The sequence below is a fragment of the Sciurus carolinensis genome, chromosome 11 (assembly GCF_902686445.1).
Source record: "Sciurus carolinensis chromosome 11, mSciCar1.2, whole genome shotgun sequence".
In the NCBI taxonomy this organism is placed as follows: domain Eukaryota; kingdom Metazoa; phylum Chordata; class Mammalia; order Rodentia; family Sciuridae; genus Sciurus; species Sciurus carolinensis.
The window spans coordinates 4,332,660-4,476,838 of record NC_062223.1 but is presented as its reverse complement, the minus strand read 5'-3'; positions in this window follow the sequence as shown (position 1 = coordinate 4,476,838).

Here is a 144,179-nt window from a genome sequence, read left to right as displayed (position 1 = left end):
AAATGGGATCCCCCTTCAAAGGTGGAGAGGGGTTCCTGTGAGGTGCTGAGGAAGAGTTAAGGGGGGAATTGATAGGGATGGCTGTTAGGGGGGTCCAATCCAAACCTGGGTACAGAAAGCAGTGCATGCTGTTGTTGACCCTGGACAAATTGAAAAGTTGAAGGTCTTGACGTATAAGGGGAAACTGTGAGAATGGGTCAACATTGGCATGAGCCACCTCATTGAGTTGGCATTGAATTTCTTTTTCCTACTCTTGGATGGTTATGTGAACCTTTGGAACCACCTGAGTAGAGGCCCTCTAAATTGTAAGCGGAACTGTGGGAAGTTTGTCTCCATACATATGTAGAACTTGCCATCAAACCTGAGGACCATACGGGTGCCCAGGGGTCTTTGATATTGATGGTTGTAAGGTTCCATTCACCATTTGGGCCAATCAGTCAGTTGCCCTCTGGGTTGTCACAGGGTAAATGAGGTGCCTTTCACCTGGTGGTAGGGGTACCCCTCAGAGGTGGTGGTTAAATAGAAAGCAAGCCATAGCAGTGGGGCTGTGAGGAGAGATACATAGAGTTAAAATCTATGAGATGGAAGGTGAGCCTCCAGTCATGTTCTGTGGGGGAACAGTCCTTCTCCACTCTGATCTGAGAGTGGGAGGTCTCATCCTGCTGCCATGTCTCCTGGACATGGAAATGCCACCTGTAGGCTGGGCCAGAGACCTGAGATAGATTCATGAGTAGGAGGATTCATAGAGGATTTGTGAGAGATTTTGAGTTTGGTGGGTCCCAGCGTAGTGGAGGCCCAGGACTGGGTATCTGGGATAGATGCTTTGTTAAGGCAGGAGACATGGTACAAGGAGGAGAGGCCTAAAAGTTTGACCACAGTTTGGGTGGTAAGAATAACCACATGATGTCCACACTCCAGTAAGGTTGCAGTGACTGAGGGTGTAATTCCCAGAGCAAAGTCACGTTGCCTGGTTGCAATGGAAGGATGGTTGATTTGGGTGGTGGTTCAGCTGGAGAGGAGGCTGTGAAAGGAACAGGGAGACAACAGTCCATGAGCTCCCTTAACAGCTCATGCAAGAGTGTGAGACAGTGTAAGTAAGATGCCAAAAGGGGAGGGGTGACTGGGAAGTTTTGATTGATTAGGAAATGGCACCCATAGCAGCTCAAAAGGGCTGACCCCCAATGAGAGTCTAGTGAAGGCCGTTAGACCCTAAAAAAGCACCAGTGAAGAAGAATCTCATTCTCACTAAGATTCTGTGAAAAACCCCAAGTGCCACTGAAATTTGGGGGAAGATCCTGTGGCCCATTGATGTTCCAAAGAAGGTTTGGATTCCAAATGATTCACCCTCTAGGGAATGCCTTAGGCCCCTGTGTAACTGTGGGAAAGGTGCTGAGCCACACTGAGATCCTAAGGTCCACTAAGAAGCTTGAGATGGACTTGAGCACCATCAACACACTGGAGAAGGCCCTGAGCACCACTGTGACCTAAGGAAGTAGCCTTGAATTCAATAAGAGTGTGGGGAAGACTTCGAGGAGAACTCGGTAACTGTGAATGGCACTGAGTCCCACTGAGACACTGGGAATATTACTGAAGAAAACTCATATACTGCAAAAGGTGCTGGTAATGACCATGAGTTCCACTGAGATCCTGGATCAGGCCTTTGCCCCATTGAGAACTTCAAAAATATCCTGAACTGAGAATATGGGAATATCCAAGAGCCCTACTGAATGCCTGGGGAAGACAAGGAGACCACTAAGACTCTGGGGAAGGCCACGAGCACCACTGGGATACTGAAGAACAGGCTCCACTGATATGCTAAGGAAGGTCCTTGGCCCCACTGAAACACTTGGGTAGTCATGAGCCCCATTTATGACCTAGAAAATCCTGAGAACACTGTCATTTGGAAAGGCCTGAGAGTCATCCAGAACACAATGAAGGATCAGAAACCCACCCAGATACTAGTGAAGGCTTCCCAGAAAACTGGGGAAGCATCTAAATCCAACAAAAGTCTTGTGGAGTACTCTGAAGCCATGGAAATACTGGAGGAGACCCGAGATTCAGTAAGACTCTTGGGAAGATCCCGTCACCAATGTGACACTGGGGAAGGCCCTGAGGCTCAATAAGACTCTGGAGAATACACTGGAGAAGGCCCTGGGCCTCAGTAAGACTCTGGAGAAGACCCTGAGTAGCACTGTGATCCTGGGAAAGCAATGACCTCCACTGAGAACATCAGCAAGGTCCTGGGATCCACTGAGACCCTAACAAAGTCTGAAATCTGTTAGTCTTCGGGAAGTTTCTGAACCTCACTTCGACACTGGGAATAGCACTGAGTCCCACTGAGAACTTGAGAAAGTCTATGAGACCAACTGAGATCCTGGGGAAAATCTGGAGAATGTCCTTACCCCACTGAATCCCAGGGAAGGACCATGTTTCTGGGGAAGGCAGTGAGACTACTAAGATTCTGAGGAAGGGCCTACACAGGACTGTGACCCTGAGGAAAGCCTTAGCTCCATGATAACCTTGGGAGAAACCTGACTGCCACAGAAAAACTTGGAAAGTCTTTAAGCAACGTCATGACCTGAAAGAGTCTTGAGACCCAGAGAGAGACTGTTATGGGCTTTGAACCTCATTAAGACCATACTGAATGGGCTGAACCACACTGAGACTACAGTTAAGACCTTCAACTTCTCAGAAACTGTTCAGCAGGATCTGACCCCACAAAAATTATAGGAGTGCTCCAAACATCACTGAAACTCTGGGGATGATCTTGAGTACCACAGACTCTCTGGGCAAGGCAATGACCCCAAATGAGACCCCAGGAAGTTCCTGAGTATGACTGTGACCTTCAGAATGGCAGTGAGCTTCATAACTTTCAGGAAACGCAATGACAATAAGACTCTTGGGAAGGCTCTCAATATGACTGTGACCCTGGGGAAGACCTCAGCTTCACTAAGACTATATAAGGCCCTGAGACCTTATGCTGAATCCAACAACATTTGAACTCTACCAGAGGCCATCAACTCCACTTATATTCTACTGAAGGCCTTTAGTGTAACGGAAACACTGGGGAATTCTGAGCCCCAATAAATTAGGTGGGCATCTCCAAATGACACTGAAGTTCTAGGGAAGGTCATGAGGTCACAGAGGGTTTGAGGAAGGCATTCAGCCCTATTGAAATCCTGGTATAGGGCTGAAATGCACTAAGAATCTGGGGAGGATCAAGAGCACCACTGTGACTCTGAGATTGATGCTGAGCTCCACTGAGAAGCTGTATAAGGCCCTACATTTGCTGAGACCCTTATGAAGGCCCTGAACCCAGTGGGCTGTGTGTGTGAATACTCAAGCTTCACTGAGAGTCTGAGAACAGCACTGAACCTCATTCAGGCATTGGGGATGGCACTGATCCCCACTGAGACTTTGTAAAAGGCCCTGAGACACAGTGAGATGCTGAGGATGGTCCAAGTTCCTCTGAAGGGATGGGGAAGGAATTGAACCTCAATGAGACCCCAGGCAATGTCCTGAGCCCCACTGTGACCCTGGGAATTGCTGTTAATGGTACTAGGAACCTGGATAAGTTCCTGAAGTTCACTGGAACCCTGGTGAGGGCCCTGAACCCAGTGTGTCCTTGGGAAGTTTCTGAGTCACATGGAAGCTGTGGAAATACAGTTAGCACCACAGAGACACTGCAAAAGGCCTTGAGAATAGCTGACATGGAGATATGTCTGTGCATCCTGCTGAGAACCTTTTGAAAGACTATGTCCCACTGAGAATTTAGGGAATGTCCTGAACCAAACAGACCCTGGCAATATCTATGTGTCCCCCTCAGTGCCTGGGGATGTAAGCAAACCACTATGCCTCTGGAAGAACAAACTCTGATTGTGAGACTGGAGAAGGCTGTGAAACCCACTGAAACCCTGCGCAAGGCCCTGATCCCCATTTCTGACTAGGAAAGGCCATGTGTCCCACTAAAAAGCACCAAGACACAATGATATAGTGGGAAATTCCTGAATCTCATTCAGATCCCAGTGAAGTCCCTGACCCCCCTGAGATAATTTTAAAAGACTTCAGATCCCACAAACACTGGGAAAGTATCCAAGTCCTAATAAAGTACTGTAGGCAGTCCTCAGCCACACAAAAATATGAGAAAAAATATTGAGACCTAATGATATTCAGTGGAAGGCACTGAGTCTACAAGACTTTGGAAAAGACATGAGTTCCACTGATGATCTGGAAAATCCCTGAGAAAAAAAGCAACTCTGGGAAAGTTCTACAAATCCATTATACCCTGGCAGATGTCTTGAACCCCACTGAGAACATAGCAAACACTTTAGCTTCAAATAAATATGTGGGAAATATCTTAACCCCATACAACACTATGCACACCCAAGACTCATCGACGTCCTGTGAAGGACCTGTAATGCTCAGGGAACAGTTATGATCTTCATAAATAACCTAGGATATGACCCAATCCCTATGATTTATTAGAGGAAGTGGTGAGCCAGAATAAAATATTAGGGAAAAGCCTGAGCTACACTAAGTAACTTGAAATATCCTGAGTACCATTAGCTCTGTGCAGAAGACCCTGAGCACCCCTGTGACAATGGGATTAGCCCTAAGTCCCACTGACACACTAGGCAAGTCACCGAGCCCCATTGAGACTCTACAAATTGCCCTGAGTTTCACTGAGACTCTGGGAAAGACCCTGAGCACCATTTTGACCCCTTTCAGCTTCATCGAGTGCCTGCGAAGAGTGAGACAATATAGATTCTGTAGAAGGTTTTTCAGCATCACTGTGAAGGCCCTAGTTCAATACCTGTCAAAAATAAGACTCTGGGTGTGATAAACAGAACATCTGAGTGTTCATTTTAAGAATGTAGCATTTGGTGTTATTTTGGATGTGAGTTCCAATTGTAGCCAGGGGAAATGGCACACTCCTGTACTCCCAGCTGCTCATGAAAGTGAGGCAGGAGGATTGCAAGTGTAAAACCAGTCTCAGCAATGTGCAAGGCCCTCTGTGACCTCATGATATCCTGTCTCAAAATAAAACATAAAAAGGGCAGAGGATTTTTTCAGTGGTTATGTGAATCTAAGTTCAATACTAGTACCAGAAGAAAAAAGTCAATGGATCACTCTCTCAAAAAAAAAAAAAAATCCAGTTATAGTCATTCTTATGATAGCCTTTTTGTTTTCCTGCCACAATTTTAAAATTAGTTAATTGTATAGATTTTAATCCCACCATCATCGAAATAGGGCAGGAGTGAGCATGCATTAAAAATAAAGCATGCTGACTGCCCACTCAAGAGTACTTGCTAGCCAGATTCGGTAGCATGCACTTCTGGCAGAAGTAAAGTTGACCTTTGACACCCAGCTCCTAGCACAGTTTTGATTTATTTATTTATTTTTTTGTATTTCTAACAATTCTTGCACCAGTTCCAGGGTTCCATAAATTACCTCAGGGCTGTGAGGATGCCCCACTTTAGAGGAGACACATTCCACTGCAGTGTTGCTTGGCTCCAGATCATGGAATGTATCTGTGATCACTGAGGCTGACAATGGACCCAAAATAGAAAGTGGATTGGCACCACAGGGAGAGGGAACAAGCAAGCACCATGGCAACCAGGTAACCCCATGCACAGACCCAGGGAGGGAACTCTATTGTTCAGCTTTAGAAACAAGTACCACCTTGGTGGTTGGGACATCCCAGAGGTGGTGTGAGTGTGACTGAGACAAGAATTCAACAAACTTCCCAGTAGAGTGGAGTCATCGAGGCTCTATTCAGAAGCACAAGCCAACACCAGGAAAGCAGGAGGTGTGTGTTCAAAAAATCCCCAGTAAAGAGGACTGAGCACACAAGGGGCCCAGGTGTGCAAGAAACCTCAATGAGGAAGGGTTCAGGACAGGGAGAAGCTTAATTCCAGGAATGAGGAATGAAAATTCTAGGCCTAGGAATGGGGAAGAACAATGTAAGATCTCATGTAAATCTTCTTTTCCTCTGAAGAGCAGAGAAACAACCAGTGTTGTTGGTGGGAGTAAATCTGTCCCTGTGGAGGACACGTGGCCACCTGAACCTTTATTTTTGGTGTCTACTATGACTGGAACACTCTATTCCTAATTTTCCCAAGTGCACAGGTCCTTTCATGTCATGGTCATCCTGTAAAAATATGCAACAGGCTTTATTTTAACCCTTGTGTTGTATGCTGTGTCTACATCCATGCTTGTGTCTGTATTATGGGCATGGCATCAAAATTGGCTGATAGATAAGTACTCATATATGATTGGATATAAATGCCTTCAAGTCACATGATTTAAATTAACCTTTAACAAAAAGGGTCAATCTAAATTGGTAAGAACAAAGGTGCCATTAATACTACTAAAGCATGCATTTTTCCAGGCAGATGGCCAGCTTGTTCATTCCTATAAAATGTTTAAAGTGCAATGGCCATTGCTTCTAAGGATGTTTCTTCGGCAGTAATAACTGACTTAAAGTGATAATTATTCTTGTTTCATACCTTGCTTTGCAGGGGTATCCTAAGTTAGGAATCAGTAAATTAGTTTTTACATAGTGTGATTAATCTTCATAAATGTGCTTGTTAGAGGAGACATCTGATTAAATGCAGTGTTAAAATACTAACACATGGACTAAATATAAATTCAAGTACTCTTGGCTTCTTGAATTCTGCAAGGTAAGATGCTGTGAGCAGCTTGGCAGTTAATTCAGAAATTAGCGAGGAGTGATGTGGGATGGAGAAAATATAGACACACATAGAGCAAAAAAGCTGGACCAGGTGGGGATTCACTTTCTGATGGAAGATGAACAACTCAAAGCAAGCTCAGCATGTTTATCATATAGGTTTTGTCATCAAAAAGTTATTTGTGAGAAAGTTTCAGCAAAGCAGAGAGACTTGAAGGTCACAGTGAAACTTAGGAGACATTGAGGATATCTTGTTATGCACAGAATTCTCTATTCCTAGGACTTGGTGCCTGAGCTCAAGGCCCCAACTGACACAACTCAGTGCCTTTGCACAGAGCTTTGTTTGGCTGATTGTCACCATAGCAACTGGGCCATATTGATCTGCCCTTTTGCACAGGAAGTTCCCAGGACAAAGACAGTGATGAGACTATCAAGAGCCATGATTCAAGTCACCACTCTCCATTGTAACATATATTTGAGTCTATTAAATGTGTGTTTTAAATTAGTTAATTTTAGCAAATTAATGAATGTTGTGCATTTCTGGGTTTTAATTTAAAAGCAAGATTACCTGGGTTAAAATTCTAACAGTTGTAATTCTATATGCATATAAAAAAGTTTCATCTTTGTTTTAATTAAAGTGCTGTAAAAGATTGAAGTATTACATCTTATTAAAAAGGAGTAAGACTTGTGTGAATGAGGGAAGAAGGAACTCCTGTAATGCAAGGGACAACCTAAGAGAGGTTTTATGGTTTCTGGATGAAGGCATTGATCAGAGTCTGTGCTGAACAGATATCCAAATGCTTTGGTGTTAAGGATGAAATCTATGTTGTATAGGCATTGGAAGTGTACCAAGGTTATTGCTTCACCCATGCTTTTCTAATTGAATAGGTTCTTTAAATCCTGGCTTATAATTTCTCAGTAACCTCCATATGGGTCCATCCCAACTTCCATCTGCCCTACTCCACCTCTCTGGGACAAAGGTGTTGGTTGGAGTGTTTAACATCATGGGATTGGCCTTTACATAAAAAAAAAATAAACTTAATTGTGGCCCATTACCTGAGTGCCAAACTATTAACTGTCCTATCCAAGGTGTGAAATCTGTCAGTCACAAAAAACTTGGCAATGGGTTCCTGCACTATTAGATTGTGGAAACATTAAAGCACCTATTTTATTTTTGTGTGCCATATTTTCTAACCCTGGATCTCTCTTGTGTGATAAGCTTTGTTATGTAAATTAAATGTACAGATAACATTCTCACCCAAAGAGTAACAACTTCATTGGAAAGTGTCTCCAAGGAAAAGAAAACAAAGCCTGCTCTGCTGGGGGTGTACTAGGAGTTAATAACATCACTTGTGCCAAAGGGATCTTGAGAAATAAGATCAAGTTTTTTTTTAAATATTTTTCATTGTCATGGAACCTTTACTTTACTTATTTATAACTGCTAGAAGAATAGCTAAAGGAGATAAAAGTCTCTCCCATGTTCCCATAAATGATCCCTGACAAATCTCAGCTGACTCTCACAGTACATAGGAACAAGTCAGTTTTGCAAACTTGTTATTAAACACCTGGCAGGAGAATGTAACAAAAGTACAGGCACACATGGACATTTAAAATAAATCTCAATGGTGTTTTTCATGTAAGTAGTGGAGTACATTAGTGTCAGAGCTCCCAAAAGTAAGTAAAACTGAGGAGTTATACAGGAAGAGATTTGTTCTCTGATACTAAAGTTCTGATTCAATTAGACATCTATCAGTGCTTTTCTTTTTCATCATGATCAAATGAATTGTTGCTCAGACTCCATTTCCACAGGCTGCCATTCATCACTTCCAGCCTGGAGATTTGATTTTAATCAAGACCTAGAGAAGACACAAGCTTCAGTTGGGCTGGAAAGGACCTGAACAAGTGCTAGTAATCACTGGGATGGCTACTGGGAAGACTAAAAGGGGGAAAACTCATTATGGTGAGTGATTTCCACATTAGAAAGTTAATATATCTTGAATGGGTGACATCACTGATGGGACATGAACAAAATGAAAATGAAATGAAATGTCTAAAACCTAAAAGGGGTATTTGTTAAAAATGGAAAGTCCAGTGGTTCATTTTCAAAATATAGAATTTAGCCTTAATTGAGATATAAGAGAAAGTTGTAGTCATTTTATTTATAGCCTTCCCCAATCTTTGCCCCAAATTTAAAATTCACCAATCATATAGATTGTAACCCTGAGGTCCTCCAGTCGGGCAAGGGGTAGTGCCACAATAGGAATAAAGGAAGTTGACTGCATGCCCAAGTGTGTTTCCTAGCCAGGTCTTGTAAAATGGCATTCTGGAAGAAGTAAAGCTTCCCTTGTCCACTCACTTCCAAGCACATGATTTATTTCTTGTGGCACCTCAATATTTGTCACACTCTGATGTCCACTGAAATACTGGGATAGCCATAAGCCTCACTAAGATATTTGGGAAGGCCCTGTGGAACACTGTGGTACTAGGGAAGGTCCTGACCAACAATCAGACCTGGTGAAATCCTGAGCACCACTGTGACCATGGGTGTAGCACTAAACTCCATGGAAAACCTGAAAAAGACCCTGGGATTTACTGAGAACCCCAGGAAGACTCTGAAACCCAGTGTTTTCTTGGGGAAGATTTGGACACTCACTGAGAGGCTAGAAATACTACTGAGCCTCACTGAGACTGGGAATAGCACTGAGCCTCATTGAGATGTTGAAAAATGTTCTCACTTGTACTGAGCCCCTAAGTAAGATGATGGAGCCCTACTTAGACCCTGGAGAAGGTCTTATGTACCACTGTATCCTTGGGAATGGTCCTGAGCTCTGTATAAAGCCTGAGAAGACTATGAGACCACTAGTCTCCTGGAAAAGTTATACATACAACTGTCAATCTGGGGAAGACTCTCAGCCTCATTCAGACTCTGTAGATGATCCTGAACACCACTGAGAAAACAGTGAAGGCATTAAATCCCTCTAAGATTCTTTTGATGGCCTTGGACTCTTCAAAACACAAGGGGAATTATCTGAGCCCCCAAAAGATCATGTGAACATTTCTAAGTTTAAATGTAATGCCTGGAAAGACCCAGAGTCCCAGTGAAACTATGAAAAGGCCCTGAGAACTGCTTAGATGCTAGGGTAGGCCCTGTGTCCCCACTGACATGGGGAAAGGGCTTGAACTCCTCCGATACCCTTCACAAGGTTCTGAGTGTCACTTAGATGCTGGAGAAGGCCATGAGCACATCTCTGACATTGGAAACATCACTGAGCTTCATTGAGACCCTGGGAAATGCTCTGAGATTCACTGAGATCTTAGCAAAGAGCACAAACCTGTGTGCCCTTGGGGAAGGATCTGAGTTCCAGTGAGACTCTGGGAAGAGCATGGAGCATGACTGAGACACTGTAAAATACCCTGAGAATAACAGACTCTGATAAAGACCAGGTGTCCATCTGAGATACTGGACAAGATATGTGGTCCAGTGAGAATACAGGAAATATTCTGAACCACAATGAGATGCTGGGAATATCCAAGAATTTCACCCTCTGCCTGGTAAATGGAATGACACCACTAAGAATATGCAAAACACACTAGACATGACTGTGAGACTGCAAAAGACCAGGAAGCCCACTGACAAGCCATGGACAAGGCCCTGCAATCCACTGAATTATGATGAAAGTCAATGAGCCTCATTAGAAACCTGGAAAAGCCCAGAAATCCAATGATGTAATAGGGAAAACTCTGCATTCCATTGAGATCCCAGTGAGAACCCTGAACTCTACCAAGATACTTTTGAAGGTGTTTAGATCACACAAACTCTGGGAAAGCAGTTGAACTCCACTGAAGTACTATAAATATCCCTGAGCTCCACTGAAGTACTGGAGAAGGTCCTTCAATGTACTGCTACCTTTTGGAAGGTACTGCACCACACTGAAGCCTGTGGAAAAGCCATGAGTCCCTTTGATGTGCTGGAAAATCACTGAGATACAATGCAAAACTGTGAAAGGCCCTCAATCCCTTGAACTCTATTGAGATACTACTGAAAGTCATTAGTCTCAAGGAAACACTGGTGAAGAATCTAAATCCCACTATGAACCTGGTGACACCTCCAAGTTCCACTGAAATTCAGGAGAAAGACCTTAGACCTTACAACTCAGTGGAATTCCCTGAGCCTTTATAAGACATTGGGGAAGGTGCTAATCCATACTGAGACCCTGGAGAATATCCTATTCTACATGTAGAAACTTGGGATGGCTCTGAGTACGACTGACATACTGGGGAAGGTCCAAAGCCTCACTGAGATCATGGGAATGGTCTCAAGACCCATTGTCAACAGGGATAACAATTGAGAACCAATGAGACTCACAATGTGTTAGCAGTTCCACTGAATTTCTGGGGAAGTTCACAAACGCAGGTGAGAAACAGTAAAGTGATATGTCCCAATGAAAACTTGTGGAAGGGCAATTAGAACCTGGAGAAGGCTCTGAGAGCTCCTAAGACCCCAACGAAGGCCCCGAAACCCACTGAGATCACGGGAAAGGCCCTGAGCCCCATAAGTCCCTAGGATACACAGTGAAATCCTAGAAAGAGGATCATCTCCACTGAGACCTGGGGATGACCCTGAACACCACTGATTTCTTGGGAAAGGATGTGAACACTATTGCAAATGTGGAGAAGGCCCTCTCCCCACTGAAATCCTGAAAAAGAACCTGAGCAACATTGAGACCAAGAACAAGGCCTTTAGCTTCACAGAGAACCTGGGGAATGTCCAGAGACCCCGTGAGAATCTGGGAAAGCTTGAACTCCACAGAGACCATGGAAAATACCCTGAATGTGGTGGGACCTGGGACAATGCCCTAAGCTTGAACTGAGACTTGACAAAGGGCCCTAATCACCAGAGAGGCTCTAGGTAAAATTCTGAGCCCCACTGAGAATCTGTGGACTGCCCTGAATCCCACTGAGACTGTGGGAAGACTGTAAGTTCCACTGAGTCCCTGGAGAATTTTGTGAGCCACTGAGACCTTGGGAAGGTCCTGAATGCAGTGGGATTTGGGGGATGGAGCCAAGGCCCACTGAAACACTAGGGTAGGTGCTGTGAGACACCCACAAAATCCATGATGCCCATAGAGGTAGTGGGGAAAACTCTGAGCCCACTGACCCTAGTGTAGACTGAACTCCCCTGAGACCCTGTGGAAGACCCTGAAAACTACTTAGACACGGGGGAAGGCTACCAGTCCCTCTGACACCCTGTCAAATCCCCTAAACAACACTACCAATCTGAGGCAAGGCACTGAGCCCCACTGAGAACCTTGGAAAAACCTGGGATTCACTGAGATTTCGGTGAAATTTACATCCCTTTGGATTCTGGGAAACTCTGTGATCTCCCTGAGAACCTAAGTATGTCTGGTAGTCCAACTGAAAAATCTGAAAGAATCTGACTCCCACTGAGACCCTGGGAAAGACCGTGAACACAATAAAACTCTGGCAAAGATCATGAACACTACTGAGACCCTGGGCAAGGGCCTGAACCTCATTGAGACACTTGGGAATGATGTGTGTTCCACTGAGAACCTAAGGAAAGCCCTCAACCCCATTAAGTACCTCAGATAGTCTGAGACTCAATGAGACCCTGGGGAAGGCCCTGAGTTTCACTAAGACTCAGAAGAAGGCCCTGAATCCATTTGGTTGGGGAAGGTCTTAAGTTCTATTGAGACTCTGGACAAGTTCTTGAGCACCCTGAAAATGTGTGAAAGTTTCTATGTTCCACCAAAACTCTGGATGTACCACTGAGCCCCACTGAGATGCTAGTGAAGGTCCTGATACATGTTATAAACCTGCAAAATTCATGAGACACACAGAGAGTTTTGGTAAGTCTCTGAGCCTCAATGAGACTCTGGGAAAGATATTGAGTTCCACTGAGATGCTAGGAAACACTTGGAGCCTCAATAAAACCCCAGGTTTTGAGCTCTATTGAATCTTTGGTTAAGGTCTTGATTTCCACTGAGACTGGGTAAAATCTATCTTTATTGAGAAAGTGGGGAATGTTCTGAACTCCACATGAGTCCCACTGAGGGTCTGGGTAAGTCAATGAGATCAGTACAATTCTGGCAAAAGCCCTGAACACCACATTCACCCTTGGAAAGCCTCAGCATTCCTCTGAGAACCTTGGGTAGGCCCTGAGCCACAGTAATACACTGGGAAGACCCTAAGCTCTATGGATGATCTAGGCAAGGCCCTGCAACTCAGTGAGACTTGGGCAAAATATCTCAACCCTGTGGATCCTTGTGGAAGTCCCTGCTACCCACTGAGATTGTAGACATTTCCCTGAGCCCCACTGAGGATATCTGAAAAAATTTGAGCCCCACTGAAACTCTGGAAAAGGCTCTGAACCCAGTTGGACCTTGGGAAGGCACCAGTGCCCCAAGGCAACTCTGGGAAGCCCTGAGACTCAAGGGTCCTCAGCCCAATGGGAAAATTATATAGCCCCTGAGCCTCAGTGAGAATCTGGGAAAGTCCTTGAGCCTCTGCTGAGACTCTGGACTTGTATCTGAGCACCACTGAGAACCTCTAGGACTCACTGAAACTGTGGATATAGCACTGAGCCCAGTGATACACTAGGAAGGTCCTGATACAAGTTAGACTTCCACAAAGATTATGAAACATGTACTTGGGGAAGTATCTGAGCCCCTTTGAGACTCTGGGAAAGACCCAGAACTGCAATGAAACCCTGACAAAAGACCTTGAGCTAGAAAGAGACCCTGGGAAAGTCCTAAAGACCTGCTAAGAATTGGAAAAGATGTGTAGAAATAATGAGACCTTGTTGAATGCTCTGAGCCACTCAGAGATCCTGGTGAAGGCCCTGATTTTCACAGATATATGGAGAAAATGTAGTCCCAATGAGATCCAACATACTTATGAATGTGTATGAGCCTGAGGAAAAGCTGATGCATGACTGTGACCACGTGGAAGGGCCTATGCATGACTGACCATGTGGAAGGGTCTATGCTCGACTGTGATCCTGGATAAGTTTTCTATCCATCAATGTTACCCTGCGGATGGGGCCTATGCATTATTGTACCACTGCAGAAGGGCTGAATGCATGACTCTGACTGAGGAAGGGCCAATTCATGACTGTGACCCTGAGGAAGTGCCTATGCATGACTGTGACTATGTGGAAGGGCCTATGCATGACTGTGACTCTGGCAAATGCACATCTGCATGACTGTTCTCAGGTGATGGTCCTATGCATGACTGTGACAAGGGGAAGGAGCTATGCATGGTTGTGACCTATGCATGACTGTGACAATGGGAAGGAGCTATGCATGGTTGTGACCTATGCATGACTGTGACAAGGGGAAGTAGCTATGCATGGTTGTGACCCTGTGGAATGCACCTATGAATGTGTGACCTTGAGGAAGGTCACATGACTATATACATGACTGTGACCCTGAGGAAGGGCCAAATGTATGACTCTCACCATGAGGAAGGGCCCTAATCATGACTCGGACCCTGAGGAAGGGCCCTATTCATGACTGTGATGCTGAGGAAGGGAAAATGCATGACTGTCACCACAGGGAAGGACCTATGCATGACTGAGACCCAGGGGAATGCAGTCTGTATGAATGTAACCCTGTGGAAGCACCTTTGCATAACAGTGAACCTGGGGAAGGGCTCTGTGCATGACAGGTCCCAGGTGATGTCCCTATGTATGACTGTGACACTGGGAAAATTTGTTTGCATGACTGTGACATTACAGAAGGGCATTATGCTTGACTGAGACAGTGAGGAAATACCTATGCATGTCTGTGACCCCGTGGAAAATCCCTAACCATGACTGTGACCCTGAGGAATGGCCCTATGAATGACTGTGACCATGGGGAAGGGCCTAACCATCACTCTGACCCTGTGGAACATCCCTATGAATGATGGTGAGTCTGAGGAAAATCCTATGCATAATTGTGACCATGTGGAAGGACCTATGCATGAGTGTGACCCTGGGGAAGAGTCCTGTGTATGACTGTTCCCAGGTGATGGCCTTATGTATGACTGTGACACTGGGGAAGGTTCTATGCATGACTGTGACCTTTCAGAAGGGCCTGTGTATGACTGAGACCCCAAAGAAATCCCTATGCATGTCTATGACCATGTGGAAGTGCCTATGCATGACTATGATCCTGGAGAAGGTCCCTAAGCATGACTTACCATGGGGATGGGGCCTAAGCTTTACTGTGATACTGGGGAAAGGCCAAATGCATGACCGTGGCTGGGGAAAGGCCTATTTATATCTATGACACTTAGAAAGGGCCTATGCATGACTATGATCCTTAGGAAGGGCCTATGCATGACTGTGACCCTGAGGAAAGGCCTATGCTTAACTGTGACTCTCTGGAAGGGCCCTATGCATACCTGCGACTTTGAGGAAAAGCATATACATGATTGTGACACTGGGGAACATTCTATGTATGACTGTGACCATACAGAAGGGCCTTATGGATGACTGTGATCCTGGAGAAGGTTCCTATGCATTACTGTGACACTGGGGATTGGTCAAATGCATGACCCTGACTGGAGGAGGGCCTATGCATGTCTGTGACACTGGAGAAGAACCTATGCATGACTGAGACCATGGGGAAGGTCCCTGTGCATGGCTTGTCCCAGGTGATGGCCCAATGTATGACTGTGACCATGGGGAAGGACCTATGCATGCCTGTCACCTTCTCCAAGGACCCTATAAATGACTGTGACAACAAAGAAGTGTATGCATGACTGTGACTCTGAGGAAAAGTGTATACATGACTGTGACACTGGTGTAGGGCCTCTGCATGACTGTGACCCTGCAGAAAGGCCTATGCATGACTGAGTGTGGGAAGTGCCCTATGCATAAATATGACACTGAGGAAGTGCCTGTGCATGACTGTGACCATGGGGAAGGTCCTATGCATGACTGTAACCATGGGGAAAGTCCTATGCATGACCATGACCATGGGGAAAGGCCTATGCTTGCCTGTGACCCTGGGGAAGGGACAATGCATTAAAGTGACCATGGGGAAGGGCCTATGCTTGACTGTGACCATGGGAAAGGTCCTATGCATGACTGTGACCATAGGGAAGGGCATATGCATGACTGTGACCATGAGGAATGGCCTATGCATGACTGACCATGGGGAAGGGCCTATGCATGACTGTGACCCTGGGGAAGGGCCTGTGTATGATTCTTGTCACATGATGGTCCTATGTATGACTGTGACACTGGGGAAGCTTCTATGCATGACTGAAATCCTGAGGAAAATCCTATGCATGACTGGGACTGTGCATGTGTGTGGAAGGGCCTATGCATGTGTGTTACCTGGGGAATGGCTTTTGCATTATCAGGGTTGGGCTCTTAGGGCCCCAGAGCTGCACCCTGGCCTGATCTCTAAGATGGCGCCTGGCAGCTTGCCAGACATAGCTGCACTCATAAACAAGTTTTAGGAAGTAACTCTGGTTGGCTGTTGTACATGAGGCGATCCTGGTATCTGCCTGGAGACTGTTCCTTGATAGGCTGACTTTCCTGGTAGTCTAATTTCTGATAGGCTGATGTTCTTGATATAAGTCTGAGACTTGCGGAATAAACTGCTCTTGGTTCCTGTGATTAAGAAGAGCGTACGCGTTGTGATTGTCCCCGTGGGCGGTGGGTGATCATAAGTGGTGCCAAAACCCGGGAACTTGAGTTACAAAGAAGGAACTGATCAGGTAAATACAGGGTAAGTAAAGTATAGTCTGGCCAGGTTAAATTTTGCAGAATAAGCGAGGGAGTTAAAGTTCGCAGAATAAGCAATGGAGATTGAGTGTTTGTAAGTGCTTTCACTTTTGTTTTGCTAGTTAAAGTGCTTTGCATTCTGTTCGTTTAATAGAGAAATATGGGCACTGAAATGTCACGAATGCGCATGGAAGGTCCCTTAAAGGATTTGCTCCAGACCAATGGAATTTCTCTTGAAACTAAAACAGCCCGAAACTTTTAACATCCCTACAGACCTAAAAGGTCCCTTACCTCCTGATACTGTTGGAATTTTATTAGGTAGGAACTCTAGTGCACTCAAGGGACTTATAGTTAACCCTGGAGTTATTGACTCTGATTTTACAGGAGAAATTAAGGTTCTTGCACATTCTCCTCAAGGAATTATCTCCATATCACCTGGGGACTGCATAGCTCAGCTTTTGATTATTCCTAGCCTTCATAATAATTTTCCATCAACCACAGAAACCAGGGGAACTGCAGGTTTGGAATCTTCTGGAGTTGATTTTGCCTGTCCTACCATGGACTTAAAAAATAGGCCAAAGCTTAAAATAAAGATTAAAAATAGAGAATTTTTGGGACTCCTAGATACAGGAGCTGATACTAGCATTATTACCCTAAAAGATTGGCCAAAAGAATGGCCTCTACAAGTAGCGGAACAAACCCTGAGGGGATTGGGTGTAGCTACTAGCCCACAAAGGAGTAGTTCTGTATTGACATGGAAAAAACGATGAGGGCCAACAGGGAACATTTCAACCTTATGTCTTAGACAATTTACCTGTTAATTTATGGGGCAGAGATATTCTCATGCAAATGGATTTAGTACTCACTACAGAAGGCCATTATAGCCAAAAGGCTCAAAATCTAATGGTAAAACAAGGTCATAAATGGGATAAGGGGCTTGGCCACTATGGCCAGGGAAACACCCAGCCAATTAGTGTTAAGGGCAATCAAGGTCGCCAAGGCTTGGGTTTTTCCTTGGGGCCACTGAACAAAAGTATGTAAAAATAACTTGGAAATTCAATGCACCATGTGGGTCTCTCAGTGGCCCCTGACATTAGAAAAACTTAAAGCGGCCCAAGAACTGGTACAACAACAATTAGAAGCAAATCATATTAGACCTTCAACTTCTCCTTGGAATACCTCTATTTTTGTCATAAAAAAGAAATCAGGAAAATGGAGGCTCCTTCATGACTTAAGAGCTATTAATGCTACTATGCAATCTATGGGGCCAACTCAGTTAGGGCTTCCAGTCCTTACTGCTTTACCAAAAGATTGGCCTACAATAATTATAGACATAAAAGACTGTTTTTTCTCTATTCCATTACATCCTCAGGATTCTGAGAGATTCGCTTTCACTCTCCCATCTCTAAATCACCAGCAACCTGATCAACGATATGAATGGGTTGTTTTGCCACAAGGTATGGCCAATAGCCCCACTATGTGTCAAATTTATGTTGATCAGGCGTTAAAGCCAACTTGACAAAAATACTCCAAACTTATTATCTATCATTATATGGATGATATATTATTATGCCACTCTGAGGAAGATATTTTAAAGGATATTTACTCTGAATTAATAGAACAATTCAAATTAAGGGGACTCATTATAGCCCCTGAAAAGGTTCAAGTTGGTACTACACAAGAATTCTTAGGAGCCCAATTAAACAGGGCTGTAGTAAAGCCACTAAAAACTGTCATCAGGGTAGATCATCTAAAAACATTAAATGATTTTCAAAAGCTACTAGGGGATATAAATTGGATTTGTCCGTATTTGAGGCTTTCCACAGGAGAACTACTTCCTCTTTTTAATATCTTACAAGGGGATCCCCATCCCACATCTCCCAGAGAGCTCACTCCTGAAGCGTGTCTGGTTTTGAATATTATACAAAAAAGATTAGATGAGGCCCAGGTAGATCATATTGATCTCTCTCAGCCATTACAATTCATTGTTATTCCTAACAATAAAACTCTCTTACCCTACCCTGAAGCAGTAGCTCAAGTAATCTTAAAGGTACTTAAATCATCTATCACAGTGTTTGGAATTCATCCAGCTACTATCATTATTCTCTATGATAAGCATCAACTTTCTTGGTTATGTAATTTCATGGATTCTTGGACTGTTGTTAGATGCTCCATTCAAGCTAACTTTGATATTCACTATCCTAAACATCCTTATATACAATTTTGTAGTAATAATTCTGTAATATTCCCAAGAGTTACCAGACAACAACCTATTCCTATGGCTCCTGTGATTTTCACTGATGGATCCAAAACACAGACTGCAGCTATTTGTTATCAAGATAAAGTTCAAACATTCTTTTTCCCTAACTCTTCTGCTCAACAAACAGAACTCTTAACAGTTCTTGAAGTTTTTAAAATGTTCCCTAATATTCCATTCAATGTTTACTCAGATAGTTTACATGTAGTTCAAGCTCTCAGTAACTTAGAATGTGCAGGGCTTATTGCCTCAAACTCTACTATTTTTCATCCTTTACTGACTTTACAACAAATGATTTGGGATCATTATAATCCTTTCTTTATTGGACATATCAGAGCTCATACCAATTTACCTGGACCTTTAGCTCTAGGGGATAATGTACTTCAATCTCCTTTAACCAATTTCTCACTAAATTTGAAATAACTCTAACCACAGATATACCTTATAACCCACAAGGACAAGGTATTGTTGAACGTGCACATCTCACCCTCAAAAATACTCTTTATAAACAAAAAGGGGGAATAGGGGAGACCTTCGGGTCCCCTAAAGATAAACTTTCTCTTTGCCTCTTTATTTTCAATTTTTAAACTCTGGATAATGAGGGTCACTCTGCCGCTGAGAGAGATGGCAATCATAAACAACATGATAGAGCGACGGTTAAAATGGAAGGATGTTCTTATTGGACAATGGAACGGCCCAGACCCCGTGCTTTCCTGGAGCCACGACTCGGTTTGTGTGTTTCCACAGGATAAAACGTCACCTATCTGGGTTCCTGAATGGCTGACTCAATGAGTGGCAATGCTACCAACAAGTAATTCGGATCAACAAAATGAAGACGCCAAAGACACTCCTGACAATCATGCTGTTGACAGTCTTTCACCCCTTAGCCACGCTTTCTTTTCACCCAGGTTAAAATGGTTCTACATTTCAAGAATAAATAAAAAACTTAACAGGAGATGCTGTTTTACTTTCAGGATGGGTACCTCACAGACATAATGCTATAGGAACTACTTTCAAAACCCTTAGAATCTTCCCTCCTTGTAATCCTAAACACAGTACACCTTCTATATGGACAGGTCGTCAACATGCAGGACCAGCGACTCCTGTACAAATTGGATTATTTTTCACTCCCAATTTCACTTCTTTCACTGCTAATGATAACTTCACTAAAAATGATGTTCAATTAGGCATGAAACGTGTCAACCCCTTTGACAATTGGATACTTTTCACTGCAGCTTCAGGATATACTAACTTACAATCTGTTTTTAGTCTCTTAGGAGGGGCATTTTGGCTGTGTACTTGGAACTCCTCTACATGGACAAACAGTTCTAGGTTCACTGGTGCTGCCTCACAATCTATGTGTACCAGAAATATTACCTTTCCACCTACCCCAGTTTGTATGTCCCCCCCCTTTTTTATGTTTTTGTTAGCTAATAAACCAAATTCAACTTCTTCTCTTCTCAATTGCACCTCAAGCAATTGCTCTCTCTCTCAATACTGGAATGCTTCTGCATTTGACCTGATGGTCCTAATGCATATTCCTACCTTCTTACCTGTTCCAGTCTCTGTTACAGATATAGAACTGCCAGTACTACTAACTAGAGTCAAGAGAGATTTTGGCATTACAGCCACTGTGGTCACTGCAATAGTGGTTTCTGCAACAGCAGCACTAGCAACTGCCATACCTACAGCAACAGCAGTCAATCACTTGGCCAAAAATACAGCTACAACCTTACAGACTCAAGAAACTCTAAACAACCATTTTAAGGCAGGCATACTCCTGGTAAATCAAAGAGTGGACTTACTACAAGAACAAGTGGACATCTTACAAGAACTTTTGGGACTGGGATGTGTTTATCCTTTAAGAGCTCTGTGTGTCACCCCTATTGCTTATAATAACCTTAGCTCTGTGGCTATGTTATCTAAAAATCTCTCTGTCTACCTGACTGGCAATTGGTCATCTACGTTTGATAATTTAACCAGTCAGCTACGAGCTGAAATACTCAGAGTCTATGCCACCAGAGTTCAAGTTACATCGGTATCTGAGATGTTCTCTTTGTTATCTAAAGCCCTGGGATTGACAAAACAGTGGGCTGGAACAGTAGCTGTTCTGATTATTATCCGCTTAGGGATAACCTATGTTATACACAGCCAAATCAGAGGTCGCCCAGATGCCTGATGTCATCGACGGGCTATAGTACAGGCTTTGACAGCCATTGAGACAGGCACATCCCCCCAAGTATGGCTAAGCATGCTGGACCAGTAGTCAAAGACGGGTAAGATCCTAAGACAGGGTTATGATGCCTGGAGGTCAGAATTCCAATGACGGCTAAGGATGTAATTTGTCATGGACAACTTGAGACAGGCATGGTCCCAAGTCAACTTTTCTTTATTTAAAGAATAAGGGGGAGATGTCAGGGTCGGGCTCTGAGGGACCCACAGCCGCACCCTGGCCTGATCTCTAAGATGGTGCCTGGCAGCTTGCCAGACATAGCTGCACTCATAAACAAGTTTTAGGAAGTAACTCTGGTTGGCTGTTGTACATGAGGCGATCCTGGTATCTGCCTGGAGACTGTTCCTTGATAGGCTGACTTTCCTGGTAGTCTACTTTCTGATAGGCTGATGTTCTTGATATAAGTCTGAGACTTGCGGAATAATCTGCTTTTGGTTCCTGTGATCAAGAAGAGCGTACGTGTTGTGATCATCCCCGCAGGCAGTGGGCGATCATATTGCATGACTGTGACACTGGAGAATGGCCTATGCATGATTGTGAACGTGGAAAATGGCCTAAGCATGACTATATCCCTGAGGAAGGGCTTATGCCTGACTGTTACCTCAGGTAGGGAGAATGTATGACTGTGATCACAGAAAATGACCTATAAATGACTCTGCTCTAAACATGACTCTGACCCTGAGGAAGGGCCTATGCATGACTGTAAACTTGAGGAAGGGCCTATGCTTGACTGTGACCATGGGGAAGGTCCTATGCATGACTGTAACCCCAGGGAAGGGCCTATGCATGACTGTGACCATGGGGGAGGGCCTATGCATGACTGTGACCATGGGGAGGGACCATGCATGAATTTGGCCCTGGGGAAGGACCTGTGTATGACTCTTCCCACATGATGGTCCTATGTATGACTGTGACACTGGGGAATGTTCTACGCATGACTGAGACCCTGAGGAAAATTCTATGCATTACTGTGACCATGTGGAAGGGCTTATGCATGTGTGTTACCTGAGGAATGACTTTTGCATGACTGTGACACTGGAGAATGGCCTATGCATAACTGTGAACATGGAAAATGGCCTAAGCATGACTATATCCCTGAGGAAGGACCTATGCCTGACTGTTACCTCAGGTAGGGTGAATGTATGACTGTGATCACAGAAAATGACCTATAAATGACTCTGCCCTAAACATGACTGTGACACTGAGGAAGGGCCTATGCATGACTGTGACCTTGAGGAAGGGTCTATGCATAACTAGGACCATGGGGAATGGTTCCATGCATGACTGTACCTGCAGAAGGTCCCAAAGCATGACTGTTACCCTGCAGAAGGGTATATGTATGACTGTGACCCTAAGGTAGGGCCTGTGCATGACTGTGACTCTGGGGCAGGGCCTATGTATGACTGACCCTGTGCAAGAGCCCTAAACAATACTGTGATTCTGGGGAATATCCTATGCATGCCTGTAACCCTGTGGAAGGGCATATGCATGACTGTAATTCTTGGAAGTTCTGTGCATGACTGTGTCAATGGGGAAGGGCCTATGCATGAATGTGACCCTCGGGATGGGCCCTATGATATCTGTGACCCTGAGGTACAGGCCTAAAAATGACTTTGACCATGGTGAAGAGTTGTATGCATGTCTGTCACCCTGTGAAAAGGCCCTATGTAAGACTGTGACACTGGGGAAGGGCCCTATGCATGCCTGTGACCAAGGTAAGGGTCTATGCATGATTGTGACCCTGGGGAATGTACGTAAGCATGACTCTGAACATGGGGAGGGCTGTATGCATGACTGTGACCCTTGAGAGGGTTCTATGCATGATGTGACCCTATGGAAGGACCCTATGCATGACTGTGATACTGAGGATGGGCCGATGCATGTCTGTGCCCATGAGGAAGGGTCTATTCATGACTATGATCCTGACGTAAGACCTATCCATGACTGTGACCCTGCAGATGATCCAGATTAATGACTGTGACCCTGAGGAAGGGCCTATGCATGACTGTGACAATGGGGAAGGGACTTATGCATGACTGTGATCCTGTGGAAGGGCTATGCATGTCTATGACACTGTGGAAGGCCCTATGTAAGACTGTAACCATGGGGAAGGGTTTACACATGAGTGTGACTCTTAAGAATAGTCTATGCATGACTGTGATCATGGGGAAGGGCCTATGAATGATTGTGAGCATGGGGAAGGGCCCTGTGCATAACTGTGATATTGGGGATGACCCTATGTATAACTGGGAGAGGGGGAATGGCCTATGCATGTCTGTGACCATGAAAAAGGGCCTATGAATGACTTTGACACTGAGGAAGGGCCTATGAATGACTGTGAATGTGGGGAAGGGCCTATGCATGATTGTTACCTTGGAGAAGTGCCCTATGCATGACTGTGATCCTGGGGAAGAGCGGTGTGTATGATTGTAAGCCTGGGGTAGGGCCTATGCATGACTGTGACACTGCAGATGGACCTAACCATGACTGTGACCCTGGGGAAGGCTGTAAGCATGACTGTGACCATGGGAAGGATCTGATGCATGACTGTGATCATGAAATGGTCCTATGCATGACTGTAAACCTGGGAAAGGCCCTATGAATGACAGTGACCCTGAGGAAAGGCCTATGCATGACTGTGACCCTGCAGAAGAGCCCAGTGCATGTCTGTAACACTGAAGATGGGCCTAAGCTTGACAGTTACCATGAGGGCCTAAGCATGACTTTGACCCTGTGGAAGGGCCTATTCATGACTGTGACCCTGTGGTAGCACCTATCCATAACTGTGACCTGCAGAAGGTCCTGATGAATCCCTGTGACCCTTAGGAAGGTCCTATGAATGACTGTGACCCTGTGGAATAGTCTATGCATGACTGTGATCATAGGGAAGGGACTGTGCATGATTGTGGTATTAGGGATGGCCCTATGCATGACTGTGACCCTGAGGAAAGACCTATGCATAACTGTGACCCTGGGGAAATGCTATGCATGTCTATGGCCCTGTGGAATGCCCTATGTAAGACTGTGACCATGGAGAAGGGGCTACACATGACTATGAACCTGGAGAATGGTCTATGCATGACTGTGACCTTGCAGAAGGGCCCTATGTATAACTGCAACCCTGAGAAAAAACCTATGAATGACTGTGACCATAGGGAAGGGCTTATGCATGACTGTGAGCATGGGGAAGGGCTCTGTGCATGAGAGTGACATTGGGGATGGTCCTATGCATGACTGTGACAATTGGTGCAGGGCCTATGTGTGACTGTGACCCTGAGGAAGGACCTATGTATGAATGTGACCCTGAGAAAATGTCAATAACTGTGACCCTGAAGAAGAGCCCTATGCATGACTCTTACCCTTGGGTAGGGCCCTATGCATGACTGTGACCCTGTGGAAGGGCCCTATGCATGATCCTGAGCCTGGGGATGAGCCTGTGCATGATGGTGACCCTAGGAAGGCTCTAAGCAGTACTGTGACCCTGGGGAAGACTGTGTACATAACTGTGACCATGGGGAAAGGTGTATGCATGACTGTTTTACCTCTGGGGAAGTGCCCTATGCATTACTGTGACCCAGAGGTAGGGTCTATACATGACTATGATCATGTGGATGGGTCCTATGCATCACTGTGACCTTGGAAAAGGACCCTATGCATGACTGTGACTATGGGAAATGGCCCGTCCATAACTGTGACAATAGGGAAGGCTGTATTCATGACTGTGACCCTTGGGAAGGGCCTATGCATGACTCTGACCCTGAGAAAAGTTCATAGGCATGAGTGTGACAATGTGGAAGGGCCTGATGCATGACTCTGACCCTTGGGGAGGACCTATGTATGACTGGGACCATGTTGAAGAGCCCCATGCATGAGTGTGACCCTGGGGAATGGTCCTATTTATGACTGTGACATTTCAGATGACTGAATGCATATCTGTGACCATGTGGAAGGGTCTATGCATGACAGTGTCATTGGGAAGGCCCTATACAAGACTGTGACCTTGTAGAATGACCCTTTGAATGATTGTGACCCTACAGAAAGGCCCTATACATTACTGAATCTGAGGAAGGGCCTAAGCATGACTGTGACCATGAGGAAGTGCCTATGTATGACTTTGACTTGAGGAATAGTGTATGCATGACTGTGACCATGGAAATGCACCTGTGCATGACTGTGACCCTGCCAAAGGACCCTATACATGACTGTGACCATGGGGAAGGTATCTTTGCATGACTATGCCCAAGGGGATGTCTGTATGCATGACTGTGACCCTGGGGATGGGCCTATGCTTGACTGTGCTTATGGGGATATCTGTATGCATGACTGTGACCCTTGAGAAGGGTCTATGCATTACTGTGACCCTTGGGGAGGGCCTATGCATGACTGTGACCCTGGAGGAGGGCCTATGCATGTCTGTGGTTCTCAGGAAGTGTTCTGTGTATGACTGTGATCTTATGGAAGGACTCTATGCATGACAGTGACCATGGAAAAGTCCTCTGCATGACTGAGGCCCTGAGGAAGGGTCTAGGTATGACTGTGACAATGGGGAAGGGCCAATGCATGACTTTTTTCTGGTGAAGGGTCTATCCATGACTGTGGCCCTGCAGAAAGGCCCTAAGTATGTCTGTGACACAGACATAGGGCCTATGCATGAATGTGACCCTGAGAAAGAGTCCTATGCATGACTGTGACTCTGGAAAAGAGCTCTTTGCATGACTGTGACACTGGGGAATGGCCCTAAGCATGATTGTGACCCTGGGGAAGGCCAAATGCATGACTCTTACCATGGGGATGGGCCATATGCATGACTGTGATCCTGGGGAAGGGACAATAAATGACTGTGACAATGGCAAAAAGTCTGTGCATGACTGTGACACTGGAGAAAGCCCAGAATCCCATTGAGAGGTAGGGCAAACCCCAGAGTCCCACAAAACTGTGAACATGGGAAAGGGCCCTTTGCATGACTGTGACCCTCGGGAAGGGTCCTATGCATTTCTGTGACCATGGGAAAGGGCTCTTTGCAGAACTGTGACCATGGAAATGGCCCTATGCAAGATGGTGACCACAGGGAAGGACCTATGCATGACTGTGACCCAGGGAAAGGGCCCTGTGCATGACTGTGACTCTGGGGAAAGGTCCTAAGTATGACTATGACAATAGGGAAGGGACCTATGCATGACTATGACCCTGGGGAATGTTGTAAGCATGACTGTGACATTGGGGAAGGGTCTTATGAATGACTGTGACCCTTTGCAAGGGCCCTTTGCATGAGTGTGACCATAGGGAAGGGCCAGTTCATGACTGTGATCCTGGGGAAGGGCCTATACAAGACTGTGACCATGGCGAAGGACCTATGCATGACTGTGCTCCTGGGAAAAGTCCACGCATGACTGTGACTCTGGGGAAGGGCTTATGCATGACCCTGACCCTGGGAAAGGGCCTATGCAAGACTGTAAGCCTGGGGAAGGGCCTTATGCAATACAGTGACCATGGCAAATGGTTCTATGCATGATTGTGAACACGGACAACACCCTATGCATGACTGTGATCATGGGGAATAACCTATGAATAACTGTGACCATGAGGGAGGGTGTAAGCATGAGTGTGAACCTTGGGAAGGTCCTAGACATGACCGTGACATTGGGGAATGATCTGTAAATGACTGTGATCCTCGGGAAAACACTAGGTAAAACAATGAGCACCAGTGTGACCCTAGAATGGTGCTGAGTTCTGCTGAGGACATAGGTAAGGTCCTGGGATGCACTAAGTACCTGTGATGACCCTGAACCCAGTGTGCCTGGAGGAAGTTTCTGAGCCACACTGTGATCTGGGAACACCACTGAGACTCTGAGAAAGTCCCAGACATAAACTGAAATTCTGGGTATGGCCATGAGTCCCACTAAGTCCCTAGGCAAGGACCTGAGCCCCATGAAAAACCTTGGGAATATTCTGAAATCCACAGAGACCCTGAGGAGATTCAAGATCCCAAGTGAGTTCCTCTGGAAAGGGAAGAATCCACTGAGATTCTGGCAAAATCCCTGAACACTGTTTTGAACCTGGGGAAGGCCCAGAGACCTGCTTATACACTGGAGAAGACCCCAAGAACTACTGTGATCCTGGGGATGATCTGAATAACACTGAGACCCTGGGCAAGGCACTGATTCCCATTGAAACCCTGTGGAAAGCCCTGAGCACCACTGTGACCTGAAGAATGACACTGAGTATATAGATTATAGTATTTAGCCTTATCTGGGATATAAGATTCAATATAAATTATTTTGAGATTCCCAACATGTATCCAAGCACAGCCATTTTAGCTATAGTCCTTCCTTTCCCCTCCCTAATTTTTTATTTGTACTGGGAATTAATCTCAATGGCACTTGACCACTGAGCAACATCCCCAAGCCCTACTTTGTATTTTATTTAGGAAAAGCATCTCACTGAGTTGCTTAGCATCTCACATTTTCTGAGGCTGGCTTTGAACTTGTGATCCACCTGCCTCAGACTTCTGAGCCACTGGGATTAGTCATGTGCCACTGTGCCTGGCCTCCTTCCCCAATTTTAACATTAGCCATTCATATAATTGTAACCCCAAACTCCTCCTATCATAGCAGGTGACAGTTCGGCATTTGGGATAAAAATACGCAGACTGTCTGTCAACTTGTGCTTGCTTGCAGACTTTGGTAGCCCACCCTTCTGCAGAAGCAAGGTTTGCCATTCCAAGCTACTTCTGAGAACATGATTGATTCCTTGAGGCACTCTGGTATCTCTAAAATGTTGACACCCAACCTGGGGATTCATTCATCACCTAGGGGCTCATGGGGACTTTGCTTTAGAGGAGATGCATCCCACTGCCTTGTTGCTATAAACTTGGATTGAGAGACAATACCTTGATCCCTGAGACAGAAAAGTTTCCAAATCAAAATTTGATCAGAAACAGAGAGAGAGAGAGAGAGAGAGAGAGAGAGAGAGAGAGAGAGAGCGAGAGCACAGATGAATTTAGGAAAGTGTTCTAAAGAACAAAGTCCTTCCTTGGGGTCAGGACATCCTACAGGCTGAGTGAGTGTAAGGAAACTCCCCAAAGTGCAGTTGAACCCCTTTTGAGAAACATGAGCCCACAGGCAGTGAGTGTGATAGCATGTGGGTACAAGAGACAATCATTAGGATTTTTGAAACTCTAAGGAAAAAAAGCTCTATAGAAGGGGACACCAGCAAGGGAAAAGAACACTGAAATTGCTCCAGATATTCCTCAGGTCCCTATGTTAAAATATTGGAAAAAGAGTCTTAGGTCAAAAGAGAAAAAGATACCAAAGTTAATAAAATGCTATTTTTTTTTTTTTTTTGCACTCATTGAGTGTGCAGGGTGTTTGGGATGTAAAAGGAATCCCCAGGAAAAATTATAGGCCTAGATACAAGGAAGGAAACTGGAAAGGACAAACCCTTCTCAGGTCTGAGTCATATTGTAAAAATCTGTGACAGACTATATTTTAGTTTCTAAAGCCCTAAATCTAATAGTTACTTTGCCCCCTACCTGTAGAAATTCAACACTGAAGAAGTTACAAAATTCTTGTTTCCTGTCTGTTCTATGTTTATCTGTGCCTCTATTTGTTGTCTCCATATATGCTTGTGTCTGTATTGTTTACATGGTTTGAAAATTACAAATAGATAAATGAACACTTATAAACTATGCAAACAATCATCCAAATGAATCCAAATGCCTTTCAGTTCACATAAGTTGAATTGGTTGGGAGTAAAGATATCTTCAAGTTTACTAATGTACATGCTTTCTAGGTAGCAAATCAAACTATAAGTCATATAAAGTGCTATGTCCATTGCTTCTAAGTACTTTTCTTTGGCAGGAATAACTGACTTAGAGTATTAACTAGACCTGTTTGGTATCTTGGATTTCTTTGGTAACACAAATTATAAGTGGGTAAATTTATTTTTACCTAAATGGAATTCAACTTCATAAATGTATTTGTAGAAGAGTGTCACAAGGCAATCAACCCAGGAAACTTTCCAACAACAAGTAAACAAATGGATGTGGGGACAAATATATTTTATTTCCTTAAATAAATGATAGGAGACAGTAAACCTAGGTGATAATCTGGAAGGTTGTATACCCCATAGTGCTTAGCCAATGAGGAACGTGGGGAGGGCTCTTGTGCTTTAGGGGATAAAATGCTGATTGTACCCAATCTGTGTGTTCCTGACCAATAGATACCCAACCTTGCTTTGTCCTCTACCTTGTGTCTCTTATTCCATTCTTTGGGATTGGGCAGGTGAGTGCATTTCTGACAGTCTGGACAAAGAGAGATATAAGAAAGTTATAGGTATGGAAATATATTGGAGTATGGAAATTTAAAAGGAAAAGAAATGTTTCTATGTTTTGTATGGTAAACAAGTTGTAAGAAGTCTAAGTAAGTTTCAAAAGGTTTCAGGAAGGTAAGTCTCAAAAAGTTCATGTATGTGATTAAGTTGGTTATAATCAGTCTGTTACTTAAAGGCTTTTTCTAAGGTCAACTTTACTATGCTAATTTGTTATGTTTAGAAACAACAAAAACTTCTTAAAACATTGATCTGGTCTTATCTGTCAATATAATTTATTTATTTTTTTTATGTTTGATTACTTAGGGAACCTAAGTCTTAAAGGGATTAACAGTGTGCCTGTTTTAAAGTCTTTAAAAAAATAAATGAAGTCTTTTAATTGATTACTTTGGAACTGATAAAATAAACAACTGTTATGTGTACATATGAGAAATGTTTGACTTTGTCTAAGTTTCAATGTTAATGTTAAACTTAGTTAATGAGGACAAGTGTGTAAATGTGACCCTAGCCATCACTGACTTCTCTGTATATCAGATGACTTCAGGTTCTTCAAGTACACAATGTTTTAAAATGTAAAGCTTAGGAGAGCAGTTTACCAAGTGATGTTCACCCAATACTCTCCTTCAGATTTATATAGAAATAACCAAGTTGGTGGGTATATATGTCATTTAATATTTTGTAACTGGATTAATGTAACATGTTATTATAAGTTATATAAAGAATTTTGTGTTACTCTTTACACTGAGATGGGAATTTAAGCGTATTTTTGAAAGGTAATAAGGAGAGTCTGAATTGTTTAAGTTAGAGCTCTCTTGGCCTTTATGTTTCATTCATGCTTCAGATTTAATGTTGTATTTTGTTAACTGATATTCAGATAGATTAAGGAAATAATACATGAGATCACTGTGAAAAGATATTTAAGAGAGGGGCAAAGATCATCTTCAGAAATAGAGCACTTTACCTAAAATTTGTTAAGAACCCTCACCTGAAATAAGATTCTGCCTCTCACATTTCATTTTAGTTGGCTCCAATGTACTCTAGAATTAAGCTGATTTAAAGTTTGTTCAAAATTTAGCTTTTTTGTTGTAAATGTTACTGAGATCTTAAAATAAACAGGAGATGTAATACATAACTAAGTGAAGTTTTGGAATTTTAAAAATTATGCTTCTTGGTTCATAGCTATTATACAAAAACTGGATGTTTCTGCTCTTGTTAACTTATTTTTTATTTTCTTTATAAACATTATAACTGTTGCCTGTTAGTTTTTTGCAGAAACACTTCTTCTAATAGAACAACCTGAGTTAATTTGAGATAATAATCCATCACCTATAGGACAGATAGGATGTAATTCTGACTTCCAGTTCTAATACAGACCCCAATTAATTATAGACATTAAAATTAAAACCCAGAAATCTAACTTCAAGACTGGGAAAACTGACTTGCTAGATGTTTAAAATGAAAATGTGGAGATCAAAGTCAAGTAAGTCAAAGAGACAAGGAAAATGTCACCAATATTTGGCCCTTGTCCTCTAAGGTGAACCAGGATCCAGGGAACAACAGGACACCTCTGAGAGCCCTGCAACTCTGGAGAGTCACCTGGCCTCTTGATCAGGGGTGTTGAGAGTACCCTAGAGAACAGGAAGTGAACCAGTGCACACTCTGCAAAGAGCAGGGTCATTGGAGTGGATAATGGTCCACTCCACATGGGGCCAGAAAGGGAAACCAAGGAAAGCCACATGGGATCAGCAAAACCTGATCGATCCTGCAAGATGGCACAATTGCTAGAGGAAAAGCTAAAGGAGCCAAGAGGCTTCTCATGAGTTCCCACAAGTGATCCCTGATAATTCTCAGCTGACTCTAATAGTAGAGAGGGAAAAAGTTCAATTTCGAGGAACTTGTTCTTAAACACCTGGCAAGAGAATGTAGCAAAATCACACCACACATGGGTATTTGAAAGATAACACAATGGTTCTTTTATTTTCAATTGAGATGTACTTTTCTGTCAGTTCTCCCAGAAGCAAGTACAATGATGCAATGGAATTTTACTCAGCTTTAAAGAAGAATGAAATTATGGCATTTGCTGGTAAATGGATGGAATTAGGAAATATCCTGCTAAATGAAATAAGCCAAACCCAAAAAACAAAAGGCCCATTTTTTTTTCTCTGATATGCAGAAGTTAATTCATAATAAGGAGGGGAGAGGGAAGAATACACTTACTTTATATTAGGTAGAGGGGAGTGAAGGGAGGGGAAGAGGTGTGGAGGAAGGAATGATAGTGAAGCCAGAATTGGGGACAGGCAGTTAGTGTAGAAATAGGGGACCGGGTCAAATCGAGGAAATGAAGGCCATGAAAGCCATCTGCCTCTGGAAGTTGGAGACTGTCCCTGGGAGGATGGAATGTTAAGGATCTCCGGAGCCCATTGATTACCAAATTCACCTGCCCTTGTCAAGGACTGTGAGCAAGGAACTGCTAATTAATGCCCCCTGGGCCCTTGCCTGTCTGAATCACTTTGGCCCTCCCTCTGCCCCATCCACTTCTCACTTTTTACATCTCACCTGCAAAACCAGGCCTAGTCACATAGGCAGGAAGGAGACATAAGTGGGGAGAGAACTGGAGAACAAAAGAGACCTTAAACTATAAAAGATGTAGGGTTCACTCCCTTCTGGGGACTTTAGAGCATCAGCCATGGGCCCCTTCTCCCTCCCAGGAGAAGTCTATTATTACTACTTTTAAATAAAACCTGCTTAATATGCTTGCCTTGGTGTGCTTCTCTAGTGTTCAAACTTCAACATTAGAGGGAGCAGAACTCATCACCGTAAATGGCGGTATCAGATTTGGAGATTCCACTGAGATTTACGCCGAGGTAAGTAGACTTCTCTCTCCATGCACCCCATAACTGTTTGAGGTGCATATTTCTGTCTCTTTCAATTTGGAGGGTAAAATGGGTGCCCATTGGCTATTTAAATGCAGCCAGTGCAGGTGCCATCCTTCAAGACTCGGGTGAGAGGTTTCTGGCCCAGGCAGTTTTCAATCACCTGCGCTGTGCAGACCAGGCATGTTCGACTCTGCCAAAGACATTCCCTACTTTTCTGTCCAGGCCCAGAATGCAATTGTCATTTGTACACAGTGTCCCTAGTCCTGACATACCCAGGGTGCATGTGAAGCCAGAATTGGGGACAGGCAGTTAGTGTAGAAATAGGGGATCAGGGCAGATCGAGGAAATTGAGGCCATGAAAGTCATCTGCCTCTGGAAGCTGGAGACTGCTGTGGGAGAATGGAATGTCAAGGACCTGCAGAACCCATTGATAACCAAATTTACCTGCCCTTGTCAGAGACTACAGGCAGGAAGATGCTGATTAATGCCCCCTGGGCCCTTACCTGCCTGAATCACTTTGGCCTTCTCCCTGTCCCATCAGCTTTTCACTTTTTACATCTCACCTGCAAAACCAGGCCTAATCCTGTAGGCAGGAAGAAAAGAGATAAGGGGGAGAGAATGGGAAAATAAAACCCATAAAAAGGACAAGATTTGTTCATCCCACAGATTCCGCCTTTGGGCCCCCTTCTTCCACCCGGGAGAAGTCTGCTTTTACTTTTCTTTAATAAAGCTGCATTTCCACTCAACATTTACCTCAGCGTGCTTCTCTGGCATTATACTTCAACACCTGAGGAAGCAGGACTCATCACCAGTAAAGAGCGGTATCAGATTTGGAGGTCCCACTGAGATCTATGCCAAGGTAAGTGAGCTTTTCTCTTCATGCACCCCAATCTGTCCGAGGTGCATCTTTCTGTCTCTTTCTTTCTGGAGGGCAAAATGGCACCCATCGGCCACGTAAAAACAGTTAGTGCAGCCACCATTCTTAAGACTCAGGCGAGAGGTTTCCTGGCCCAGGCAAGTTTCCAATCACCTGCTCTGAAGGCATGTTGGGCCCTGCTGAAGCTGTTGCCTACTTTTCTGTCCAGGCCCGGAGTGCAATTGCCATGAGTACACAGTGTCCCTAGTCCTGATCTACCTAGGATGTGTGGAGGTGGAGGAAGGGTTGGAACAACTGTGGGGTTCTCGGCCCAGGCTACTCTAGGTGGACCCCAAAGATTCCTTCTCCAGGATCCCCCTCCTGACTGCCCTAAGGGGTATCCAGGGTGTTCAGTAGACCAATGGCACTGAGGGAAAGCGCCAATTACATTTGACTCCGTATGGGCCATACAGCACACCACACGCATCTACTCCCTCCTGGATGTTTCCCCTTTGCTCGCTGATCAGACATTAAACATTCAGATGGTAGGATCAAGAGAAAAGGCATGAGACAATTAGTAGGAAAATGCCCAGGTTATCTTTGTTTGAATATTTAGCCTTTGCTAGTTTGTTTAAAATTTTCCTGTGCTTAAATGTGCTCAGTGTGTACTAAGCTGCGAGGAGGATGTATATTTTAAGTCAACCCTTCCCTTGAATCCCTCAGAGAACAGGGTATTATATATCTAACAATCAATAGGTGTCCCCTTCATGCTTTGGAGATTCCTTTAGTCTACAAAATAGGCAAGATGTGCAATTTTTCTTTTGTTTGTCTTAATTAGAAATTTATAGTGGTAAGGAGGAAAGCAGTAATGCCCTTAAATCTGAATCCTCCAAGGGTCTCTAGCACAGGGCAAACCAGAACCCTAGCACTTTGCCAAAGAAGACCAGAAATCACTTTGGCAAAGCCAAATAGTGAGAGATGGGTTTTCTGGACCATATGGAAACTCAAACTTAGGGAGACATGCCTAAAAATGGTCTCCGGCGTGGGCGCCTGAGGTCTATTTTTCTTCTCTTCCACTTAGATGGGAGCTTCACTCTCAACAGTATTGCCAGGTTCACCACTAGCCTGCATACTGAAAAACTGGGACAAATTTGACCCACAGACACTCAAGAAAAAGCACCTCATTTTCTTCTGCCACCAGGCCTGGCCTCAATACAAACTCTCTGATGGAGAATGTTGGCCGCCAGAGGGAAGTATAAATTTTAATACCATTTTATAACTTGATAGATTTTGCAAAAGGGAAGGAAAATGGTGTGAGGTACCTTATGTTCAAATCTTCTTTACTCTATGGGAAGACCCCAAATTATGCCAACAATGTAAAGTAGACTCAGGCATAACCACTGCCATAAGGGAAGAAAACCTTAAAGAGTCACCTACTGAGGGAAAGGAATGTTCTGCTAATTGTCCATCAGCAGGTCTCCTGTCCTCCATACCCTGGTCCTTCTCCATCTGCCCCAATGGACAGATCAAATATGCTACCTCTCCAGGAGATGCCAGGAGGAGAATTTGGACCAATTAAAGTACACAACCCTTTCTCCCTCCAAGACCTAAGACAGATAAAAACAGACCTAGGGAAATTTTCAGAAGATCCAGATAAATATATTGAGGTATTTCAAAATCTATGCCAGGTGTTTGACCTCACCTGGAAAGATATTATCCTGTTACTTAACCAGACTTTAACCTCCAATGAGAAGGAAACCACCCTAAAAGCAGCTGAACAATTTGGGAATGACCTACACCTTGCTCATGCCCCAGGAGCCCAAACTAGATCTAAACCCAACTATCCATCGGGATCACAGGAAGTTCCCAGAAATGACCCAGACTGGGATCCAAAGGATGAACAGGATGCTTGAAAGATCAGACACTTCCAAATGTTAGTCCTGAGGCCCTTAGGAGAATCAAACAGAAGTCTATTAACTATTCCAAGGTTTCTGAAATTATACAAGGTCCTGAGGAAAGCCCAGCTATTTTTATGGAGAAACTCAGGGAGGCAATGAGAAAACACACCACCGTGGATCCTGAATCCACAGAGGGCCATTTATTTTTAAAGGACAAATTTATCATTCAGTCGGCCCCAGACATTCGGAGGAAATTACAGAAATTGGCATATGGCCCTGATCAATCCTTAGACGATATTCTCTGACTTGTTTTTTATAATTGAGATGTAGAGGAAAAGAAGGAAAAAAGAGCATAGAGACAAGAAAAAGACTGAAGCGCTGGTCTTAACCCTAAGAGGAGTTAGCTTCTCAGGTGAAAAAGGAGGAAAACAGAGTGTACCTCAGGCCACAAAAGGGATTTGTTTCCATTTGGAGAGGAGGGACATTTTTCAAACGGGAATGTCCCTGAGCCAAATGGTCACCTCTGGAGCCCTACCCTAAATGTCAAGGCAATCATTGGAAAAGTGACTGTCCTCAGGGGCATAGGTCCTGGAGTCCAGATTCTTCCACACAGGCCTGACGGGGCCTGGGGCTGATTCTAAAGGCTCTGGTAACTCCTATCACTACGCATGAGCCCCGGGTATGCTTTCTCCATAGGAAGCCAAGAGGTCAACTTCCTCTTAGATACTGGCACCAGTTTTTCAGTGCTCATCTCTTATCCTGGACCTCTTTCCTCTAATACTATAATGGTGCAAGGGGTGTCTGGATGGCCTATTACCAGAAAGTTTACTCCCCCACTGAGTTGTGAGTGGGATTGGATGATGTTTTCTCATGCATTCTTGATAGTCCCAGAATGCCCTACCCCTTTATTGGGAAGGGACTTACTTTCAAAACTTCAGACTTCCATTACAATGAATTTGGGACCACAAGGATCATTATGTTTATCTCTATTAGAATGTGGTATAAACCCTGAAGTATGGTCCACTGAAGGCAAGATTGGACGGGCAAAAAGTGCAATCCCAATTAAAATAGTCTTAGAGGATCCCTCTGTCTTTCCACATGAGAGACAATACCCGCTACGCCCAGAAGCAAAAAAGGGCTTATTAAAGATCATCTGGAACCTCAACCAGCAGAAACTTTTAGTACCTTGTAACAGCCCATGCAATACACTGATTTTGGGAGTTCAAAAATCAAATGGGTAATGGCATTTAGTCCAAGACCTCAGAATAATTAATGAAGCAGTTGTTCCCCTTCACCCAGTAGTTCCTAATCCATATACTCTGCTATCTGAGATTCCAGCAGCTGCTGCTTGGTTTACTGTGTTAGATTTAAAAGATGTTTTCTTTTGCATACCTTTGGACTCTCAGTCTCAGTATCTGTTTGCCTTTGAGGAATCAGATAGTGGATCTCAATTGACCTGAACAGTACTCCCCCAAGAATTTAGAGATAGCCCCCACCTATTTGGACAAACTCTGGTTAAGGACTTAACAGAATTCAGAGATAAAACATCTGCAATTGTTCTCCAATATGTGGATGACATTCTGTTATGCGCCTCCACCCAGGAGGAATGTCAAAAGGCTACTACAGAACTCTTAAACTTCTTAGCCAATCAGGGTTATAAAGTCTCAAAAAAGAAAGCTCAATTATGTCAACAACAGGTCCAATATTTAGGATTACAACTATCTCAAGGAATCCGCAAACTAGGACAGGAAAGAATAACTCCCATAGGACAATATCCTCTGCCTCAGACCCTGAGGCAACTCAGAGGCTTCCTACGAATAACTTGATACTGCAGGCTTTGGATTCCTGGGTATGGGGAATTAGCTAAGCCTCTTTATAATCTTCTAAAAGAAACTTTACAACAAGGAGCAACCAACCTAATATGGGAACCAGAACATATTAAAGCCTTTAAGATATTAAAAGGGGCCCTACTCCAAGCCCCTGCCCTTAGTTTACCTACTGAAAATAAATTTAACTTGTTTGTCACTGAAAGAGGAGGAATAGCCCTAGGTGTAGTAACACAAAAGAATGGACCTGTTCAATAGCCAGTAGCCTATCTCAGCAAGGAACTTGACATGGTATCTCAGGGATGGCCCCACTGTTTATGAGTAATTGCAGCTGTAGCCCTACTAGTCCCTGAGGCAATCAAAATCACCCTGGGAAGAGACCTTATTGTCTACACTTCCCATGATCTCTCAGGAATTTTAAACATGAAAGGAGGACTATGGCTTTCAGACAGTTGTCTTGTAAAATATCAGGCTTTACATCTGGAAGGACCCATAACTCAGATAACGACTTGTTCTACTTTAAATCCAGCTACTTTCCTACCAGAAACATTAGAGGAAAGTCCTGAACATGACTGCCAACAGGTCCTAGCTATGAATTACTCAGCCCAAGAAGACCTTCAAAACCTTCCCTGTCTAATCCAGACCTCACCATGTTCACTGATGGAAGTTCCTTTGTGGAACAAGGAGAACAGAAATCTCTGTCAGAGTCACAAGTTTGTTCTGAGTCAATTTGAAACCTTATAAATCTTCTTAACCTCCTGCCTACATGAACTTGATCTGTGTCCCTTCCCATTTTTTTCTGGTATCATTATTCTGAGCTGCTGATCAGACACCTATAACTCTGGAGTCTGCAATTCATCATTTCCACTCTGGCAACATGGTTATTTCAAAACATGATACCATGATACCATGGAGAGAGGTCTGAGTCCACTGACAAACTTGGAAAGAACATGAGCACCACTGAATAAAGAACTGAGAGCCCATGACACACTGAATAAAGGCTGCATCCCACTGAGATTCTGGGCAAGAGATTGAGCCCCACTGAGATCTTTGAAAGGGCCCTGAACCTCACTAAGACACTGGAGAAAGCATTGATCACCACTGTGACCCTGCTAATGGCTGAACTTCACTGAGCACCTGGGCAAGGTCCTGGGATTCACTGAGAACCTCATGGAGGCCCTGAACCAGTGGGCTCTGAAGGAAGATTCTGAGCCTTACTTAGACTCTGGTAATACCACTGAACCTCTTTGACACTGGAAATAGTGTGATTGCAAACCCAGAGCTGGTGGTGAAATAAGATGGTAAAAATGTTATGGTAAGACACCTATCCCTGGGGAAGGGATCAGTTCCCCTCCACTCTCTCAGCCTTTTTCCAGGAAGTCTGATTAGCCATGGGCCCCTATCTTTTGGAGTGTAGATAACTTCCCCTGGGAGTCTGACTTCTCCCCTTTGAAGTGTAAATGTACCTGTAGGGGCTCTTGGCCCAAGGCTGGAGATTTCCTGAAGGTCTTGTAAGAGGAGGCAGTTCTGTCCCCTTACTGCAGTCTGCTTCTGTAAACATACTTCCTACTAGAGCCGGAGCAGAACCATATATCCAGTAGACTAGAAATTTATGACACTACATAGTGTTGTGAGTTGCAACTTAAGAACAGATTGGTTGCTACTGAGAAGTCCAAATTTGAGAGTCTTTAGTAGGCTGGCTGGGTGACTGGCTCATGCAATGCCCCAAAAATGGTTATTGGGAGAAGAGCCCCAACCATAGAGTTTTTGGGGTTCTTATATCAAAAATCACATGAATCATAAGTGTCTGTTGCTATGATTTGAAATTACAAACTAACATAATGAGATCATCAACAGAGGGGGAAGTGGGTAAAAATGACCCTAACCTAGGTACAAACTAAAGAATGGTTACTAACATCCACACAATCACCATTCAGATGGTACATTGTTTAGGAGCAATAGGAATCAAAACAGAACAATTTTTCATTACATAAAATTGTCATTTTGTATTGCTAAACATGTCATGGTAAGTAACTGATGATGGGTATAGAGGCAGAGTGTTCCCATAGGAGAAGTTCATTTACTATATAACATGGAGTCTCAGAGCAACATGGAATCTGTATGATCATTGCCTATATAGACTGGCCTGTAACATTTCCAAGGAGCCAAATCTGTCAAGCCAACACACATAACCTATAAATATTTTGAGAAACTGTGGATGGGTGCTCAGAATTGGGGGTTTTGTTTTTCTCTGGGCTCCTGGTGTAAAATAATTTATTTGGAGTTCTCCAATCTGAGTTCTGCTTGCTCTTTCTTGGTCAGTCTTTTTTCCACAATAGCACTGAACCTGTTATGGTTTAGACATTAGGTCTCCCCCAAAAGTTCATGGGTGAGACAATTCAAGAATATTCAGAGCCTAAACTACTGGTTTAATACAGCCTTAACTCAATGAGTGAATTACTCCCCTGACAGGGATTAACTGAGCAGTAACTGAAGACATGTAGGGAGCATTGATATGGCCATGTCACTGCTGTATGCTGATTTTAATTCCTTTGGGTTATATACCAAGTGGTGCCATAACTGGGTCAAATGGTGGTTTCATTCCAAGTTTTCTAAAGGATCTCCATACTCCTTTCCAGAGTGGTAGCATCAATTTGTAATCCTACCAGCAATATATAAGTATACCTTTCCCCCAACATCCTCCCCTACACCATTGTTACTTCTATTCTTGATAATTGCTATTGTGACTAGAGGGAGAAGAAATCTCAGTGTAGTTTTAGTTTGCATGTATCTAATTGCTAGAGATGCGGAACAATTTTTCCATATATTTGTTGACTCTTCATAATCCTGGGAAATGTCTATTCAGGTCCTTTGCCCATTTATTGATTGTTATTGGATTCTTTTATTTTCGGTGTTAAGTTTTTTTGGGATTGTTATATATCTGTGTCTCCTGATATCTAATCTGAATACATGGGGACCACATGATGGAAGATTTACTAGTGGCATGAGAGATTTTGTTCTTTAGCCTGTTTAGCCCACCACATTTGGGTCTCTGATGGCTATGTTCACCCATATGTTTGGCGCCCCTTTAGTGAAGTTACTAGCATGATGGCTGGCCTGGGAGAAGCCATAGCAGATGGCCATCCAAAGGTGCACAGAGTGAGTCCTGGAGGTGAGACAGAAAGACAGAAAATATCCATCAGAATCACTCACCTGCAAATGAGGGCTGATCTCCTGGCAGCAGGTGGATTGCCAGGAGATAGCAACGAGCCTACTTTGGTCCTTCCTGAGCTGAGGGAACAGATATGCCCACCAGCTGTACCTGAAAGAGGCAGAGGTAGACAAGCATCCTGAGAAGCCTGACCTGTGCAACTGAAAGGCAACCTGGCTGGTTCTAGGAGGAGTGAGGGGACTGTGTTTCAGCATGACTAGGAATCCAGCCAAGGTGCCCACCCTGAAGGAATGGGTGAGTGCTAAAGACCACATGTGGAGCTGGCCACCTACTGGTCAGGAAACAATGTGCTGGCCCTGGTGGACACTGGGACTGAGTGCAGCATGGAATTTGGCAAACTGATAAGTTCCCAGGGCCATATTCCATGTTGATGGCCACAAGATCCAACAATCCAACTGAAGGCAGTGTCCCTTCTGCTGGTGACAGGCCACACCCCACAAGCACACATGGTGCCTGTGCCTTTTATGCTGGAGTACATCTTATGTGTAGATTTGCTCCCAGGGCTATGTCTACAGGCCACAGTAGAGGGGTAGTTGTGAAGATGCTTATGACAGGACATGCAAGACAGTGGGCCCAGGTTTCGCCACAGCCGTGGAGGACTGTGTAGTGAAGCAGCTTTGCCTTCCAGGGGGACATTCAGGAATCAGCTTCCATTCTGCAGTTGCAACAGGTGCTCCTCTAAGTCTCCTTTGGTCCAATGGAGAAGACTGAGGCACCTGCACATGATGGGGCACCATGGAGAACTGATGCAGCACTGCCTTCCCTGCAGCTGCCATCCTGGGCACAACCTCAGAGATCAGCTAGCCTCACAGCTGCCCACATAGCACTATGTGATGGACCTGGCTAGTGCTTCCTTCTCTTTTGATGGTGAGCCAGGAGCAGTCTGCCTTCATGGGGGAAGGCCTGCAGTGGACATTTCAAGTATTGCCCCAGGGTAATTTGTATAGCCTGACACTATGCCATGATTGGTGGCCAGTGACTTGGCCCAGTGAACTCAGCCACCCTCAGTACATGTTTTCTCCCCAGATGATGTGTTGTTGACCTCTGACTGTCTTGCAGGTAGAAAGCTTGACCTTAGGGGCCCATTTTGAGACACACAGTTAGGCAGTAAAGGAGCCCAAGGTGCCAAGACCTGGCTTGTTATTCACGTTCTTGGATAAGTTTCCATTGGGTAGGACAAAAGTTTGCCTGAGGCTGTTATTGATAAAATTCTGGTAGATCTGTGACCAACAATTCTTGTATAGTTGCAGACCTAGTTGGATTATTGTGACATTGGTGGTTCCCATTTGGTCCAGTTGTGTCAGCCCTGTTGCCCTAGTGAAGAAAGGGGTTTGGTGGGACTTGACTGTGGCCACTGAACAGATGCTCTAAGACACTGTTCAGCAAGCTCAGGCCTTGCCTGTAGCACACCCAGCTTGCCATGTTGAGCTGAATGGGTTTGGAGGAGGACTGTGGCAGTGCATGAGCATCTGGGGAGACCAGTAAGCTTCAGGTCACAGTGGTGGAGGTTGCAGAGGTTCAACAGCTGTGTATGCAGCCGTTGTGACCTCAGAGTCTTTAGAGAGCTGCTGAAGTTTTGGTACATACCAAGTGTCTGTGGCAGAAGGAGTTGGGGTTTGCCTCTTACCCCAAGGACAGGAGGAGGTCAGACACCAACCCTAGGAAAATGGGGGCATACTTCTGACAAAGGAGTGCCTTGTGTACTATTCCATGTCCCTTGAGTTCCTACACATTCTAAGGCCCATGCAGTGTCCAATGAGGAAGCACCAGGTAGGGCTGATACATATAAGTCAAGGAGCCAGGGCTCTTCAAGGTGGGAGCAGTCCCTTGGCTGCCTGTGCTTGGTGTCCTAGGGATCCAATAGAAGGCCCTGGTCTCCTTCCACTGCTACTACTAAACAGCCCTCTGCTGACACCTTGTGGTACGATGTGAGAATAAGCAAAGCAGCCCATGGGCTGAGTTGCATGCCTTAGTGATGGTGGCACCGCATGAACCAGGACCTCTGATCTTCTGTACCGATAGCTGGGCCATGTTTAGGGGTCAACTCGGGGTTACTATATAGAAAGTAGACAATGTCGTGGGAGGACATCACCTTTGTGGGGTTCAGCAACTGAGAGGACCTTTGGGCCATGAGCCAGGAAAGGCAGATGACCAGTACACCTCCTGTCCAGGCCCCGGTGAAGCCCAGGGAAGGATGGAGCCAACGATCTGGCTGGGGTGTGGAGCTCCCAGTGGGTGCTTCCCCAACCTTCTGTCTTGGCTGCATGGCTGCCTGAGCTGCAGGGGTGAAACCATGTAGAATTTAGAGAAACAGGGTCTCTGCCTTCAATGTCAGATGCACATAGGTGCCTGCCAGGCCATTGTGGCTTGGGCTCAGGAGTATTCACAGCCTTGACACCTTGGAGTCACAGATGGCCAGGTAGTGCAGGGCATGACATGTCCCTTTGACATTAAGTCAGGTTGAGTTCACTTGCCCTTTACAGGGGTGAGAAGGGGTCATGTTTGCCTTGATGACAGTGGATATGGCTACATGCTTATTGATGTCCTTGTGGTCAAGGAGGTCAGCATGCTATGTCCTGTGCCCTGACAGTGTTGATAGCCTTGTATGCACTTCCCATCACAGTAGAGCCACCAGGAAACATTTCACAGGTCATGGTGGCAGCAATGGCAGCTGGGATATAGATTCCATGGTGGCTGCACATCTCACAAAACTCACAGGCTGCAGGCCTGATAGACATAATGGCCTGCTTGATCAAGGATGCAGGACTGCAGTCCACCTGCCTTCCATGAAGTGGGGGCATGGTTCCTGTGGGTAGTTGTGAGAACTCTGAATGAGCATCCTGGAGAGGGACCAGCTCCTGTGGAGGTCTTGCTGCACCGCCCAGCAGCCCCAATGCAGTTCAGGTGGTTACATGGGTGCCACACATAAACCTGGGTCAGGGAAGCATGGAATGTTGTTTTCCCTCCTCCCACTGCATTCTATAGGGTGCAAACTATAACATACATGGCACTGGGAATTAAAGTCCCCGGCCTTGTTGGGTAGCCTGTCAGCCCCATGAGAGAAGGTTTGGAGTGTGATCTCCTCGTGACACCATGGATGGCTAGTGAACCACCCTCCCCCAGGTGCATGTGACATGGCTAGGCCCTGCAGTGGGGACACTGGTTATAAGGCAACATTTTTTTTCCTGTCCATTTATGTGTCCCCTGGTGTTGGTGTACATAGAGTCAGCCAATGTTCAGGACCAAGCTGTGCCTCTGTGGTATCACCACCCAGGTAAGCTGCCATGGGCTGTCACTGTGCCTTCCTAGGACTCAGCTGGCATGCATCCTCCCACATGATGTGATTTCCTGTGCTAGTGCCTGTAACTGCTGTGTCCTTCCATCCATGGGTATGTAGTCACCCACATCATAGTGAAGTAGCACACGCATATGCCAGTGTAGCCAAACCTCTGCAGCTGAGTGTGCACTGAAGTGCCCTGAGCTTTGCTGGGAGACCCTGGTGAATCCAGAATATGATTATGGATGACTGGACTTGCAGGAAAAGCCTTGAGCTGTCACCTCAGTATGGGCGAGGCTGGCAATGGGTTTAATGATCCTAGGTGATGGGGACTGCTTTCTGACTGTGTGTTGTTGCAGCTTGTATTGGTGTTGTGGCCTGTGATTCAGAGCTCTGCCCTCCTCACTAGGGATCATTACAGAAGCCTTCAGAGGTTCAGATGTGTGAAATGTAAGGCATGTAATTCTAAAGGGTGGTTAGTAGTATAGGCCCCAAATGACCATAGTTAGGTCTCTGGCTGAGGCTTCCAGTGGACTAGGTTTTTCCTGTGTGGTCAATGTCATGAACTCTGATTCAGTGCATGTACTCAGGGTATAAATATTTGTTTGTGAGCTGCACCTACAATGCAACCTGATGGCAGTGTGCATTGTCTGACTAACATGTAAAAAAGTCATATGGAAAAGACTCAGGGGGCTAAATGGAACTGGTTAGGTGATGAAGTAGAGATGGGGGCTGGCGACTACTACTGTGACATCTGAATAAAGAATGTAACTCTCCCAATTATCTAGTATTTTCTTCCACCTGCTAGGCTCCCACATCTGTTTCCCAGGATCTGAGCAACCATATGGCATCCATGAAACCTACTGATCCCTTGAGCAAGGCCCTGACCTCCTCTGAATCACTGGAAAAGTCCATTAGCCTCACTGATCAGTTGAAAAATCCCTGAATTCAATGATACAAAGTAGAAAACTCTGAAAATATATTTAGACCCCACTTAAGGCCCTGAACCCCATTAAAACATTTTTGAAGACCTTTACATAACATACACACTAGGAAAGAATCTGAGCCCCAGTAAAATACTATGAAGAACTCTGAACCGCACTGGAATTCTGGAAAAGGTCCTGAGGCCAACTGACACCTGATGAAAGGCACTGAGACCAATGATGCCTTGGAAGAGCCACGAGTCCCACTGATGACCTGGAAAAGTCCTGAGACACACCAGACACTGCCAAAGGCCCTCAACACAATGTAGAGTCCAGTGGAGCCCCGGACCCCAATGAGAGTGTAGTGAAGGCCTTTAGCCTCATAAAAGCACCAGGTAAGAAGAATCTTGATGTATCAGGGGAAGCCATGAGAAGTGGTCAACACTGGGATGAGCACCTTCTTGAGTTGTCATTGAATTTCTTCTTTCTGCTCTTGGATGGTTATATGAACCTGTGGAACCACCTGAGTAGAGGCCTTCTGGATTGTAAGCAGAACTGTGGGAAGTTTGTCTCCATACATATGTAGAGCTTCCATCAAACCCAATGACCATTTGGGGCCCAGGGGTCTTTGATAATGATGTTTGTAAGGTTCAACTCACCATTTGGATTAATCGGTAAGTTTGCATTTGGGTTCTTCGCAGGGTCAACGAGGTGCCTTTCACACTGGTGGTAGGTGTAGCCCCCATAGGTGGTGGGTCACATTTTGCAGTATGTTTTGGTCTGGTCAAACAGAAAGCAAGCCATAGCAGTGGGGCTGTGAGGGGAGATACATATAGAGTTAAAATCTATGAGATGGAAGATGAGCTTCCATTCACATTCTGTGGGGGAACAGTCTTTCTCCACTGTGATCTGAGATTGGGAGGTCCCATCCTGCAGCCAAGTCTCCTGGACATAGGAATGCCACCTGTAGGCTGGACCAGAGTCCTGAGAGAGATTCATGAGTAGGCAGAGTCACAGAGGATAGGCGAGAGATTTTTATTTTGGTGGGTCCCAGTGTAGTGGAGGCCCAGGACTTGGTATCTGGGATAGATGCTTTTTTAAGGCAGGAGACATGGTACAAGGAGGAGAGGCCTAGAAGTTTGGCTGTGGTTGGGGTGGTAAGAATAACCATATGAGGTCCAGTCCAGTGAGGTTGCAGTGACTGAGGGTGTAATTCCCAGAGCAAAGTCACATCGCCCGGTTGCAATGGAAGGATGGTTGATTCGGGTGGTGGTTAAGCTGGAGAGGAGGCTGTGAATGGCACAGGGAGACAACAGTCCATGAGCTCCCTAACAGCTTGTGCAAAAGTGTGAGATAGGGGAGGTAAGATGCAAAAAGGGGAGGGGTGAATGGGAAGTTTTGGTTGATTAGGAAATGGCACTCATAGCAGCTCAAAAGAGCTGAACCCCAATGAGAGTCTAGTGAAGACTTTTAGCCTCAATAAAAGCACCAGTGAAGAAGAATCTCATTCTCACTAAGATTCTGTGGAAAACCCCAAGAGCCACTGAAATTTGGGGGAAGATCTTGTGACCCAGTGATGTTCCAATGAAGGTTAGAATTCCAAAAGCTTCTTTGTCTCCAGAAAGCCTTAGGCCCCTGTGTAACTGTGGGAAAGGTTTTGAGCCCGACTAAGATCCTAAGGTCCACTAAGAAGCTTGAGATGGACCTGAGCACCATCAACACACTGGAGAAGGCCCTGAGCACCACTGTGACCTGAGGAAGTAGCCTTGAGTTCAATAAGAGTGTGGGGAAGACTTCGAGGAGTACTCTGTCCCTGGGAATGGCACTAAGCCCCACTGAGTTTCTGGGAATATTATGGAGCAAAACCAATACACTGCAAAAGGTGCTGGTAATGGCCATGAGTTCCACTGAGATCCTGGATCAGGCCTTTGCCCCATTGAGAACTTTACAAATATTCTGAACTGAGAATATGGGAATATCCAAGAGCACCACTGAATTCCTGGGAAAGACAAGGAGGTCACTAAGACTCTGGGGAAGGCCATGAGCACCACTTGGACACTGAAGAAGGACAGGCTCCACTGATATACTAAGGAAGGCACTGAGTCCCACTGAAACAATTGGGTGGGCATGAGTCCCATTTATGACCTAGAAAATCCTGAAAACCCTGCCATTGGGAAAGTCCTGAGAGTCATCCACAACACAATGAAGGTCCAGAAACCCACTAAGATACTAGTGAAGGCCTCCCAGAAACCTGGGGAAGCATCTAAATCCAACAAAATCTTGTGGAGTACTCTGAGGCCATGGAAATACTGGAGTAGATCCAAGCTTCAGTAAGACTCTTGGGAAGATCCCGTTCACCAATATGACATTGGAGAAGGCCCTGAGGCTCAATATGACTCTGGAGAATACACTGGAGAAGGTTCTGGGCCTCAATAAGACTCTGGAGAAGACCCTGAGTAGCACTGTGATCCTGGGAAAACAATGACCTCTACTGAGAACCTCGGCAAGATCCTGGGATCCACTGAGACCCTAGCAAAGTCTGAAATCAGTTATTCTTAGGGAAGTTTCTGAGCCTCACTTCAACACTGGGAATAGCAGTTAGTTCCACTGAGAACTTGAGAAAGTCTATGAGACCAACTGAGAACCTGGGGAAAATCAGGGGAATGTCCCTATCCCCCCAAATCCCAGGGAAGGACCAAGTTTCTGGGGAAGGCAATGAGACTACTAAGATTCTGAGGAAGGGCCTACACAGGACTGTGACCCTGAGGAAAGCCTTAGCTCCATGATAACCTTGTGAAGAACCGAGTGCCACAGAAAAACTTGGAAAGGCTTTAAGCAATGTCATGACCTGCAGTCTTGAGACCCAGTGAGAGACTGTGAAGGGCTCTGAACCTCATTAAGACCACACTGAATGGGCTGAACCACACTGAGACTATATTTAGGATCTTTAACTTCTCAGAAATAGTTCACAAAGTCTGACCCCACGAACAACTGACTCCCTGGGCAAGGCAATGACCCACCATGAGACTCCAGGAAGGTCCTAAGTATGACTCTGACCTTCAGAATGGCAGTGAGCTTCATAACTCTCAGGAAAGGCAATGAAAATAAGACTTTTGGGAAGACTCTGCATATGACTTTGACCCTGGGGAAGACCTGAGCTTCCCTAAGACTTTGCATAAGGCTCTGAGGCCTTATGTTGAGTCCAACAACATTTGTACTCCACTGGAGGCCATCAATTCCACTTATATTCTACAGAAGGCCTTTAGTGTAACAGAAACACTGAGGAAGTCTGAGCTCCAATAAATTAGGTGGGCAAATCCAAAGGACACTGAGATTCTAGGGAAGTTCATGAGGTCACAGAGGGTTTGAGGAAGGCATTGAGCCCTATTAAAATCCTGGTATAGGGCTGACCTGCCTAAGAATCTAGGGAGGATCAGGAGCACCACTGTGACTCTGAGATTGATGCTGAGCTCCACTGAGAAGCTGTATAAGGCCCTACATTTGCTGACTCTCTCATGAAGGCCCTGACTCCAGTGGGTTGTGTGGGGGAACTCTCACTGAGAGTCTGAGAACAGAACTGAGCCTCACTCAGGCATTGGGAATGGCACTGAGCCCCACTGAGACTTTGTAAAAGGCCCTGAGACACAGTGAGATGCTGACGATGACCGAGTTCCTCTGACGGAATGGAGAAGGAAATGAACATCAATGAGACCCCAGCTAATGTCCTGAACCCCGTTGTGACCCTGGGAATTGCTGTTAGTGGTACTAGAAACCTGGATAAGGTCTAATATTCACTGAAACCCTGGTGATGCCCCTGAACCCAGTGTGTCCTTGGGAAGTTTCTGAGCCACATGAAGCACTGGGAATAACAGTTAGCACCACTGAGACAGTGCAGAAGTCCATGAGAATAGCTGACATGGAGGTAAGTCTGTGAGTCCTGCTGAGAACCTTTTGAAAGACTGTGCCCCACTGAGAATTTAGGGAATGTCCTCAACCATACAGACCCTAGCAGTATCTAGGTGTCCAACTGAGTGCCTGGGGATGTAATCAGACCACGATGCCTCTGGAAGAAGAAACTCTGACTTTGAGACTGGAGAAGGCTGTGAAACCCACTGAAACTCTGGGCAAGGCCCTGATCCCCATTTTTGACTAGGAAAGGCCATGTGTCCCATTGAAAAGCTCAAAACACAATGATATAGTGGGGAATTCCACCATATCAAGATCAGATCCAAGATTCAGATCCAAGTGAAGTCCCTGACCCCCCTGAGATAATTTTAAAAGACTTTGGATCCCACAAACACTGGGAAAGTATCCAATCCCTAATAAAGTACTATGGACAGCCCTGAGCCACACTCAAATATAAGGAAAAGTCCTGAGATCTAATGATATTCATTGGAAGACACTGAGCCCACAAGACTTGGAAAAGGCATGAGTTCCACTGATGTCCTGGAAAATCCCTGAGACCAAATGCAACCCTGGGAATGGTCTGCATCTCCATTATACCCTGGCAGAGGTCCTGAACCCCACTGAGAAGATAGCAAAGCCTTTAACTTCAAACAAATATGAAGTGTCTTAGCCCCATACATCTGTGCACACTCCAAGACTCATTGACAATCTTTGGAAGGACCTATAATGCTCAGAGAACAGTTATGCTCTTACATAAAACCCTAGGGTATGGCCTAGCCCTATGATTTATTAGAGAAAGTGATGAGACAGAATGAAATACTAAGGAAAACCATGCTACACTACAAAACTTTGAATATCCTCAGTTCCTTTAGCTCTGTGTAGAAGGCCCTGAGCAACCCTATGACAATGGGAATGGCCCTAAGTCCCACTGACATACTGGGCCAGTCACTGAGCCCCATTGAGACTTTATAGAAAGCCCTGAGTTTCACTGAGACTCTGGAAGATGCCGTGAGCACCATGTGACCCCTTGTAAATACTCTCAGCTCCACTAAGTGCCTGGGAAGACAGTGAAACCACATAGATTTTGTGGAAGGTTTTTGAGCATCACTCTGAAGGCCCTAGTTCAATATGGGGCAATAATAAGAATCTGGGTGTGATAAACAGAACATTTGATGGTCCAATTTAAGAATATAACATCTAGTCTTATTTGGCATGTGAGCCCCAATTGTAACCAGGTGCAATGGCACACTGCTATACTCCAAGCTGCTCAGGAAACTGAGGCAAGAGGATTGGGAGTGCAAAACCAGTCTCAGCAATGTGTAAGGCCCTCTGGACTTCATGAGATCCTGCCTCAAAACATAAAAGGTGCACAGAATATGTCAGTGGATTTGTGTCCCTAAGTTCAATCCCCAGACACTGAAAAAAAAATTCAATTGATCTCTCTCTCAAAAAAAATTCAGTTATCCATTTTTATGATAACTTTGCATTTCCCTGCCACAATTTTAAAATTGTCTAATGTACTAGATTTTATACCCAATCTTCTTATCAGAGCAGGAGGGAGCATGCATTAAAGTTAAATCTTCCTGACTGCTCACCCAAGCATACTTGCTACCCAGATTCTGTAGCATGCCCTTCTGGCAGAAGGAAAGTTGACCTTCGACACCCAGCTCCTAGTACAGGTTTGATTTTTTTTTTTTTTGATATTGCTAACAATTTCTGCACCAGCTCCAGGGTTCCATAAAGTACGTCAAGAGTTTTTAGGATGCCCCACATTAGAGCAGAAACCTTCTACTTCTTTGTTGCTTGGCTGCAGAGCATGGGAGGAATCTGTAATCACTGAGGTTGACAGTGGACCCAAAATAGAAAGTTGATTGGCACCACACAGAGAGGGCCATTCGAGCACCATGGCTACCAGGAAACTCCAAGTAAAGACCAAGGGAGGAAATTCTATTGTTCAGCTTGATAAACAAGTACCACCTTGTTGGTTGGGACATCCCAGAGGTGGTATGAGTGTGACTGAGACAAGAGTTCAACAGACTTCCCAAAAGAGGGGGGTCATTGAGGCTCTATTCAGAAACACAAGCCAATACCAGGAAAGCAAGAGGGGTGTGTGAATGAAATCCCCAGTAAGGAAGACTGAGCACACAGGGGGCCCATGTATGCAAGAAACCTCAATGAGGAGGGGTTCTGGACAGTGGGAAGCTTAATTCCAGGAATGAGGAATGAAAATTCTAGGCCTAGGAATGGGGAAGAACAATGTAAGATCTCATATGTGTAAATTTTCTTTTCATTTGAAGTACAGGGAAAAAACTGTTGGTCATTGGAGTAAATCTGCCCCTGTGGATGACATGTGGCCACCTGAACCTTTATTTTTGGTGTCCACCATGGCTGGCACACTCTATTACTAATTTTACCAACCTGCACAGGTCCCTTTCATGTCATGGTCATCCTGTAAAAATATGCAACAGGTTTTATTTTAACCCATGTGTTGTATGCTGTGTCTGTGTACATGCTTGTCTATATTATGTGTATGTCATCATAATTGGCTGATAGATTGATAAGTACTCATACATGTCATAATTGGATACAAATGAATTTCAATTCTCATTATTTAAAAAAATCTTCAATAAAAAGAGTCCATTTAAGTGGTAAGAACAAAGGTGCCATTGATTCTACTAAACCATGCATTTTTCCAGGTAGCTCTCCAGAATGTTTGTTCCTATAAAATGTTTAAAGTGCAATCGCCTTTGCTTTGAAGGATTTTTCTTTCACAGTAATAACTGACCTAAAGTTAATTAGACTTTTTTCATACCTTGCTTTCTAGGGGAATCCTAAGTTACAAATGAGCAAATGAGTTTTTACATAAGTGTGATTAACCTTCATAAATGGGTTTGTTAGAGGAGACATCTGATTTATAAGCAGTGTTAAAATACTAACACAGGGGACTTTAGAACATCAGCCATGGCCACCTTTTTCCTGCTGGGAGAAGTCTGTTTTAAATAAAACCTGCTTAATATGCTTGCCTTGGCGTGCTTCTCTAATGTTCAATCTTCAACATTAGAAGGAGAAGAACTCGTCACCAGTAAATCACGGTATCAGATTTGGAGGTCCCACCGAAGCTTACGCCAAAGTAAATAAGCTTCTCTCTCCATGCACCCCACATCTGTTTGAGGTGCATCTTTCTGTGTCTTTATTTTTGGAGGGCAAAATGGGCACCCCTCGGATACTTAAATGCAGTTAGTGCAGTCATCATTCTTAAGACTCGGGTGAGAGGTTTCTCGGCTCAGGCGAGTTTCCAATTACCTGCTCTGTAGGCATGTTGGACTCTGCCAAAGTCATTTCCTACTTTTCTGTCCAGGCCTGGAGCTCAATTGCTGCCAGTACACGGTGTCCCTAGTCCTGATCTACCCAGGATGCATGGAGGCGGAGGAAGTGTTGGAACAACTGCAGGGTTCTCTGGTCCCGGCTACTCTTGACTGAACCCCAAATGTTCCTTCTCCAGAATCCCCCTCCTGACCGCCCTAAGGGGTATCCAGGGTGATCAGTAGATGAATGGCACTGAGGGAAAGTACCAATTACCTTTGCCTATGTATGGGCCGTGCAGTGCACAACACTCCCCCACATCCACTCCCTCCTGGATGCTCCCCTTCTCTTGCCCATGAGACATTAGAATTCAAACTGTAAGATTAAGGCCTAGGATGAGTAGTATGAAAGTGCCCAGGTTCCCTTTGTTCGCATAGTTAGCCTTCACTAGTCTAGATATCTGGAGTCTCCCCATTACTGTTCCTGTGCTTAAATGTGCTCACAGTGTTCTCTTTATGCTGCAAGAGGGAGGCATTTAAAAACCCCTCCCATGTGACCCTACAAGCAAAGATGCCTAACAACCAATAGATGTCCCCTCACCCTCCAGAGATTCCTTTAGTCTACAGGGCAAAAAGATAGGCAAAAGTCACACTTTTTACCCTTGTCATCATTTTTCACAATTAGGAGTTTATAGTGGCAGGAGGAAAGCAGTAATGCCCTTAAGTCTGAATCCTCCCAGGGTCTCTAGCACAGGGCAAACTAGGACCCAAGTACTTTGCAAAAGAAGGTCAGAAATAACTTTGGCAAAGCCAGGTAGTGAGAGATGGGTTTTTCTGGACTGTAAGGAAGCTCAAAGTTAGGGAGACATCCCTAATACTTCTAACTCAGAAGGGAGCTTCTCTCTCAACAGTATTGCCAGGTTCACCACTAACCTGCATACTGCTAAATTGCAAATGATCAAGAAAGGTGCCTTTCATATGTTACCATGCTTGCCATCAATAATCTCTACCATGAGAGGAGAAAGCCTTGAGTAATTGCCCACTAAGGGAGGAAAATTGAGGGGACCCTCCCAACTTAAGACAGACAAAAATAAATTTAAAGAGGCTTTTGGAGGATCCTAATAAATATTGAGATGTTTCAAAACTTATGCCAGGTATTTGATTTCACCTGGAAAATTATGCTATTCACCATCTAGAGCACAGGCAGTTCACAGAAACCATCCTAGCTGGGATTCGAATAATGAGTATGATGCCTAAAGAGGAATAGCAGGAAAGTCCTGTTATTTTCACAGAAAGACACAGGAAGGCAATAAGAAAACACACCACCCTGAATCCTGAATCCATAAAGGACCACCTACTTTTAAGGTACAAATTTATCATTTAGTCAGCCCCAATTATTTAGAGGAAATTACAAAAATTGGCACATGGCCCTGTTCAATCCTTAGATGATCTTCTCCAGGTTGCACCTTCCATTTTTAATAGAGATCAAAAGGAAAGAAAAGGGAACATAAAGACAAGAAAAAGGACTTATTAAAGATCATTCAAAATGACAGAAACTTTTAATGCCTTGCAACCCATGCAATTCACCCATTTTAGGAGTTAAAAAGCAAACTGCCCAGTCCAAAACCTTAAAATAATGAAGCGGTAATTTCCCCCACCTCACAGTTCTTAATCCATACACTTTTATCTTGCATTCCAACTGCTGCTTGGTTTACTAAGTTAGATTTAAAAGATGGCTTTTCCTGTTTATGCTAGACTCTGAATAGCAATTTCTGTTTGCCTTTGAGGAACATGTTCAGATTCAGATACTGTATCTCAACTAACCTAGACAGTATTGCCTCAGGATTTAGATGGCCCTCACCTGTTCTGGACAAACCTTAGCTAAGGACTTAACAAAATTCAGAGATAAAACATCTGTGATTGTTCTCCAGTAAGTAAGCGACATCCTTTATGTGCCTCCACCCAGGAGGAGTATCAAAAGGCCATCATGGAACTCCTAAATTTCTTAGCTAATAGGAATTAAAAGATCTCAAAAAATAAAGCTTAATCATGTCAGCAACAGGTTCAATACTACAGAAAATAGCCACTATAGGACAATATTCTGCCCCAGGAATATCAAGGAGGGACCTTACTTCAAGCTGTCTTCAGCTTACCTATGAAGCAAGATTTAGCCTGTTTGTCACAAAGGGGAAAATAAATCCTGGATAGGCAGCCATAGGCAGCTCAATAACCAACGGCATATCTCAGTGAGGAACTTAGCAAAGTAGCTTCATTCTCAAAAGTAATGGAAAATAAGGTCTCATAATTTTCTTTGACATCCAACCTGTCCTGATGAGATGGCTAAAATGCCCTAGGCACAAGGTTTCTGTTAAAACCTGTTAGATCCTTCCAGATCTCAGTCAAGACTTACATTGAAATGTAAATAGGAAGCCTAAAAGCTCAGTAGGAGACCAGTCTCAAAGGAAAAAAAGGTAAAAGGAGTCTTACTTGAACTCCAGCAAAAGTAAATTTTATGGTGCTTTACTGAAGTAATTAATGGCTGTATCATTTTTCCAGAACTCTTGTTGTTTTTAATTCTATTTTTTTTTGAGCTCATGATTTTATTGATGAGTTCTATTTTTTATTCAACTAGTATTTTTGAACATCTGTTGCATTGCAGTGGAGATTCACCTATAAAGTTACAAGGCTTTGATTTTGTGTTAGTGGTATGTCGTGCTGTCTGATGTCATGTTTTGTCTGTATTAAACTGAGCACTCCTAAAATTAAAATATAAAAATGGATTGAGATACTTTTAATTCACATGATTTAAAGGTTCAATTCAAATTGGGTAAACTAATAAAAGTAAAATGTCTTTGAAAATAATTCACAAGTCTCTGGATGGTCAAGGTAATAAAATATTGATGTTAATAAAATGTCTAATATCAATTGTTTCTACGACTTTTCTTCAACAGGAAAGAGACGGCAAATACTGTTCAGGACACTTGTCTGATATCTTGATTTTTACAAAATAAGTGAATTAGAGTTAACATGTATGGGATTACTCAAATGTGTTTGTAGAGACATCTGATTAATTTACAAAGTTAAAATGCTAATTGTTAATTAACATTGAGTACTTTTAACTCCTTAAATTCCATGGGGTATCATATTTAAACATTATTGGTGTTTTCATAGGTTGGTAAATAAAATGGTTTAAACTTGCTTTGTGTCATCACTAAACTAAAAAGAAGGTTACTAAGAGTTATGTCCTAACAAGTGCAATTCCATATACAAAGGGTCCCAAAAGTTTCAACTGTTTTTCAATTAGAGTACTATAAATAACAAAATATTTAATCTTATTAAAATGGAGTGATTTATCTAAATTCAGAAATTTCATAAGAGTTTTTTCAGAATGTGAACAAAAAGGGGTCAACAGATAGGAAAGAGAAAATTAAAGGTTCTGGGTATGGAAATATATTTAATAAAAGGGAAAAGGAAATGTTTCTGGGTAAGAAAGTGCTTGTGTGATGAAATACAGGAGGGTCTAAGTAAGTGCTAAGAAAGTCTGTGTAAGTAAAGGACAAATTTCAACAAGTTTGTGTGTAACTAAGTTGGTCGTATGTATGTGAGACACCTAAAACTCTCTAAGGTTTTTCCTAAAGTGAAATACTAATGTTCTGATATAAACCAAAGTTTAATCTATATGGTAAAATGACAAGGATTTCTTAGAAACACTAATTTACTCTTAACTTTATGTCCATTAAGTTTTATTCTTTTGAACAATTAATGTTAAAAATTGGGGTTTATTCAAATTATCGTTAAGCAACTGTTAGAGTATTGTACTGTGTTACAGAGTCTACATTTTTCTTTAAAAACTAAATCGGTAAGATATAAGTGTCAAGGTAATTGTGAAATGGTCACTCTTTGTATATTAAATGTGCTCATATTTTCCAGGAATACAAGTTTTTAAAGCAGGGAATTTATCAAGCTCTGCTATTCTCCAGATAAATGTATGTGTAATGGTAATCTTAAACTTATAAAGAGTAAATTTTGATTGGGGATTTATTTCTATCATTTAATGTTCTATTATAGGACCTGCTATCAATAGGGTGTATGTAAAATTTGTTACTTTTTACACAGACATAACGAATTTCAAATATAAATGTATTTATAAAAGTTAGAGCCTGACTTGTTTAAAGTTTAATGTTGTAAAACATGAAAACATTTTGCCACTTTGACTCACAAAATGAAAGTTAAAAGCTCTCTCAGCCTTTCTTTGATTCATGTTTTAGATACAATGTTAAATTGTCTTAATTATAAAGTTTATATAGACTCAGGTAACAGTATATGTAAACTACTTAATGATATTTAAGGAAGAAGCAAAGATCAAAATCTGAATTAGAAAACTTAAGATCTGTAAAAAGCCATGCCTTACCTGAGATAAGGCTCTGCCTCCCACCTTACTGCATGTTAGAGTGACTCCAAAATAAGTCAGACTTCAGCTTATTTAAAGTTATAGTCAAAAGATTGGTTCTTGTTGTAAAAGTACTGTGATCTCAAATAGGGGATATAATGTGGTTCTCAGTCAAAATTTAAGATAACTATTATGCAAGTTGAATAAATTTTTACTCTTGCTAATTTCATTTTGGAAAACTGTTACCTGTTAATGTTTTGCAGAAGTAGCTGCTTCAAGAACACACAACCTAGGTAACTTGTGAAAATAAGCCATCACCTATAGAACAGATAGTGGCTAACTTCCAGTACTAATGCAGACTCCAGTTAGATAAAAGGGTAAATAATTGTAAAGTTATAGACATTGAAGTTAAAACCCAGTACTCTTACTTTATGACTGGTCAGACTGGCTTGCTGGATGATTAAGATCAAACTTAGAAATTGGAATTAAATACAGAGGGCAAGAAAAAAAAAAAAACAGTATCTTGCCCTCAAAGTCAGCCTGAACCCAGGGAATAAGAGGACTTCTCTAAGGAGCGCTGCAACTCTGGGTCACACAACCTCCTGATCAAGGAGATTGTTGAGACCACTAGAGGATGAAAAATCACTCAGTGCATCTGCTGCAGAGGAGGGTCATGGAAAAAGGGAGACATCCCTTGATGCTTCCAAAGGAAGCCACCTCATCAAGGAGACCCTGCATAACCAACGGCACTAATGGAGCTAAGAAGCTGCTCTTAAGTTCTCTACGAGTGACCCCTGTGGGAACTCAGCTGTCTTTAACAAGACAGGAACCAGGTCAATTTGACCAGCTTGATATTTAGACACACAGCAAAACAGTTAAAAACCAAAATATAGTCATTCTTGGGCATTTAAAAGAAATAATAGTTAAATGTAACTTAAGATGTACACTTGTATTAGCCCACTAGAATAAAGATTGGAAGCTACAAATGAAAGAAATATTCTTCAGCAAATGTGCCTGATAACTATCAAGAAAAACTGCCAGAGTCAGAAGTTTTTAGTCAGTTTAAGACGTGCAGACCTTCCTAAGCTACACAGGTACACTTAATCTATGTTTGCTAGTATGGTTATCTATCCCCAAGTAACAGAAGTATAGAGATCTCTACTAAACACAGGTTATACCAATAAAGGGATATTTTACAAAAATCAGGTAACATTAAGTAGTAACTCTATTTTTGGGGGACATATATGATATTAAGAGTTAAATGTTGTGTTTAAATTCCTGATAACCTGGACAATGTTAAAGTCCCCAAATAAAGGCCTTGTCCTCTCCAGCCTCTACTAGGACTAGTTATGGAAATAATTTCTCAGTTCTTCCACCTCCTGGTGAGAGATTGACTTCTGTCATTTTCATGATACTCAGTGGCATGTTTCAGATGCTGCAACATTTACTTTGTACTAATCTCATTTCAGTACTCATGTCTTTTTGTTCTTCTATCATAGAAGCACCCACGCCCAGATGGCATTACAAACTGCTCTTCCCCAACCAAACTACTTCCTTGGACCCCTCGATTGACCTGATTTTTAAAAAAGGGACTCCAAACTGCTTGGCCCTCGCTGCCCCCTTTCAGCTTCAAAGCAGCCAGAACGATCGGTGCCCCCTTTCTTTTCCTTACAGCAGTTAGGAGTTCCTAAAGCAAAAGGGGTGATGAAGTCAGAATTAAGAACAGGTAGTTAGTGTAGAAATAGGGGATCAGTCAAATCGAGGAAATGAAGCCATGAAGCCATCTGCCTCTGGAAGTTGGAGACTGCCCCTGGAAAAATGGAATGTCAAGGATCTCTGGAGGCCATTGACTACCAAATTTACCTGTCTTTATCAAGGACTGTAAACAAGGGACTCCTACTTGGTGCCCCCTGGGCCCTTATCTGCCTGAATCACCCTGGCCCTCCCCCTGCCCATGGTTTCTCACTTAATGCAAAACCAGGTCTAGTCATGTAGGCTGGAAGGAGAGCTAAGGGGAAGAGGACTGCAGAACAAAAGAGACTTTAACCTATAAAAGATGTAGGGTGGGCTCACTTCTTGGGACTTTAGAACATCAACCATGGCCCCCTTCTTTGTGCCAGGAGAAGTCGGTATTATTATCTTTAAATAAAACCTGCTTAATATGCTTGCCTGGTGTGCTTCTCTAGTGTTCAATTTTCAACATTAGAAGGAGCAGAACTCATCACCAGTAAACGGTGGTATCATTGCTTGTATTCTTGATAATCGCCATTCTAATTGGGGTGAGATGGAATCTTAGGGTGGTTTTGATTTGCAATTCTCTTATTACTAGAGATGTGGAAAATTTTTTAAATATTTATTTTATTTTATTTTTTTATTGTAAACAAATGGGATACATGTTGTTTCTCTGTACATGGAGTCAAGGCATACCATTTGTGTAATCATAAATTTACATAGGGTAATGTTGTTTGATTCATTCTGTTATTATTTTTCCCTTCCCCCCACCCCTCGCACCCCTCTTTTCCCTCTAGACAATCCTTCCTTCCTCCATTCTTACCTCCCTCCTTAACCCTAATCCTAAACCTAACCCTAACCCTGACACTAACCCCTCCCACCCCCCATTATATGGCTCAGGACTTTTTTGATCAGTTCTATTTTTTATTCAACTAGAGTTTTTGAACATCTGTTACATTGCAATGGAGATTCACCTATAAAGTTACAAGGCCTTTGATTTTGTGTTAGTTGTATGTCGTGCTGTCTGATGTCATGTTTTATCTGTATCAAAACTGAGCGCTCCTATAATTAAAATTTAAAAATGGATCCAGATACTTTTAATTCACATGATTTAAAAAGGTTCCATTCAAAGTGGGTAAACTAATAAAAGTAAAATGTCTTTGAAAGTAACTCGCAAATCTCTAGGTGGTCAAACTAATAAAATATTGATGTTAATAAAACGTCTAATATCAATTGTTTCTAGGACTTTTCTTCAACAGGAAAGAGATGGTAAATACTGTTCAGGACACTTGTCTGATATCTTGATTTTTACAAAATAAGTGAATTAGAGTTGACATGTATGAGATTACTCAAATGTGTTTGTAGAGACATCTGATTAATTTACAAAGTTAAAATGCTAATTGTTTAATAACATCAAGTACTCTTAACTCCTTAAATTCCATGTAGTATCATACTTAAACATTATTGGTGTTTTCATAGGTTGGTAAATAAAATGGTTTAAACTTGCTTTGTGTCATCACTAAACTAAAAACATGGTTACTAAGAGTTATGTCTTAACAAGTGCATTTCCATATACAAAGGGTCCCAAAAGTTTCAACTGTGTTTCAATTAGAGTACTATAAATAACAAAATATTTAATCTTATTAAAATAGAGTAATTTATCTAAATTCAGAAATTTCATAAGAGTTTATTCAGAATGTGAACAAAAAGGGGTCAATAGATAGGAAAGAGAAAATTAAAGGTTCTGGGTATGTAAATATATTTAGTAAAAGGGAAAAGGAAATGTTTCTGGGTAAGAAAGTGCTTGTGTGATGAAATACAGGAGGGTCTAAGTAAGTGCTAAGAAAGTCTCTGTAAGTAAAGGACAAATTTCAACAAGTTTGTGCGTAACTAAGTTGGTCGTATGTATGTGAGACACCTAAAACTCTTTAAGGTTTTTCCTAAAGTGAAATACTAATGTTCTGATATAAACCAAAGTTTAATCTATATGGTAAAATGACAAGGATTTCTTAGAAACACTAATTTACTCTTAACTTTATGTCCATTAAGTTTTATTCTTTTGAACAATTAATGTTAAAAATTGGGGTTTATTCAAATTATCGTTAAGCAACTGTTAGAGTATTGTACTATGTTGAAGAGTCTACATTTTTCTTTAAAAACTAAATTTGGTAATATAAAAGTGTCAAGGTAATTGTGAAATAGTCACTAGTTGTATATTAAAGGTGTTCATATTTTCCAGGTATACAAGTTTTAAAGCAGGGTATTTATCAAGGTCTGCTATTCTTCAGATTAAACCTGTCTGTAATGGTAATCTTAAACTTATAAAGAGTAAATTTTAAATGGGGATTTATTTCTATCATTTAATGTTCTATTATAGGACCTGCTATCAATAGGGTATATGTAAAATTTGTTACTTTTTACACTGGATAACAAATTTCAAATATAAATATATTTATAAACATTAGAGCCTGACTTGTTTAAAGGTTAATATTGTAAAACATGAAAACATTTTGCCACTTTGACTCACAAAATGAAAGTTAAAAGCTCTCTCAGCCTTTCTTTGATTCATGTTTTAGATACAATGTTAAATTGTCTTAATTATAAAGTTTATATAGACTCAGGAAAAGCATATGTAAACTACTTAATGATATTTAAGGAAGAAGCAAAGATCAAAATCTGAATTAGAAAACTTAAGATCTGTAAAAAGCCATGCCTTAACTGAGATAAGGTTCTGCCTCCCACCTCACTGCATGTAGAATGGCTCCAAAATAAGCCAGACTCCAGTTTCTTTATACTTACATTCAAAAGATTGATTTTTATTGTAAAATTACTATAATCTCAAATAGGGGATATAATGTGGTTCTCAGTCAAAATTTAAGATAACTATTATACAAGTTGAATATATAATTTTATTCTTGCTAAAACTTACCTGTTAATGTTTTGCAGAAGTAGCTGCTTCAAGAACACACAACCTAGGTAACTTGTGAAAATAAGCCATCACCTATAGAACAGATAGTGGCTAACTTCCAGTACTAATGCAGACTCCAGTTAGATAAAAGGGTAAATAATTGTAAAGTTATAGACATTGAAGTTAAAACCCAGTACTCTTACTTTATGACTGGTCAGACTGGCTTGCTGGATGATTAAGATCAAACTTAGAAATTGGAATTAAATACAGAGGGCAAGATAGACCAGTATTTGGATCTTTTGCCCTCAGTCAGCCTGAACCCAGGGAATAAGAGGACTTCTCTAAGGAGCGCTGCAACTCTGGGTCACACAACCTCCTGATCAAGGAGATTGTTGAGACCACTAGAGGATGAAAAATCACTCAGTGCATCTGCTGCAGAGGAGGGTCATGGAAAAAGGGAGACATCCCTTGATGCTTCCAAAGGAAGCCACCTCATCAAGGAGACCCTGCATAACCAACGGCACTAATGGAGCTAAGAAGCTGCTCTTAAGTTCTCTACAAGTGACCCCCGTGGGAACTCAGCTGACTCTTTAACAAGACAGGAACCAGGTCAATTTGACCAGCTTGATATTTAGACACCCAGCAAAACAGTTAAAACCAAAATATAGTCATTCTTGGGCATTTAAAAGAAATAATAGCTAGCATAACTTAAGATGTACACTTGTGTTAATCATCTAGAATAAAGTCTGGAAGCTACAAAAGAGATTCTTAGGTGAATGTGCCTGATAACTATGAAGAGAAACTGCCAGAGTCAGAGGTTTTTAGTCAGTTTAAGGCCTGCAGACCTTCCTAAGCTACACAGGTAGACTTAATCTGTGTTTGCTTGTATGATTATCTAGCCCTAAGTAACAGAAGTATAGAGATCTCTACTAAATGTTGTGTTTACATTCCTGATAACCTAGACAATGTTAAAGTTCCCAAATAAAGGACTTGTCTCTCCAGCCTTTGCTAGGCCTTGTTATGGGAACAACTTCTCAGTTCTTCCACCCCCTGGTGAGGAATTATTGACTTCTGTCATCTTTATGATATTCATTTTTATGTTCCAGATTCTGCAACATTTATATTATATTAATCTCATTTCAGTACTTGGATCTTTTTGTTCTTCTATCATAGAAACACCCAACTCCAATGACTTTACAACCTACTCTTCCCCAACCAGACTTCTTCCTTGGACCCCTCGATTGACCCGATTTTTTGAAAAGGAACTCCATACTGTTTGCCCCTCACTGCCCCCTTTCAGCTTCAAAGCAGCCAGAATGATTGGCATCCCCTTTCTTTTCCTTACAGCACTTAGGAGTTCCTAAAGCAAATGGGGGGAATGAAGCCAGAATAAAGGACAGGTAGTTAGTGTAGAAATAGGGGATCATTCAAATTGAGGAAATGAAGCCATGAAGCCATGTGCCTCTGGAAGTTGGAGATTGTTCCTGGAAGAATGGAATGTCAAGGATCTCCAGAGCCCATTGATTACCAAATTTACCTGCCTTTATCAAGGACTGCAAGCATGGAGCTGTGGAGCTGCTAATAAATGCCCCCTGGGACCTTACCTGTCTGAATCACCTTGGCCCACCCCCTGCCTATGACATCTCACTTAATGCAAAACCAGGCCTAGTCACATAGGCAGGAAGGAGAGATAAGGGGGGAGAGAACTGGATAACAAAAGAGACTTTAACCCATAAAAGATGTAGGGTGGACTCAGTTCTTGGGACTTTAGAACATCAGCCATGGCCCCCTTCTTCCTGCTGGGAGAAGTCTGTATTATTACCTTTAAATAAAATCTGCTTAATATGCTTAAAAATAAAATAAAATAGTAACACATTATCTAAATATAAATTCAAGGACTCTTGGTTTCTTGAATTCCATAAGATAACATGCCATGAGTAGCTTGGCAGTTAATTCAGAAATCAGTGAGTAGTGATGTGGGATGGAGAAAAGATAGACACACAGACAGTGAAAAAGCTGGGGCCAGGGGTGATTTACTTTCTGATGGAAGATGATTGCCTCAGAGCAAGGTCAGCATGTTTATTATATAGGTTTTGTCATCAAAAAGATATTTGTGAGAAAGTTTCAGCAAAGCATACAGACCTAAAGATCACAGTGAAACTGGGGAGACATTGGAGTTATCTTGTTATGCCCAGAATATTCTATCCCTAGGACATGGTGCCTGAGCTCAAGGCCCCAACTGATGAACCTCAGTGCCCTTGCACAGAGCCTTGTTTGGCTGATTTTCACCATAGCAACTGGGCCATATTGACCTGCAATTTTCACAGGAAGTTCCCAGGACAAAGACAGTGATGAGACTATCAGAAGCCATGGTTCAAGTCACCACTTTCACAGTAACATGTATCTGGGTCTACTAAATGTGTGTTTTAAATCAGTTTATTTTAAAAGGAATTATGATTGTGCATTTCTGGGTCCTAACTAAGAGCAAGATTGCATGGTTTAAAATTCTAACAGTTGTAAGTTCATATGCATACAAAAAAGTTTCAGCTGTTTTAATTAAAGTATTATAAAAGATTGAAGTATTATATCTTATTAAAGAGGAGTAAGACTTGCGTGGATGAGGGAAGAGGTAACTCCTGTAGTGGAAGGGACAACCTAAGAAAGATCTTATGATTTCTGGATGAAGGCATTGATCAAAGTCTGTGCTGAACAGAAATTCAAATGCTTTGGACTTAAGGTTGAAATCTATGTTGTACAGGCATTGGGAGGGTACCATGGTTATTGCTTCACTCATGCTTTTTTAATTGAGTATGTTTTTAGTCCCAAATTGGAATTTTTCAGTAATCTCCATGTGGATCCATCCTTGGTTCCATCTGCCCCCCTCTACCTCTCTGGGACAAAGGTGTTGGCTGGAGTGTTTAACTTCATGGGGTTGGCCTATACATTAAAAATTAAAACCTTAATTGGGTCCCATTACCCTGAGTGCCAGATTATTAACTGTCCTATGTTATCCAAGCTGTGAAAACTGCCAGTCACAAAGAATGGTTCCAGCCCTATTACATTATAAGCTGGGAGAATCCCTAAGGCACCTATTTATTTTTTGAGTGCCGTATTATCTAATGCTGGATCTCTCTTCTGTGATAAGCTTTGTATGTAAATGAAATGTACAGATGACATTCTCATACAAAGAGTAACAACTTTCTTGTAAAGGGTCTCCCAGGAAAGGAAAACAGAGTCTGCTCTGTGGGGGTGTCCTAGGAGTTAATAAGTTCCTTTGGGTTAAAGGGATCTTGAGAAAGAGTATCATGTTATCTTTTTTTTTTAAATATTTTTAGCTGTCAAGGAATCTTTATTTATTTGTATGTGGTGCTGAGAAATGAACCCAGTGTCTAACACATGCCATGAGGTGCTGGAACACTGAGTCACAACCCTAGTCCCTGATCAAATTATATTATCCAAGATATTGTTCAACCAAGAAATAACTTGTCACAGAAAGTATAGACATATCCCCCTTAAGAGAGAGGCATTAATGGGGACCCATAATTTCCTGGATGACTCTTTAAAACATGAATTGAATCCATTTAGGGGAGCACTTTACCAAGTTAGTGTTCTCCAAGCCAAAGTTGTCTGTAGTGGTAATGGCCTTCAGATTTGTATGAAAAGTCAAATTTAATTGGAGAGTTATTTATTTCATTTCATGTTCTGGTTACCTGTTTTTCAATAAGATAGGCATAAACTTTTTTGTGAATTTTTACACTAGGGTGGAAATTTAAATGTACCTTAAAAAATAATGAGAGCCTGATTCCTTTAAAAGCTGACATGGTGAAATAGGGAAGCATTTGGTCACTTTTTCTACACAGAGTAAGTTAGGACCTCTCTTAGTTTATTGATTATATTTCAGATGAAAGGTTGCATTGTTTTATTTGTCAAGAGCCCTGCCTTATTGAGATAAGGATCAGCCTCTCACCCTGTGTTAGACTGACTACAAAGAAAGCTAGACTTCCAAACATTTTAAATTATATTCAAAAGAGAGATTTTTGTTGAAAAACTTACTGTAATCCTACTGGACCTGGTGGCTCATACCTATAATCCCAGCAGCATGGGAGTCTCAGGCAGGAAGATTGTGAGATTCAAAGCCAGCCTCAGCAACTTAGTGAGGCTGTAAGGAACTCAGTGAGATGTTGATTCTAAATAAAATACAAAAAATGACTGGGGAAGTGGCTCAGTTCTTAATTGCCCCTGGGTTTGATCACCTGTACAAAGAAAATTACTATGATCCTAAAATTATCAAGGAATATCACACAAAACTAAGTAAAGATTTGGGTAAATTATAAAAGGTATGTCAGGTTGTAAGAGAGTTTTAAAAGAATTTGAAATTTGTAAAGGGTTTTGTATGTCATTGAGTTGATACATTCATATGTCTCTGAGGAGGCAATATGGACACCAAGATATACCAGTGTACTATAGATATTACATTGCTTAGTTTAAAGCTACTATGCAAACTGACTACATTTTTATTCTTCTCAATTTCATTTTGTATTTTCCACATGGAACTTTATAATTTTTGGATGTTAGTGTTTTGAAGAAGTACTCCTTGTAACAGAACTACCTGAGTTAATTTGAGATAATCAGCCATCACATGTAGCATAGGATATAAGATTGACTTCCAGTAGTAATATAAAACCCCAATTCAATGGAAGGAGTAAGTATAAGATTATATACATTAAATTTACCGATGAAACTAAGTTGCTGGATGTTTAAACCCAAAACTTGGAAATCAAAAGCAAGGAAGTGAAAGTGCCCAGGAAATGTGACCAATATTTGGTCCTTGCCCTCTAAGGTCAGCTAGGACCCAGGAACACTGGGACTTCTCTAAGGGCTTGGCAATTCTGGGTCTCATGGCCTCACAATCAGGCGCTTCAAGGTGACCCTAGAGAGCAGGAGGCAACCAGTGCACATTCTGCAAGGAGGAGGATCTCTGGAGAGGAAAATATCGCTAATGCTTCCAAGGGAAGTCAAATTTGGTCAGCAAGACCCTGGTCCATCCTGGAAGATGGTTCAATTGCTAGAAGAATAGCTAAAGGAGCCAAAAGCCTCTCACATGTTCCCATGAATGATCCATGACAAATCTCAGCTGACTCTAACAGTACATAGGAACAAGTCAATTTTGTCAACTTGTCCTTAAACACCTGGCAGGAGAACGTAACCAAAGTACAGTCACATGAAGACAATTAAAATACATGCAATGTTTCTTTTCATGTAACCAGAGGAGTTCATTAGTGTCAGTGCTCCGAAAAGTAAGTAAAACTGAGAAGTTATACAGGAAGAGATTTGCTGCCTGATTCAATTAAAGATCATCAGTGCTTTGCTTTTTTATTATCTTCAGATGAATAGTTGCTCAGACATCCCTTCAAGAGGTTGGGATTCATCACTTCCAGCCTGGGGATTTGATTTTAATCAAAACCTAGAAAAGACACAAACTTCAACTTGACTGCAAAAGACCTGAACAAGTGCTAGTAATCACTGGGATGGCTACCTGCATGGCTAACGGGGTGAGAATTCATTATGGTGGATTATTTCCACATTAGAAAGTTTATATATCTTGAATGGATGACACCACCAACGGGGACATCAGCAAAATGAAAATGAAATTAAATGTTTAAAAGCTAAAGGGGGAATTTGTGAGAAATGGTGGATTTTCAAAACATAGTATTTAGCCTTAATTGAGATGTTAGAGCAAATTGTAGTCATTTTATTTATAGCCTTCACCATTCTTTGCCCCAAATTTAAAATTCACCAATAATATAGATTGTGACCCTGAGTTCCCCAGTCAGGCCAGGGGTAGTGCTACAATAGGAATAAATGATGTAGAGTGCATGCCCAAGTGTATTTCCTAGCCGGGTTTTATAGAATGACTTTCTGGCAGAAGTAAAGCTTCTGCACATTCTCATTTTCAAACACATGTTTGATTTCTTGAGGAACCTCAATAGTTTCATACCCTGAGGTCCACTGAAATTTGGGGATAGCCATGAGCCTCACTAAGACACTTTGGAAGGCCCTGAGGGACACTATGGTACTAGGGAAGGTCCTGACCAACAATCAGACCTGAAAAAGATCCTGAACACCATTGTGCCCATGGGTGTAACACTGAACTCCATGGAAAACCTGGGAAAGACCCTGGGATTCACTGAGTATCCCAGGATGACTCTGAAACCCAGTGTTTTCTTGGGGAGGTTTTGTACCCTGAGAGGCTAGAAATACCACTGAGACTCACTGAAACTGGGAATAGCACTGAGCCCCATTGAGATGCTGAATAATGTTCTCACATGTGCTGAGCCCCTAAGCAAGATGATGGAACCCTATTGAGACCCTGAGGAATGTCCTAACCTCCACTGTATCCTTGGGAATGGTTCTGAGATCTGCTTAAACTGTGATAAGGCTATGAGGCCACTACATCTCCTGGAAAAGTTGTAGAAGAACCATGTACCTGTGGAAGGCTCTCAGCCTCATTCAGACTCTGTAGAAGATCCTGAACACCACTGAGAAACCAGTGAAAGCATTGAACCCCTCTAAGATTCTTGTGAAGACCTTAGAATCTTCAAAACACAAGGGGAATTATCTGAGCCTCAAAAAGATCATGTGAACATTTCTACATGTAACTAAAATTCTTGGGAAGACCCAGAGCCACAGTGAAACCATGACAAGGTTCTGAGATTGGTTTAGAAGCTAGGGTAAGCCCTGAGTCCCCACTGATATGGGAAAAGGACTTGGACCCCTCTGATACACTGCACAAGTCTCTGAGTGTCACGTAGATGCTGGAGAAGGCCGTGAGCACAACTCTGACATTGGGAATGGCACTGAGCTTCATTGAGACCCTGGGAAATGCTCTGAGATTCATGGAGACTCTAGCAAAGAACTCAGTCATGTGTGCACTTGGGGAGGAATCTGAGCCCCAGTGAGACTCTGAGAAGAGCACTGAACATGACTGAGATACTGCAAAGCCCTGAGAAATAACAGACCCTGGTAAATACCAGGAGTCCATCTGAGATACTGGCCAAGATATGTGGTCCATTGAGAACCTAGGAACCATCCTGAACCACAGTGAGAGGATGGGAATATTCAAGAAGTTCACCCACTGCCTGGTGAAGGGATTGAGACCATTAAGAATATGCAAAACACCCTGAACCTGACTGTGAGACTGTAAAAGACTTGGAGGCCCACTGACTAGTCCTGGACAAGGCCCTGCAATCCACTGAATCACTATGAAAGGAAATGAGCCTCATTAGAGACCTGGAAATCCCAGAAATTTAATGATGTAATAAAAAAAATCCTGAATCCCATTCAGTCTCCAGTGAGGGTCCTGAAATCTAGAAAAAATACTTTTGAAGGCCTTTTAGATCACGCAAACACTTGGAAAGTAGTTGAACTCCACTGAAGTACTATAAAGATCCCTGAGCTTTACTGAAGTTCTGGAGAAGGTCCTTCGACCTCCTGCTACCTTGTGGAAGCCCTTGGAAAAGCCTTGAGCCCCTTCGATGTGCTGAAAAAGACTGAGACACAATGCAATACTGTGAAAGGCCCCTAAACCCTTAAAAACCTACTGAGAAACTGGTGAAAACCATTAGCCTCAAAGAAACACTGGTGATGAATCTATCTCCTACTATGAACTTGTGGACACCTCCAAGTTCCACTGAAATTCTGGAGAAAGACCTTAGACTTGACAACTCAGTGGAGTGCCCTGAGACTTTATAAGACATTGAGGAAGGCGCTGAACCAGACTGAGACACTGGAGAAAGTCCTGTTCTACATGTAGAAACTTGAGATTTCTCTGAGTACCACTGATACTGAGGAAGGTCCTTAGCCTCATTGAGATCATGGGAATGGTCTTAAGACCCATGGTCACCAGAGATAACCATTGAGGACCAATGAGACTCACAATTTCTTAACAGCTACACTGAATTTCTGGAGAAGTTCATGAACCCAGGTGAGAAACAGTAAAGTGATAGGTTCCAATGAGTCCTTGCGGAAGGACATAGAAACCAATTAGAACCTGGAGAAGGCTCTGAGAGCTCTGAAGACCTCAAGGAAGGCCCCAAACCCCACTGAGATCATGGGAAAATCCCTGAGCCCCATAAGTCCCCCAGGAAGACTAGGAGACACAGTCACATCCTTGAAAGAGAATCATCTTCACTGAGACCTGGGGATGACCCTGGAGATCACAGAGTTCTTGGGAAAAGCTGTGAACATGATTGCAAATGTGGAGAAGGCCCTCTCCCACATGAAATCCTGGGGAAGAACCTGAGCAACATTGAGACCCAGAACAAGGCCTTTATCCCAACAGAGAACCTGGGGAATGTCCTGAGACCCAGTGAGAATCTGGGGAAAGTTGGAACTCCAGAGACCATATAAAATGCCCTGAATGTGGTGGGACCTGGGACAAGGCCCTAAGCTTGGATTGAGACTTGACAAAGGGTCCTAATCACCACAGAGACTCTAGGTAAAAAATCTTAGCCTTACTGAGAATCTGTGAACAGCCCTAAGTCCCACTGAGACTGTGGGGAAGACTATAGGTTCCACTGAAACCATGGAGAATTTTGTGAGTTACTGAGTCCTTGGGAAGACCCTGAATGCAGTGGGAATGTGGGGATGGAGCAAAGACCCAGTGAAACTCTAGGGAAGGTCCTGCGAGACACCCACACAATCCATGATAACTACAGAGGTATTAGGGAAAACTCTGAGCCGACTGACACTAGTGTAGACTGAACTCCACTGAGAACATGTGGAAGGCTCTGAAAAGTACTTTGACTCTGGGGAAGGCTCCTATTCCATCTTAAACCCTGTCAAAGTCCCTGAGCAACACTACCACTCTGAGGTAAGGCACTGAGCCCCACTGAAAACCTTGGCAAAACCTGGGATTCACTGAGATTTTGGTAAAATCTCTGATCCCTCTGGATTCTTGGGGAACTCTGTGATGTCCCTGAGAACCTAGGCATTTCAGGAGCCCCTCTGAGAATTCTGAAAGAATCTGAGTCCCACTGAAACTCTGGCAAAGACTGTGAAAACAATAAAATTCTGGCATAGTAAATGAGCTCTACTAAGATGCCGGGCAAGGTCCTGAACCTCATGGAGACACTGGGGAATGATCTGAGTCCCACTGAGAACCTGAGGAAGGCCCTTAGCCCCATTAAGTACCTCAGATAGTCTGAGGATCAATGAGATTTTGGAGAAAGCCCTGAGTTTTACTAAGATTCTGAAGTAGGCCCTGAATCCGTTTGGTTGGGGAAGTTCTTCAACTCTATTGAGACTCTGGACAAGTTCTTGAGACCCTCAGAGAATGTGTGAAATGATCTATGTTCCACCAAAACTCTGGATATGCCAATGAGCCCCAGTGAGATGCTAGTGAAGGTCCTGATACATGTTATAAACCTGCAAAGTTCATGAGACACACAGAGAACTTTGGTAAGTCTGTGGGCCTCAGTGAGATTCTGGGAAAGATACTGAGTTTTACTGAGATGCTGTGAAACATCCTGAGCCTCAATGAGACCCCCAGAGATGGTTTTGAGCTCTATTGAATCTCTGGTTAAGGTCTTGATTTCCACTGAGACTGGGAAAAGGTTCAGTCTGCATTGAAAAACTGAATAATGTCCTGTACTGCACGTGAACCACACTGAGGGTCTGGGGAAGTCAATGAGATCAGTACAATTCTGGCAAAGACCCTGAATACCACTTTCACCCTTGGGAAGCCACAGATCCCTCTGAAAACCTAGGGAAGGTCTTCAGCCACAGGAACACACTGGGAAGATCTTAAGCCTCACTGACAATCTGGGCAAGGCCCTGCAACTCAGTGAGACTTGGGCAAAATATCTCATCCCTGTGGATCCTTGTGGAAGTCCCTGCTACCCACTGAGATTGTAGACATTTCTCTGAGCACCACTGAGAATATCTGAAAAAATTTGTGCCCCACTGAAACTCTTAAAAAGGCTCTGAACCCATTTGGACCTTGGGAAGGCACCAGTGCCTCTAGGCAACTCTAGGGAAGCCCTGAGACTCAAGAGCCCTCAGCCCAATAAGAAAATTATGTAGCCCCTGAGCCTCAGTGAGAATCTGGGGAAGTCCTTGAGCCTCCATTGAGACTTTGGACTTGTACCTGATCCCCAGTGGGAACCTCTAGGCCTCACTGAAACTGTGGATATAGTACTGAGCCCAGTGAGACACTAGGAAGGTCCTGATACAAGTTAGACACCCACAAGGATCATGAAGCATGCACTTGGGGAAGTCTCTGAGCCCCACTGAGACCCTGGGAAAGACCCGGAGCTGCAATGAAGCCCTGAAAAAAGACCTGGAGCTTGAAAGAGACCCTGGGAAAGGCTGAAAGATCCACTGGAATTGGGAGATTTTTGGAAGTAATGAGATGTGGTTGAATGCTCTGAGCCCCTCAGGTACCCTGGTGAAGGTCCTGATTTTCACAGATATTTGGGACAAATCTAGTCCCAATGAGATCCAACAACCCTATGAATGAGGAAAATCCTATGACTGTGAACTTGTAGAAGGGCCTATGCACCTGTTATCTGGAGAAGGTCCCTATGCATGACTATTACCCTGGGGCAGGGACCTATGCATTAACTTGACATGAAGGAAGGGCTGAATGCATGACCCTGATTGGGGAAGAGGTATGCGTTACTGTGACCCTGGGAATATCCCTAATCAGTACTGTAACCCTGTAAAAGACTGTATGTATGACTGTGACAATGGGGAAGGGCCCTAAGCATGACTGTATGACCCAGAATGTGTCCTATGCATAACTATGACACTGCAGAAAGGTCCTATGCATGACTGTGAGACTGAGGAAGGGCCTATGCATGACTGTGACAATGGGGAAGGGCCTATGCATGACTGTGACCATGGGGAAGGGCCTATGCATGACACTTACCCTGGGGAAGTGCCTATTCATGAGTGTGACCCTGCAAAAGGGAGTATGACTGTGACCCTGGAGGAGGTCCCTATGCATGACTGTCTCCCAGGGGAAGGCTCTATGTTAGACTGTGAGCATGGGGCATTGCCTACAAATGACTGTGTCAGAGTCACAGTCTATACATGACTGTGACCTTGTGGAAGGGCCTGTCCTTGATGGTGACCCAGCAGAAGAATAATATGAATGATTGTGACCCTAAGGAAGGGCCTATAATTGACTGTGACCATTGGAAGGGACTATGACTGTGACCCTGGAGAAGGTCTCTATGCTTGACTGTTACCCTGGGAAATGGCTCTATGCATGACTGTGTCCCTGGGGAAGGGCCCTATGCATGGCCCTGACCTTGGAAGAGCCTATGCATGCCTGTGATTCTGGGGAATGCCCTAAGCAGGATTGTGACCCTGGAAATGCCGTAGGCATGATTGTGATGATGGAAAGGGGCCTATGACTGACTGTGACCCTGAGAAATCACCTATGCATTACTGTGACCCTGGGGAAGGGCTATGCATGAGTCTGACACTGCAGAAATCACTATGCATGACTTTGTCCCTGAAAAATCTACTATGCATTACTGTGACCTTGAGGAAGGGTTACACATGATGGTGACCCTGAGGAAGGGCCAATGTATGACTGTGACTCTGAGGAAGGGTGAATGCATGAGTGTGATGCTGAGGAAGGGACAATGACTGTGAAACTGCAGAAGGTCCCTTTGCATGACTGTTACCCTGGAGAAGTGCTCTATGCATGACTGTGACCACAGGTAGGGCCTGTGCATCACTGGGACACTGGGAAAGGGCCTATGCATGACTCTGACCGTGAGGAAGGGCCCTATTCATGACTGATGTTGAGGAAGGACCTATGAATGACTGTGACACAGGGGAAGGGCCTATCCCTGACAGTGACCCTGAGGAAGAGCCCTATACATGACTGTGATGCTGAGGAAGGGCCTGTGCAGGACTGTCACACTGGGGAAGGTAATATGCATGACTATGATATGGTGTAAGGGCCTTATGCATGACAGTGATCCAGAGGATGGGCCCTATGGATGACTGCAACTTGGAGGAAGGATGCTATTCATGACTCTGATGCTGATTAAGGGCCTATGCATGACTGTGACCCTGGAAAAGGGCATATGTATGACTTTGACATTGGGAAAGGGCCTATGCTGACTGAGAGCATGGTGAAGTGCCTATGCATGAGTGTCACCCTGAGGAAAGGCCAATGCATGACTGTGATACTGGGAAAGGGCCCTATGCATGACTCTGACCCAGAGGAAGGGCCCTATTTATGAATGTCACCCTGTGGAAGGGCCTATGCATGACTTGACACAGGGGAAGGCAGCCTGTATGAATGTGACCCTGTGGAAATGCCTGTGCATGACTCTGATCCTGGGGAAAGGACCCATGCATGACTGGGACCATGGGTATGAGTCTCTGCATGATTTTAACCCTGGGGAAGGTGGTAGGCATGACTGTGAACCTGGGGAAGGGCCTATGCATTACTGTGACACTGTGGAAGTGCCAAATTCATGACTCTGACTGGGAAAAGCCCTACACATGACTGTGACCCTGAGAAAGGGCCTATGCATGACTGTGACCATGGAGAAGGACCCTATGCATGACCGTAAGCCTGGGGAAGGACCTATCCATTACTGTCACCCTTGTGGAAGAGCTCCATGCATGACTGTGACCCTGAGGGAAGGCCCATGCATGACTGTGACACTGTAGAAGGTCCCTATGCATGACTGTTACCCTGAGGAAAAGTGTATACATTACTCTGAAAATGGGGAAGGTTCTATGTATGACTGTGACCCTGAGGAAGGGCCCTATTTATGACTGTGACACTGAAGAAGGGCCTATGCATGATTGTGACCTGAGGTAAGTTGTATGCATGACTGTGACACTCAGGAATGGCATATTCATGATTGTGACCAGGAGGAAGATCCTATGCATGACTCTGAGCCTGAAAACTGCCCTATGCTTGTCTGTGAACCCGAGGAAGTGCCTATGCATGGCTGTGACCATGGGGAAGGACCTATGCATGACTGATCATGGGGAAGGGCCCCGTGCATGACTGTTCCCAGGTGATGGTCCTATGTATGACTGACACCTGGGAAGGTTGTATGCATGACTGTGACTTTGCAGAAGGGCCTTGTGCATGACTGAGACTCTGTGGAAGGACCCTAAGCATGACTGTGACACTGATTAATGGTGTTATGAATGACTGTGACCATTGGAATGGTCTATCCATGACTGCGACCCTGTGGAACGTCCCTATGAATGATGGTAAACCTGAGAAAAATCATATGTATGACTGTGACCATGTGGAAGGGCCTATGCATGACTGTGACCTTAAGGAAGTTCCCTATGCATGACTGTGATCCCGGGGAAGAGACCTATGCTTGATTGTAAGCCTAGGGTAGGGCCTATGCATGACTATGACACTGCAGATGGACCTAACCATGACTGTGACCCTGGGGAAGGCTGTATGCGTGACTATGACCATAGGGAAGTTTCTATGCATGACTATGATGCTGAGGAAGGGCCTAAACATGAATGTGACCATGCAGAAGGGACCTATGAATGAATGTATCCTGAGGATGGGCTTATGCATGACTGTGACCATGGGGAAAGGTCTATGCATGACTGTGACACTGGGGAAGTGCCTATGCATGACTGTGACACTGGGAAAGGGCCTATGCATGACTGTCACCTTTAAAAAGAACCTATGAATGACTGTGACCCTGCAGAATAGCCCCATGCATGACAGTGAGACTGAGGATGGGCCTATGCATGACTATTATCATGGGAAAAGGCTTATATATGACTTGACCCTTTGGAAGGGTTCTATGTATGACTGGGACCCTGGGGAAGAGCCTATGCATGACTGTAGTCATGGAAAAGGGTTTATGCATTCCTGTGACCCTGCAGAAGAGCCGTGTGCATGACTGTGACACTGAGGAAGGGTCTGGGGATAACTGTGCCCCTCTGAAAGGCTCTAACCACGAATGTGACCCTGCGGAAAAGCCCTATTAATGACTCTGTTTCTAAGGAAGGGCTTATGTGTGATTGTGACCCTAAGGAAGGGACTAAAACTGTGACCCTGGAGAGATCTCTATGCATGACTGTTATTCTGGGGAATGGCCCTGTGCATAACTGTGACCCCATGACAGGTCATAAGCATAACTGTGTCCCTGAGGAAGAGGCCTAAGCATGACTGTGACCCTGGGGAAGAGTTGTGTGTGTGTCTGTCACCCTGCACAAAGGCCCTATGGAAAACCTTGACCATGTGGAAGGGTTATGCATGATTGTGACACTGGAGAAGGCCCTATGTATGACTGTTAACCTGGGGAAGGGTCTATGTATGCCTGTGACTCTGGTGAAGAGTCTATGCAGGCTTTAGACCCTGGGGAATGTCCATAAGCATGACTGTCTTCATTCGGAGGGATGTATGCATGACTTTGACCCATGGGAAATGTTCTATTCATGACTGTAACCCTGTGAAAGGACCCTATGTATGCCTGTGACCATGGAAAAGAGCCTATGTAAGAACGTGACTCTGATGTAGGGCTTATGCATGACTGTGACCCTGATGTAGGGTCTGCATGACTGTGACTCTGATTAATGAACTATGACTGTGACCTAGCAGAAGGTCTTGAAGCATGACTGTTACCCTGGGGAAGGGCCATATGCATGCCCCTGAGTGTGTGGAAGAACGTATGCATGACTGTTGTCTTGAGGAATGGCCTATGCATGGCAGTGACCATGGGGAAGGCCTATGAATGACTGTGATAAAGGGGAAGGTCCTGTGCATGACTGTGACCCCAGGGTAGGGCCTGGGCATGACTATGACTCTGGGAAAAGGCCTATGAATGACTGTGACACTGAAAAACAGCCTTAAGCAAGACTGTGATACTCAGGAATATCCTATGCATGACTGTGACCTTCTAGAAGGGCGTATACATGACTGTGAACCCTGGAATTTTGGCGCATGACTGTGAGCCTGGTGAAGGCCACTGTGCTTTACTATGACAATGTGGAAGGGCCTATGACTGACTATGACCCTCAGGAAGGGCCCTATGCATCTGTGACCCCAGGGAATGGCCACTTGTATGACTGAGATTGTGGGGATGGGCCTATGCATGACTGTGACCTTGGAGAAGGGCCTATGCATGACTATGATCCTGAGGAAAGGCCTATGCATGACTGTTACCATGAGGGTCTATGCATGACTGTGACCCTGTGGAAGGGCTATGCATGACCCTGGAAAATGGTCTACTCATGACTGTGATCATGAGGAAGGGCCCTGTATTGACTGTGATATTAGGGATGGCCCCATGCATGACTGACATGGGAGAAGTGCCTATGCATGTCTGTGATCATGATAAAGGGCTTATGCATGACTTTGACACTGAGGATGGGTCTATGCATGACTGTGAACATGTGAAGGGCCCTATTCTTAACTGTGACCTGAGGTAGGGAATATGCATGACTATGACAATGGGGAAGGGCCCTATACATGACAGGGATCATAGAAAGGGGCCTATGCATGACTGTCACCCTGAGGAAAGACCTATGCATAACAGTGAGGCCACAGAAGGGCTATGAATGACTATGAACCTGAGGAATGCCCCATGGAAGACTGTGATCATGGGGAAGAGGCTACAAATGACTGTGACCCTGGGGACTGGTCTGTGTATGACTGCGACATGCACAAGGGCCCTATGCATGACCTCTATCCTGAGGAAAAGTCTATGAATAACCATGACCATGGGGAATGGTCTGTGCATGACTGTGAGCATGGGGAAGGGAGTGCATGACTGTGATATTGGGGATGACTCTCTGCATGACTGCAACACGGGGGAAGGTCCTATTTATGTCTGTGTCCATAATAAAGGGTCTATTCATGACTTTGAAACTGAGGATGGGCCTTTGCATGACTGTGACCATGAAAATGGGCCAATGCATGACTGTGACACTGGGGAAGGGTCCTATGCATGACTGTGACCATGGGGAAGGGTCTGATGCATGACTCTTACCCTTGGGAAGGCCCTCTGTATGACTATGATGATGCTAAAGAGACCCATGCATGAGTGTGACCTTGGGGAAGGGTCCTATATATGCCTGTGACATTTGGGATGGCCATATGCATATCTGTGACCCTGCAGAAGGACCCTATGTAAGACTGTGACCATGGGTATGGGACTATGCAAGAACGAGACCCTGGGGAAGGACCTATGCATTACTGTGAAACTGAGGAAGGGCCTATCCATGACTGTGACCATGAGGAAAGGCCTTAGCAAGACTGTGACCCTGGGGAAGGGCCTATGCATGATGGTGGCATTGGGAAGGCACTATACAAGACTGACCTTGCAGAATGGTCCAGTGAATGATTGTGACCCTACAGAAAGGTCCTATGCATGACTGTGAATCTGAGGTAGGGCGTAAACATGACGGTGACCATGAGGATGTGCCTATGCATGACTGTGACAATGGGGAAGTTCGTATGTATGACTTGGACTTGAGGAAGCACATATGCATGATTGTGATCCTGGAAATATGCCTGTGCATGACTGTGACCCTGCTGAAGTGCCTGTGCATGACTTTGCCCAAGTGAATGTCCATATGCATAACTGTGACCTGGGGAAGGTACCAATGCATAATTATGACCCTGGAGAAAGTCCCTATGCATGACTGTGTCCATGGGGAAATGCTTATGCCTGACTCTTACCCTGTTGAAGGGCCCTAAGCATGACTGTCATCATGGGGAAGGGTTCTCTGCAAGACTCTGACCCTGGGAATTCCCTAATGTGACTGTGACCATGCAGAATAACCCTATGTGTGACTGTGACCTTGGGGAAGGCTGAATGCATTTCTATTACCATGGGGATGAGCCCTATGCATAACTGTGACCATGGAAAAGGGCCTATCATGACTGTGGCCCTGCACAAAGGCCCTATGCATGACTTTGACCCTGAGGAATGTCCTGTGTATGACTGACAATGAGGAAGCACCTATGCTTTATGTGACCCTGAGGATGGATGTTTGCATGACTGTGATACTGGGGAAGGCCATATGCTTGGCTGTGATCCTGAGGAAGGGCCTATGTGTGACTGTGACCCTGAGGAAGGGATTATACATGACTTTCACCATGGCAAAGGGACTGTGCATGATTGTGACACTGGAGAAATCCCAGAATTCCATTGAGAGGAAGGGGAAAGCCCAGAGATACATTGAAACTGTGAATGTGGGAAAGGGCCCTTTGCATGACTGTGACTTTGTGTAAGGGCCCTATGCATGACTGCAGCTATGTGGAAAGGTCTGTGCATGACTGTCACTCTAGGGAAGGGTCCTATGCATTTCTGTGACCTATGCAAAGGGCCCTTTGCATGAGTGTGACCATGGGGAATGGCCTATGCATGACTGTGAACCTGGAGAAGAACCCATGCATGACTGCGATCCTGGGAAAAGTCCATGCATGACTGTGACTCTGGGGAAGTGCTATGTATGACTGGGAATCTGGGGAAGGCCCTGTGCATAAATGTGATACTGGGGAAGGGTCCTATGCTTGACTGTGATGCTCAGGAAGGGCCTATGCATTACTGTAACCCTGTGGAAGGGCCTATGCATGAGTGTGAACCTGGGGAAAGGTCAATGCATGATATGACCCTGAGGGAGAGCCTGTGCATGACTGTAACCCTGGGGAAGTGCCTATGCAATACAGTGACCATGAGAAAGGGTTCTATGCATGACTGTGAACATGTAGAAATGCCTATGCATCACTGTGACTCTGAAGAGGAGCCTATGCATGACTGTGACCGTGGGGAATGACCTATGCATAACTGTGATCCCAAGGACCGGCATCTTCATGACTGTGATGCTGGGGAAGGGTCTATGCATGAGTGTCACCCTGAGGAAAGGTCTATGAATCACTGTAATCCTCCTGAATGTACCTATGCATGACTGTGACCATGGGGAAGGGCATATGCATGAGAGTGTCCCTGGGGAACGTCCTAGACAGGACTGTGACACTGGGGAATGGTCTGTACATGACTATGACCCTGGGGGAAACTCAGAATTCCACTAAGAGGCAGGGAAATGCTCAGAACCCCACAGAAACACTTAGAAATGCCATGAGCACCATCGATGTCCTGGAGGAGCCTTGAGAACCAATGAGACCTGAGAAAGGCCCAGCACGCCATTTACACCACCACAGAGGAGGCTCTGAATACCACTGAGAATAGTGAATGCAAAACACAGAAACACTGGGAAAGAATTGCTTAGAACTTGTAGACAGCTCTGGGTTCTATTGATATTCTGGGGAAGGCCCTGAGTCCCAGGGATACTCTGGGAAATGTTTTGATCCCTCAAGAGACCCTAGAAAATGCTCCAAGCCCCTATCTTTTTTCTGGGCTGCTTCCTTGCTCGATTGCTTGCTCCCTACTTTATAGATTAAGAGAGTATTTCCTGCTTTTAGAGGAAGACAGGTTTACATGCTTTTAGAGGTGCTAAGCTTTCAGAGAGGCTACACTTTCAGAGAGGCTATGCTTTCAGAGAGGCTATGCTTTCAGAGAGGCTACGCTTTCAGAGGTGCTACTTCTTAGAGGTCTGCTGCTTCTTAGAGGTGCTGCCTTCAACCCAGGTGAAGAGAATGTCTTATATACACTAAGGCATCCAATCAGCATATATAAGGCTGTCTTATATATGCCAGCCACCATCTTAGGGCTACTTCCTCAAACAGTTGTAAACATGTCTCTAACTTAGCACTTCACATTGGCTGAGGCTGGCTTTGAACTTGTGATCCCATGCCTCAGACTTCTGAGCCACTGGGATTAGTCATGTGCCATTATGCCTGGCTTCCTTTTCCAACTTTAAAATTAACCAATCACATAATTGTGACCCCAAACTCCTTCTATCAGAGCAGAGGACAGTTCTGCATTGTGGATAAAAATAGGCAGACTGTCTGTCAACATGTACTTCCTTATAGACTTTGGTAGCCCACCCTCTGCAGTAGTAAAGTTTGCCTCTGCAAGCTACTTCTGAGAACATGCTTCATTCCTTGAGGCATGCTGATATCTCTAAAATGTTGACACCCAACCTGGGGATTCATTCATCATCTAGGGGGTTCATGGGAACTTCCCTTTAAATAAGATGCATCCCACTGCCTTGTTGCCATGAACTTTGGATGAGAGATAATATCTGTGATTTATGGCACTAAAAACAGTTCCCAAATCAAAGATCAAAGAGAGAGAGAGAGAGAGAGAGAGAGAGAGAGAGAGAGAGAACACTGGTAAGTGCAGCAGCACAGAGGTAGCTCCATGTGCTCATGAAGGTAGGAAAGTCTGTTCTAAAGAAAGAAGTTCTTCCTTGGGATCAGGACATCCTGGAGGCTGTGTGAGTGTGATTGAGATATGAGACAAAGAACATCCCAAAAGGGCAGTTGACCGCTTTTTCAGAAACATGAGCCCACAGCTGTAGTGTAGGATGGCATGTGGGAACAAGAGACCACCTGTAGGATTTTTGAACCTTTAACAAAAAACATCTAGAGAAGGAGACACCAGCAAGGAAAAAGATACTGAAATTCCCCCAGATAGTCCTTGGGGTAAAATATTGGAAAGAGAGTCTTAGGACAAAAGGAAAAAATATAACAAAGGTGATAAAATGCTATTATTATTTAAGCACTCACTGATTGTGCAGGGAGTTTGGGGTGTGCAAGGAATCCCCAGGAAAAATTATAGACCTAGACACAGGGTAGAAAAGTGGAAAACACAGGCCCTTCCCAGATCTGAATCATTCTGTAAAAATCTGTAACAGGCTCTATTTCAGTTTCTAAAGCCCTAAATCTAATAGTTACTTTGCCCCCTACCTGTAGAAATTAAAATTCAGGAAAAAGGTACAAAATTCTTGTTTCCTGTCTGTTGTATGTTTATCTGTGCCTATATCTGTTGTCTCCATATATGCTTGTGTCTGCATTGTTTACACGGTATGAAAATTACAAATAGATAAATGAACACTTACAAACTAAGTAATCAATTACCCAAATGAATCCAAATGCCTTTCAGTTCACATAAGTTAAATTGGTTACGAGTAAAAATATCTTCAGGATTACTAATGTACATGTTTCTAGGTCACAAATCAATATATAAGTTATATAAAGGACAATGTCCTTTGCTTCTAAGTGTTTTTCTTTGACAGGAATAACTGACTTAGAATATTAACTAGACTTGTTTGATATCTTGGATTTCAAGGGTAACACAAATTAGAAGTGGGTAAATTTATTTTTACCTAAATGGAATTCAGCTTCATAAAGGTATTTGTGAGAAGAGCGCCACAATGCACTCAATGCAGGAGACTATCCAACCACAAGTAAACAAATGGATGTGGGGATGAATAAATTTTATTTCTTTACATAACCAATAGGAGACAGTAAACCTAGGTGACATTCTGGAAGATTGTACACCTCATAGTACTCAGCCAATGAAGAAACTTGTGCTCTAGGGGATAAAATGCAGGTTGTACCCAATCTATGTGTTCCTGACCCATAGGTACATGGGTCTTTCAAGACCATCTTTAAGTAAAGCCTCACTTTTTCCTCTATCTATATCTCTTAGTCTGCTCTTTGGGCTTGGACACATGAGTGCATTTCTGACAATCAGTGGACAAAGAGAGATATTAGAAAGTTATAGGTATGGAAATTTAAAAGAAAAAAAGGTCTGTATGTTTTGTATGGTAAACAAGTTGTAAGAAGCCTAAGTAAGATTCAAAAGGTTTGTGGAAAGTAAATCTCAAAAAGTTCATGTATGTGATTATGTTGGTTATAATCACTAGGTTACTTAAGGGCTTTTTTACTAAGGTGAACCTTTAATATGCTAATTTTCAATGTTTAGAAACAACAAGAAATTCTTAAAACATTGATCTGGTCTTATCTGTAAATATAATTTATTGTTTTTTTTAGATTTTATTACTTAGAAAAACTAAGTCTTAAAGGGATTAACAGTGTGCCTGTTTTAAAGTCTTTTACAAAAATAAATGAAGTTTTTAAAATGATTACTTTGGGACTGATTAAATAAACAACTGTTATGTGTACATCTGGAACTGTTTGAGCCTTGTGTAAGTTTCAATGTAAAAGTTAAATTTCATTAATGAGGAAATATATGCAAATGTGACCCTATCAATGACTGACTTCTTTGTATATCATATGACTTCATGTTCTTCAAGTATACAATATTTTAACATGTAAAGCTTAGGAGAACATTTTTCCAAGTTGATGTTCTCCCAATACTGTCCTTCAGATTTACATAAAATAACCAAGTTCATGTATACATATATCATTTAATGTTTTGTAACTGGGTTAATGTAACATGTTATTATAAGTTATATAAATAATTTTGTATTACTCTTTACACAGAGGTGAGAATTTAAGTGTATTTTTGGAAGGTATTAAGGGAGAGTCTGAATTGTTGAAGTTAAGAGCTCTCTTGGCCTTTATGTTTAATTCCTGCTTCAGATTTAATGTTGTATTTTGTTAACTGATATTCAGATAGATTAAGGAAATAATACATGAGAACACTGTGAAATAATATTTAAGAAAGGGACAAAGATCATTTTCAGAAAAAGAACAATTTACCTAAAATTTTCAAGAAGTGTCAGCTGAAATAAGATTCTGCCTCTCACATTTCATTTTAGTTGGCTCCAATGTACTCTAGAATTAAGCTAATTTAAAGTTTGCTTAAAAGTTAGCTTTTTTGTTGTAAATGTTACTGAGATCTCAAAATAAATAGGAAATATAACACATAACTAAGTAAAGGTTTGGGATTATCAAAATTATGCTTCTTGGTTCATAGCTGTTATATAAACTGAATGTTTCTGCTGTTTTAACATTTTATATTTTCCTTAAGTGTTATAACTGTTGCCTGTTAGTGTTTTGCAGAAACACTGCTTCTTATAGATCAACCTGAGTTGATTTGAGATAATACTCCATCACCTATAGAACAGATAGGATGTAATTCTGACTTCCAGTTCTAATACAGACCCTATTTAATTATAGACATTAAAGTTAAAACTCAGGACTCTTACTTCAAGGCTGTCAAAACTGACTTGCTAGAATTTTAAAACCAAAATGTGGAGATCAAAGTCAAGTAAGTCAAAGAGACAAAGAAAAGTCACCAATATTTGGTCCTTGTACTCTAATGTGAACCAGGATCCTGGGAACAACAGGACACCTCTGAGAGCCCTGCAACTCTGAGGAGTCACCTGACCTGTTGATCAGGGGTGTTGAGAGTACCCTAGAGAACAGGAAGTGAACCAGTGCACACTCTGCAAAGAGCAGGGTCATTGGAGTGGATAATGGCAAACCACATGGGGCCAGAAAGGGAAAGCCATATTGGGTCAGCAAGACCTTGATCCATCCTAGAAGATGGCATAACTGCTAGAGGAAAAGCTAAAGGAGCCAAAAGGATCCTCCAGAGTTCCCAAGATAAATCCCTGATAACTCTCAGCTGACTCTAATAATAGAAAGGAAAAAGGTCAGTTTTGACAAACTTGGTTGTAAAACACCTGGCAAAATAATATACCCAAATAACACGACACATGGGCATTTAAAAGACAGGACAATGGTTCTTTCATTGTCAATTGAGAAGTACTTTTCTATCAGTTCTCCCAGAAGCAAGTACCACTATGCAATGGTATATTACTCAGCTTTAAAGAAGAGTATAATTCTGGCATTTGCTGGTATATGCATGGATTTAGAAAACATCCTGCTAAGTGAAATAAGCCAGAACCAAAACACAACAGGACATTTTTTCTTCTAATATGCAGAAGTTAATTCACAATAAGGAGGGGAGAGGGAAGAATAGAGTTACTTTATATGAGGTAGAGGGGAGTGAAGCCAGGGGAAGGGGTGTGGAGGAAGGAATGATAGTAGAGTGAAACAGACATTATCACCACATGTACATGTATGACTGCATGATCTGCAACATGTATAATCAGAAAAATGAGAGATTATACTCCATTTAAGTATGGTCTATGAAAATGTAAAATTGCATTCTACTGCCATATACAACCAATTAGAGCAAATATAATAAAAAAATTTAAAAAGTAAAGTAAGTGTTTTTATGCAGGAGTCCTGATAAATATCACAAAATGCTCTGTCAGAGTCACAAGTTTTTGCCGAGTGAATTTGAAACTTTGCAAATCTTCTTAACCTCCTGCCTACATGAACTTGATCTGTGTCTCTTGCCACTTTTTTCTGGTATCATTATTCTGAGTTGCTGCTCAGATCCCTACCCCTTTGGAGTCTGCAATTCATCATTTCCAGTCTGGCAACATGGTTTTTGCAAAACACGATACAACTGATACCATGGAGAGAGGCCTGAGCCCACTGAGAAACTTGGAAAGACCATGAGAGCCACTGATATCCTACAAAAAACTGAGAGCCCATGACACACTGAATTAGGCTGCATCACACTGAGATCCTGGGCAAGAGATTGAGCCCCACTGAAATCCTTGAAAGGGCCCTGAACCTCACTAAGACACTGGACAAAGCATTGATCACCACTGTGACCCTGCTAGTGACTGAACTTCACTGAGCACATGGGCAAGGTCCTGGGATTTACTGAGATCCTCATGGAGGCCCTGAACCTCATGGGCTCTGAGGGAAGACTCTGAGTCTCACTTATTCTCTGGTAATACCACTGAACCTCTTTGAGACTCAGGGAATAGAGTGATTGCAAACCCAGTCCTGGTTGTGAATAAGATTGTAGAAATGTTATGGTAATGTTATTGGTGGAACTTAAGAACAGACTAATAACCTCCGAGAAGTCCAAATTTGAGAGTCTTTATTAAGCCAGCTGGCTATCTCATACAATGCCCCCAAAAATGACTATTGGGAGAAAAGCCCCGACTAGGGGTTCTTATACCAAAAATTACATTAATCATAAGTGTGTGTTGCGATGATTCAAAATTACACATTAACACCATGAGATCACCGACAGTGTGAAGTGGGACAAAATGATCCTTACCTAGGTACAAACTAATGAATTGCTACTGACATCCACACAATCACCATTCACATGGTGTATTGTTTAGGAGCAATAGGAATCAAAAGAGAGCAATTTTTCTTTACATAGGAATTATCATTCTTTATTGATAAACATGTCACACTAAGTAACTGATGATGGGCACAGAGGCGGGATGTTCCTATGGGAGAAACTCCATGAACTCTAGAGTTCATGGAGTTTCAGAGCAAAATGGAGTCTGTTTGGTCATTTTCCTTAGATTCTGGCCTACAACATTCTCATGGAGCCAGATCTGTCAGTAAATCACAGTAAGAATCCTATCCCTGGGGAAGAGGTCAGTTCCCCTCACCTCTGTCAGCATTTTCCCAGGAAATCTGATTGGTCATGGGTCCCTATCTTTTGGATTGCTGATGACATCACCTGGGAGTCTGAATCCTCCCCTTTGAAATATAAATGTACCTGTAGGGACTCAGGGCCCAAGGCTGGAGATTTCCTGAAGGCCTTGTAAGAGGAGCCAGTTCTTCCCCTTACTGCAGTCTGCTGCTGTAACATACTTCCTACTAGAGCCCATGCAAAACCATATGTCTGGTACACTAGAAACTTAGGGCACTACATAGTGTTGTGGGGGTGCAAGTAAGAACAGATCGATTGCCACTAGAAATCCAAATTTGAGAGTCTTTATTAAGCTGGGTCACTGTCTCACACAATGCCCCAAATATGTCTATTGGTTTTAGGGGTTCTTTTAACAATAATCACATCAATCATATGTATCTGTTGCTATAATTCAAAATTCCAAACTAACATCGTGAGATCATCAGCAGAGGGGGAAGTGGGTCAAAATGACCCTTACCTAGGTACAAACTAAAGAATGGTTACTAACATCCCCACAATCACCGTTCACATGGTTCATTGTTTAGGACCAATAGGAATCAAAAGAGAGCAATTTTTCATTACATAAGAATTGTCATTTTGTATTGCTAACCATGTCATGCTACCTAACTAATGATGGGTTTAGAGGTGGGGGATTCTTATGGGAGAAGCTCATTTACTACATAACGTGGAGTCAGAGCAACACATAGTCTGTTTGGTCATTGCCCATATATACTGACCTGTAACATTTCCAGGAGTCAAATCTGCCAGCCCATCACACTTAACCTATAAATATTGTGAGATACTGTGGATGTGTTAGTACTGTATGATGGCAAGTTGGGATAGCAGATAAAGTGCCTCCAAATGTTTGGAAATCAGGGAGGCATGCACCCCTGGTGACCCTTTTGTGATTATAAATCCATGCTCCTTCCAAATAATCAAATGTGAGTGAGCAATCAAGAAGGCACCTTTGGAGTCTGTGTAAATGTTAACCTGCCTTTGGGTAGAATGGGGGCCCTAGTGAGGACTTTCTGGGAGATTGTCCTGTCTGGAAGGCAGTTGGTTTTGCAAGAATGCTGTGGCAACACCCTATATTTCATTGTTGAGAGGTGGCAAGGACCGTTAGGGTTAGGGAGAGACAGAGTGGGGGAGGATGTAAGAGCATCCCTGAGCTTGTAAAAGGAATTAGTTATCATATTGGGGGAGGCAAGGTCTCCTTTGCTGCCTGGTACAGGGGTTTGGTGAGGAGTTCTTCAGTGCCTGAAGAAGCCAGGAAGACCCAGGAAGGAGAGAATGTAATCTGCCATTTTAGGTGACTGGAGGTCACTGAGGGCCTGGATTCTGTGTGCTGTGAGGCTCTTAGAGGTAGGAGTAAGGAGTATGCCTAAATTTCTGACTGAATTGGTGGTGAGCTGGGCCTTGGCTGGAGACACTCAGTAGCCCTGAGACACCAGGAAGTTATGGAGCTAAGCAGTGTGTGTTTGAGAGCTTTGAGGGACCTGAGTAGTTCATCCACATACTGTAGGAGTGTACTACCTCCTACATCACCAGAAGCCAAGTCCTGATCTAGGGCTTGCCCAAAGAGGTTGGGACTGTCTTGAATCCTTGGATAAGCCTGTCCATGTTGTCTGTTGAGACCTAAGGCATGTAGGATCCTCCCTTGTGAAGATAGAGGCAGGAGGAGTCAGGGCGAAGGGGAGCTGTGAAGAATGCATCTTTAAGATCCAGGAATGTGAAATGAGTGGTAGATGGAGGAATGTGGGAAAGAAGAGGGTAGGGGTGAGGAACCCCTGGGAGAATGGGAACAACTTCCTCTTGATCAGGTGGAAGTCCTGGATTAAGTGGTAGGGGACTGAGTTTTTGTGGACTGGCAATATGGGGATTTACAGGGAGAATCTGTAGGAATGAGGAGTCCCTGAGTAAGCAATTTGTGTATGATAGGATTCAGTCCTTCCACGTGGGTGGGATAAATAGGAAATTGAAGAAATTTTAGTTTGAAGTTTCAGTTGGATAAGGACTGGCTTGTTGTGGGAGGCTATGACTGGCTTGGAGGTGTCCCCAGATTGGGGGATTGACTGTATCTGGAGGCAGTGGTAGGGTAGGTGGTGTGAATGTGTTACAAAGTGTAAGAACTAGAGGTAGAAGAAGATGAGTAATAGTAGTGTCCCTGGGGAGAGGTTGTGGGGTGACTCCCAGGAGTTGAAGAACAGCTCTACATAGTTACAATTTGGTCCATTGTTGGGACTGCTGCTGCACCTGTTGGTAGTGTTATGTCTGTTAAGTGGACTTGGTCATCATGATCTTGTACTGCCTGCTGGATGAGGGCCCCATTCATCTGGGGTGAGGGTGGAAGGAAGAATGACATAAACATCATGCCAGATGAGATCATGAGCCTGAGAAAGATCTCTATATTCCTTAATGTCAGTAGAAGAGTCAGAATAGAAAGATCTTAAGTGCTTTTTGATCTGGGAAAGATCCTGGAGTGAGAATGGGATGTGGACACACACAATGCCCTCTGCCCCAGCCCCTTCCCAGAGAGGACAAAGGAGGGCCTGGTTGGGTGGTTGGAGGACTTGATGAGATGGCGTGTGAGTGCAAACAGGAGAGGAGAGAGATGGGGAAGAGGTGGAAGAACTTGCAGAGGAGAAGAAGGGGATGGAGTTGTGGCTGTAAGAGGGGAAGAGAGATAAGGAGAGGAGGGACCTGTAAGAGGAGAAGAGGGAAGAGAGGAGGAGGGACCTTCCAGTAGAGAAGAAGGAGGAGTGGAAGCAAGTGGGCCTGAGAATGGCATGGTAGGTGGAGGAGTAACTGGGGGAGAAGAAGAGGAGGAAATGTGGCCTGAGTAGGAGGGAGAGGCTGACCACATGGAGGGCTGAAATTAGTTCCAGTGGATATGAAAAGAAGGAAGAAGATGCAGAAGTGGGGGAGAGGCTTGTGACCATCTCTGGTGAGGAAAACTTATGCAGTGGAGCAGGTAGAACAAAGGGAGAAGGGAGCATTTAAGTCCCAAAAAGCTTGACTGTAAGGCAATTCTGACCATTTCTCTTTCCTGCAACAGTAATTGTCCCAAATCAGTGAAGATTTGAAAGTCAAAATTCCCTCTGCTGGCCATTTTGGGCCATTGTCCAAGACATACTGAGGCCAAGCCTCAGTTGAGTAAAAGACCAGCTTCTTATGGTATGAGTCTTGGATGAGTCCTAATTTGGCAAAATTAAAATATAGACAGCCCAAATGAATTTTGGGGCCTAAGGAAGCCTTAAAGTTTCCCATGACCTTTCAGTATTACCTAGAGGGTGAACAGGAACAGAAAGAGGTGTCCCAAATTCTGATTGTGCTAACCTGTGAAATGGAGGCATGCAGGCCAGAGACTAGGACGTCTCCTTAGCTCTAAATGGATGGTGTAGGGGGTCTACAAGAGACTGGAACATCTCCACAATCTACTGGGGCCCAAATGGTTTAGTTGGGGGTCTGGTTTGAGCCCACAACTTACGGTCATATCCCCTTTTTGGAATGTTCAGTGAAAAGGCAGAGGGAAATGAAGGAACTTACCCCCTTCTGTTGACCCAGGTGAAGAGAAAGGAAGTAGTGCAGGAATTTCCTGGCTCATTTGAAGGAAATTGGACCAGAGGACCCTCTCCCAAATGTAAGATGGGATGCTGGACAAAAAGGGATCAGACTACAACATCTCAATAAAGCTTTTTTGCGATCAGCTCTCAGGTGACAGTCACTGGTCCACCAAGGTAAAGGGCCAGGGAAGTTGCGCTGGGACTCTTACAGAGCAGAGTTTTTGTACCCTGGCATAGGCAGGGGGTTGGCTCAGGTAGGCAGGGGGAGGATATTTTTCCTGCGGTTGGCCAGAGACTCTGCTGGGACCCATGTCCTTCTGGGATTGACTGAGGATTCCGGTTAGAGACAGGCAGTTACAAGATGCCATTAGGGTTTTCTGTCGACGTCTGATTGGTTGCTTTTTGGCACAAAGACCCTGCCTGATGCCTTGTCCCCATTCAGTCACTTCTGACCACCCCAACAGTTAGGATTCAAAAAGAACCCCTCTCTAGGGAATGCCCTAAGGCCCTGTAACCTTGGGAATGGTACTGAGGCAGACTGAGATCCAAAGGTCCACTAAGAAGTTTGAGATGACCTGAGCACCATCAACACACTGGGGAAGGCCCTGAGCAGCACTCTGATCTGTAGAAGGAAGGCCTGGAGTTCAATATGAGTGTGGGGAAGACTTTGAATAGCACTCTATGCCGGGGAATGGCACTGAGCCCCTCTGAGTCTATGGGAATAGCACTGAACAAAACTGAGACACTACAAAAGGTATTGAGAAAAAATGGCCACTGAGTCCCACTGATATCCTGGGTAAGATCATTGCCCAATGAGAACATCATGAATATCCTGAACCACACTGAGATTGTCCAAGAGCCCCACTGACTGCCTGGGGAAGAAAAGGAGACCAGTAAGACTATGGGGAAGGCCATGAGAACCACTGGGACACTGAAGAAGGACAGACTCCATTTGAATGCTAAGGAAGGCCCTCAGCCACACTGAAATAATTGGGAGGCACGAGGCCCACTTAAGACCTTGAAAATCCTGAGAATGCTGAAACACTGAAAATCCTGAGAGCCATCCAGAACACAATGAAGGTCCAGAAACCCACTAAGACACTAGAGAAGGCCTCGCAGAAAACTGGGGAATCATCTAAATCCAACTAATATCTTGTGGAGTACTCTGAGGTCATGCAAACACTGGAGTAGACCTGAGCTCCAATACGACTCTTGGGAGGACCCTGGACACCAATGTGACACTGGGGAAGGCCCTGAGCCTCAATAAGACTCTGAAGAAGAACCTGAGTACCACTGTGACCCTGGGAAAGCAATGACCTCCACTGAGAACCTGGGCAAGGCCCTGGGATCCACTGAGACTCTAGCAGCATCTGAAATCAGTGAGTCTTAGAACACTTTCTGAGCCTCATTTCAACAATGGGAATACCACTGAGTCCCACTGAGAACTTGAGAAAGTCCATAAGACCAATTAAGATCCTGGGGAAAATCAGAGGAAATACCTTACCCCACTGAATCCCAGGAAAACCATGTTTCTGGGGGAGACAGTGAGAACACAAGATTCTGAGGAAGGGCCTACACAGGACTGTGACCCTGAGGAAAACCTTAGCTTTATGCTAACCTTGGGATGAACCTGATTGCCACATAAAAACTTGGAAAAATTTTAAACAATGTCATGGCCTGCAAGAGCCTTGAAACCCAATGACACTGGGAAGGACTATGAACCTCATTAAGATCACACTCAATGGGCTGAACCACACTGAGACTCTAGTTAAGGTCTACCTTCTCAGAAACATTTCAGAAAGGTCTGATGTGCACAAAAATTATGTGGACTGCTCCAAACATCACTAAAATTCTGGAAATGACAATGTGTACTACTAAGTCCCTGGTCAAGGCAATGAACACCAATGAGACCCCAGGAAGATCCTGCATACCACTGTGACATTGGGAATGTATGATATCATCATGATTTTTGGGATGGCAAAGACAATAATAAGACTCTTGGGATCCAAGATGACAGACTAGAGGGTGACTGCATCCCCAGTCGCTCCAGAACCCAAGAGTTAAGAAGGGGAGGCATTGAGAGACTTGGACTAAAATAGAGCCACAGGTGAGGCTGCCGACTGGGTAAAGCTCAGTCTGGGTGGCAGGCCCAGATAGAGGTGGCTTATTGGAGCAGGGCAGGGGGCTAGAGTCTTCCACAGGCAGCCCTGTGCACTCTGGCGGTGGGCCCCTCCCACACAGCCAGCTTCTCCAGGTTCTCGGAGCAGGCCCCCTAGTGAGAGCGTTTCTGATCAGAACAAGCTCCAAGTCCCAGAGCCAGTGCAGCATGCTCCGGCACGCAAGCGGCTTCAGGGACCAGGACAGGGCAGCCAGAGACTTCCTCAGGCAGCCTGGCCCCCCCGCAGTGGGAGGTGCCTTTCAGGGCTAGCTTCTTGGAGCAGACCGCCCAGTGAGAGCCTTTCTACATAGAGTCAGCAACAAGTGTCTGAGCCAACGGAAAGCTTCGATCTGCAAGCAGCCTCTGGGATCAGGGCAGGGCAGCCAGAGACTTCTCCAGGCAGCTCTCCCACTCTGGCTGCAGGCTCTTTCCCTGGGGCAATCCAAGATGGCAGACTAGAGGGTGACTGAATCTCCAGTCATTCCAGAACCCAGGACTCAAGAAGGGGAGGCATTGAGAGACTTGGATAAAAATAGAGTCACGGGGTGAGTCTCCCCCACTGGGCGAAATTTGGCCTGGGTGGCAGGTACAGATAGGGGTGGCTTATCAGAGTAGGGCAGGGCAGTTAGAGTCTTCACCAGGTAGCTTTCCACACTCCGGTGGTGGGCTCCTCCCACACGGCCAGCTGCACGGTGCAGGCCCCCAGTGAGAGCCTTTCTGCACAGAGCCAGCTCCAAGCCCTGGAACCAGTAGGGGGCTAGGGGCAGCTTTCTTCGGAAGCACTGCATTATCAAGTTCCTCCAAGACTTCAGGCTACTGAAGGCTGGGAGGTTATACACTGGAAATCTACAGGGACACTATAAGCCAATAGAGGAAATCTGCAATATCTCAGGGTCCCACTGACAGCTGACCAATATGAGAAAACAAGGGAAGAAAATGTCCCAAACAAACCTAGATACTACATCAATAAAACCCAATGACAGCACAGCAGAAGAAATGTCAGAAAGGGAGTTCAGAATGTACATAATTAAAACAATCAGAGAAGCAAATGAGGAGATGAAAGAGCAAATGCAGGCATTGAAGGAGGAGATGAAAGAGCAAATGCAGGCATTAAATGATCACACCAATCAACAGTTAAAAGACCAAATACGGGAAGCAAGAGATCATTTCAATAAAGAGTTAGAGATACTGAAAAAAAAAAAAAAAACAAATGAAATACTTGAAATGAAGGAAACAATAAACCAAGTTAAAAACTCCATAGAAAGCATAACCAATAGGATAGAACACCTGGAAGACAGAACCTCAGACATTGAAGACAAATTATTTAATCTTGAAAACAAAGTTGGCCAAACAGAGAAGATGGTAAGAAATCATCAACAAAATCTACAAGAATTATGGGATATCATGAAAAGGCCAAATTTGAGAATTATTGGGATTGAGGAAGGCTTAGAGAAACAAACCAAAGGAATGAACAATCTATTCAATGAAATAATATCAGAGAATTTCCCAAATCTGAAGAATGAAATGGAAAACCAAGTACAAGAGGCTTATAGGACTCCAAATATACAAAATTACAACAGACCCACACCAAGGCACATTATTATGAAAGTACCTAACATACAAAATAAAGACAGAATTTTAAAGGCCGCGAGAAAAAAGAATCAAATTACATTCAGAGGAAAACCAATAAGAATATCAGCAGATTTTTCAATCCAGACCCTAAAAGCTAGGAGGACCTGGAACAACATTTACCAAGCCCTGAAAGAAAATGGATGCCAACCAAGAATCTTATACCCACCAAAACTTACCTTCAAATTTGACGATGAAATAAGATCCTTCCATGATGAACAAAAGCTAAAGGAATTTACAAAAAGAAAGCCAGCATTACAGAACATTCTCAGCAAAATATTCCATGAGGAAGAGATGAAAAACAATGATGCAAATCAGCAACAGGAAGCGCTAGCCTAAAGGAATAGCCAAATAAAGGAGAAACCAAATCATGTCAAAAAACAAATATGAGTCAAATGACTGGGAACAGAAATCATATCACAATAATAACCCTGAATGTTAATGGCCTGAACTCATCAATCAAAAGACATAGACTGGCAGATTGGATTAAAAAGAAAATTCCAACAATATGCTGCCTTCAAGAGACTCATCTCATAGAAAGAGATACCCATAGACTAAAGGTGAAAGGATGGGGAAAAACATACCGTGCACACGGACACAGCAAAAAAACTGGAGTATCCATCCTCATTTCAGATAATGTGGACTTCAAACCAAAACTAGTCAGAAGTGATAAAGAAGGACATTACATGCTGCTTAAGGGAAGCATAAGTCAGCAAGACATAACAATCATAAATATCTATGCCCCGAACATTGGCTCATCCACGTACGTCAAACAAATCCTTCTCATTTCTAGAAATCAAATAGACCACAACACAATAATACTAGGCGATTTTAACACATCTCTCTCACCACTGCATAGATCTTCCAAACAAAAATTGAATACAGAAAACATAGATCTCAATAACACAATCAACAATTTAGACTTAATGGACATATATAGAATATACCATCCAACAAAGATTGAATACACTTTCTTCTCAGCAGCAATGGCTCCTCCTCTAAAATAGACCATATTTTATGCCACAAAGCTACTGTTAGCAAATACAAGAAGATAGAGATAATACCTTGTACTCTATCAGATCATAATGGATTGAAATTAGAAATAAATGACAGAACAAAAAACAGAAACTTCTCCAATACCTAGAGATTCAATAAAACACTATTATATGATGAATGGATAACAAAAGACATCAGGAGGGAAATAAAAAATTTCTTAGAAGTAAACGAGAACAAAGACACATCATATCAAAATCTGTGGGACACTATGAAAGAAGTACTTAGAGGAAGATTTATTTCATGGGGCGCATTCAACAAAAGAAGTAGAAATCAACAAATAAATGACTTAACACTACAGCTCAAAGCCCTAGAAAAAGAAGAGCAGACCAATACCAAAAGTAGTAGAAGACAGGAAATAGTTAAAATCAGAGCTGAAATCAATGCAATTGAAACAAAAGAAACAATTGGAAAAATTAACAAAATAAATAGTTGGTTCTTTGAAAAAATAAACAAAATTGATAAACCCTTAGCCACACTAACAAAGAGAAAGAGGGAGAAAACTCAAATTACTAAAATTCAGAATGAACAAGGAAACAGCACAACAGACATGAGTGAAGTACAAAACATAATTAGAAGCTATTTTGAAAATCTATACTCCAACAAAACAGAAAACCTCGAAGATATCAACAATTTTCTAGAGACATATGAATTACCTAAACTGAATGAGGAGGACATACACAACTTAAATAAACCAATTTCAAGCAATGAAATAGAAGAGGTCATCAAAAGCCTACCAACAAAGAAAAGCCCAGGACCAGATGGGTTCTCAGCCGAGTTCTACAAAACCTTTAAAGAAGAGCTCATTCCAATACTCTTCAAAGTATTCCATGAAATAGAAGAGGAGGGAAACCTCCGAAACTTGTTCTAAGAAGCCAACATCACCCTGATACCTAAACCAGACAGAGACACATGGAGGAAAGAAAATTTCAGACCAATATCCTTAATGAACATCGACACAAAAATTCTCAATGAAATTTTAGCAAATAGCATACAAATATATATTAAAAAGATAGTGCACCACGATCAAGTGGGTTTTATCCCAGGGATGCAACGTTGGTTCAACATTCGGAAATCAAAAATGTCCTTCACCATATCAACAGATTTAAAGTTAAGAATCACATGATTATTTCAATAGATGCAGAAAAAGCATTCGATAAAATACAGCATCCCTTCATGCTCAAAACACTAGAAAAAATTGGGGTAGTGGGAATATTCCTTAACATTATAAAGGCCATCTACGCTAAGCCCATGGCCAATATCATTCTAAATGGTGAAAAACTGAAAGCATTCCCCCTAAAAACTGGAACAAGGCAGGGATGCCCTCTTTCACCGCTTCTATTCAACATCGTCCTTGAGACTCTAGCCAGAGCAATTAGACAAATCAAAGAAATTAAAGGGATATGAATTGAAAAAGAAGAACTCAAATTATCCCTGTTCACTGATGACATGATTATATATTTAGAGGAACCTGGAAATTCCACCAGAAAACTTTTAGAACTCATAAGTGAATTCAGTAAAGTAGCAGGTTAAAGATCAATTCTCATAAATCCAATGCATTTTTATACATAAGTGATGAATCTTCAGAAAGAGAAATTAGGAAAACTACCCCACTCACAATAGCATCGAAAAAAATAAAATACTTGGGAATCAATCTCACAAAAGAGGTGAAAGACCTCTATAATGAGAACTACAGAACACTAAAGAAAGAAATTAAGGAAAACCTTAGAAGATGGAAAGATCTCCCATGTTCCTGGATAGGCAGAATTAATATTGTCAAAATGGCCATACTACCTAAAGTGCTATACAGATTCAATGCAATTCCAATTAAAATCCCAATGATGTACCTTGCAGAAATAGAGCAAGCAATTATGAAATTCATCTGGAAGAATAAAAAACCCAGAATAGCTAAAGCAATCCTCAGTAGCAAGAGCGAAGCAGGGGGTATTGCAATACCAGATCTTCAACTCCACTACAAAGAAATAGTAACAAAAATGGCATGGTATTTGTACCAAAATAGACAGGTAGATCAATGGTACAGAATAGAGGACATGGACACAAACCCAAATAAATACAATTTTCTCATACTAGAAAAAAGGTCCAAAAATATGCAATGGAGAAAAGATAGCCTCTTCAACAAATGCTGCTGGGAAAACTGGAAAACCATATGCAACAGAATGAAATTAAACCCCTATCTCTCACCCTATGCAAAACTCAACTCAAAATGGATCAAGGACCTTGGAATCAGACCAGAGACCCAGCATCTTATAGAAGAAAATGTAGGTCCAAATCTTCAACTTGTTGACTTAGGATCAGACTTCCTTAACAGGATTCCCATAGCACTAGAAATAAAAGCAAGAATCAACAACTGGGATAGATTCAAACTAAAAAGCTTTCTCTCAGCAAAGGAAACTATCAGCAATGTGAAGAGAGAACCTACAGAGTGGGAGAATATCTTTGCCAACCATACTTCAGATAGAGTGCTAATTTCCAGAATCTATAAAGAACTCAAAAAACTGTACACCAAGAATACAAATAATCCAATCAACAAATGGGTTAAGGAAATGAACAGACACTTCACAGAAGAAGATGTACAAGCAATCAACAGATATATGAAAAAATGTTCAACATCTCTAGTAATGAGGGAAATGCAAATCAAAACCACCCTAAGATTCCATCTCACCCCAATTAGAATGGCGATTATCAAGAACACAAGCAACAATAGGTGTTGGCGAGGATGTGGTGAAAAAGGAACACTCATACATTGCTGTTGTGTTTGCAAATTAGTGCAGCCACTCTGGAAAGCAGTATGGAGATTCCTCAGAAAGCTTGGAATAGAAACACCATTTGACCCAGCTATCCCACTCCTTGGCCTATACCCAAAGGACTTAAAATCAGCATACTACAGAGATACAGCCACATCAATGTTCATTGCTGCTCAATTCACCATAGCCAGATTGTGGAACCAACGTAGATGCCCTTCAGTTGATGAATGGATAAAGAAAATGTGGCATATATATACAATGGAATATTGCTCCGCAATGAAGAATGAGAAAATTATGTCATTTGCAGGCAAATGGATGAAATTGGAGAATATCATGCTAAGTGAGATAAGCCAATCTCAAAAAACTAAAGGACAAATGATATTGCTGATAAGCGGATGAGGACATATAATGGGGGGTGGGAGGGGTTAGCATTAGGGTTAGGGTTAGGTTTAGGGTTAGGGTTAAGGAGTGTGGTAAGAATGAAAGAAAGAATGACTGTATAGAGGGAAAAGAGGGGTGGGAGGAGTGGGGGGGGAAGGGAAAGTATAATAATGAATCAAACATACCATTGCCCTATGTAAACATATGATTACACAAATGGTATGCCTTGACTCCATGTACAAATAGAGAAGCAACATGTATCCCATTTGTATACAATAATAATAAAAAAAAGGAAAAAAAAGAAAATTTAAAAAAAAAAGACTCTGGAAAGACTCTGCGAATCATGGTGATTCTGGGGAAGACCCTGAGCTTCACTAAGATGGCACAAGGCCCTGAACACCACTTGGACTCTATTGGAAGCCATCAACACCACTTAGATTCTACTGAAGGTCTTAAGTTCAACAGAAACACTGAGGGTGTCTGAGCCCCAATAAAATTGTGTGGACAATTCCAAATGACTGAAATTTTAGGAAAGGTCATGAGGTCACAGAGGGTTTGAGGAAAGCATTCAGTCCTATTGAAATCCTGGTGTAGGACTGAACTGCACTAAGAATCTGGGGAAGAGCAAGAGCACCACTGTGACTGGGATTGGAGCTGAGCTCCACTGAGAACCTGTGTAAGGACCTACAATTCACTGAGACCCTCATGAAGGCCCTGACTTCAGGGGCTGTGTGTGGGGACACTCAGAGCCTCACTGAGAGTCTGAGAACAGCACTGAGCCTCACTCGGGCATTGGGAATGGCACTGAGCTCCACTGAGACTTTGTAAGAGGCCCTGAGACACAGTGAGATGCTGAGGATGGCCCAAGTTCCTCTGAAGGTATGGGGAAGGAAATGAACCTCAATGAGACCCCAGGGAATGTCCTGAGCCCCACTGTGACCCTGAGAATTACTGTTAGTGGTACTAGGAACCTGGATAACATCCTAATATTCACTGGAACCCTGATGATGGCCCTGAACCCAGCATGTCCTTGGGATGTTTCTGAGTCACAAGGAAGCTCTGGATATACAGTTAGCCCACAGAGACACTGCAAAAGGCCATGAGAATAGCTGACATGGAGGTAAGTTCGTGAGTCCTGCTAAGAACCTGTTGAAAGACTGTGTTCCACTGAGAATTTAGGGAATGTCCTCAAGCATACAGACCGTAGCGATATCTATGTGTACCAATGAGTGCTTGGGGATGTAAGCAGACCACTATGCCTGTGGAAAAACAAACTCTGACTGTGAGACTGGAGAAGGCTGTGAAACCCACTGAAACTCTGGGCAAGGCCCTGATCCCCATTTTTGACTAGGAAAGGCCATGTGTCCCATTGAAAAGCACCAAGACACAATTATATAGTGGGAAATTCTGAATCTCATTCAGATCCCAGTGAAGTCCCTGACCTCCCTGAGATACTTTTAGAAGCCTTAGATCCCACAAAACCTGGGAAAGTATCCAATTCCTAACAAAGTACTATGGACAGCTCTGAGTCACACTAAAATATGAGGAAAAATCTTGAGACCTAATGATATTCAGTGGAAGGCACTGAGCCCACAAGACGTGGAAAAGTCATGAGTTCCATTGATGACCTGGAAAATCCCTGAGAAAAAATGAAACCATGGGGAAGGTCTGCATCTCCATTATATCCTGGCAGAGGTCCTGAAACCCACTGAAAGGATAGCAAAGATTTTAGTTTCTAACAAACACGTGGGAAATATCTTGGCCCCATACAACTGTGCACACCCCAAGACTCACTGACATTCTGTGGAAGGACCTGTAATACTAAGGGAACCGTTATGATCTTCATAAAAAACCTAAGGTATGGCCCTATGATTTATTAGAGAAAGTGATGAGCCAGAATGAAATACTAGGGAAAACCCTGAGCTACACTAAGAAACTTGGAATATCCTGAGTTCCAATTAGCTCTGTGCAGAAGGCCCTGATCACCTCTGTGACAATGGGAATGGCCCTAAGTCCCACTAACACACTGGGCAAGTCACTGATACTCTACTGAATGCCCTGAGTTTCACTAAGACTCTGGGAGATGCCCTGAGCACCATGTAACCCCTTGTAAATACTCTCAGTTCCACTGAGTGCCTGGGAAAACAGCAAGACTACTTAGATTCCGTGGAAGGTTTTTGAGCCTCACTCTGAAAGCCCTTGTTCAATACTGGTCAATAATAAAACTCTGGATGTGATAAATAGAAAGTCTGATGGTCCATTTTAAGAACATATCATTTGGCCTTATTAGGAATGTGAGCCCCAATTGTAGCCAGGTGAAATGGCACACTCCTATACTCACAGCTGCTCAGGAAACTGAGGCAGGAGGATTGCGAGTGAAAAACCAGCTTCAGCAATGTGAAAGGCCCTCTGTGACTTCATGAGATCCTGCTTCAAAATAAAACATAAAAAGCACAGAAAATGTTGTCAGTAGATATGTGGTCCTAATTTCAATCCCCAGCACCAGGAAAAAAAAAAAAAAATTCAATTGATCTCGCTAAAAAAAAAAAAAAAAAAATCCAGTTATACCCATTTTTATGATAACATTTGAATTTGCCTGCCACGATTTAAAATTAGCTAAATTTGCAGATTTTACAACCAATCTTATTATCAGAGCAGGAAGGAGCATGCATTAAAGTTAAATAATCCTGAATGCTCACCGAAGACTACTTGCTAGCCAGATTCTGTAGCATGCCCTTCTGGCAGAAGGAAAGTTTTCCTTCAACACCCAGCTCCTAGAACAGGTTTGATTTTTTTTTTTTTTTTGGTATTGCTAACAATTTCTGCACCAACTCCAGGGTTCCATAAACTAACTCAGGGTTGTTAGGATGCCTCACGTTAGAGCAGAAACTTTCTACTCCCTTTTTGTTGGCTGCAGAGCATAGGAGGAATCTGTGATCACTGAGGATAACAGTGGACCAAAAATAGAAAGTTGATTGGCACCACAGAGAGAGGGTCAAGCAAGTACTGTGGCACTCAGGTGATGCCATGCACAGACCCAGGGAGGGAACTCTATTGTCCAGACTTAGAAATAAGTACCACCTTGGTGGTTGGGACATCCCAGATGTGGTGTGAGTGTGACTGAAACAAAGGTTCAACAAACTTCCCCAAAGAGTGTCATCATCAATCCTCTATTCAGAAACACAAACCAACACTCAGGAAAGCAGGAGAGGTGTGTGAATGAAATCCCCAGTAAGGAAGACTGATCACACAGGGGGCCCAGGTGTGCAAGAAACTTCAATGAGGAGGGATTCAGGACCGGGGGAAACTTAATGCCAGAAATGGGGAATGAAAATTCTAGGCCTAGGAATGGGGAAGAACAATGTAAGATCTCGTATGTGTAAATCTTCTTTTCCTTTGAAGAGCAGGGAAAACCATCAGTGTTGGTGGTGGGAGTAATTCTGCTCCTGTGGAGGACACAGGGCCACCTGAACCTTTATTTTTGGTGTCCACCATGGCTGGCACACTCTATTCCTAATTTTCCCAAGTGCACAGGCCCTTTCATGTCATGGTCATTCTGTAAAAATATGCAACAGGCTTTATTTTAGCCAATGTGTTGTATGCTGTGTTTACATACATACTTGTCTGTATTATGTGCATGTCATCAAAATTGATTGATAGATTGATAAGTACTTATACATGTCATGATTGGGTACAAATGAATTTCAATTCACATGATTAAATAAAACTTTAAGAAAAAGTATCATTCAAAATTGGTAAGAACAAAGGTATTTTGATTCTACTAAACCACTCAGTTTTCTAGGTGGCTGGCCAGAGTGTTCATTCCTATAAAATGTTTAAAGTGCAATGGCCATTACTTATAAGGATTTTTCTTTGGCAGTAATAACTGACTTAAAGTTAATTAGACTTGATTCATACCTTGTTTTCCAGGAGTATCCTAAGTTACAAATCAGTAAATTAGTTTTTACATAGTTCAATTAATCTTCATAAATGCGTTTGTTAGAGGAGACATCTGATTATTTGCAGTGTTAAAATACTAACACATCGACTAAATATAAATTCAGGTACTCTTGGCTTCTTGAATTCCATAAGGTAAAATGCTGTGTGCAATTTGGCAGTTAATTCAGAAACCAGTGAGGAGTGATATGGGATGGAGAAAATATAGAAAACACACATAGAGTGAAAAAGCTTAGGCCGGCGAGGATTTACATTCTGATGGAAGATGAATGACTCAGAGCAAGCTCAACATGTTTATTATATAGGTTTTGTCATCACAGAGTTATTTCTGAGAAAGTTTCAGCAAAGCAGACAGATCTGAAGATCACAGTGAAACTTGGGGGACATTGCGGTTATCTTATGCCCAGAACTCTCTATTCCTAGGACTTGGTGCCTGAGCTCAAGGTCCCAACTGATGATCCTTGGTGCCTTTGCACAGAGCCTTGTTTGGCTGATTTTCAGCATGGCAAGTGGGCCATATTGACCTGCACTTCTGCACAGAAAGTTCCCAGGACAAAGACAGTGATGAGAAAATTACAAGCCATGGTTCATGTCACCGCTGTTCACAGTAACATATATTTGGGTCTACTAAATTTGTGTTTTAAAACAGTTTATTTTCAAAAAGGAATTAAGATTGTGCATTTCAGGGTCCTAACTAAGAGCAAGATTACATGGGTTAAAATTGTAACACTTATAAGTTTATATTCATCCAAAAAAGTTTCAGCATTTTTTAAATTAAAGTACTGTAAAAGATTGAAGTATTACATCTTAATAAAAAGGAGTAAGACATGTGTGAATGAGGGAAGAAGGAACTCCTGTAATTCAAGGAACAACCTAACACAGGTTTTATGATTTCTGGATGAAGACATTGATCAGAGTCTGTGCTCAACAGACATCCAAGAGCTTTGGGATTAAGGTTGAAATCTATGTTGTACAGGCATCGGGAGGGTACCAAGGATATTGCTTCACCCATGCTTTTCTAATTGACTATATCCTGCTAGTCCTTCATTGGAATTTTGAGTAAACTTCATATGGGTTCATCCCCACTTCCATCTGCCCCCCTGCACCTCTCTGGGAAAAAAGTGTTGGATGGAGTGTTTAACATCATGTGGTTAGCCTTTACATTAAAAAAAATAAAACCTTAATTGGGGCCCGTTACCTGAGTGTAAGAGCATTGACTGTCCTATCTTATCCAAGTTGTGAAAACTGCCAGTCACAAAATACATGGCAATGGGTGCCAGCACTATTACATTATAAGCTGGGGGAAACATTAAGTCTCCTATTTTATTTTTTGTGTGCCATATTGTCTAACCCTCCATCTCTCTTCTGTGACAAACTTTGTTATGTAAATTAAATGTACAGATGATATTCTCATCCAAAGAATAACAACTTCATTGGAAATTGTCTCCCAGGAAAAGAAAACAAAGCCTGCTCTGCTGGGGGTGTCCTAGGAATTAATAAGGTCATTTGGGCCAAAGGAATCTTGAGAAAAGGTTCAAGTTATCTTTTTTAAAAATTATTTTTATTTGTCAAGGAACCTTTACTGTATTTATTTATATGTGGTGCTGAGAATTGAACCCAGTGTCTAACACATGCCATGGAGGTCTAGACCACTGAGTTGCAAACCTAGCCCCTGATCAAGTTACCTCAACCAAGATTTTGCTCAATCAAGAAATAACTTGTCACAGAAAGTATAGACATATCCCCCTTAAGAGAGAGGCATTAATGGGGACCCATTATTTCCTGGATGACTCTTTAAAACATGAACTGAATCCCTTTAGGGGAGCACTTTACCAAGTTGGTGTTCTCCAAACCAAAGTTATCTGTAGTGGTAAAGGCCTTCAGATGGTATGAAAAAGCAAATTTAATTGGAGATTTATTTAAGTCATTTGATGTTCTGCTAACCTGTTTTTCAATAAGATAGGCATGAACTTTTGCGTGAATTTGTACACTAGGGTGGAAATATAAATGCATCTTAAAAAATAATAAGAGCCTGATTCCTTTAAAAACTGACATGGTTAAATAGGGAAGCATTTGGGCACTTTCTCTACACAGAGTAAGTTAGGACCTCTCAGTTTATTGATTATTTTCCAGATGAAATGTTGCATTGTGTTATTTGTCAAGAGCCCTGCCTTATTGTGATAAGGCTCAGTCTCCCACCCTGTGTTAGACTGACTACAAAGAAAGTTAGTCTTCCACTCATTTTAAATTATATTTAATAGAGAGATTTTTGTCAAAAATATTACTGTAATCCCACAAGGCCTTGTGGCATATATCTGTAATCCCAGCAGCATGGGAGGCTCAGGCAGGAAGATTGTCAGATTCAAAACCAGCCTCAGCAACTTAGTGAGGCCCTAAGGAACTCAGTGAGACCCTGTTACTAAATAAAATACAAAAAATGACTGGGTATATGGCTCAGTAGTTTATTGCCCCTGGGTTGGATCACTTGCACAAAAGAAATTACTATGATCCCAAAATTATCAAGGAATAGCATACAAAACTAAGTAAAAATTTGGGTAAATTATAAAAGGTATGTCAGATTGTAAGAGAGTTTTGAAAGAAATTAAAATTTGTAAAGGGTCCCATATGTGATTGAGTTGATCAATTCATGTGTTTCTGAATAGGCAAAATAAACACCAAGATATACCAGTGTAATATAGATATTATGTTGCTTGGTTTAAAGATATTAAGCAAAGTGAGCGTACTTTTGATCTGTTAAATTTCATTTTGTATTTTACACATAGAACTTTATAAGTTTTGGATGTTAGTGTTTTCAAGAAGTACTCCTTGTAACAGAACAACCTGAGTTAATTTGATATAATCAGCCATCACATGTAGCACAGAATAGGATATAAGATTGACTTCCAGTACTAATATAAAATCCCAATTCAATGGAAGGAGTAAGTATAAGATTATATACATTGTATTTACCGATGAAACTGAGTTGCTGGATGTTTAAACTCAAAACTTGGAAACCAAAGGCAAGGAAGTGAAAGTGCCAAGGAAAAGTGACCAATATTTGGTCCTTGCCTTCTAAGGTCAGATAGGACCCAGGAACACTGGAACTTCTCTAAGGGCTTTGCAATTCTGGGTCTCATGGCCTTCCAATCAGGGGCTTCAAGGGGACCCTACAGTGCAGAAAGGCAACCAGTGCACATTCTGCAAAAGGAGGATCTCTGGAGAAGGAAATATCTCTAATGCTTCCAAAGGAAGTCAAATTTGGTCAGCAAGACCCTGGTCCATCCTGACAAATGGGGACAACTGCTAGAAGAATAGCTAAAGGAGTCAAAAGCCTCTCACATATTCTTATGAATGATTCATAACAAATCTCAGCTGACTCTAACAGTACATAGGAACAAGTCAATTTTTCCAACTTGTTCTTAAACACCTGACAGGAGAATGGAACCAAAGTGCAGGCACACATGGACATTGAAAATAAAACACAATGGTTCTTTTCATGTAACTAGAGGGGTACATTAGGGTCAGTGCTCCCAAAAGTAATTAAAACTCAGAAGTTACACAGGAAGAGATTTGCTTCTTGATACAAAAGTTTGTTCTGATTCAATTAGAGAAAATCTGTGCTTTTCTTTTTCATCATGATCAAATGAATTGTTGCTCAGGCTCCACTTCAAGAGGTTGCCATTCATCACTTCCTGTATATAGATTTGATTTTAATGAAGACCTTGAAAACACTCAAGGTTCAACTTGACTGGATAGGACCAGAACAAGTGCTAGTAATGACTGGAATGGCTACTGGAATGGCTAATGGGGGGAGAACTCATTATGGTGGATGGGTGATTTCCACAATAGAAAGTTAATATATCTCAAATGGATGACACCACTGATGGGTAATTGAGAAAAATGAAAGTGAAATTAAATGTTTAAAAGCTAAAATGGGGATTTGTGAGAAATGGAAAGTCTGGTGTTCCATTTTCAAAATATAGTATTTAACCTTAATTGAGATGTAAGGAAAAATTGAGTCATTCTATTTATACCCTTCCCCATTCTTTGCCCCAATTAAAATTAACCATTCATATAGATTGTAACCCTGAAGTCCTCCAGTCATGCCAGGGGTACAGCCACAATAGGAATAATGCAGGTAGACTGCATGCCCTAGTGTGTTTCCTAGCCGGGTTTTACAGAATGACTTTCTGGCAGAAGTAAAGCTTCCCTTGCCCACTCACTTCCAAGCATATGTTTGATTTCTTGAGGAACCTCATTATTTTCACACCCTGATGTCCACTGAAATACTGGGATAGCCATGAGCCTCACTGAGACACTTGGGAAAGCCCTGAAGAACAATATGGTACTAGTGAAGGTCCTGACCAACAATCATACCTGCGGAAGATCCTGAGCACGACTGTGATCATGAGTGTGACTCTGAACTCCATGGAAAAACTAGGAAAGACCCTAGGATTTTCTGAGAACCCCATGAAGACTAGGAAACCCAGTGTTTTCTTGGGGAAGATTTGGACCCCCACTGAGATGCTAGAAATACCACTGAAGCTCACCTAGACTGGGAATAACACTGACCCTTATTGACATGTTGAAAAATGTCCTGTGTTCTACTGAACCCATAAGCAAGATGATGGAGCCCTACTGACCCCTGGGGAAGGACCTAAGTTCCACTGTATTTTTGGGAATGGTCCTAGGTCTGCTTAAAGTTTGGCAAGGCTATGAGAGCACTACATCTCCTGGAAATTTCTACATACAACTGTGAACCTGTGGTAGTTTCTCAGCCTCATTAAGACCCTGTAGAAGATCTTGAACACCACTAAGAAAACATTGAAACATTGAACCACTCTAAGGTTCTTGTGAAGGCCTTAGACTCTTCAAAACACAATGGGGAATTATTCGAATTCCCAAAAGTTCATGTGAAAATTTCTAAGTAAACCAAAATTGTTGGGAATACCCAGAGAGCCAATGAAACTATGAAAATGTCCTGAATTCTGCTAGATGCTTGGGTAGGCCCTGAGTCCCCACTGACATGGGGAAAGGGCCTGAACCCCTCTGGTACCCAGAACAAAGCTCTGAGTGTTACTTAGATGCTGGAGAAGGCCATAAGCACAACTCTGACATTGGAATAGGCACTGAGCTTCATTGAGACACTGGGTAAAGCTCTGAGATTCATGGAGACCCTAGCAAAGATATCAACCACTTGTGCACTTGGGGAGGAATCTGAGCCCCAGTGAGACTGTGAGAAGAGCACTGAGCATGACTGAGACACTGCCAAGGCCCTGAGAATAAGAGAGCCTGGTAAAGACTAGGAGTCCATCTGAAATACTGGCCAAGATATGTGGTCCATTGAGAACCTAGGAACCCTCCTGAACCACATTGAGAGGCTGGGAATATTCAAGAAGTTCAGTGACTGGTGAAGGAAATGAGACCACTTAGAATATGCAAAACACCCTGAACATGACTGTGAGACTGTAAAAGTCCAGGAAGCCCACTGTCAAGTCTTGGTCGAGGCCCTACAATCCATTGAATTACCATGAAAGGGAATGAGCCACATTAGAGACCTGGAAAAATCCAGAAATCCAGTGATGTAATAGGAAAAACCTGAATTTTATTCAGACTCCAGTGAGGACCCTGAACTCTACTGAGATACTTTGGAAGGACTTTAGATCACACAAACTCTGGGAAAGTACTTGAATTCCACTGAAGTACTATAAAGATCCCTGGAGAAGGATCCTTTGAAGTACTGGAGAAGGTCCTTTGAAGTTCTGCTACCTTGTGGAAGGCACTACATCCCACTGAAGCCCTTGGAAAAATCATGAGTCCCTTTATGTGCAGGATGTGCCCTGAGACACAATGCAATACTGTAAAAGGGCCCCTTGGAGTCTACCGAGAAATTAGTGAAAACCATTAGCCTCAAAGAAATACTGATGAAGAATCTAAATCTCCCATGAACCCATGGACACCTCAATGTTCTACTGAAATTCTGGAGAAGGACCTTAGACCTGAAAACTCAGTGGATTGCCCTGATCATTTTTAAGCCATCAGAGAAGGTGCTGATCAAGACTGAGACCCTGGAGAAAGTTCAGTTCTACCTGTAGAATATTGGGATGGCTCTGAGTACCATGACCTGGTACAAGTTCCTAAGCTCGGACTGAGAATTTACAAAGAGCCCTAATCAGCACAGAGACTCTAGGTAAAAATATGAGTCCCACTGAGAATCTGTGGACAACCCTGAGTTCCACTGAGACTGTGGGGAAGACTATAAGCCCCCTCATATCCTGGAGAGAATTGTGAGCCACTGAGCCCTTGGGAAAGCCCTGAAAGCAGTGAAATAGTGGGGATGGAGCGAAGGCCCACTGAAACTCTAGGAAAGGTCTGTGAGACACCCACAAAATCCAGGATGCCCACAAAGATAGCCCACTGAGATCCTAGTTTAGATTGAGCTTCACTGAAAGCTTCTGGAAGGCTCTGAAAACTACTTTGACCCTGAAGAAAGCTCTAGACCTTCTGATACCCTCTCAAAGTCCCTGAACAACATTACCATTCTGAGGTAAGGCACTGAGCCCCACTGAGAACCTTGGCAAAACATGGGATTCACTGAAATTTTGGTAAAATTTCTGATCCCTCTGGATTCTTGGAGAATACTGTGATGTCCCTGAGAACCTCTGTATTTTCTGAGTCCCTCTGAGAATTCTGAAAGGATCTGAGTTCCACTGCAACCCTGGGAAAGACTGTGAACACAATAAAATTGTGGCAAAGGAAATGAGGTCTACTAAGACACTGGGCAAGGTCTTGAACCTCATTGAAATGCTGGGTAATGATCTGAGTCCCACTGAGAACTTGAGGATAACCCTCAGCCCCATTAAGTACCTCAGATATTCTGAGGATCAATGAGACCCTGGGGAAGGCACTGAGTTTCACTAAGATTCTGAGGAAGGCCCTGAATCTATTAGGTTGGGGAAGTTCTTAAGCTCTATTGAGACTCTGGACAAGTTCTTGAGCCCCTCAGAGAATGTGTGAAGGGATCTATGTTCCACCAAAACTCTGGATATGCCAATGAGCCCCAGTAAGATGCTAGTGAATGTCCTGATACATGTTATAAACCTGCAAAATTCATGAGACACACAGAGAGCACTAGTAAGACAGTGAGCCTCTGTGACACTCTGGAAAAAATATTGAGTTTCACTGAGATTCTGGGAAACACCCTAAGCCTCAATAAGACCCCCCAGAGAAGGTCTTGAGCCATATTGAACCTCTGGTTAAGGTCTTGATTTCCACTGATACTGGGGAAAGGATCAATCTGCATGGAGTAACTGGGGAATGTCCTGAACTCCACATGAGCCCCACTGAGTGTCTGGGGAAGTCAATGAGATGAGTACAATTCTGGCAAAAACCCAAACACCACTTTCACCCTTGGGAAGCCTCAGATCCCTCTGAAAACCTAAGGAAGGCCCTGAGCCACAATAACACCCTGGGAAGACCCTAAGCTCCATGGATGATCTAGGCAAGGCCCCGTAACTCAGTGAGATTTGGGCAAAATGCCTCATCCCTGTGGTTCCTTGTGGAGGTCCCTGCTCCCCATTGAGATTGTAGGCATTTCCCTGAACACCACTGAGAATATCTGAAACAATTTTAGTCCCACTGAAACTCTGGAAAATGTTCTGTACCCAGTTGGACCTTGGGAAGGCACCAGTGCCCCAAGGCAACTCTGGGAAGCCCTAAGACTCAAGGGCCCTCAGCCCAATGAGAAAATTATGTAGCCCCTGATCCCCAGTGATAATCTGGGGAAGTCTTTTAACCTCCATTGAGACTCTGGACTTGTGTTTGAGCCCCACTGAGAACCTCTAGGCCTCACTGAAACTGTGGATATAGCACTGAGCCCAGTGAGACACTAGGACAGTGCTGATATAAATTTGAAAACCACAAATATTATAAGACCTGCACTTGGGGAAGTCTCTGAGTCTCACTGAAACTCTGGAAAAGACCCTGAATTCTAATGAAACCCTGAAAATAGATCTTGAGCCAGAAGGAGACCCTGGGAAAGGCCCAAAGACCCACTAAGAATTGGGAAAGATTCGTAGAAATAATGAGACCTTGTTGAGTGCTCTGAGCCCCTCAGGTAACCTGGTGAAGGCCCTGATTTTTACAGATATCTGGGGAAAATCTAGTTCCAATGAGATCCAACATCCCTATGAATGTGTATGAACTTGTGGTCAATCCTATGCATGAGTGTGACCATGTGGAATGTCCTATGCAACTGTGATACTGGAGAAGGTACCAATGCATACTATTACCCTGGGTCAGGGGCCTATGCATTAACTAGACACAGGGGAAGTGTCTAATGCCTGAACTGACCCTGACTGGGTCAGCATCTATGCATTACTGTGACCCTTTGTAATTCCCTAAGCAGTACTTTGACCCTGGAAAAGGCTGTATGTATGACTGTGACCGTGGGGAAGGGCCCTATTCATGACTATACCACAGAAAGGTTTCTATGCATAACTTTCCTCTTCAGAAAGGCCCTATTCATGACTGTGAGAATGAGGAAGGGCCTATGCATGACTGTGACCATAGGGAAGAGCCCTATGCAAGACTGTGACCCCGAGGAAGGACCTATCCATGACTGTGACTTCAGAAGGGCCCTATGAATGACTGCAACCATTGGAAAAGGCCTATTCATGACTTTGACCATGGAGAAGGGCCTGTGCATGACCCTGACCCTGAGGAAGGGCATATGCATGACTGTGACCCTGCTAGAAGGACTATGAATGTGACCCTGGATAAGGTTCCTATGCATGAGTGTGACCCTGTAGAAGGCTCTATTTAAGACTGTGAGCATGGGGCAGGGCCTGTGCATGACTCTGACACTGGGTAACTGTCTATACATGACTGTGAGCTTGGAAGGCCTGTATGCATGACTTCGACCCTGAGGAAAATCTGATGCATTACTGACAAACTGGAGAAGAGTCCTAAGCATGACTGTGACCCTGTTCAAAGATGTATACGTGTCTCTGACATTGCCTAAGGGTCCTATGCATGACTGTGACCCTGAGGAAAGGCCTATGAATGATTGTGACCTGTGACCATGGAGAAAGTCCTTATGCATGACTGTGACCCTGGAAGAGTGACATATGCATGACTGTGACCCTGGGGAAGGGCCCTTTGCTTGAGTGTAAGCCTGGGGAAGGGCCTATCCATTACTGTCACTCTGTGGAATGGTCCTATGAATGACTGTGACCCTGATAATGAGCCTATGCATAAGTGTGATCCTGGAGAATTGCCGTATGCATGTTTCTGACATGAGGTAGGGAATATGCATGACTGTGACACTGGGGAATGGCCTACGCATGACTGTGACCCTGAGGAAAGGCCAATGCATGATTGTTACCATGGGGAATGGCCTTTTCATCACTGTGACCCTTCAAAACATCCCTAGGAATGAGTGTGAGTGTGAGGAGAAACCTATGCATGACTGTGACCACATGGACAGGCCTACGCATGACTGCCACTGGGGAAGGCCATAAGCATGACTGTGACCCAGGGGAATGAAGTCTGTATGAATGTGACTCTGTGGAAGGGCCTTTGCATGACTGCAACCTTGTGGAAAGACCCAAGCATGACTGTGGTCCTGGGGAAGGGCTTATTCAGATCCAAGGTAGAAGTCTGGTTGGGAAGAGCAGGTTGTAAAGTCATCTGGGGTTGGGTGCTTCTATCATAGAAGATCAAAAAGATATGAGAACTGAAATGAGATAGTACAAAGTACATGTTGCAGCATCTGGAACATGCCAATGAATATCGTGAAGCTGACAGAAGTCAATCTGTCACCAGGAGGTGGAAGAACTGAAAAATTGTTCCCATAACAATGCCTAATAAAGGCTGAAGAGTACAAATTTGGGAACTTTAACATTGTCCAGGTTATCAGGAATGTAAAGACAACATTTAATGCTGAATGTCATTGATGTCCCCAGAAAATATAGTCAAGCTACTTAATGTCATCTGATTTTTGTAAAATATCCCTTTATTGGTAGAGATCTCTATATTTCTATTACTTAGGGCTAGATAATCATACTAGCAACAAATAGAATTAAGCTAACCTGTGTAAACTGACTGAAAATTTCTGACTCTGGCAGTTTCTCTTGATAGTTATCAGGCACATTTGCCCAAGACTCTTTTATTTGTAGCTCCCAGTCTTTATTCTAGTGGGCTAACACAAGTGTACATCTTAAGTTACATTCCACTATCATTTCTTTTAAATGCCCAAGAATGGCTATATTTTGGTTTTAACTGTTTTGCTGGGTGTCTAAGATCAAGCTGGTCAAATTGGCCTGTTCCTGTCTTGTTAAAGAATCAGCTGAGTTCCCACAGGGGTCACTTGTAAAGAATTTAAAAGCAGCTTCTTAGCTCCATTAGTGCAATTGATTAGGCAGGGTCTCCTTGATGAGGTGGCTTCCTTTGGAAGCATCAGGGGTGTCTCCCTTTTCCATGACCCTCCTCTGCAGCAGGTGCAATGACTGGCTTTTCATCATCTAGTGATCTCATCATTCTCCTTGATCAGGAGTTTGTGTGACCCACCCAGAGTTGCAAAACTCTTTAGAGAATTCCTTTTGTTCCCTAGGTCCAGGCTAACTTTGAGGGCAAGATAATGGTTTTTTTTCTTGATCTCTGTATTTAATTTCAATCTCTAAATTTGATCTTAAGCATCCAGTAAGCCAGTCTCACCAGCCATAAAGTAAGAGTACTGGGCTTTAACTTCAATGTCTATAACTTTACAGTCATTTACCCTTTTATTTTACTGGAGTCTGTATTAGTACTGGAAGTTACCACTATCTGTTCTATAGGTGATGGCTTATTATCACAAGTTACCTAGGTTGTGTGTTCTTGAAGCAGCTACTTCTACAAAACATTAACTGGTAAGAGTTTTAAAAAATGAATTTAACAAGAGTAAAAAAAAAATATTTGGCTTGTATAATAGCTATCTTATTTTAGCTGAGCTATACATTTTATCCCCTGTTTGAGATTACACTAATTTTACAACAAAAAACAATCTTTTGAATATACCTTTAAAGCACCGGCCGTCTGACTTATTTTGGAGTCATTCTAACATGCAGTGAGGTGGGAGGCAGAGTCTTATCTCAGGTAAGGGGTGGCTGTTTACAAATCTTAAGTGAAGTGTTCTAATTCTGATGTTGATCTTTGCTTCTTTCTTAAATGTCATTTTAAGAAGTTTACATATATTAATTTCTGAGTCTATATGAACACTAGTTAACACAATTTAACATTGTATCTAAAACATGAATTAAAGAAAGCCCGAGAGAGTTTTTAACTTTCCTTTTGTGTGTAAAGTGGCAAAATGTTTTCATGTTTCACAATATTAACCTTTAAACAAATCAGGCTCTAACTTTTAGAAATACATTTACATTTAAAATATTTTATCTCAGTGTAAATAGTAACAAATTTTACATATATCCTATTGATAACAGATCCTATAATGGAACATTAGATGATAGAAATAAATCCCCATTAAAATTTACTCTTTATAAGTTTAAAATTACCATTATAGACAAGTTACATTTGGAGAATAGCAGCTTGATAAATGCCGTGCTTTAAAACTTGTATACCTGGAATGTATGTACACATTTAATATACAAAGAGTGACCATTTCACAATTACCTTGATACTTTTATAGTACCAAATTTAGTTTTTAAAGAAAAATTTAGACTCTGTAACATAGTACAATACTCTAACAGTTGTTTAAGCCTCATTGTATAAACTGCAATTTTTTAAGACTAATTGTTTTAAAGAATAAAACTTAATAGAAAGTAAGTTAAGAGTAAATTAGTGTTTCTTAGAAATCCTTGTCATTTTACCATATAGATTAAACATTGGTTTATATCTGAACATTAGTATTTCAACTTAGGAAAAACCTTAAATAGTTTTAACTGTCTCACATACATAAAATCAACTTAGTTACATGCAAACTTGTTGAAATTTGCCCTTTACTTGCACAGACTTTCTTAGCACTTACTTAGATTCCCATGTATTTTATCACATAAATACTTTTTTTCCAGACAGATTTTGTTCTTCACTAAATTTCCATACCTAGAACCTTTTATTTTCTCTCTCCTATTTGTTGACCCTTTTGGTTCACATTCTGAAACAACTCTTAAGAAATTTCTGAATTTAGATAATTACTCCATTTTAATAAGATTAAATATTTTGTTATTTATAGTGCTCTAATTGAAACAGCTGAAACTTTTGGAACCCTTTGTATATAGAATTGTACCTGTTAGGACATAACTATTAGTAACCTTGTTTTTAGTTTAGTGGTGACACAAAGCAATTTTAAACCCTTTTTATTTACCAACCTATGAAAACACTGATATGTTTAAGTATGTTACCCCATGAAATTTAAGGAGTTAAAGTGTACTTGATGTTATTTAACAATTAGCATTTTAACTTTGTAAATTAATCAGATGTCTCTAACACATTTGAGTAATCCCATACATGTTAACTCTAATTCACTTATTTTGTAAAAATCAAGATATCAGACAAGTGTCCTGAACAGTATTTGCCATCTCTTTCCTGTTGAAGAAAAGTCCTAGAAACAATTGATATTAGGCATTTTATTAACATCAACATTTTATTAGTTTGACCACCTAGAGTCCTGTGAGTTATTTTCAAAGACATTTTACTTTTTATTAGATTATGTGATTTAAATTGAACCCTTTAAATTGCATGAATTAAAAGTATCTGGATCCATTTAAAAAATTTTAATTTTAGGAGACTTCAATTTTGATACAGACAAAACATGACATCAGACACCACAACATGCAAATAATACAAAATCAAATTCCTTTTAACTTTATAGGTCAATCTCCATTGCAATGTAACATATGTTCAAACTCTAGTTGAATTAAAAACTAGAACTGATCAAAAAGTCATGAGCTCAAAACAATATTCAATAAAAAACAACAAGAATTCTGGAAAAATGATATGTCCATTAATTACTTTATTGAAGTACCATAAAATATACTTTTGCTGGAGTTCAGGTAAAACTTTTGCTTTTCTCTTTTGTTTCTTGGGTTTGAGACTGGTCTCCTAATGAGCCTTCAGGCTTTCTTTGTTTACATTCAATGTAAACCTTGACTGAGATCTGAAAGGAGCTGAGCTAACAGGTTTTAGCAGAAACTTTGTGCCTAGGGCATTTTAGCCTTTTCGATCAGGACAGGCTTGGATGTCAAAGAAAAAACGTGACACCTTATTTTCCATTACTTTTGAGAATGAAGCTACTATGCTAAGTTCCTCACTGAGATGCAATTGGCTATTGAACTGCCTCTGACCCCCTATCCAGGATTTATTTTCCCCTTTGTGACAAACAGGTTAAATCTTGCTTCATAGGTAAACTGAGGACAGGAGCTTGAACTAAGGCCAATTTTTGATATTCCAGGGACAGAATATTTTCCTATGGTGTCTGTTTTCCTGTAGTATTGAACCTGTTGATGGCATAATTAAGCTTTATTTTTTTGAGATGTTATCATTCCTATCAGCTAAGAAGTTTAGGAGTTTACATACTGGAGAACAATTACAGATGTTTTATCTCTGAACTTTGTTATGTCCTTAGCTAAGGTTTGTTTAAACAGGTGAGGGACATCTCTAAATCCTGAGGCAACACTGTCTAGGTTAGTTGAAACATATTATCTGGTTCCTCAAAGGTAAACAGAAATTGTTATTCAGAGACTAGCATACACAGAAAAGGCATCTTTTAAATCTAACTTAGTAAACCAAGCAGCAGCTGGAATTTCAGATAACAGAGTAAGAACTACAGGGTGGGGGAAACTACTGCTTCATTATTCTAAGGTTTTTGGACTAGGCAATTTGCTTTCACTCCTAAAATGGGTGAATTGCATGGGCTATTGCAAGGCATGAAAAGTTTCTGTCATTTTGAATGATATTTAATGAGCCCTTTTTCTTGTTTTTATGCTCCCTTTTCTTTCTTTTTGATCTGTATTAAGAAAATGGAAGATGCAATCTTCATCTAAGGATTCATCAGGGTCACGTGCCAATTTTTGTAATTTCCTCTAAATGTTTGGGACTGACTGAATGATAAATTTATACTTTAAAAGTAGGTGGCCTTCTGTGGATTTGGGATTCAGTGTGGTGTGTCTTCTTATTGCCTTCCTGAGTCTGTCCATGAAAACAGCCGGATTTTCCTGAAGGCCTCATAATAGATTTCTAGGCATCCTATGATAGGTCAGAAATTTAGGTGACTGTAGGTGGCATAGCTGAGAATCTGGAACAAAGGCCAGCCCATCAAAGGTGACCATCAAGTGGGCTAGAAAGTTCCACTGACTCTTCGTGTCCACCTTCCCTCTTCATGTCACTCAACAGGACCCTCTCCCATTCCAGCCTATAAAAACCCTGGGCAGCCAGGACCACGTGCGATTTTCTCCTGGTCCCTATACCTTGGGGGTCTGGGAACTTCGCCTGAGAGCCAAATTCCTATAATGCTTGCTCTGGTCACTTTCTGTCCAATTTTATTTGGCTGCTAGCTGTGCCCGCTGAGCCCACAGAGCCCACAGAGTTTATATTTAGTGCCGAGACCCGGGAGGTGTTTTTCAGGCTCCCCCACCTTGGGGTTGAGACCCACCCCCTCCTCAGAAGAACCAGGAGGTTCTGTCCTGTCCCGCTCCACTCTGCTCCGTTTGCTCCATCCCACTTCAAAGCGCGGTAATTTCACTTTTTTTTTTTTTTCCCATTTGCAGCTCCAATTTCTCTTCAATTCTGCTGAGGGTTCTGTGCCCTTGGCAGGCCACGAACTCCCTCTGCCCATCCATCTCTGGTCACAGCAGCGTCGTCTGGGCTTCCAGTTAGCCTCCCTGTTCATCTTGGGCCCCCAAGACTTGAGAGATGTCTCAGCTTTTGGCTCACCCACCCTTGTCCAGTGTACACAAGTCAGAACTTGGGCACCTCTTCTGCTTCTGTACATCTCTCTCTGGGTCAAATTGGACAGCTAATGCAAAATACCGGGAGCTCATCAGACCCCAAAACTCCTTTGGGGTGTATCCACTGTAATTTTACCATACTGGGACTTCCCAGATACTTAAGCCAGAAGCAGTTAATTTTTTATTTGACCATGATCTGGCCTCAGTATATTCTAGATAATGGCTCAAGATGGCCACCAGAGGGCACTCTTGACTTTTAAATTCTCACAGACTTGGGCAGCCATCGTTTTAAGGCAGAAACGTTGTTAGTTTTTTATTTGACAGTGGTCAAGCCTCAATGTTTTAGATGGCCACCAGAAAGTACTCACATTCATTTGCAAGCTTTCTTTTTGGAATTTGGTGCTTGCCCCGCTCCTCCTTCTACCTGCTCTACCACCCACATTCTCCTCCCCGGAGTGGTTCCAAACTCGGCTTACCCCCATGCTCTGGCCAAAACTCTGCCTCCTCTTCCTGTCCTCCTCCCTGTCCTCCTCCTGCAAACCTGTCCCTTCCTCCTGCAGATGCAACTCCTCCTCCCCCCTTCCTCCTTGGAGCCCTCCCACTACCCTTTCCACCTCCTCCTTCAGAAAACCTCTCAGCCCAGTCTGCTCCATCCTCCCGTCAGCACTAACAGGCAACTTTATCAGACTCTCCCACTGCCTAACCCAGAGCTTCTTTATCCTCTCCGAGAGGTAGCTGGTGCAGGGGTTATGTGAATCTAAGTTCCATTCTCATTTAGGGTCTTTCTCTGCTGATTCCTCTACTTATAATAAGGAATTTAAGTATCTTCCCAAACTTACAGTCTTAATATCCTTTCTTCCACTCCCAGTATCCAACAGGCAGCACAGGACCACGCTGACCAAGCCCATTTAACAGACATAACTTCACCCACAGGGGCAGGTTCCAATAACCAATCCAAGCTGGAACTATCAGAAAGGCCAGCAAAACCACCATTACTGTGCTTGCATGGTCCAATACCTCCTTGCAGGCACGCAAGCAGTCTTCAATAAGGTGGTAAACTTTGATAAACTGAGGGAAATTACCCAGAATCCAGATGAGAATTCAGTTCTGTTTCTTAACGCCATATAGAGGCCCTTAGAGATATACTAAACTGGACCCTGAATCTCCCTCTGGGGCTACAGCACTAGCAACCTACTTCATTTTTCAATCAGGCCCTGATATAAGAAAAAAGCTCAAATGAGCTAGGAGGACCCTCAAACCCCTATCCAAGATCTGGTAAAAATGACCTTTAAAGTCTATAATGCTCCCCTCAGAAAATCACCTGAATTGGCCAGGCAAGCTTGTTTACAGAAAAAGGTGATACTCCAATCACAAGCCTTGGTAGCTGGCCTGTGGCTCCAGTGAGAGCTTCAAAGGGGAGCCAACAATGGTCTCCTCCAGGGGCTTGTTTCAAGTGCAAATGTGAAGGTCACTGGGCTCAATGTCTAAACCCATGGCCCCCCACCAGGCCTTGTCCCACCTGCAAACAAACAGGACACTGGAAGAGTGACTGCCTGGTGTCTCTACATAGAGATGTGGCCAGCCAGGCAGCTCTTTCCCATGAGCTTTGGAATTCGCAGAAGACTGAAGAGTTAAGTCAGAAATTAGGTGACTGTAGGGGGCAAAGCTGAGCAGCTAGAACAAAGACCAGCCCACCAAAGGTGACCAAAAAGTTCACAGCAAGGTGGATGGAAAGTTCCACTGACCCTTCACACCCACCTGTCACTCAACAGGACCCCCCTCCCATCCTAGTCTTTAAAAACCCTGGGCATCCAGGGCCACTTGCGATTTTCTCCAGGTCCCTATACCCCTGGAGGTCTGGGAATTTCACCCGAGAGCCAAATTCCAATAAAGCTTGCTTCAGCCACTTTCTGTCCCATTTTATTTGGCTGCTAACTGTGCCCACCAAGCCCACCAAGCTTACATTTGGTCCTGCCATTGAGCCCGCTGAGCCTTCCCAAGCTTACATGAGGAGCCTGGACTCAAGGACCCTTATAACCCTAGCCAGGTCCAGGGTAAAACTCCAGGTAGCAGGTAAATCCATAGTATTCCTTGTGGACATGGAGACCACCTATTCTGTCTTGCTTGCCTACTCTGGGTCTTTATTTCTGTTAGGGGCAGTTTTGGTTCATTGATAACTCCCAGAAAAATGCTCCGCAGACACAGGTCTCACACGAGGAACTTTTTATTTTATGCGGACGATTCACATCCGCTCGGGGAAAAGGGAAGAAGAAAAGAAGATGGCGCATGGTTTCTTCTCAGACATTGCAATTTCGTGGGCTAGGAGGAACCAATCACAAGGAGAATTATTACAGACTGACTGATGGACCAATGATATATTAGAACGTAATGTGGGAGGCAGGAAGATTATGGCAACGTAAGCCGGAAATTCCTGTAACGGGAGAGGTGGGCGTAACGCAGATTGACAGGTGGTTGGGAGGCTGGATTCCTTACAATTTCCTTCCCAGGTTTCAGTTATGGGAATTGATGGAAAACCCTCCTTCCCAAGCAGAACAGCTAGATTAGCCTGTGCCCTGGAGGGACATCCTTGTACACACTCGCTCCTAGTTATTCCCTCCTGTCCAGTCCCCCTCCTAGGAAGAGATGTTCTCCAACCCTAGGATCCACCTTACAGCTTCTTCCCAGGCACACAGCTAGTGCTCACCTTCTTCTACATCTGTTTCATACATTCTCTAACACCCCCAAACCACCTACCCTACCGTTGTTCCTAGACCTGGTCGACCCCCAAGTCTGGGACACTTCCAAGCCAGTCATGGCCTCCCACCTCAAGCCAGTCTTTATCCAACTGAAACATCAAGCTAAGTTTCCTTCATGTCCCAATTTCCATTTTCCTGTACTCACAGGGAAGAACTTAAACCAATTATAGACCTGTTGCTTACTCAGGGACTCCTTATCCCTACTGACTCCCCTTGTAATGCCCACATACTGCCAGTACTTAAACCCTCAGGAACCTATCGCTTGGTTCAGGACCTCCATCTAATTAATGAGGCAGTTATTCCCATTCACCCTGCGGTCCCTAACCCTTACATCCTTCTTTCCCACATCCCCCTTCTACCACCCACTTCACAGTCCTGGATCTCAAAGACTCCTTCTTTACTGTTCCCCTTCACCGTAACCCCTATTACCTCTTTGTCTTCACATGGGAGGATCCTACATCCTTTAGGTCTCAACAGCTGACATGGACAGTTTTAGCCCAAGGTGTCTGGTACAGTCCTCACCTTTTTGGGCAAGCTTTAGCTCAGGATTTGGCTACTTGTGACTTGGGAAATAGCACACTCCTACAATATGTGGATGACTTCCTCCTATGCAGCCTATCCCTCAAGGCCTCCCAGACTCACACTGCCCAGCTCCTTAACTTCCTGAGGTCTCGAGGCTATCGAGTCTCTCCAGTCAAAGCCAAACTCACCACCCCTTCAGTCACATATTTGGGCATACTCCTCACTCCTACCTCTAAGAGTCTCACAACAGACAGAATCCAAGCCCTGCGTGACTTACAGCCACCAGAAATGGCAGATTACATTCTCTCCTTCCTGGGTTTAGCTGTCCTTTTTAGACAGTGGGTCCCTAATTTTGCACTCCTTGCCAAACCCCTATATCAGGCAGCAAAAGAGACTCCACATAGGCCCCTTACCACCCCCAAGGTGATAGCTGACTCTGTTTACAAGCTCAAGGATGCTCTTATATCCTCCCCTGCTCTCTCTCTTCCCAACCCTAACTGTCCTTTCCACCTCTTCCTGGGCGAAAAGCAGGGTGTTGCCACTGGCCTCCTCATGCAACCAACTGGACCTTATCACAGACCGGTGGCATACCTCTCCAAGCTGCTTGATTCCACAGTTCATGGGTGGCTACCATGACTTGGAGCACTGGCAACAGCAGCTGAATTAAATAAGGAAGCTCTAAAATTCATCCTACTTCAACCAATAACTGTGTTTTCTACCCATCAACTGCAGGGCCTCTTAAGCCATAAATCCCTACCACTCCCACAGGTGCTAGAGGTGCTACATTCACCTCGTGAGGACCTCTTCAATTACCCACTCCCCTCACCTGTCCTAAGCATTTTTGTACATGGCAGTTCTGTGCTGGGTCCTGATGGATGCTGTGGAGCTGCTTTACGCAGTTGTCACCACCGCCTCAGTCCTGGAAGCCAATTGCCTTCCAGAAGGGACCACTTTCCAAAAGGCAGAACTCTTTGCTCTGATCAGGGCTCTAATTTTATCCAAAGGTAAACAGGTCAACATCCATACAGATTCCAAATATGCCTTCTTGATAGCTCACACACGTTGGCCTATATGGAAGGAATGTAAATTTTTCACTACGAATTTCTCGCCAAATGGGAAAGAAAAACAGAAGGTTCTAAGTATGGGAATGTATTCAGTAGGAAGTAAAAGAATGTTTATAAGACAGAAAGTTTTTGTGTGATGGAATATATGAGGATCAATGTAAGTACTAAGAAAGTCTGTGTAAGTAAAGGGCAAATTTCAACAAGTTTGCATATAACTAAGTTGGTTATATGTACGTGAGACAGGCGATGGCCTAGTACCTAGGAATATTCCTGTGCAGAGGCACAAAATGCCTGGCTGCTGTGGCAGTACCCTTGCTGGTGAGACTCTGTGCCAGAATCCTATCAGCTCTGACATTGTTCTCAGACACACAACTCTCGGGCAGGAAGGAATTCCTTTGCCAGATAATGAGTGTTTCCTCAGTTCTCTTCTCTGATTCCTGCCAGCCTTACATTAACTTGGGACAGTTGAGTTTCTTGAGAGCTCCACAGAGCTCCTAACATTGCACTTTGCAGCTGTGCAAATGTTACATAGATGTTCTAGTCTCTGTAACCTTCCTGAAAACAAAGAATAATGCTTACATAATTCTTAACCTGATAATAAGATATATATAAAGGTTACTGATGTAACTTTTTAGAACTGCATTTCCATCAGAGAACAGAGCTCCATCTGATCTCCGCTTAATCTTCAAAATCTGTTTTGTGAAAAGATCTGTCTTACCTGAGATAAGGCTCTGCCTCACCTGGCTGCATATTAGAATGGCTCCAAAAAAAGCCAGACTTTAATTCATTTAAAGTTGTGTTCAAAGGTTTGATGTTTGTTGTAAAGATTACTGTGATCTCAAAGAGGGGATATAATGCATAACTCAGACTCAGCTAAAATTCAGGATACCTATTGCACAAACTGAATGTTCTACTGTTGGTGATTCCATTTTGTATTTTCCTTGTAAACTCTATAACTGTTGCCTGATTAATTTTTGCAGAAGTACTGCTTCAAAAGCAAACACTGTAAATTAACTTGAAATAGTAAGGCATCACCAGTAGAACAGATAATGTAAAGCTCAATTAGATAAAAGGGGGTGAATAACTGTAAAGTCATAGACATTGACGTTAAAGCCCAGCACTTTTACTTTATGACTGGTGAGACTAGCTTGCTGGTAGTTAAGATCAAATTTAGAGACTGAGATTAAATACAGAGGCCAAGAAAAGTCAGTAACAGATCAATTTGACCAGCTTGATCTTGGACACCTAGTAAAACAGTTAAAACTGAAATATAACCATTCCTGGGCTTTTAACATAAACAATAGTTAAATGCAACCTAAGATGTACACTGTGTTAATGCCCCTAGAATAAATAAAGACTGGAAGCTACATAGAGATTCTTAGGCAGATGTACCTGCTGACTATCAAGAGAAACTTCCAAAACCAGGAGATTTTTAGTCAGTTTAAGGCCTACAGATCCTCCGAAGCTACATAGGTAGGCTTAATCTGTGCTTGTTAGTATGATTATCTAGCCGTAAGTCACAGAAATATAGAGATCTCTACTAAACACAGGTTATACCAACAAGAGGACTTGGTTATGCAGTTACTGCCAACCAAAAGCTAGAACAGCAACTCCAGAAGGCAATAGAGAAATATGCTGTCCCCTGACATTCCTGCAAAGATAAATAACATTTATTGCTCAAGTTTCCTTGTGGAACAGTCGAGCACTAGATCTGACAGCAGACAAAGGGGGAAACACGCCTCTTCCTGAGAGAACGTTGCTGCTGCATCATTGAAACCAGTCTAATGGAAGCAACGTTAAAGCTCTCAGATGTCTAAATAAAAGGGTGAAGCAAGAAGAAATAAATGACCCCTGGCCAGGATGGCTGAACTCCACTCTTGTCACCTGGCTGACCCCTATCCTTACTCCCCTATTTGTGTTGGTTTTCTGCTAATGATTGCTCCCTGTCTTCTCAGGTTTGCCCAGAACTGCGTAAGTGAGGTTGCCAGGGTGACCTACAACCAGATGCTCCTACACTCCTATAGCCGCCTCCCTGCCAACCTAAAACCAGAACTTTTTTCTCCCCATGTTGCCCACTAACATGAAGGAAGTAGCCAGACGGACTAAGGTGCCCTATATCACCAAAAAGGTCGTGATGTTAGGTCGGAAATTTAGGCACCTGTAGGTGGCAGAGCTGAGCAGCTGGAACAAAGACCAGCCTGCCAAATGTGACCATCAAGTGGGCTAGAAAGTTCCACTGACTCTTCACGTCCACCTGTCACTAACAAGACCCCCTTCCATCCCAGCATATAAAAACCCTGGGCAACCAGGGCCACTTGCGATTTTCTCCGGGTCCCTATACCCTGGGGGTCTGGGAACTTCACCTGAGAACCATACTCCAATAAAGCTTGCTCTGGCCAATTTCTGTCTGATTTGATTTGGCCACTACCTGTGCCTGCTGAGCCTGCAGAGCCCTCTGAGCTTACATTTGGTCCCGCCTCCGAAACCACCAAGTTTATATCCAACTCACTAAAATCCCAGATAGGATGGTTTCTGGGAACTGCCTGTGCTCTAGATGGTTAATAGCATAATTTTCCAGGTGAAGTCAAATACCTGGTGTAAGTTTTGAAACATCTCATTACTTTATAGATTTCTCCAAAAACCTCCCTAAATTTGTTTTTGTCTGTCTTAAATTGGGAGGATTCCCTTGATCTTCCTCCCTTAGTGGGCAATTCCTCAAGGCTTTCTCCTCTCATGGTAGAGATTATTGATGTCAAGTGTGGTAGACTAAAGGACTCTCTGGTGGGTGAGGGGACATCTATTGTTTCTTAGGCATTTAATGCCCTTTGCTTGGAGGTCTCATGGGAGGGGTTTTTAAATTCCTTCCTCTTGTAGCTTAAAGAGAACAAAGTGAGCACATTTAAGCACAGGAACAGTAAAGGGGAAACTCTAGAAAGACTAGTGAAGGCTAACTATGCAAACAAAGGAACCTGGGCATTTTCATACTAATTGTCCTATGTCTTTGTCTTGATCCTACCATCTGAATGCTTAATATCTGATCAGCAAGAAAAGGGAAAACATCGTGGAGGGAGTGGATGTGGGAGAGTGTGCTGTATGGCCCGTAGAAAGGCAAAGGTAATTGGCACTTTCCCTCAGTGCCATTTGTCTACCAAACACCCTGGATACCATGTAGGGTGGTTGGGAAGGGGAGGCCAGAGAAGGAGCCTTTGGGGTCCACCTGAGAGATGCCCAGGTCAGAGAACCCTGCAGTTGTTCCAACCCTTCCTCCACCTCCATGCTTCCTGGGTAGGTCAGGACTAGGGACACTGTCTACTGGTGGCAATTGCGCTCTGGTCCTGGGCATAAAAGTGAGAAATGACAGATTCCAACATGCCTGGTCTGCACAGAGTAGGTGATTGGAACTTGGCTAGGCCGGGAACCTCTCACCCGAGTCTTGAAGAATGGCAGCTGCACTAACTGCCTTTAAGTAGCCAATGGGTGCCCATTTTACCCTCCAAAAATAAAGAAACAGAAAGCTGCACCTCAAACAGTTGTGGGGTGACTGGAGAGAGAAGCTTATCTACCTTGCTCTGCATAGATCTTGGTAAAGGTTGACCACTCTGTGGAGCAGAGTGTAGTAAACATACCCTTCTTTAGGTGGTCCACACCAAAGTTCCATCCTCTGTCCTGGACCTCTGAGAAGTGACTCAGGAGGAAAGTCTTAGGAGTTACCTGAGCCTGTCCCATAATAATGAGGAGAAAAGAACTAAGTAGACAGAAAAGAACGATGAAGGCAATCCACACAATAAAACAAATTTTCGCAGGACTCTCTAACATTCACTGGCCAGTCAACCACACCACTCTCACAGGCACAATGCCTTTCAAATTTACACTACCAAAATCAGACAAAGGATATTTTATGAATAGCCACCCAGACAGCATCCACTGGGGATGTCGATGTGACTCCTGATTATTGGGGACATCTCCCACGACTTTCAACAGGGGAAGCTCTAGGCCGCTCACAACTCTTTCCTTCCCCCAAACAAGAATTCTCAACCAAACTCAAAAGGGGATCTGTGTCCCAGCAAATGGAGGTGGCCAATCCTCCTTCCACTGCAAATCTCCTTAGAAACCTCAGTATCATGGGCCATTTGTCTCCTGGAGTGGAGTCGGACGAGCCTCTCCTGGGCGAGCCCTCAAATGTTGGCGTTCAAAATCGACTGATCCCCAGAGAGTCAAAGTGCACACACAATAATGCAGGACACACAATGAGGTTTTATTGCAAGCTTGAGCTTGAACCGCAACCAGCCTCTCAGACCACTACAATGACTGAGTGGGGAATGGCCCCAAGGGGAAAGAAAGCACTCTATTTAAGAGATTTTCAAGCATTCACACACAAAGACCTGTATATTATTGGTTAACATTTGAACAGCTAAATATTTGTCCTCATCGGTTGGTTCCCACCAATTTATTTGATTCTCATTGGTTCCCACCAGAACTGAACAGTCTTGGAGGAAGAAGGGAGGAGGGAAGGGGTAAACTATGCAGGAGATGAGTCGGGGCTAGGCCCAACTGTCCTTGATAGATAACATTCCTGGGCAGCTGCACATTCCTTGGACAGGTATCTCTTAAAGTCTTGATAAGCCCGGGGACCCAGCACATCCTATTTGTCCCGTATTGGCTCTTGAGGGTGCTGTTGCAACAGTCTGCATCCTGGTGATTAAGATAGTCTCTCATTCCTTAGTGTTTGTACACCCTCTCCTGTGGAGGGTTTTACAGATGTCACCCTGTTGTCAACAACTGCGAGCATGCAGAAGAGCTCTATGCATGACTGTGACCCTGGGGAATTCCCTATGCATGCCTGTGACCCCGGGGAAGCATCTATGCATGATTTTGACCCTGGAGAATAACCGTAAGCATGACTATGACCATGGAGAGATCCGTATGCATGACTATGATCCTTGGAAAGGGTTCTCTGCATGACTGTGGCCCTGTGGAAGGGCCTATGTATGATTTTGACCATGGAAAAGGGCCTATGCATGATTGTGGCCCTGTGGAAGGGCCTAGGTATGACTTTGACAATGGGGAAGGGCCTATGCATGACTTTGTACCTGGTGAAGGGCCTAAGCATGACTGTGACCCAGAGGTAGTGAAGCCAGAATTGGGGACAGGCAGTTAGTGTAGAAATAGGGGATTGGGTCAAATCAAGGAAATGAAGGCCATGAAAGCCATCTGCCTCTGGAAGTTGGAGACTGCCCCTGAGAGAATGGAATGTCAAGGATCTCTCAGAGTACATTGATTACCAAATTTACCTGCCCTTATCAAGGACTGCAAGCAAGGAACTACTAATTAGTGCCTCCTGGGCCCTTGCCTGGCTGAATCAGTTTGGCCCTCCCCCTGCCCCATCTGATTCTCACTTTATGCATCTCATCTGCAAACCCAGACATAGTCACATAGGCAGGAAGGAGAGATAAGGAGGGAGAGAATTGGAGGACAAAAGAGACCTTAGCCTATAAAATATGTAGGGTGGGCTCACTTCTGGGGACTTTAGAACATCAGTCATGGGCCCCTTCCCCCTCCTGGGAGAAGTCTGTATTATTACAACTTTTACCTAAAACCTGCTTAATATGCTTGCCTTGACATGCTTCTCTAGTGTTCAAACTTCAACATTAGAGGGAGCAGAATTTGTCACCGGTAAATGGCAGTATCAGTAGGACCAATGCATAAATGTGACCCTCGGGAATGGCCCTAAACATGACTGTAATTTTTGGAAGGCTGAATGCATGACTATTATTGTGGGGATGGGGCCTATGCAAGACTGTGACCATGGAAAAGGGCCTATCCATGACTGTGACCCTGCAGAAAGGCTCTATGCATGACTTTGACACTGAGGAATGGCCTGTGCATGACTGTGACTTGGGGAAGGCCCTATGCATGACTGTGACCCTGGGGAAAGGACTATATATGACTGTGACCATGGGGAAGTGTCTGTGCATGACTGTGACACTGGAGAAATTCCAGAATCCCATTGAGAGGCAGGGCAAAGACCAGAGCCCCACTGAAACTGTGAACATGGGAAAGGGCCCTTTGTATGACTGTGACATTGTATAAGGGTCCTATGTGTGACTGTGGCAATGTGGAAAGTCATGTGCATGACTATGACACTCAGGAAGGGTCCTGTGCATTTCTGTGACCGTGGGGAATGGCTCTATGGAAGACTGTGACCATGGGGAAGGGCCCTATGAATGACTGTAACCTTGGGGAAGGGAACTATGAATGACTGTGACCATGGCAAAGGACCTATGCATGACTGTGATCCTGGGAAAAGTCCATGCATGACTGTGATTCTGGGGAAGACCCTATACATGACTGGGAATCTGGGGAAGGCACTATGCATGCATGTACCCTGGAGGTGGGCCCTAAACATGACTGTGACAATGGAAAAAGGGTCTATGCATGAGTGTGAGATGGGGAAGGGCCCACGCAGGAGTGTGACCCTGGGGAAAGGTCAACACGCGAGGTGACCCTGAGGGAGGGCGTATGCATGACTGTGACCATGGGAAGAGCCTGTGCATAACTGGGACTCTGAGGAAGGGCCTCTTCATGACTGATATGGGAGAAGGGTCTATGGATGACTGTGACCCTGGTGAATGGACCTATGCATGACCGTGAACATGGGAAGGGCTGTATGCATGACTGTGACCCTGGGGAATTCCCTGAATCTATTGAGACCCAGGGCAATGCCCAGAGACTCACTGAAACACTTAGAAAGACCATGACCCCACTGATGTCCTGGAAAAGTCTTGAGAACCAATGAGACACTGAGAAAGGTCCATTTACATGATCTGGGTGGAGGCTCTGAATACCATTGAGAAGAGTGAATGCTAACACAGAAACACTGGGGAAGAATTGGTAAGAACTTTTAGACAGCCCTGAGTTCTACTGACATTCTGGGGAAGGACCTGTATTCCAGTGATACTCTGGGAAATGTCTGATTCCTCATGAGATCCTAGAAAATGCTCCAAGCTCCTACGCACACTTGGGGAAGGCACTGAATCTGACTGAGACCCTGTAGAAGGCTGTGATATATGCTGAGAAACTGGGGAAGGTGCTGAGCCCCATTCCAACACCAGGGAAAGCAATTAGCACCAGTGCAACCCTAGAATGGTGCTGAGCTCTGCTGAGGACATAGGTAAGGCCCTGGGATGCACTAAGTCCCTGTGAGGGCCCTGAACCCAATGTGCCCTGGAGGAAGTTTCTCAGCTGCACTGAGGTCTGGGAACACTACTGAGATGCTGAGAAAGTCCCAGACACAATCTGAAATTCTGGGTATGGCCATGAGTCCCACTAAGTCCCTAGGCAAGGGCCTGAGCCCCATGAAAAACCTTGGGAATATTCTGAAATCCACAGAGACCCTGAGGAGGTCCAAGAGCCCAAGTAAGTTACTCTGGAAAGGGAAGAAACCACTGAGACTCTGGCAAAATCCCTGAACATTGCTTTGACCTGGGGAAGGCCTAGAGTTCTGCTTAGACACTGGAGAAGACCAAGAGCTACTGTGATTCTGGGGATAATCTGAGTAACACTGAGACCCTGGGCAAGGCACTGATTTCCATTGAGACCCCGTGGAAGGCCCTGAGCACCACTGTGACCTCAAGAATGACACTGAGTATCTAAAATATAATATTTAGCCTTATCTGGGATGTAAGACTCAATCTTATTCATTTTGGATTTCCAACATGTATCCAAGCATAACCATGTATATATAGCCCTTCCTTTCCCCTCCCAAGGTTTTGTTTGTACTGGGAAATGATCTCAGTGGCACTTGACCACTGAGCCACATGCCCAGTTCTACTTTGTATTTTATTTAGGAACAGGGTCTCACTGAGTTGCTTAGCACCTCACATCTGGTGAGGCTGGCTTTAAACTTGTGATCCTCATGCCTCAGACTTCCGAGCCACTGGGATTAGTCATGTGCTACCAAATTTGGCTTCCCTGCCCAATTTTAACATTAGCCATTCATATAATTGTAACCCCAAACTCCTCCTATTATAGAAGGGGACAGTTCTGCATTGGGGATTAAAATAGGCAGACTGCCTGTCAACCTGTGCTTGCTTGCTGACTTTGGTAGCCCACCCTTCTGCAGAAGTAAAATTTTCCTTGCCAAGCAACTTCTGAGAACATGCTTGATTCCATGAGGCACCTTGGTATCTCTAAAATGTTGCCACCCAACCTGGGGATTCATTCATCATCTAGGGGTTCATGGGGAATTCTCTTTAGAGGAGAAGCATCCCATTGCCTTGTTGCCATGGACTTGGGTTGTGGGATGATATTTATGATACCTGGGACTATAAACAGGTCCCAAATCAAAAGGTGATCAGCAACAGAGAGAGAGCAAACCCCGGTAAGTGCAGCAGCACCCAGGTAGCTCCACAAACAGATGAGGTAGGAACGTCTGTTCTAAAGAAAGAAGTTCTTCCTTGGGGTCAGGACATCCTGGAGGCTGTGTGAGTGTGATTGAGATGTGAGTGTGAGAAACCTTCCAAAAGGATAGTTGAACCCCTTTTCATAAACATAAGCCCACAGCCAGGGAGTGGCATCCGTGTGGGGTAAGAGACCACCAATGGGAAATTTGAGCATCTAATGAAAAAAACCTCTAGAGAAGAGGAGGCCAGCAGGGGAAAAGACACTGAAATTTCCCCAGATATTCCTGGGGGCCTTATGTTAAAATGTTGGAAAGAGAGTCTTAGGAGAAAAGGGAAAATATGCCAAAGTTCATAAAATGCTATTGTGTTTCTAACACTCATTGAGTGCACAGGCAGTTTGGAGTGTACACGGAATCCCCAGGAACAATTATAGGCCTAGACACAGGGAAGGAAAATGAAAGCACAGGCCCTTCCCAGGTCTGAGTCATACTGTGAAAATCTGTGACAGGCTCTATTTTAATTTCTAAAGCAATAAATCTAATAGTTACTTTGGCCCCTACCTGTAGAAATTTAAAACTCAGAAAATAGTTACAAAATTCTTCTTTCCAGTCTGTTCTAACTTTATCTGTGCCTATATCTGTTGTCTCCATATATGCTTGTGCATCTATTGTTTATATGGTGTGAAAATTAAAAATAGATAAATGAACACTTATAAACTATATAAACTGTCACCCAAATGGATCCAAATGCCTTTCAGTTCACATAAGTTAAATTGGTTAGGAGTAAAGATATCTTCAAGATTACTAATCTACATGTTTCTAGGTCACAAATCAATCTTTAAGTTATAAAAAATGCAATGTCCATTGCATCTAAGTATTTTTCTTTGACAGGAATGATGGACTTAGAGTATTAATTAGACTTGTTTGTTATCTTGGATTTCAAGGGTAACACAAATTAGAAGTGGGTAAATTTCTTTTTACCTAAATGGAATTCAATTTCACAAATGTAATTGTGAGAAGAGTGTCACAATGCACTCAACCCAGGAGACTTTCCAACCACAAGTAAACAAATGGATTTGGGGACAAATAATTTTTATTTCTTTAAATAACCAAATAGGAGACAGTAAACCTAGGTCACATTCTGGAAGATTGTACACCCCATAGTACTCAACCAATGAGGAACCTGGGGAGGGCTCTTGTGCTTTAGGGGATAAAATGCAGGTTGTACCCAATCTGTGTGTTCCTGCACAATAGGTGCCCAGTCTTTCAAGAACATCTTTAAGTAAAGCCTCACTTTTTCCTTTACCTTGTATTTCTTAGCTCATTCTTTGGGCTTGTTAGTGTTTGAAGAAGTACTCCTTGTAACAGAACAACCTGACTTAATTTGAGACAATAATCCATCACCTATAGAACAGAGAGGATGTAAATCTGACTTCCAATTCTAATACAGGCCCAAATTAATTATAGACATTGAAGTTAAAACCCAGGACTCTTACTTCAAGACTGGCAAAACTGACCTGCAAAATGTTTAAAATCAAAATGTGGAGAACCAAAGTCAAGTAAGTAAATGGGACAAGGAAAAAGTAACCAATATTTGGCCCTTGGCCTCTAAAGTCATCCAGGATTCAGGGAACAACAGAACACCTCTGAGGGTCCTGCAACTCTGGAGAGTCACCTGACCTATTGATCAGGGGTGTTGAGAGTACCCGAGAGAACAGGAAGTGAACCAGTGCACACTCTGCAAAGAGCAGGGTCATTGGAGTGGATAATGGCAAACCACCTGGGGCCAGAAAGGGAAACCAAGGAAAGTCACATCGAATCAGCAAGACCTTGAGCCATCCTGGCAGATGGCAGAACTTTAGGGGAAAAGCTAAAGGAGCCAAAAATCTTCTCATGAGTCCCAAGATTGATCCCTGATAAATCTCAGCTGACTAGTACTAGAGAGGAAAAAGGTCAATTTTGACGAAGTTGGTCTTAAAACACCTGGCAAGAAATACACCCAAATCACACCACACATGGGCATTTAAAAGATAGGAAAATGGTTCTTTTATTGTCAATTGAGATGTTCTTTTCTGTCAGTTCTCCCAGAAGCAAGTATAACTATACAATGGAATATTACTCACCTTTAAAGAAGAATGATATTCTGGCATTGCTGGTAAATGGATGGAGTTAGAATATATCCTGCTAAGTGAAATAAGCCAAACCCAAAACACAGTATGCCAAAATGTTTTTTAATATGCTGAAGTTATTTCACAATAAGGTGCAGGAGGATAGGGAAGAATAGAGTTACTTTAAGGTAGAGAGGAGTGAAGCAAGGGAAAGGGGTGTGGAGGAAGGAATGATAGTAGAGTGAAACAGACATTATCACCTCATGGATTCTCAGAGTAACATGGAGTCTGTTTGGTCATTGCCCATATAGACTGACCTGTAACATTTCCAAGGAGCCAAATCTACCAGCACATCACACATAACCTATAAATATTATGAGAAACTGTGGATGGGTGCAAGAATTTGGAGTTTGGCTTTTCTCTGGGCCCCTGGTGTAAAATAATTTATTTGGAGTTCTCCTCTCTGAGTGCTATTTCTTGATCAGTCTTTTTCCCACAACAGCCCTGAGCCTGCTGTGGTTGAGACATTAGGTATCCCACAAAAGCTCATGAATGAGACAATGCAAGAATATTCAGAGGCTAAATGACTGGTTTATTATAGCCTTAACCCAATCAGTGAATTACTCTCCTGATGGGGATTAACTGAGCAGTAACTGAAGATATGTAGGGTGCATTGATGTGGCCATGTCACTGTAGTATGCTGATTTTAATTACTTTGGGTTATATACCAAGTGGTGAAATAACCAGGTCAAATGGTTGTTTCATTCCAAGTTTTCTGAAGAATCTCCATACTCCTTTCCAGAGTGGTGGCACCAATTTGCAATCCTACCAGCAGTATGTAAGTGTACATATCCACTGCATCCTCCCCTACACCATTGTTGCTTCTATTCTTGATAATTGCTATTGTGACTAGAGTGAGAAGAAATCTCAATGTAGTTTTAGTTTGCATGTATCTAATTACTAGAGATGTGGAACATTTGTCCACATATTTGTTGACTATTCATAATCCTGGGCAATGTCTTTTCAGTTTCTTTGCCCATTTATCAATTGTTATCTGTTTCCTTATTTATTTATTTTTTTGCTAATTTTTTGAGATTGTTTTATATCTGTGTCAGCTGATGTCTAATCTGAATACATGGGGACCACATGATGGAAGATTTACTAGTGGCATGGGAGACTTTGTTCTTTAGCATGCTCAGCCCACCACATTTGTGTCTCTGATGTGCACTTTAATGAAGTTACTAGCATGAAGGTTGGCCTGGGAGAAGCCCTAGCAGATGCCTGTCCAAAAGGTGCACAGAGTGAGTCCTGGAGATGAGACAGAGAGAAAGAAATTGCCCATCAGAATCACTCACATGCAAATGAGGGCTGATCTCTTGGCAGCAGGGTGAATGGCCAGGAGATAGCATCCAGCCTACTTTGGTCCTTCTTGAGCTGTGGGTACAGATATGCCACCAGCAGTACCTGAAAGAGGCAGAGGTAAACAAGCATCCCGAGAAGCCTGACCTGTGCAACTGAAAGGCGAGCTGGTTGCTTCTAGTAGGAGTGAGGGGACTGTCCTTCAGCATGACTAGGAATCCAACCAAGGTGCCCACCCTGAAGGAACGCCTGGGTGCTAAAGGCCACATGTGGAGCTGGCCACCTACTGGTCCCCAAACAATGTGCAGAGGATACTGGCCCTTGTGGACACTGTGGCTGAGCGCATCCTGGGGTTTGGCAAACTGGTAAGTTCCCAAGACAATATGCCATGTTGATGGCCACTGGCCCCAACAAGCAAGATGAAGGCAGTGTCCCTGCTGCTGGGGACAGACCACACCCCACAAGCACACAGGGTGCCTGTGCCTTTTATGCTGGAGTACATCTTAGGTATGGATGTGCTCCCAGGGCTGTGTCTAAGGGCCACAGCAGAGGGGCAGTTGTGAAGGTGGTCATTTCAAGACATGCAAGACAGCTGGCCCAACTGCAGTCCTGGAGGACTGTAGAGTGTAGCGGCTCCACCTTCCAGGGAACATACAGAAATTGGCTTCCATTCTGCAGCTGGAACAGGTACTCCTCTAAGTCTCCTTTGGGTCAGTGGAGATGCCTGAGGCACCTGCACATGACCGGGCACCATGAAGAGCTGATGCAGTGCTGCCTTCCCTGTAGCCACCATCCTGGGCACAACCTCAGGGACCAGCTGGCCTTACAGCTGCCCACATAGTACTATGCACTGGACCTGGCTAGTGCTTTCTTCTCTTTTTATGGAGAGCCAGGAGCAGTCTGCCTTCACAGGGGAAGGCCTGCAGTGGGCATTTCAAGTGTTGCCCCAGGGTTATTTGCATAGCCTAACTCTATGCCATGTTCAGTGGCCAGTGACTTGGCCCAATGGTCTCAGCCACCCACTGTACATGTTTCCTCCCACTGATGTTGTATTGTTGACCTCTGACTCTCTTTCAGTTTGAAAGCTTGCATCCTTGACCTTAGTGGTCCATTTGTGGGCACATGACTGGGCAGTAAAGGAACCCAAGGTGCCAGGACCTGGCTTGTCAGTCAAGTTCTTGAGTAAGTTTTCATTGGATAGGACAAAAGTTTGCCTGAGGCTGTTACTGATAAAAATCAGGCTGATCCACAACTTACAATGTTGTTTAACTGCTTTAGGTGTCTTGTTGGGACCTTGGTGTTTTCCCCCTTTGCGCAGTGTGTCAGCCCTGCATGCCCTGGTGAAGAGGAGGGTTGGTGTCACTGGACAGCAGCCAATCAACAGCTGCTCTAAGACAAAATTCATCAGGCCCAGGCCTTGCCTGTAGTATAACCAAGTTGCCTCTTTGAGGTGGATACTCAGGTCACCCAGAAAGATTTTGAGGGGGTCTGTGGCAGTGCATGAGCAGCTGGGGTGACTAGTAAGCTTTTGGTCACTGTACTGGGGGCTGCAGAGGTTCTCTACACTGATAGAGGAGCAGCTGGCACCTGTGTATGCAGCCCTGGTGGCCTTCAGTCCCTCACAGGGGATGCTGAAATTTTGGTGCATCCCAGTTTGTTTGTCAAGAGTGGTTGTGATTGGGCACTTACCACAAGGACAGGGGGAGCTGAGACACCATCCCCAGCAAATTGGGGACCATACTTCTGACAAAGAAATGCCTCGTCTACTATTCTGTGTCCTGTAAGCTCCAACAGATTCTAGGGCCTGTGCAATATGCACTGAGGAAGCACCAGGCAGTGCTGATAATTATGGGTCAAGGAGCCAGGGCTCTTCAAGGTGGGAGTGGCCCCTTGGGTTCCTGTGCTTGGTGCTCTGAAGGATGTAGTAGAGGGCCCTGGTCTCCTTCCACTGCTGCTGCTAAACAGCCCTCTGCTGACACCTTGTGGTATGATGTGGGAATGGGCAGAGCAGTTCCTGGGCTGAGTCTCATGCCTTAGGGATGGTGGCACCACATGAACCAGAACCTCTGATCTTCTGTACCGACAGCTGGGCCGTGTTTAGGGGTCAACATGGGGTTACTACATGGAAAGTAGACAATGTCATGGTAGGACATTGCCTTTGTGGGGTTCAGCAGTTGGCAGGACTTTTGAGTCATTAGCCATGCAAAACAGATGACCAGTACATGTTCCTGTCCAAGCCCAACAAAGCCCAGGGAAGGATGGAGGCAATGCTGTGGCTGGGGTGCAGCTTCCAGTGGGTGCTTCCCTGACCTGCTGGTTTGGCCATATGGCTGCCTGAGCTGCAGGGGTGAAACCATGTGGAACATAGGGAAACAGGGAGCCCTGCCTTCAATGTCAGATGCACATAGGGGCCTGCCAGGCCAGTGTGGCTTGTGCTCAGGAGTATCCACATGCCTAATGCCTTGGAGTCATGGAATGGCAGGTAGTGCAGGTCATGACATGTCCCTTTGACACTAAGGCAGGTTGACTCCAATGGCACTTTTCAGGGGTGAGAAGGGGCCATGTTTGCCTTAATGGCAGTGGAAATGGTTACATGCTTCTTGATGGCCTTGTGCTCAAGCAGGCCAGAATGCTATGTCCTGTGCCCTGACAGTGTTGATAGCCTTGTAAGCACTTCCCATCACAGAAGAGCCACCAGGCACCATTTCACAGGTCATAGTGGCAGCAATGGCAGCTGGACTACAGATTCCATGGTGGCTGCACATCCACACCACCGACAGGCTGCAGGCATGATAGACATAATGGCCTGCTTGAGCAAGGATGCAAGTCTGCAGTCCACCAGCATTCCATGAAGGGGTGGGAATTGTAAGGTATAAAGTCGCCCACCTCTCCTGTTACAGGAATTTCCTACCTCCCAGCCTCTTGTCAATCTGCACTCTACCTGCCTCTTCTGTTACAGAAATTTTTAGCCTCCCACCACCCATCAATCTGCGCTCTGCCCGCCTCTTACGTTGTAGGAATTTCCGGCTTATGCTGCTGCCATCTTCTTGCCTCCCACATTACGTTCTAACATGCTATTGGTTCATCAGTCAGCCTGCAAGCATTCTCCTCCGCAATTGGTTCCTTCCAGCCCATGAGATTCCAATATCTAGGAGAAGCCATATGCCACCTTTCTCTTTCTTCCCTTCTTTTCTCCCTGAGAGGACGTGAATCATCCGCATAAATAAAGTCTCTTGCGTGAGATCTCGTGTCTGCGGAGCATTTTTTCTGGGAGCTATTGGTGAGCCACAACTGAGCCAGCAACCCCTAACAGTCATGGTGACTGTGGGTATTTGTGAGAGCTCTGAATGAGCATCCTGGAGAGGGGGACCAGCTCCTGTGGAGGTCTTGCTGCAACACCCAGCAGCCCCAATGCAGTTCATGTGGTTACAAGGGTGTTGTACTTAATCCTGGGTCAGGGAAGCACAGAATGTTCTTTTCCCTGCTCCCACTGTATTCAATAGGGTGCAAACCCTTAGCTACACTAACAAAGAGAAAGAGGGAGAAAACTCAAATTACTAAAATTCAGAATGAACAAGGAAACATCACAACAGACACGAGTGAAATACAAAACATAATTAGAAGCTATTTTGAAAATCTATACTCCAACAAAACAGAAAACCTCGAAGACATCAACAATTTTCTAGAGACATATGAATTACCTAAACTGAACGAGGAGGACATACACAACTTAAATAAACCAATTTCAAGCAATGAAATAGAAGAGGTCATCAAAAGCCTACCATCAAAGAAAAGTCCAGGACCAGTGTGTTCTCAGCCGAGTTCTACAAAACCTTTAAAGAAGAGCTCATTCCAATACTCCTCAAACTATTCCATGAAATAGAAGAGGAGGGAACCCTCCCAAACTCATTCTATGAAGCCAATATCACCCTGATACCTAAACCAGACAGAGACACATCGAGGAAAGAAAATTTCAGACCAATATCCTTAATGAGCATCGACGCAAAAATTCTCAATGAAATTTTAGCAAATAGCATACAAATATATATTTAAAAGATAGTGCACCACGATTAAGTGGGTTTTATCCCAGGGATGCAAGGTTGGTTCAACATTCGGAAATCAATAAATGTCCTTCACCATATCAACAGACTTAAAGTTAAGAATCACATGATTATTTCAATAGATGCAGAAAAAGCATTCGATAAAATACAGCATCGCTTCATGCTCAAAACAGTAGAAAAAATTGGGGTAGTGGGAACATTCCTTAACATTATAAAGGCCATCTACGCTAAGCCCATGGCTAATATCATTCTAAATGGTGAAAAACTGAAAGCGTTTCCCCTAAAAACTGGAACAAGGCAGGGATGCCCTCTTTCACCACTTCTATTCAACATTGTCCTTGAGACTCTAGCTAGAGCAATTAGACAAACCAAAGAAATTAAAGGGATACGAATAGGAAAAGAAGAACTCAAACTATCCCTGTTCGCTGATGACATGATTATATATTTAGAGGAACCTGGAAATTCCACCAGAAAACTTTTAGAACTCATAAGTGAATTCAGTAAAGTAGTAGGTTACAAGATCAATGCTCATAAATCCAATGCATTTTTATACATAAGTGATGAATCTTCAGAAAGAGAAATTAGGAACACTACCCCATTCACAGTAGCCTCAAAAAAAATAAAATACTTGGGAATCAATCTCACAAAAGAGGTTAAAGACCTCTACAATGAGAACTACAGAACACTAAAGAAAAAATTAAAGAAAACCTTAGAAGATGGAAAGATCTCCCATGTTCCTGGATAGGCAGAATTAATATTGTCAAAATGGCTATACTACCTAAAGTGCTATACAGATTCAATGCAATTCCAATTAAAATCCCAGTGATGTACCTTGCAGAAATAGAGCAAGAAATTATGAAATTCATCTGGAAGAATAAAAAACCCAGAATAGCTAAAGCAATCCTCAGTAGCAAGAGTGAAGCAGGGGTATTGCAATACCAGATCTTCAACTCTACCAGAAAGCAATAGTAACAAAAACGACATGGTATTGGTACCAAAATAGACAGGTAGATCAATGGTACAGAATAGAGGACATGGACACAAACCCAAATAAATACAATTTTCTCATACTCGACAAAGGTTCCAAAAATATGCAATGGAGAAAAGATAGCCTCTTCAACAAATGGTGCTGGGAAAACTGGAAAACCATATGCAACAGAAAGAAACTAAACCCCTATCTCTCACCCTGCACAAAACTCATCTCAAAATGGATCAAGGACCTCAGAATCAGACCAGAGACCCTGCATCTTATAGAAGAAAAAGTAGGTCCAAATCTTCAACTTGTTGGCTTAGGATCAGACTTCCTTAACAGGACTCCCATAGCACAAGAAATAAAAGCAAGAATCAACAACTGGGATAGATTCAAACTAAAAAGCTTTCTCTCAGCAAAGAAAACTATCAGTAATGTGAAGAGAGAGCCTACAGAGTGGGAGAATATCTTTGCCAACCATACTTCAGATAGAGTGCTAATTTCCAGAATCTATAAAGAACTCAAAAAACTCTACACGAAGAATACAAATAATCCAATCAACAAATGGGCTAAGGAAATGAACAGACACTTCACAGAAGAAGATGTACAAGCAATCAACAGATATATGAAAAAATGTTCAACATCCCTAGTAATAAGGGAAATGCAAATCAAAACTACCCTAAGATTTCATCTCACCCCAATTAGAATGGCGATTATCAAGAACACAAGCAACAATAGGTGTTGGTGAGGATGTGGTGAAAAAGGAACACTCATACATTGCTGGTGGGGTTGCAAATTAGTGCAGCCACTCTGGAAAGCAGTGTGGAGATTCCTCAGAAAGCTTGGAATGGAAACACCATTTGACCCAGCTATCCCACTCCTTGGCCTATACCCAAAGGACTTAAAATCAGCATACTACAGAGATACAGCCTCATCAATGTTCACTGCTGCTCAATTCACCATAGCCAGATTGTGGAACCAACGTAGATGCCCTTCAGTTGATGAATGGATAAAGAAAATGTGGCATATATATACAATGGAATATTGCTCCGCAATGAAGAATGATAAAATTATGTCATTTGCAGGCAAATGGATGAAATTGGAGAATATCATGCTAAGTGAGATAAGCCAATCTCAAAAAACTAAAGGAGAAATGATCTCGCTGATAAGCAGATGAGGACATATAATGGGGGGTGGGAGGGGTTAGCATTAGGTTTAGGGTTAGGTTTAGGGTTAGGGATAAGGAGAGTGGTAAGAATGAAGGAAAGAAGGACTGTATAGAGGGCAAAGAGGGGTGGGAGGGGTGGGGGGGAAGGAAAAAACATAATCAAATACCATTGCCCTATGTAAACGTATGATTACACAAATGGTATGCCTTGACTCTATGTACAAATAGAGAAACAACATGTATCCCATTTGTATACAATAATAAAAAAAATTGTATTAAATCTATTAAATGTTTTAAAACTTAAAAAAAAAAAAAAGCCAGCTGGGTTTTCATAAAATGCTCCAAAAAATGACTACTGGGAGAAAAGCCCCAACTAGGGGTTCTTATACCAAAAATTACATTAATCCTAAGTGTCTGTTGCTATGATTCAAAATTACACATTAACATCATGAGATCACCGACAGTGGGAAGTGGGTCAAAATGACCCTTACCTAGATACAAACTAAAAAATGGTTACTGACATCCACACAATCACCACACATGGTGTATTGTTTAGGAACAATAAGAATCAAAAGCGAGCAATTTTTCTTTACATAGGAATTATCATTCTTCATTGTTAAACATGTCACACTAAGTAACTGATGATGGGTACAGAAGCGGGGTGTTCCCATGGGAGAAGCTTATTTCCTACATAACATGGAGTCTCAGAGCAAAATGGAGTCTGTTTAGTCCTTTCACTTAGATTCTGGCCTACAACATTTTCATGGAGCCAGATCTGTCAGCCTATGACAATAAGAAACCTATCCATGTGGAAGGGGTCAGTTCCCTTCACCTCTCTCAGCATTTTCCCAGGAAATCTGATTGGTCATGGGTCCTTATCTTTTGGATTGCAGATAACGTCACCTGGGAGTCTGACTCCTCCCCTTTGAAGTGTAAATGTATCTGTAGGGACTCAGGGCCCAAGGCTGGAGATTTCCTGAAGGCCTTGTAAGAGGAGCCAGTTCTTCCCCTTACTGCAGTCTGCTGCTGTAACATACTTCCTACTAGAGCCCATGCACAACCATATGTCTGGTAGACTAGAAACTTAGGGCACTACATAGTGTTTTGGGGGTGAAAGTTAAGAACAGATTGATTGCCACTAGAAGTCCAAATTTGAGACTGGCCTGTTGACTGTCTCACATAATGCCCCCAAAAGACTATTGGTTTTAGGGGTTCTTATAACAATAATCACATCAATCATATGTATCTGTTGCTATGATTCAAAATTACAAACTAACATTATGAGATCATCAGCAGAGGGGGAAGTGGGTCAAAATGACTCTTACCTAGGTACAAACTAAAGAATGGTTACTAACATCCACACAATCACCGTTCACATGGTGCATTGTTTAGGACCAATAGGAATCAAAAGAGAGCAATTTTTCATTACATAAGAATTGTCATTCTGTATTGCTATGTCATGATACTTAACTAATGATGGGTATAAAGGTGGGGGATTCATATGGGAGAAGCTCATTTACTACATAACATGGAGTCTCAGAGCAACATGTAGTCTGTTTGGTCATTGCCCATATAGACTGACCTATAACATTTCCAGGAGTCAAATCTGCCACCCCATCACAAACAACCTATAATTATTGTGAGAAACTGTGGATGGGTGCTCAGAATTTGGAGTTTGTTTTTTCTCTGGGCCCCTGGTGTAAAATAATTTATTTAGAGTTTTCCTCTCTGAGTGCTATTTCTTGATCAGTCTTTTTCCCACAACAGTCCTGAGACTGTTGTGGTTTAGACATTAGGTATCCCGCAAAAGCTCATAAATGAGACAATTCAAGAATATTCAGAGGCTAAATGACTGGTTTTTTAATAGCCTTAGCCCAATCAGTGAATTACTCCTCTGATAGGGATTAACTGAGCAGTAACTGAAGACATGTAGGGTGCATTGATGTGGCCATGTCACTGTAGTATGCTGATTTTAATGCCTTTGGGTTATATACCAAGTGGTGGGACAACCAGGTCAAATGGTAGTTTCATTCCAACTTTTCTGAAGAATCTCCATACTCCTTTCCAGAGTGGTGGCACCAATTTGCAATCTTACCACCAGTATATAAGTATACCTTTACCCCACATCCTCTTCAAACCCATTGTTGCTTCTATTCTTGATAATTGTTTTTTTTTTTATTGTAAACAAATGGGATACATGTTGTTTCTCTGTTTGTACATGGTGTAAAGGCATACCATTTGTGTAATCATAAATTTACATAGGGTAATGTTGTTTGATTCTTTCTGTTATTTTTTCCCTTCCCCCCACCCCTCCCACCCCTCTTTTCCCTCTATACAGTACTTCCTTCCTCCATTCTTGTCCCCCTCCCTAACCCTAACTCTAACCCTAACACTAACCCCTCCCACCCCCCATTATGTATCATCATCCACTTATTAGTGATATCATTCGTCCTTTGGTTTTAGTGAGATTGGCTTATCTCACTTAGCATGATATTCTCCAATTTCATCCATTTACCTGCAAATGCCATAATTTTATCATTCTTTATGGTTAAGTAATATTCCATTGTATATATATACCACAGTTTCTTTATCCATTCATCAATTGAAGGGCATCTAGGTTGGTTCCACAATCTGGCTGTTGTGAACTGAGCAGCTATGAACATTGATGTGGCTGTATCTCTGTAATATGCTGATTTTAAGTCCTTTGGGTATAAGCCAAGGAGTGGGATAGTTGGGTCAAAAGGTGGTTCCATTCCAAGTTTTCTAAGGAGTCTCCACACTGCTTTCCAGAGTGGCTGCACTAATTTGTAGCCCCACCAGCAATGTATGAGTGTACCTTTGTCCCCACATCCTCGCCAACACCTGTTGTTGCTTGTATTCTTGATAATCGCCATTCTAATTGGGGTGAGATAAAATCTTAGGGTGGTTTTGATTTGCATTTCTCTTATTACTAGAGATGTTGATAATTGTTATTTGACATCGTCCAGCGGAGTCAATTTGGTGTTGGGGAGAAAAGAGTAGCGAGGTTCTTGAATTCGGAACGGTTTATTGATGAATCAGGAAACCTGGGTACTGGAACCTCGAACTTGGAACCTCCAACCTCGAACTATGAACCTCTAATAAAACCCCCGGTGCTCGAGGAGAGCCAGCTTATATCCCCTGCAGGAGGCAAAGGGTAGGGCTGATGCCAATTATGCAAAGATTAGGCGAGAGCTAGCTGCCCAATCATGGTAAAGTTTAGAACAAGCAGGCACCAGCAGGAGCACCTGTGCACACGTTGTGTGCGTGGACTTAATTGGATATGGCCAATGACAAATCACCTGGGTGTGCTTATGTCAATCAACCTCCTCACCACCGATGTGATCAAAGCAACCTCTGGCTGGCTGCCAAGCGCCATCCCAGCGCTGTCTGCATAGCATAGCCCCCAACAGTTTTTGTGACTATAGTGAGAAGAAATTTCAGTGCAGTTTTAATTTGCATGTATCTAATTGCTAGAGATATGGAGCGTCTTTCCATATATTTGTTCACTATTCATAATTCCGGGAAATGCCCGGAATTTGCCCATTTATTGATTGTTATTTGTTTCTTTTATTTTTATTATTTTGGTGTTACATTTTTTGAGATTATTATATATCTGTGTCAGCTAATGTTTAATTCGAAAACATGCAGACCACATGATGGAAGATTTACTAGTGGCATGAAAGACTTTGTTCTTTAGCATGCTCAGCCCACCACATTTGTGTCTCTGATGTGCACTTTAATGAAGTTACTAGCATGAAGGTTGGCCTGGGAGAAGCCCTAGCAGATGCCTGTCCAAAAGGTGCACAGAGTGAGTCCTGTAGATGAGACAGATAGAAAGAAATTGCCCATCAGAATCACTCACATGCAAATGAGGGCGGATCTCCTGGCAGAAGGGGTAGATGCCAGGAGATAGCACCCAGGCTACTTTGGTCCTTCTTGAGCTGTGGGTACAGATATGCCACCAGCAGTACCTGAAAGAGGCAGAGGTAGACAAACATCCTGAAGAGCCTGAACTGTGCAACTGAAAGTCGACCTGGCTACTTCTAGGAGGAGTGAGGGGACTGTGTTTCAGCATGACTAAGAATCCAGCCAAGGCACCCACCCTGAAGGAATGGCTGGGTGCTAAAGGCCACATGTGGAGCTGGCCACCTACTGGTCCCAAAACAATGTGCTGGCCCTGGTGGACACTGGGGTTGAGTGCAGCGTGGGATTTGGCAAACAGGTAAGTTCCCAGGCCCATATGCCAGGTTGATGGCCACAATCCCTAACAATCAACATGAAGGCAGTGTCCCTACTGCTGAGGACAGACCATACCCCACAAGCACACATGGTGCCTCTGCCTTTTATGCTGAAGTACATCTTAGGTGTAGATGAGCTCACAAAGCTGTGTCTACAGGCCACAGGAGAGGAGCAGTTGTGAAGGTGGTGATGACAGGACATGCTAGACAGCAGGCCCAGGTCCCACCACAGCCCTGGAGGAGTGTGTAGTGAAGCAGCTCCACCTTTCAGGAAGACATGCAGGAATCAGCTTCCATCCTGCAGCTGGAGCAGGTGCTCCTCTAAGTCTCCTTTGGGCCAGTGGGCTAGCCTGAGGCAACTGCAGCATGATGGGGCACCATGGAGAGCTGATGCAGTGCTGCCTTCTTTGCAGCCTCCATCTGGGGCACAACCTCAGGGACCAGCTGGCTTTGCAGCTGCCCACATAGCACTATGCACTGGACCTTGCTAGTGCTTTCTTCTCTTTTTCTGGAGAGCCAGGAAAAGTCTGCCTTCACAGGGGAAGGCCTGCAGTAGACATTTCAAGTGTTGCCACAGGGTTATTTGCATAGCCTGACCATATGCCATGTTTGGTGACCAGCGATTTGGCCCACCGGACTCAGTCTCCCTCAGTACATATTTCCTCTCCACATGATGTGTGTTGACTTCTAACTGTCTTGCTGATAGAAAGCTTGAAGACTTGACCTTAGTGGCCCATTTTGAGACACATGGCTGGGCAGTTAACAAGCCCATGGTGCCAGGATCTGGCTTGGCAGTCAAGTTCTTGGTAAGTTTCCAATGGGTAGGACAATAGTTTGCCTGAGACTGTTATTGATAAAATTGAGACAGATCTGTGACCAACAATTCTTGTTTAGTTGCACACCTAGTTGGCTTATTGTGACATTGGTGGTTCCCATTTGGTCCAATTCTGTCAGCCCTGCTGCCCTAGTCATGAAAGGGGGTTGGTGGGACTGGACTGTGGCCACTGAACAGATGCTCTAAGACACTGTTCATCAAGCTCAGGCCTTGCCTGTAGCACACCCAGCTTGCCATGTTGAGCTGAATGGGTTTGGAGGGGGCCTCTGACAGTGCATGAGCATCTGGGGAGACCAGTAAGCTTCAGGTCACAGTGCTGGAGGATACAGAGGTTCACTACACTGATAGAGAAGCAGCTGGCAGCTGTGTATGTAGCCCTTGCAACCTCAGAGTCTTTAACAGGTGCTGCTGAAGGTTTGGTGCATGGCAATTTTGTGTGGTAGGAAGGGTTGTGGTTTGACCCTCACCCCAAGGACAGGGGTAGCTCAGACTCCTACCCTAGAAAAATTGGAGGCATACTTGTGACAAAGGAATGACTTGTCTACTATTCCCTGTCCCTTGAGCTCCAACAGATTCTAGGGCCTGTGCAATATGCACCAAGGAAGCACCAGGCAGTGCTGTTAAATATGGGCCAAGGAACCAGGGCTCCTGAAGGTGGGAGTAGCCCCTTGGGTGCCTGTGCTTGGTGATCTAAGGATCCAGTAGAGGGCCCTGGTCTCCTTCCACTGCTCCTGCTAAACAGCCCTCTTCTGACACCTTGTGGTATGATGTGGGAATGGGCAGAGCAGCTTCTGGTTTGTATCTTATGCCTTAGGGATGGTGGCTCTGCATGAACCAGGACCTCTGATCTTCTGTACCGACAGCTGGGCCATGTTTAAGGGGTCAACTTGGGATTACTACATGGAAAATAGAAAATGTCATGGTAGGACTTCGCCTTTTTGGGGTTGAGGAATTGGCAGGACCTTTGGGCCATAAGGCATGCAATGGAGATGGCCAGTATTTGTTCCTGTCCATGCTCCTGTGAAGCCCAGGGAACAATGGAGGCAATGTTCTGGCTGGGGTGTGGTGCTTCCCGTGATCTGCTGTCTTGACTGCATGGCTGCCTGAGCTTCAGGGGTGAAACCATGTGGAACATAGGGAAACAGGGGGCTCTGCCTTCAATGTCAGATGCACATAGGGGTCTGCCAGGCCAGTGTGGTTTGGGCTCAGGAGTATCCATAGCCCTGACACCTTGGAATCATGGATGGTCAGGTAGTGCAGGGCATGACACGCCCCTTTCACACTAAGTCAGGTTGAGTCCACTGGCCCTTTTCAGGGGTGAGATGGGGCCAAGTTTGCCTTGATGGCAGTGGATATGGCTATATACTTGTTGGTGTCCTTGTGGTCAAGCAGGCCAGAATGCTATGTGCTGTGCCCTGACAGTGTTGATAGCCTTGTATGCACTTCCCATCACAGTAAAGCCACCAGGAACCATTTCACAGGTCATAGTGGCAGCAATG